Raw genomic sequence first — 144,179 nt, forward strand, 5'->3', positions numbered from 1 at the left:
TGATGTTTGATAGTTATCTCATGCTATGTATCTTTACATTCTGCACTAAAAGGTCAGTGAAACTAAAAGTGATATTTTATATTTACCTGGATTAACTGCAGGTTTCAAGTGGTATTAAAACTTCCATTTAAAAAATAAAATAAAAAACATGTTATACTTACCTGCTCTGTGCAGTGGTTTTGCACAGAGCAGCTCCAATCCTCTTCTTTTTTGGGTCCCCCGCTGGCGCTCCGGGCTCCCCCCTTCGAGCAGTGCCCCCAAAGAAACCTGCTTGCCCTGGGGACACCAATGTGTGCTTGCTTCCGTGGTTCAGCCCCACCACCCTGCTCTCTCCTCATTGGTTCACTCGCTGTGATTGACAGCAGTGGGAGCCAATGGGCTCCCACTGCTGTCTCAGCCAATAAGGGTACAGTGCCGGGAGAGGTGAAGGCTATTGTGAACATCGCTGGATCGGAGGGGGCTCAGGTAAGTATTAGGAGGGGGCCGCTGCACACAGAAGGTTTTTTACCTTCATGCATAAAATGCATGAAAGTAAAAACCCTTCAGCCTTTAGAACCAGTTTAGAACCACTTTAAAGAATAACTCCACTTTTGTAGGAAAAAAAAGACAGCAAATAAAGAAAAGATAATATAACAGATACAATTGCGACACAAGTCATACTGTAATTGGATGTTATTAAAAATTACCTTTCCTTTTCAATCTGCAGCTCTGTAACTTTCTGAAAATGCAATGCAATATGGCTACCTGAAGGTGTTCTGTACACAGAATGTGTACAGAACGCCCCCAGAAACACCCTCCAGAAACATCATTTCCTGCTTGTGTGATTGGCTCACCAATTTTTCAAGTAGTCTACACTAATATAGAAATCCGATTTCTGGCATCCCCTGCAATAAATTTTTTTATGTGAGTTACTCCCAATAGGAAATCACGGGTAAAGGGATGCAGACTCTGCTACTTTACTCATTAGAGGCCTGCAGGTGCACAGCTGGTTGATAATAATGAAACCACTCCCATTAGACTCACTCGGCCCAGAGGCACAGAGGAACAAACAGGTATTTCATCAGAGTAACAAAAGGTAGGAATCTGCAACAAAGTTTGTTAAAATCCTTATAATGTACATAATTTTTTTTTTTTCTCAGTGAAGTTACACTTTAAGTTTGATCTTATATCTTTTGCTTAAACTTGATGGACATGTGTCTTCTTCTAAACTGACTATATATTTTTTTTATTCCGTATGATGCAAAAATAACTATTTCTAATGGCTTTAAACATATATTCATACTTTTCAACTTTAAAGCCTAACTGAACATTCAGTTTAAATAAGCTAAACTCATCCCAAGTGCATCAAAGCAAATAGTGTTCAAAGTCATACAAATCGCTTTCTTTAGATGGCAGCCACAGCCTAAGTAGAAATGCCTGTTCCCTGCCAGCATACTGTAGAGAAGGTCATCTAGCTTTGTGTGAAAGCAATGGTCTCTCTGTTTAATCAGTGCTAAATAGGGATGACCTTCGTGTTCGAGTCGAACGTACGTTCGACTCGAACATTGGCTGTTCGGCCATTCGGCAAATTCCGAACGTTTGGGCTGTTCGCGTCAAAATTCGAGTGGCGCGCGCGGACCACAATGCACTGCGGTGGCGCAGTGCATTGCTGGCTCATGATTGGCCAAGCATGCACTGTGACCCCGCATGCTTGGCCAATCATAGCGCCAGCAGCGAGGAGAGCCATGATTGGCTAAAGGCATCCTGCCTGTGGCCAATCATAGCTCAGGCTGTGTAGTGCACGCCCCACACTATACAAGGCCGCCTTTGAGGCGGCCTCGTGTAGTGTGTTAGCATCTGAAGCAGTGGGTGTTCTGTGTACCTTCAACACAGTACACACCGATCGTTTTTGGCTGATTTCCTATCTTGCTGCTGTGTAGTGGTTGTTGTCTGTGCCCTGACCGCAGTATACACCACTATATTCACCTCACCTATATAGCTAGTGATCTAGCTTTAACCACTTAACAACTGCCCATTGCCGATTAACGGCTTCAGGGCGGTTGTTTAACTCTGAGAGGCCGTTAATTAACGGCCTCCCAGAATTCTGCTCTCGCGCGCCCCCTGGGGCGCGCACTCGAGAGCATCCGTGACCGCCGGGTCCACGGATCACGGTAAACGGCCGCTCGTCGCGGCCGTTTACCACGTGATCGCTCCGTCAAATGTACCGATCGGTACAGCGGAGGGGAAAGAGATCAGTGTCAGCAGCGATGTGGGCTGCATCTGCAGTGCCCACATCGCTGCTCACCGAATTTAACCCCTCAATTCCCTGCCAATACTCTGCCAATACTCTGCAATACCAGTGCATACTCTGCAGTACCCTGCCATTACTCTGCAGTACCCCGCCATTACTCTGCAGTACCCCGCCATTACTCTGCAGTGCAGTACCCTGCCATTACTCTGGAGTACCCTGCCATTACTCTGCAGTACCCCCCATTACTCTGCAGTAACCCCCATTACTCTGCAGTACCCTGCCATTACTCTGGAGTACCCCCCAATACTCTGCAGTACCCTGCTATTACTCTGTAGTACCCCGCCAATACCCCGCCAATACTCTGCAATACCCTGCCATAAATTGCCATACCCAGCCATGCTCGGAGATACCCAGCCATACTCGGTGATACCCTGAAATACCCAGCCATAGACGCCCCCCACCCCTCACCGCCCTCCGGTGCTTCTACCAACTCGCCAGTACGATCAAAGCCAGAATCTTTTTTTTATTTTTTATTTCAGGCTTCCCAGCCTAGAGGTGAGATGTGGGGTCATATTGACCCCCAGATTTCACTGTAAAGAGGACCTGTCACCCCATATTCCTATTACAAGGGATGTTTACATTCCTTGTAATAGGAATAAAAGTGATCAAAAATATATTTTTGGGGAAAAAAGGTCAAACTAAAATAAATAAAGTAAAATGAACAATAAAAAAAAAAAAAAATTTTTAAAGCGCCCCTATACCCATGTGCTCGCATGCAGAAGCGAACGCATGCGTAAGCCCCGCCCACATATGAAAACCACACATGTGAGGTATCGCCGAGAACGTTAGAGCGAGAGCAATAATTCTAGTCCTAGACCTCCTCTGCAACTCAAAACATGTAACCAGTAAAAAAAATTTTAAGCGTCGCCTATGGGGATTTTTTAAGTAGCGACGTTTGGCGCCATTCCACGGGCATGTGCAATTTTGAAGAGTGACATGTTTGATATCTATTTACTCAGCATAACTTCATCTTTCACTTTATGCAAACATTGGGCTAACTTTACTGTTTTTTTTGTTTGTTTTTTAAGCACAAAACTGTTTTTTCCCCCCAAAAAACGCGTTTGAAAAATTGCTGTGCAAATACCGTGTGAGATAAAAATTTGCAACGACCACCATTGTATTCTCCAGGGTCTTTTGGTATGCATATGCTGTGTGTGTGAAATAACCTGATAATATGACAATTTTGTGAAAAAAAAAAAAAAAAGGAAATAGGCCGTCAGTACTTCAGGTGTGATCAATTTTCAGATATTGGCACCATAGCTTGTGGACTCTATAACTTTCACAAAGACCAAATAACATCCACCAATTTGTACTTATTTTTACCAAAGATATGTAGTAGTATGAATTTTGGCCAAAATTTATGAAGAAAAAATTACTAATCTGCTAAATTTTATAACAGAAACGAAGAAAAAATCATTTTTTCGCAGAATTTTCGGTCTTTTTTCTTTTATAGCACAAAAAATAAAAAACTGAGAGGTGATTAAATACCACCAAAAGAAAGCTCTATTTGTGTGAAAAAAAGGACAAACATTTCCTATAGGTCCAGTGTTGCATGACTGAGTAATTGTCATTCAAAATGTGAGGGCACCGAAAGCTGAAAATTGGTCTGGTTATTAAGGGTGTTTAAGTGCCCAGTGGTCAAGTGGTTAATAATAGAGCTTGCAGTCAGTAGTGTTAGGAGACTGTGCTGTCTGCGTGCTCTTTACCCAGTACATACCGCTATAATATAGGGCAGGCCCCTACTTTCAAACATCCAACTTACAAACATCTCCTACTTGCAAACGCAAGGAGACAGCAGCAAGTGAGATGAAAAAAGATGGACGACAAAACAAATTATACAGGGGTGATAACCCTTCCCTATGTTTTCCAAAAAGCTTAAAAATAGTTTGTTTGACTGGAGCTACACTTTAAAAATGTACCGGTTGAAAATTACAAACAGATTCAACTTAACACAACAAACCTACACAGTCCCTGTCTTGTTTGCACCGCCTGTATACTGCTGTTCTGAGTATATAGGGCCTGGGGGCCACACGCATTTCCTTTTTTTAATATGGGTACGGGGTTCCCCTTAATATGCGTACAAGACCCAAAGGGGCTGGTAATGGGCAGGGAGGGCTACCCATGCCATTTTTCTCAATGATTTTCAACCATATTGCAGGAACCAGATATAACATTAAAACCGCAAGCAGTTTTAAATGGTGTTATTTCCGTTTAATGTCATTTTGTGCAGGGACTGTTCCAAACACGGGAAACACGTGGCACTTCACAGGCATACTACAGACACCCCCCAGGCACCATATTTAAAGGAATATTTCTCCTTTTTTTTTTCACTTTAATCGTCATTAAAATCAGTGCTCCCGCCAAAACGGCCGCTTTTAAAACTTTTTATTGCATTGACCCATGTCCCCTGAGGCAGGAGTCAGGTCCCCAAACCCTTTTTAGGACAGTATCTTGCATATCAGCCGTTAAAATTAGCACTTTCCATTTCGAACGTTCGAGTCCCATAGACTTCAATGGGGTTCTAACGTTCGTTACGAACGTGGGGTCCGTTCGAAAGTTCTGGTGCGAACCGAACCGGGGGGTGTTCGGCTCATCCCTAGTGCTAAATAATACCTGGCCATCCTGCCAGAAGACTGTTATTATAGGGTGACAACATCCTGCCCATTTACTGGTTGTGCTTCATTGTCACCCTGTCATATGGACTTCCAATGGGGACATCAAAAATGAAACAAAAATGAAAAAAGTACACTTTTTACGCCTCATACACATGGGTATTCTGATCAGGTCCACCTGTCAGATCTGATCAAAAGGTCAGTAGAGCCCTATGGACAGGTGGATACAATTGGACTTGCATTTATTGATACCCACCTACCTCCGAGTCCAATCAGGTCCAGTTAAAAAAAACAGAAAAAGACTTTAACCTTTTCTGTTTTGGTGGACTGACTCAGGGGTAGCCTGTTGTAAACAGACAAGAAGCCTAGAAGAAGAGACCCAAGCCTCTGCTCTAGTGTACATCCCTGGATTAGGATCTGGCTCAAGAAAATATTTAGGGGGTGCTAAGGGGGGCGGGGGAGAGCTGCTTGTAGAAGTTTTTTTTTTTTTTTTACCTAAAGTGATACTAAACAGAGAAGCATTAATTGCCATAATTCATTCACATAAATCATATATATCATGCCACTGTAGTTTGATTTTTTTGTTAATGCTCTAAGTACCTTATTCCTGCAGCACTACCCTGTTTCCCCGAAAATAAGACCTAGCATGGTTGTCGGTGATGGCTGCAATATAAGCCATCACCGACAATCATGCTAGGTCTTATTTTCGGGGAAACAAGGTATATGTGGTCTCTTGATTTTTCCCTGTTCTTTGTCATCTGTAGGGACAGATCCCTGGTAGGGACTTCTATTACTTTGCTGATGTGCTGTGTGCTCTCTACAGTGTGAGTATGTGTCTGGCCCAGCCCCGATTGGTGCTGTGCCAGTAATATGACAAAAAAAGACAGTTTCAGAAAAGCAATTCAAATTAGATTATAAATATAAAATAACTGTTTTACAGCTCCATATAAATCTTTATTAAACATAAAATGGTTATATTTGTGTGCATTAGTATAGTATAAGCAGAGTAAAAGATCATTGAAACTATCTTTCCTTTTGTTTAGACTCCATTTGCATCCAAGGCCCTTTTTTAACTATTAGCAATTACATTCGATATATTTATTACTGGTTTATATTAAAAATTGAATTTTTTTGTAAGTTTCTTAGTGACTGTAATTAATCTGCATTCTATACCCCACCCCATAGTGTTTAGCAATAGGAGTGGATAAATAAATGGGAGAAAACTATCTGTGTGGACGAAACGTGTCTGGTGATGTTCGTGGCAATCACTTTTTACCTATCTAAGAACAAGCTTGTTTTTATCTACAAACCTGTAAGTGTGAACCCCTCTTTTTTCAAAATAAAATACCTTACGGTATTACACTATGTGGATCCATGTGTCTTTCATGTCTAATGCTACTGGAATGGTTTAACACTTACCATACGCTTTGAAGTTTGTTCGGGGATAATCCATCATCCATCTTCGAGGTCCATGTCCAATTTTATTGCATCTTACCTCATTGAGGCAGAGTCCTCATCATGTCTGTTTGACCCATGTGCTGTAGGGTACATGCGTCCACCTCATTCGGTAAGCCTGTCAACCTCACTTCACGATCTTTCATAGTCTGGGTTTGATGGCACTTTAACTCATAGAATGCATTATGCTAAAAAAAAAACTTCTGTCTTTGGAACCATTTAAAAAAAAAGTGATGAACTTGTTTTATATTAAATGCAAACACACTTTCTCTGTTTAACTTGCCTCAATAGCCCCCATAATGTGGCCCCATTCCACCATCAGGGCCTATATTATTTGCATGGGCTACTGTTACTAATATTACATCAGTGATAGCAGTAACCATACTTTTTTCATTGCTTTATACAATTTTGATGCTGCAAGGCTTCTCACACTTTTTTTCTACTTGAAATCCATAATTCTTGTTTTCCTTAAAAAAAATGAAATACAAAAAAAAATGAAACTACTTGTTAAATTTTGCTTCATTTGTCTAATAGTAAAGAAATAAATGAAATCATCTATAAGAAATTCCTTTAGTTAAAACCTTTTAGAAGGCTCTGCATCAGTGTTATTTAATTTCTGTCCAAGTAACCATTACTTAGGAATCCTTTTATCTTTTTTATTTTTTAATGCCTGACTTTGTTCTGGAAGGATTGAGACCTGGAAGCAGAGGCCACGTAATGAATAAAACACATAGACTATGACTCAATACACACAAAGGATATATTACCTTCCCTTGTTCATGATAAAAGATGTAAACCTGAGTCTTAACAAGTGGATTTCTGGAAAGAAAAAAGCTAGTTCTCCAAAAAAACTTTTATTCAATTATAGGTGAAATTTTGTAAACCAGAAGAATGCGCTTCTCATATATGCTCCCTTCTGGTACGTTAAATATACCATTAACCACTTCTGGCTATAGGGCAGGAAACCGTTGCAGAATCACATATATATATACGTGATTCTCCACTTCCTCCTAGGGAGCGTGCTCACTCCTGCGGGCCGCTTCTCCTGTGATTATTCACAGTAGAAGCCAATCTGTGGGTGCCGGGCACTGGATGTCTGCTGGCACCCACCGATCATCGTAAAAAACACACAGAATGGAGATCTACCTATGTACACAAGACAGATCTCCGTTCTGACAGAGAGAGAGAGAGATGGATTTTGTGTTCCTGCAAAGTGTCCTTATTTTGTAGACAGTCCTATCAGTTTTAAAATATTATGTTGTACGTGGTAAAATATACAGAAACAGTATATTATTTTTAATTTACCATTTATTATTGACCACTTACGGACCACCCTATAGCAGTTTTACTGCTACAGGGTGGCACCTGTGTGCCGGATCATGTATATACAGTATCTCACAAAAGTGAGTACACCCCTCACATTTTTGTAAAGATTTTATTATATCTTTTCATGTAATAACACTGAAGAAATTACACTTTGCTACAATGTAAAGTAGTGAGTGTACAGCTTGAATACCAGTGTACGTTTGCTGTCCCCTCAAAATAACTCAACACACGGCCATTAATGTCTAAACAGCTGGCAACAAAAGCGAGTTCATGTTGTCACATGAAAAGATAGAAATTGGGCCCAATTAGCCATTTTCCCTCCCCTGAAAATGAGCTGCAGCACGGTGGCCAAGACCATACAGCGGTTTTACAGTACAAGTTCCACTCAGTACAGGTCTCACCATGGTCGACCAAAGAAGTTGAGTACACGTGCTCAGCGTCATATCCAGAGGTTGTGTTTGGGAAATAGTGCTGCCAGCATTGCTGCGGAGGTTGAAGGGGTGGTGGGGGGTCAGCAGTGTTGCCCCCCCCCCCCCCGAAGTTAAATTTACTGGCAAAAAACTGGCCAAAATTTACAAATGGCACCAATTTTTTACTGGCAAAAAATCATGAAATTTACTGGCGGATCCACATTCTTTACTGGCACTGCAAAAAAGTACCTAAAATGTTTTTAGTGCTAAACAGTGCAAATATCAATATTTTAACTATAAACACATAGCTAGTGCTATTAGTAATGTATTTAAAGAGGAGTTTCCCTTAAGAAAAAAAATTTAAAGTCAGCAGCTACAAATACAGCAGCTGCTGACTTTTAATCATCGGACACTTACCTGTCCCAGGGTCCAGAGATGCGGGGGGAACGAAGCCCTGCTTGTCTCCTCTCGGCGGCGCAGGCAATGTAACTGTGGCCACTGCCGGGCACCCACTGAGCATGCGCGAGCGGCGTCGTGCGCCGTGATTGGCTGCGCAGTCATCTGGGACCTCTCACATGTCCCAGATGACTGACAGGAGGGAGGGGGCGGAGCTGAGCCCTTTATGCACTGAGAGGAAGTTATGACAGGTGCCCGAGCACTGAAAGAAGCAGACTATGAGGGGCCCCCTAGCGACAGGCATTTAAAGGTGAGTTAATTTTTTTTCCAAATGTTTTATTTTATTTATTTTTTAGGAATTTTAAGCATTTTTTTTTTTGGGTGTGTGGAACACCACTTTAGGTTAAACAAAAGTCAAAAAACATATTTCTCAATTTACATGAAGGTCAGGATACTATAACCCAGCCAGCACAGAGTACTCCCTTACATCAGAGTCTGCAAGATGGTGACCAGAAACCACCTTCTGCAGAGTGAATACACTAAGGTAAGGGGGGAAATACTAATATAGGGGGGAACCTTTATATCAGTGCCCCCTTACATTATTGTATTCACTCCCCCCCTTACATCAGTGACCCCCCTCAGACTGGCCTGGCGGCGCTGTCACTGACTACCTCTCAGGTGCAATGTGCAGGGCTCAGTCAGATGGCTCCGGTTTGGCTGCTCTGGTTTTATTCCATAGTCTCCTCTCCACAGTCCACACAGTATGCCTCTTCCCGTAACCCCCATCCCAGCGGCGCTCCCACTCTTGACTCCTTTTTAGGATCCCCTCAGAGACTGCAGACATGATAAAACACAAGAGATGGTCAGAGGCTGTGGACATTATACAGGAGGTGGACAGAGGCTGCGGACGTGATACAGGAGGTGGACAGAGGCTGTGGAAGTGATACAGGAGGTGGACAGAGGCTGCGGACGTACTACAGGAGGTGAAAAGAGGCTGCGGACATACTGCAGGAGGTGGACAGAGGCTGCGGACATACTACAGGAGGTGGACTGAGGCTGCAAACATACTGCAGGAGAGGGACAGAGGCTGCAGGAATACTACAGGAGGTGGACAGAGGTTGTGGGCATACTATAGAAGGTGAACAGAGGTTGTGGGCATACTACAGGAGGTGAGCAGATGCTGCGGGCATACTACAGGAGGTGGAGAGAGGTTGAGAGCATACTACAGGAGGTGAACAGAGGCTGCGGGCATACTACAGGAGGTGGACAGAGGTTGCGGGCATACTACAGGAGGTGGACAGAGGCTGTGGACATGATAGTGTCCTCACTCCCTCACAGTAGCTTCCTTCTCTGTCCACCATCATATTACTTCTCCACGTCATCAGTGTGCTGTGTCCTCCTCCTGTGCCCCTTTCACCTCTCCACAGGGCAGGGCAGCAGTGCATGTTCTGTAGTCGACTCCTAACATACTTCCTGTCCTTGGGTGACAACATTGCTCTTCTAAATGTACAGTACAAAGAATGAAAGAAACATTGTTATCCTAGGATAGCAGGTGTGTTACTGGCAGAATCACAAGGTGAAAAAAAAATAAAAGCTAAAAAAAAAATATTGGCCTCATATTTAAGGTAGAGCTAGATTTTTTTTTACATTCTCATAAAGTTTAAAAATGCAACAACAAAATTAACAAAAAAATAAATAAATGCTTTAAGAACAAACTAAAAAATAAGGTCAAGTTATAAGCCCTCAGAACTATAAAAAAGCAGAAGTATCACTCTTGCCATTTACAAGACTGTTCCCAGCCGGCAGAAATTCATTTTCAATGGAGAAAGCACTGTGTGAATTTGGGTGGAGCCATAGTTGGCTCTCACCGTCGTATTGTATTTCATCAGAACTTGTTCCTTGCCCAAGGTTTATGAAACACTACATTTTCATCCAATGAATGCATCCAAAAACCAAAACAAGACACAAAAATAACCATTCTTGTTTCATAATTACTGAAAAATAAAGTGTCCTGTCTGAAGTCTGATTGTAAAGCAACTCTTGTGGGATTAGGGGAAACATAAAAATGTAAAATTTGATTGGTGTCAGATTCAGCATGAACAGTTTAGAGTAATTTAAACTAAAGGGGAAAAAAAAAAAAAGCCATAGTAAAAACAAATAAAAGTAAGGTCAGAAGGTTTTTTATCTTAAAGAGGAACTGCAGTCTGCTCACATAATTTGTAATAAAAACTTCTTTGCCATCCTGAAGCTTCCCTCCAACCACTTTGCATATTATTTTATATATACTGTGATTCTGTACTTGCCAAATATGCTGCAGAAATCTCCCTCCACTGAGTCTGGCTGCAACCATTTTAACTGTGGGCAGTTGAAGTTGTTGCCTGTTCACTTCCTGGATTTACACAGACACACCTCCAGCTCTGCAGATCTCATTGGCCCTCTTGTGACTCACCCCCCCCTCCCTTCCTGGCAAATTCTCACAAGAGTTAGAGAGAGCTGTGCATGATGCCATACGCCTAGGCTAATGACAAGAAAGAGGAAGTGGGCTGTATAAGGTATTCACTGGCAGAGAAAAAATGTTTTACTATCCAAAGTTAAAACAACAAGGGCAGAAGATTTAGAACCCCTTTCACACTGAGGCAGTTTTCAGATGTTTTAGCGCTAGAAATAGCCCATGGAAAGGGCCTAAAAATTGCCTCCCATTCATTACAATGGGTGCTTCGACACCCGGGCGGTGCGCTTGCGGGATGTTCCGAAAAATCTTGCAAGCAGCATCTTTGGGGCGGTTTGGGAGTGCTGTATACAGAGCTCCCAAAACGCCCCTGCCCATTGCAATGAATGGATAGCACTACAACACGGGAGTTTTTAACCACTTCTTTGGGGTTGAAGGCAACCCCTCTAGCCGCTTAAATAGCGCTAAGGCACCACTAAAACAAGCAGCGCATTAGCGCTAATACGGCTGCGGCCCCAGTGTGAAAGGGGTCTAATCAATGTAAAGTTTAAAAAATTACTGCATTCTATGCATTAGGATAAAAAGCCTTCTGTGTCCAGCAGCCCCCCCCCCCCAGCAGCCCTGTCCAGGAATGTCCAAGAGTCTTTCGGCTAACAGATTTAGATACACTAACAAATTAAAACTAAACTTCAGCTCACACTGCAGTTACGCAAGCAGCTGCAGCAAACGTTTTTTCTTTAAGGATAAAGGTTTTACATAATAAAATAAAAGCTGATCATTGCATGCACCCTGTCAGTGGTAAATGATTTATCTCAACACTTTAACTAATATGTTGGCAGGAAAATCAGACGGTGGGGCCAGCTGGTCACAAATAGACGTCATCAACCTAGCATCCCCGGTCAGTGATGTCACAAGGGGGAAAGGTCACCCATTGATGGGTAACTCTGCCATTAGCTATTTAAGAAATGTCGGATGGAGGAGCAGGCAGTCAGCGGGGAACCTTCGAATAGACAGGAGGTTTTTTTAATTTTTTCAGGTCCAGCAGTGGTGGCGGGTGCATGATTGATGATACGATGATACACCCAGGGACATTGTTTTTGATTTTTTTTAATAAAGTAATTGTCTTTAAAATATACTTTTTTATACTTTTTGTTGAATGGGTAGGGGTACTATGTATCCCATATTCAATCACATGGGGGGGGGGGGGATCTGGGATTACCTTGTTAAAGGGGGCTTCCAGATTCCTATAAGCCTCCCCGCCTGTAGACCCAAGGTGCTTTGGGGTGGGGAGGACAAAGCCCCCCATCCCACAGCACCCCCCATGTTGAGGGGCATGTGGCCTGGTATGGTAGAGGAGGGGGCACGCCCGCTTATCCTCCCCCTTTCCTGGCCGGGTGGGCTGCATGCTTGGATAAGGGACTGTTATGGTTTTGGGGGGGGGCCCACGCCGTTTTTATTTTAGGTTTTGGCATGGGGTTTCCATTAAAATCCATACCAGACCTGAAGGGCCTGGTATTGATTGGGGGGACCCCCCACACTGTTTTTTTTCCTAAAGTTTCTATTACTGTCATTCTTTTTTTTACATTTCAGCTCTCAGCGGGGAAGCACACTGACAGCTGATGAGTCATTGGTTGTTAAGGTACAGCGGCCTGCTTCCCGACCTTCTTTAACAACCAGCTATTCTGCGCACAATTCGAAACGGTCAATCATTTTTTGACCGATCTGAAAATTGAATCCTTTTGAAAATTTGGAATTAGTTTGAAAATGAATAAACAAAAGAAATGTAACAAAACTAAACTAAACAAATTCCGAAATGAATCAACGAAACAAAATTAGTAACATAAGAAATCTATCCGAATTGAAGCTAATTTTTCCGTTCTGCACATGTCTAACTCTGACACACAGAATACTTAAAAGTTTCTTGTTCATGTTTCCTTTGTTAGAGCTGGTACATTTAAAGTCCATCTCCGGGCCATTATTACATTCAGATAAAAAAATTAAGTTTCAAAAGCAATTAATCGCACACCTGAATTTGCCATCACATGTTGCAGCACCTTTTCCATAAGTGTAGACTGGAGATCTTCTATTGCAGTCTGGGCCTGCACCCACCAGTCTGGTTTCTGTCCCTTATTGTAACATCATCATGTAGTCATCTGGAGCCTGAGAGGACATCCAGAGGAAAGTATCCACAGCATCCAGGCAGCGACATGGGCAGTCAAAAACAGAACACCCTCCCTCTGCAGTCCAGTAGACCTGGCACATGATGTGACCACATATTCAAGCATTTGGAATTTTTGTGTGTTTTTTTTAATTTTTTTATACAATTGGGGGATTATTTTGTCCCTTACCGGAGTAAAGGTTAGGACCTCAAACACTCCTTAAAATGTTCAACTAAATTCCAGTGTTCATGAAATGGGATGTTCATTCAAAAACCTAAACATACCTCTGACGCCAGTTAAATAAGCATTAGTTATACACACATGCAAAATCCAGGTCATTCGTGTACTCACTAAGACATAATCATTTTCATAAGCCTCTGATATTCTTAGCATTTTTTTTTTTTTGATGTTGGCTTTTTCTGTCAAGCTTTCCAGGAAAGGAATGTTTTATTTGCAATCAGCCTTATTTTTGCCCACAAATCCCATAAAACCACAGCATTCTAAATGCTTTCGCTAACACACTTTTCTCCAAAAGAAATAAACAGCTTAACTGAAAACTGCAACAATTTTCCATACAACATTATGAATGTCATATAAACTTAGTTCGTTCTTTAGTAAATCATCAGTCATAATAATCTTTTGTTGGGTTTGTCTAACCAAGTAGCATAAGCAGGGAAATCAGCAGTAGCTCCAGTTTCTTCTAAAAAAAAAATCATTTATTTTGAGTATCTTTTAGGGTTAAGTTAAAAGGATGCTTCCCCCGTATTTTACTTAAAGTGATACTAAAGGTTCGTTTTTTATTTTTTCAAATAACAAACATGTCATACTTACCTCCACTGTGCAGCTCGTTTTGCACAGAGTGGCCCCGGACATCCTTTTCTGGGGTCCCCCAGCGGCTCTCACAGCTCCTCCCCGCATTAGATAACCCCCTGGAAAAGCACTCTCCCGAGGGGGTTACCTTGCTGGTGCGCTCCCAAGTCCAGTAATTGCGTCCATAGACACAAATGCCGGACTCAGCCCCGCCCATGTCATCGGATTTGATTGAGAGCAGCGGGAGCCAATGGCTGCGCTGCTATCAATCCATCCAATCAGGACCCAGAGACACCTGCTTTTGCTGGTGTGCTCATCCCTGGGATGAGATAGAGGGGGTACAGGTAAGTAAAACAGGGGCTGGGGGGGGGGGCTGCAGCATTACAGGAGGTTTTTTACCTCAATGCATAGAATGTACTGAGGTAAAAAAAACTTGAGGGTTTACAACCCCTTTAACCCCTAAAGCCCTACTGTTGTTAGGTGTGTCTAGCTCTCATGATCCTCATTTAAGCATCCTGGTTTTAGCAGTGGCATTGTCCTTGTTTGTCCACCTGTAAGGGAATTAATGTGGCCAGTCTCTGGGTGGAGATCAAACCTGAGTTAAGCTAGCTAAGCCTGCAGTCTTAGCCCTTGTACACACGGTCGGACATTCCGATAACAAAATCCGTCGGATTTTGTCCGACAGATTTTGTCTGAAACTGTTGTTGCATACACACAGTCGGACAAAGTTGTCGGAAAATCCGATCATTCGTAATGTGATCACGTAATTTTGTTACGATGGGACTACGTTCAGGCTAGTAGCCAATAGCTTTGGTCTAGGAATTTGATCTGAGCATGCGTGGCACTTTGTCCGATCGGAATTCTCTACAAACGATCAGACTTTGTCCGATCGGATCATGTTGTCGGAAAATTTTTATATCCAGCTCTCAAACTTTGTTGGTCGGACATTCCGACGGAAAAAGTCAGATGAAGCCCACACACGATCGGATTATCCGACAACACGGTCTGATCGGACATTTTCCGTCGGAATTTCCGACCGTGTGTACAAGGGCTAATGCTTGTGATAACGTGTGTAATACCTGATCAAGCTACCTATTTGTCTGCCCTACTCTGCTAGATTGGATTACCTTATTAAAAACCTTGGCTCGGATATCAACCATTCTCTGAACTTTGCCTGCCTTTTGACTTCAGGCATTGACCCTGACTATTCTGAATGTTGCCTGTCTACCAACCGCAGGTACCTGTTTGCTTTGCTCCGTTTGTGCATGCCCTGGCATGGTAGCTAGGCACTATAGCATTGTGTCCTGGGAGCAACAGAGTATTGGTAAGCCTACTTGCCTTATAGGAAAGGGGGTTGCTATAAGTGAAGAACACAAAAGCTAGCTATAGTATCTGACCACCTGTGTTGGGGTAAGCGTGATAGGTGTCTCTTTAATACACCAAGGGGCGGCTGATCACATGATCACTGTGATTGGCTGTCACAGTGGCTCCCAGGCATTAATAGAGACCAAGAGCTGTCTGCACGGAACACCTGTTGTTTCTGTGTGGGTAACCACAGCCTTTACTTGGCCGTACACTTAAGCATGCCCATATGAACAAGGCCTAAAACAGGAAGTGTGTAAGGATTACTAAACACCTCATCTCCCTGCTCATCCCCATATGATAGGGGGAAGTGTTTTGTAGTCAAAATAAAGTAAAAAGTCCTGCATGTAACTCTAAACTCAAGACTATTGCTGGGTATTGCACGTTATTGAAGGCAGCAGAAAGAGTCTGTTACTTTAAGTATCACAGACCTTGGGTCTCAATAACACAAACTTTAAAGGCCAATTGAACTTTCAGTTTAAATTAGAAAATGGTAAATTTTGGCTGGAAGCCACATCCAAACCAGAGAATGCAAAAAGATGCGGGACCAGGTAACCAGAATCCACTTAAATAACCAGACTCTAAAAGCTGAACATGGGAGACAAAACTAAATTAATACAAAATAATATTTGTATTTGTACATGGGAAAAATAAGCTTATAAAAACAATATCATATCGGCCTACAAACAATGCACAGAGTAATGTTGCATATGAACTCTACGTAGGTAAAATAAGGCTATTAACAAGTAAATATGTATAAAGATTGCGTAGCAGCCATGTAGAGACTGTATACATGTTGTTTTGCCTCCCATGTTGAGCCTTTAAAATCTGGTTATTTAGGCAGGTTCTGGTTATCTGGTCCTGCATCTTTGTGCATTCAGTTTAAAGTAGCTAAATACATTCCATATGTATAAAAAGTTGTAAAAATTCTTACAATGTTTCTTGTGTGCTGCCAGCAAATTGCAAAGGGACCTTTTTTTGTGTGATCCTTTGCAGAGGTGTAACACACCTGATGAGTCAGAGTTAAGGCTCTACAATCATTGGGGAGAATGGATTTTGCAGATTGCAGATCTATTGGTTGAATTGAGTAGGGGGTGTGTCGGATCTCTGCAATGAGATCACTGCTTCCCCACAGAGAGCAAGGGTCCTACTTTGCAGCTGCTGGCTATGGAAATGTTTTTCTACTCAGGGTGTGCCTGCATTAGAAAGAAAATGAGCTCAAAGACTGTGGTGCACATGTGCTCTTTTATGACTCCACCCATTTAACTGCTTAAGGACCACCTCCTGCACATATACGTCGGCAGAATGGCACGGCTGGGCACAAGCACGTACGGTATGTTGCTCTTTAAGTGCCCAACCCGGTTCTGAGCTCCGTGGCTGTGGCCATCAGAACCGATTGTGTCCCGCGATCGGGTCATAGAGCTGAAGAACGAGGAGAGGTCTGTGTAAACAAACCTCTCCCCGTGCTTCCTACTGTGGCTGTCACCGATCGTCTGTTCCCTTTTATAGGGAAAGATGATCAGTGACATCAAATGCCAGGCCACGCCCCCTACAATAAACCCTACAATAAAAAAAAAACACATAACGTCACGCATAACCCCTCCTCGCCCCCTAGTGGTTAACTCCTTCACTGCCAGTGTCATTTACACAGCATTTAAATAGCACTGATTGCTGTATAAATGACAATGGTTCTAAAAATGTGTAAAAAATGTCCGATGTGTCCGCCATAATGTAGCAGTCACAATAAAAACCGCTGATCGGGCTAGCCGCGGACTGAGATGGCCGCTTGATTCCTCAGCTCCACTCAGCCTAAGGACAACCAGCAACCCTCAGCGTTCAATCACAGCTCCTACGCCCTCTCTCCTTCACCAGAGAGGAGCGGAACCATCGGGCACCCGATCGGTATGTCCAGCAGCGGACGTACCGGCCCCCTCCAACCCCGCCGCCTCACACATTATTTCCAGAGAGCTGACATGCTGAGGACACAAGATGGCGCCGGCGCGCTGCCAAACACCTCACTGACTGCAGCTGAGAGCTCTCTGCTGATCATCCCTGACGAGATGGATAGCTCCACCGCTGCAGATGAAACCTCTCACCCCTCGCCTGCTGATAGAGGTAAGAGGGCTGCGCAATCCCCAGTCCTTTCACCCAACAAGGCTCCTTTGATAAAAAAGCAGCACTGGGACACCTCAACCCCTGCAGGCCCTGAACCACCAACCCAAGACTCCTTAGCTGCACTGCCAGCTTCTGACCAGCCAGCGTCTGAGCACACACTCAAGCGCATGCTGCTATCCCTACAACATGACATCCGTAATGAACTACGATCGTCGATCTCCACGCTACACTCTAGAATCGATCAAATTGAAGATCGCACAGAGGATATTGAAAAATTACTCACTGAACATACTGCGGCCTACAACGAAATGGCGGACACGCATGATCATCACTCTGATGAAATTCACTATCTGCAAGCTAAAGTCGCAGATTTAGAAGATCGCTCGAGAAGGAATAACATTAAATTTAGAGGAATACCAGAGTCGGTTAAACCCCCGGATTTGACCCCCTACATACAACAATTATTCCTCTCACTTATACCGCAATTGCGACCAACCGACATGGTCATAGACCGAGCACATCGACTTGTTAAACCCAACCACCTCCCTGCATCCGTACCCAGAGATGTACTAGCACGTATCCACTTCTTCCAAGTGAAAGAAAAGATCATGGCGGCTGCCAGATCCACTTCTCCACTCCCTGATCCCTACTCCTCGGTGTCCCTATACGCTGATATCTCTGCTGCCACTGCTCAGAAAAGAAGAGAGTTTGCTCAGACTACAGCAACCCTCAGGAAGAACAATATCCCTTACAAGTGGGGCTTCCCTACCAAGCTGATAGTCACACACCAGAATCAGAGTACCACCATTTTCACCCCTAAAGATGGTATCAAACGCATGATCAACTGGGGCTTAATCACCGCCTCGCCACCGGAACGGCAACACCAACGGCCTCCGCCATCATCATCCGCCTTGGGTACAAGGCGCCATGCTCCTGCTTCCACCCACAGATGAAAGCTACCGTTTCCTATCCAATCACAACGAGTGCCCTTTGGAATCTTGGAAGCCACTGATCCAGCACCACTTCACCTCATCTATGTCCTTGATGAGCGCACCAGATTGAACACTCCGTTCTCTTTTCCCCCAGAGAAGGAAAAGTGCTAAGCACTTGAACACCTAACTGCTTCCTTGTTTTTTTTTTGGTTTTTTGGTGTTTTTTTTTTGTTTGTGTTCTACGCTAACTCCGTAACCTACCGTTGCGTTTCACAAGCTATGTATACTGTGGTATAAGTATATTTGGTTTTCTATACACTGTTAGTTGAGTTTACTACTGTACTTATCTTTTACAGGTTTACCCCCTCATACCCTCCCCCTGATACACTCGCTACCGGGGTACACCTCAAAGCTTCCCCTACCCCACTACCTATTTGCCTACCAACATGTCCATCACCTTTACATCCATTAACGCGAAAGGCCTAAACTCTCCTTACAAAAGGAGTTTGTTGTGGAAGGAAGCCTTAACACACTCCTCTGACATATTATGTGTACAAGAAACACATTTTGTGTCCAACAAACCTCCCTCATGTTCCCACAAACAATACCCTCACTCCTACTTTGCCAACGCCACCAAGAAAAAAGCAGGTGTAATGCTTGCCATACGATCCACGGTTTCGTTCCAACCAATCCACACAGAAATAGACCCAGAGGGCAGATTCATTATATTGAATGCCATTATCAATAACCAGAACATCACCATTGCTAACATTTACACACCGAATACAAATCAACGCCCTTTTTACAAATCACTGTTAAAGAAGCTGACACCTTTTAAACAGGGACCCCTAATCATTTGCGGCGACTTTAACCAAATTGTTGATGCCTCACTAGATACCTCCAACCCTGCCCGCAAAAATTCCACCTCTCTTGCCTCCCTACTCCACTCAGAAGACCTTTATGATCCCTGGAGGTGCCAACATGGTTCCGAAAGGGATTATACGTTTTTCTCCCACACACAGCAAGCCTATTCAAGGATAGATCTCTTCTTAACAGACAAGCATACCCTACAACTAGTCCAAGACACTAAGATCGGTCTCATTACATGGTCCGATCATGCGCCCATATCAATGAAATTGTTTCCAGCTCTCTCATACAAAAACAACACCATCTGGAGGCTCAACACCTCTATCATCACGCGCCCGACCTACCAAAACCAGATTCTATCCGAGCTGCAAAACTATTTCACCACAAATGAGGGTTCGGTGGCTGACCCCTCTGTATTGTGGAATGCCCACAAAGCCTACATCAGAGGCCTCCTCATTAAAATGGGTGCCCATGAGAAGAAGAAATATACCTCAACCACAAACAACCTCCTAGAGCGTATACGCACTCTCGAACGAGCTAATAAATCCCAACCCTCCCCTTGGCTCACCTCTGAACTACAAACAGCTAGGCAAGCCCTGAGTGATCACCTCCACTCCAACTTTGACTACCATCTTAAGCGTCTTCGCCTACAAACTTATTCACATCACAACAAACCTGGAGTGTACCTAGCCAAACAACTTAAACGCAAAGCGACTCAGTCTAAAATCTCGTTCCTTACGGACCACCAGGGCACTAAGTATACCAACCCCAAAGACATTGCAGATCAGTTTAGCTCCTACTATGCCAAATTGTATAATCTCACCAACACTGGCTCGGCCTTGCCACCCTCCCCCTCTGAAATTGATGACTTCCTAGCCAGCATTCACCTCCCCTCACTCTCGCCGGAACAAGTTCTTCAACTTTCCTCCCCATTCTCCCCAATGGAACTTGCAGCAGCCATAAATGCCCTACCACTACACAAAGCCCCGGGCCCTGACGGATTTAATAATGAATATTATAAGACGTTCTCTAAACTCCTTACTCCCTACCTATGCCACTCCTTCAATTTTATTGCAACTACAGGCTCCATTCCACCAGAATCCCTCCAAGCTACAATTGTCACTATCCCAAAACCAGGTAAACCGGCCGATCAGCCTGCCAGCTACAGACCCATCTCCCTACTAAACACTGATACTAAGCTATTTGCCAAACTCCTGGCTACGCGACTTTCTGATATCATCCCACAACTAATTCACATGGATCAGGTGGGGTTTGTGGCTGGCAGGCAGGCCTCGGACGGCACTCGCAGGTTCATTGATCTGATACAATGGGTGGAACACAGTCGAACGCCTTCCCTGCTCATTTCCCTTGATGCAGAGAAGGCGTTTGACAGAGTGGATTGGTCCTACCTAACTGCAGTCCTCCGAAAATTTGGCTTTAAAGGGATCATCTTGCAAGCCATAATTGCCCTCTACTCCTCACCCAGTGCCAGAGTACTGACTTCAGGGCTGCTTTCGGACCCTTTCCGCATTTCCAACGGGACATGTCAGGGGTGTCCACTCTCACCCCTAATATTCGCCCTTGTCATGGAACCCCTAGCCCAGTCGATTAGAGATAACCCGCGTATTTCCGGAATAATCACAGATCGAACCACACACAAAATTGGATTATACGCAGATGATGTTATCATCTCCCTAACTGACCCTACCACCTCCCTTCCCGTACTCCACGACACCCTCGCACTATTCAGCAAAATCTCCCACTATAAAATCAATTTGACCAAATCCAGCATGCTGGGCATTGGCTTAACCCAACATGTCAAACATGCTATTACCCACTGCACCTCCTTCTCGTGGACATCTAGCTCCACTCTTACCTACCTAGGCATCCAACTCACCACGCCCTCATCACACTTACGTTCTCTCAACCTTAACAATCTCGTAACCAAACTGCATAAAACCATTCAAGACCTTCAACATACCACGGCCTCTTGGGCAGGCAGAATAGCTCTCGCTAAGATGTTCTTGCTACCCCACGTTCTCTATCTGTTCCGAACCCTCCCCATACCCTTCCTCAAACAACAAATAACCCACCTCCAAACCATCTTTAATACATTTATATGGAATGGCAAACGTTCCCGACTTAAAAACAACACTCTCTGCACGCCGGTTGCCGCTGGAGGAATGGGAGCACCTAACCTATTAGCCTACTACAAGGCAATTATACTAGCCCAAACCAAGGCCTGGTGGAACACTGCTCTACAAACCACATGGGTACAAATAGAACAAGCGGCACTCGCCTCCCAACCCAAATTGATCCTGTGCGCCCTCTTACTACAACACCACGAGCCCCATTCCTTCCTAGACACAATTAACGCTTCCATTCGAGTGTGGAAATCTACCCTACAAACTTCTGCGGGTATCCCGTTACGTCTACTCCAACATATACCACTGTCAGCTCTACAAATCCTCACTCCTGATATCGATCTCTCCGCATGGACATCCTTAGGGGTCCTCAACCTCGGACACCTGTACCAGAATTCCAACCTCAAACCATTCCACACTCTACACGCCAACTTTCACATAAGCCATAAGGACTTCTTCAAATACCTAAGAATACGATCGATTCTCTCTAAAATACAATGGTCAAACAACCTAACTACTTGGCACATACTGACCTTCTTCAACCTCACCTCACCCCACCAACAAGGGATCTCGATTTGCAACAAACTCCTCACTGAAATCTCTCCACCTCTCAAATCCCCCACAATGTTACATCGCACCTACACCCCCCAGCAATGGTTCCGCTCGCTTCGAGCACCCATGAAATTCTCCAAATGCCTACTGCATTGGGAAACAGTCCAAAAAATATACCATAATTGGTACCTCACACCAATCAAACTGGCCCATATATATCCAACTGCGAGCAATCTGTGTTGGAGAAACTGTGGATCCTTAGGTACTCCACTCCACATATGGTGGGACTGCCCAATCCTAACCCCACTATGGTCCATGCTATCCAAACTCCTTATGTCCATTTTAAAGATTCCTGTACCACTGACACCGCAACTAGTACTATTTGGTCTCGAATTGGAAGACTGGCCTCAACCCACTCGACACATTCTCACCCATGTTCTTATCGCTACGCGTCTAGCCATCGCCAAAAACTGGAAATCCCCTCTAGCCCCTTCCGGTGTGGAAATAATCACACTTTTAAACAACCACTGCCTGATGGAACTCATGCATGCCAAAGGCCACCTCCTTATTCCTGAATTCAGAAGCAACTGGGACCTTTGGCTTCAACACCCTAAATGCAAACCCCCTATGACAGACCTATTACTTACCTGACCTCCTTACCTGGTCAGTACCTGAAGCTCTTACCCTGTGTACCTGTGTTGCTCTCCCAATTAACACGTTGTTTCTTGTTAAAGTTATCTATTACAACTCTGAGTTAAGCTATATGTTTTGTGCTACACCTGTAACAGACGGTCTTCCCACCTTCATTCACTAGCCTCCGCTATTGGTCATATACATTTGCGAGATGGAGCTCTAGGGATCATCATCTGGGGCCAAAGTCGGACCCCTTCCTATGGCGCCCTTAAGAACCCGTCACAGTTAGTTCCCAGATGGGGTGACGAGTTCGACCTCCCACTGACAACGTCTCCTACTATGCCATATGAAGCCTGCATGTGTATGATACTGTGTATACCCTGAGCTCCTCTCTTTTTTTTTTTTTTTTTCTTTCCCCTTTCCCTCATCTTTCTTTCTGTTCTGCGGTTGTTCTCATTATGTATAACTGACATGTTGCACTACCTGTTGCATACCTTGTACCATATACTATGAAACTCAATAAAAATCTATGGTTAAAAAAAAAACGCTGATCGCCGCCATTACTAGTAAAAAAAAAAAAAAAAAAAATACTATAAAACTATCCCCTATTTTGTAAACGCTATAAATTTTGCGCAAACCAATTAATAATCGCTAATTGCGATTTTGTTTTTACCAAAAATATGTAGAAGAATACATATCGGCCTAAACTGAGGAAAAAAAAATCTTTATATATTTTTTAGGGATATTTATTATAGCAAAAAGTAAAAAATATTATTTTTTTTTCAAAATTGCCGCTCTATTTTTGTTTATAGCGCAAAAAATAAAAACTGCAGAGGTGATCAAATACCACCAAAATAAATTTCTATTTGTGGGAAAAAAAGGACGCCAATTTTGTTTGGGAACCATGTCACGTGACTGCACAATTGTCAGTTAAAGTGACGCAGTGCAGAATCGCAAAAAGGGGCCTGGTCTTTTGGCTGCAAATTGATCCGGAGCTTAAGTGGTTAAACGCTTTACAGCACAAGCAACTTTGACAGTTATCCTTCATGGCATGCCTTAAATGTACCTGGTTTGGGAAAAAAGTTTATTCAATGGGTTTAGTTCTGCTTTAATTCCCCCTTCCCCCTCTTCCTCCTTGACTTTTGATAATCTTGGAATGTACTCATATTTAGTTGATTTAAACTAAAGGTTCAATTGGATTTTAACAAAAGAGTACAGACCTTTATTTCAACAATGTGAATATATTTTCCCTCGGACTCAGCACATCACCAGTCAGGGTAAAGAGAGAATGTTGATGACATAGGCTCTATACCATGTGATCAGATGAGTCCAATCACAGCTGATCACATGTAAACAAATGCTGGTTATCAACATTTCCTTTACTCAGCGTTGTCAGTGTCTGGGGAAAGGAAAGCCGAAAACTGTCTTTCCAGTTACAGGAAACATTTAAACTGATAATCAGGGCACTGATCATCACTGCAGCCACATCCCTGCAACATATCAGTGTCCATCAGTGCAGCATATCAGTACCCATCAGTGAAGCCTGACAGTGTTGCCTATCAGTGCCCATGAATGCAGCCTTATCAGTGCCCATGAATGCAGCCTCATCAACGCACATCAGTGAAGCAGAAAAACAACTTATTTGCAAAATTGCATAACGGAAATGAAGAAAACATTTTTCCCCAAGTTTTTGGTCTTTTTTGTTTGTTTAGCAAAAAAAAAATTAAATCCCAGTGGTGATTAAATACCACCAAAGTTATGCTCTATCTGTCTCAAAAAATGATAAAAATGTCATATGGGTACAATGTTGCATGACCGCATAATTGTCATTTAAAGTGCAATAGCGCTGAAAGCTTAAAATTTACCTGGGAAGGAGGAGGTGCTCTGTATTGAAGTGGTTAAATAAGACTGCAGAGTATAGCAGTGTGCAGTGTGTTATAAATGAGTCCCGCAAACCATTTAAATCTGTCCCTGGACCTAACAAGCCAATGTCTCTAACAAAATCATACTTGCAAGCAAGAAAGTCCCAGATACTGTGTGGGTCAGAAGACAGTTACTCTACAAGTTTGTTTTTAAAATAAAAATGTAAGTCCCCAAGGGAACACATATAATCATGGGAACATAAAAATTCCTTTTTTGAGTGCCTCTGAATGTAAATGAACCTTGGATCTCAGCACTGAAAGACCACCGTGCAAACCACTGGGCCACTGTACAATGAAAGAAAAGTGTAACATTAAAACTTAATTAAATTATTTATAGAGCTTTCCAGTATATCCAATACCTGAGGAATTTTGCTGGACAAATATTTAGTGGCCCACCCCATCCTGCCTGCTGTATGTATTGTCTTGGATATGTAAGGAGGAGCACTTGGTACTGTCAGGAAATGTTAATGTTCACCATGCTTTAATACAGGTCTGGGGAAAGGAATTCTGCATTCTGTTGTGACTTTATTTACATTGACTGCTCAAACCCAAAGGGCTTGAGGCTTTTTCTCTTCAAATGAATGGGTTGTATTTGATGTTCTTCACCATTAAATGTTTAAAAAGCTCCTTCAAGTAAGACAAACTTTTGTACAAGGAGAGTGTCCATACATATCCAAGAATTTAATGCCTCAAGAATGGGAGCCCTCTCTTTGTTGATATCCGAGAGAGGAAGCAGCCCAGGATCAGACCAGGAACCACCCATACTTCATTTTGATTATGGATCTGCTTCTTTGAAGGAAAAAAGGAAAAACACTTTACAGTATATATTGGAAACAATTTTCACTTCTATCTGTCCGCCGCTATCATACACACATCATATGGTAGTGATCTTTGGACATGGAGGGTGGACACCCTAACCAATAGTTAGTTATGGAAAATAACAGGACAGTCCTAGGGTTTGCGGCCTATATTAAAAAAAAAATTTATTGAAAATTTTGCACAGTACAAGTGCAAAAACATAGGCAACCGCACAACACAGAGTGCTGTCATAAAATTAAGGCCACGCAGGGCCACAAACAGAGACCAACTATAACCAATTAACCACCCCCCCCCCCAATCCCTACCCATCTCACTTCTGGCCTAACAGTTCAAGTAGTACCAGGAGAAGTAGATTCACTATAGTAGAGTGTCGCATTCAAAGTATGGAATAACACAGAAGAAAGTAAAATAAAGGTAATCTGCCCAAACTCCAGTAACAGAATTAGTATCTCATTTGGACCACTACCACTTCTAATAATTAAAAAAGGCGGGCACATAAAATGTAATATCCTATCAAAAGAACAAGGTATTTCTTACAGAGCTAAAGGAAAAAAATGCATTGTAGTATACATTATTAAACTAATCACAGTGACATTACCCTGTGGTGGAGGAGGAAGATAACTAAGCCTGCCAAACGTTGTGAAATTTCTTTGAACACCCCCTGGAAAGATAGGTGGCCCTATAGAATGGGATCATGGCATAACTAGGTTTTTCCAGAAGGACACCCTTGGGACAGTGGGTTTCTTCCCAAGTAGAATAATAGTCTTGCATAAAACAATAAAATGTTAAGTAGGGATCTATGGGCATTGGTAGGAACCACTGCCTTCCAAAGGCCAAGAAGACATACAGAAACTGACATTGGGATAGGGGAGGCAAGTACCTCCGCAATGCAATTTGTAACGTCTATCCAAAGATTACAGATCAACTGGCAATTCCAGAAAATATATGGGTTTGCTGCCTAAAGTCAGTATTTGCATATCAGAGTGCCTCAGGTTTTGGGGGTGCTGTTCTAGATGACAATCATTTTATTACTTCAGTTTGTGAGTTCAAAGGAAACCTGTACTGAGGGAAATATGTGGGTTCCATGGTTTCCTGCTGTCTATGTCAAAACTTTGAGTGGCTAAGGTCAGACAAAGGTGCAGACATTCATATTCATATCTGTACTTTGTCAGTGACTCAGAAAGTTTTGAATACAGAGAGTCAGCATGACAGTAGGCAACTAGTAAACTTTAAAATGCAAGGTCATCAATGGTCACCTAGAGATGGTGGGCTAAGTAAAGCTTTTATTAATAGTTTATATTTTTTTCTTTCTTCTTTTTCACATTATGATTACCCTCAGTCTGTAGCACCACACTGAGCTGTTGAAATCCTCCATAGTTGCTCAAGGTTGCTTAGCAATGTGATGTCTCTACTACCTTTTGTTCATTGTTTCAAACCAGGATCTCCCAGGTGATTGCTGAATCATTACTACATGTTGTCATCATATATCCTTTCTTCCCTACTAACTATGTGTTATAACATTCTTTAAAGCTCTCTAATAAATTAGAAGGAAAAGGCTAAAGGATAATCCAGCTGTTAAATGTTGCTTCACCTTTGCTTTCATCCTACCTGCATGTATTTCCCGATAAATCACCTTCTGAATACCTGTTTTTGTTAAAGTTTTGCATGTAACCCCGATGCCAGTTGGCCTGTGTACCGTGGAGGGCTGACAATACTCCCAAAGCAAATAGAACCATGACAACCTACCGCCAGGACCTATGTACACAAAAGGCATTGCTTTAAGCTGAGGTGGAGGTAGAGACAGAGTGTGAGGGCAAGGAGTGGATCGCTTGCCGAGTAGCTGGCTGATGATGTCCACTCTATAGGTGGGTAGAGCTGGTAGTCACAGTCTTCGGAACAGAATGCAAGAGCAGCTTAGCACCAGAGCAGAAGACAGAAGCAGGACCAGGAGACAGGCAGCAGTCAGTAATGACCTGGCAGGGAGGGACCAAATGAGCAGGCAGAGCAAATCCAGAAGGCATGTCAAGGTCAGTAACAGCCGGGCAAAGTAGTACAGAAACAGCAGACAAAGACAAGTCCAGTAAACAGGCTGAGGTTAGAGTAATCAGGTGAACAGAGTTGAGGAAAAGCAGAAGCAAAGTACAAGGGTAAGCCGGGTCATACACAGGTAAGCAGAATCAGGTCTCAGGAACACGTTGAAGACCAGTCAGCAACTGCTTATAATGGCAAACCAGTTTAAATAGGCCATTGGGTGTTAAGTGTGCATGCTAATTGGTATTTATGCATGTTCATGTGCATGCGCGCAGGTGAGCATGATGAAGTGGAATGGCATGTCTAACATTGCCTCTTCTTTTAGAAGTATAAGAATGAGAGCAATGTATATGAATATGAGCATAAGCCCATACTGGTTTTCTAGTGCTAGGAATCTGGTTTACCTTACACATGGTTATCATCTGGGCTGGAAATAGTCTGTTTTTATTCATCTGGATGGGATTAGTGGTTTACAGAAGTTTAAAACACATAGGTTTTAATAATTCTCTACTGAAATCTAATGTATTAATTTGACTTTGGATATGTTTTTTTTTTTTTTTGCAGCTACCTACTTTCAGTGCATTCATCATTTTAGCACTTTAGAATGTTTGCTTGGCACATCCAGACAATAAATAATTTCATTTTGGCAAAAGTATCCTGATCCTATATATTGTTCTATGTGCAGATTACACTTCTCCACTCATGTCCTTTACAATCTCACGGCTATTTAAATACCCAGCACTTAAACCCTTACTATCAATTCTAGAATGTTACTCGCCCATATCAATCATACATAATAAGATCAATAAGGGGCAACTCCCCAGTTGCCCCTTATTGTTGGGGCAACTGGGGAGTGATTTGTTGATCTACCATTTGGAAAACGTACAAAATATATTGTTTGCAGTGAACTAGGGTCTAACATAACCCTCCTGCAGGTTGTGGCCACTACATAAATACTTCATCCCTCAACCATCTGGTGTGTCTTCTCCTCTTTGTTTGTACATTGAAATGAGTTTTACGTGGATCACTGGACCTCACCTCTGACATAAGCTTCTGTTTGGATGATTTATACACATCTATAGTGCAAAGGGGTAAGGAGCCCCCCACCAATCTTCAATATGAAGTGTTGCAATGTTTCAATGTATACTTAATGATTGGCATTTTTGGATTGTTTATATATCTCAATTTACATGTTTTGTCACACTGACTACAATTTATGTATGTACAATGATGACTTTATTTTGATTTATTTATGTAGGTGTGATAATAAATATCCCCTGAGGAAGCCGACTTTATGCGCAAAACATGTCGGGATTATCACCCTAGCAAACATCTTCTACTGTTGATCATGTTAGTCATCCTCCAAAATTTTGTGATGGAGTAATTTTAACATGTTTTGGTGTTTATATATGTTCATATATACCTTTTTGTGTCCATATATTTTTAACAAAATGAATAAAATTCACTAATTTGAATACTTGTTTGCTAACATTGAGATATTGGCACCTTAAAAATCCTAGCTCCTGTTGAGAGACATTTTTTTTCTGTGTTCCATGTCTAATTAACGGGATGCGGTGCCTGTGAGCTTTCCTCTGAAATCCCTTTTTAGTATCCAGATCCTATAGTTATTTGTTATGGCTAGTGTAAGGACTGGACATGCAGTGAGGGACACTTTGGAATGATAGTTATAATTAAAGCTGAACTTCAGGCAAAGTAAATTATTGCAGCTCTATAATCATAAATACATCATTATAGATTTCACACTTTTGTTATACATTTTACAGTCATCATCACCACAAAGTGGCAAATCTTATACTAAACTGAAAGACCAGCTGACTTTCCAGACTAGTCACATGACACTCTCAGACATGACCAATTACAACCACGCCCTCACCGTTTCCAATAAAAATATAAAAGTGCTGAGACTTTTTGAAGACCCCTCAGATTCTTTACCTGAAAGCAATGTAGGTGTCTGAATTTGAGCTGGAGGGTGAGAGAAAGTGCTAATACAAGGACACTGTTGTGCTGACAAGAAACATTCGAGAGGAGAAGAGCAGAGTGTGACAGAGAGATGAGCTTATCATTGTTTCTCCTTTCACTGTGCCATCATAGGCTGGGGGAGGATCCAGGATGAACTGGGGTCAGAGGAAATGGGTTGAACTAGATGTACTTGTGTCCAGCTCCCCCTCCAGGACCCCCCCCCCCCCCACTTAATACTAACCCAAGCTTGATTGTGATCCAGCGATGTGCACAAGAGCAGCTACTCTCCTGGATCTCAGTCTCCTCATCGGCTCCCGATGCTGTCAATCACAGCCAGTAAGGAGGGACTGGGAGCATAGCTGCACCCTCTTCTGTGTGTCTTATGAACACATAGAGCAAGGCTCGGGAGCAACATGCCTGAGTGCCCCCATAGCAAGCAGCGGGGGGGGAGAAGCCCAGAGCGCCGGCAAGGGGACCCAAGAAGAGGAGTATTGGGTCTGCTCTGTGAAAAAACATTGCCCAGAGCAGGCAAGTATAACATGTTTGTTATTTTAAAGAAAAAAATAACCGTATAAAAAAGATGGAATGTGTTAAAGCTGAACTCCAGCCTTATCTTCAGTCTTGCATAGTTGTACAAGTTCCTCTCCTGTACTTAAATTGCTAACCCCAATTTCACAGCAAATTGTGGGCTTCTCCCAGTGCACATTAGAAGTTGCAGCAAGTCAAATAGAGTCCTCCTTGTTTTCCGGGGAAGGGGAGGGAGCACATCCTGTGTCCTCTATCTTTTTCCTCTCCAGCCCTACTGCCTCTGGCCCTCACCTTTCATTCATTAGATTTTAGTTCTTTCAATTATAGAGGCTCATAATCACATGTGGGCATTATCTATACCATTATGCATGCAAATGGAGCCTGTCTAGGAACACCCACTTCTCAAGACTGACATCCACCCATCAAGGCATTTTTATATTTGCATAACGCATCCCGGGAGCCAACCTACTGCTTGCATCAGGGCTGAGAGCTCTTGAGAATAGTACTGAGGTAGGGTGTTGTGAAGTTTTCAGGAAACTATGTACAGCACCCTGCTAGCCCATCCCACCAGCCATGATTTGCTTGCATTGCATAGAGAAGCATCGAGCCCCAATGATTTAAAATAACATATGTAATGAAAACAGAAAGGGTATATTTAAAAAGAGAGGAACCAGGGAAGGCAAAGTATAAGCAGCTTAAAATTTAAAGTGGTTGCAAAGTCAGAAGGTTTTTTAACCTAATGCATTCTATGCATTAAGATAAAAAACCTTCTGTGTGCAGCACTCCCCCCCCCCCCTCAGCCCCCCTAGTACTTACCTGAGCCCATCTTGATCCAGCGATGCCGCACGAGAGACTCTGCTGGCCGGGACTTTTCCTCCTGATTGGCTGAGACAGCAGTGGAGCGCCATTGGCTCCCGCTGCTGTCAAAGTCAGTAAGACAATGAGGAGAGAGAAGGGGCGGAGCGGGGCCAGGTCAAGCCGTGGCTCTGTGTCTGAACAGAGATACAGGGCAGCGGCTTGGCACGGTTGCCCCCATGGGCCAAAAGAACCAAAGAGGGACCAGAGAAGAGAAGGTTCTGGGCTGCTCTGTGCAAAACCACCGCACAGAGGAGGTAAGTATAACATGTTTGTTTGTTATTTTAAATGAAAAAAAAAACTGAGACTTTAGTATCACTTTAAAGCTTCTATGAGTATTATATTTGAGTAATTGGGTTTTATAACTTAGCATTGTGCTGGTCAGCTGAGAATTGACCCTATTTATTATTTATCTTAACTTGGCTTTATTTAGTATGTATCTTAACTTGATGGATTGATTTAGTCAACTCAGAATAAGAATACTTTCTATCTGTTTTTCTACATAACTTTGGCAATAATTTAATGCCACCATAAATCTGGCACAATAGATTTTTTTCCTATGGAGGGAATATGAGGAGTAAACTGTGTTGAAGGTGTTGTGATTTCCTTTGTTTTCTTAGTATTTTGCCCTTTGCTGCCCTTTTACATTTTTCATTCTGCACTTTGACTCTGCAACTGTCCATGTCAAAAATCAATACAAAAAAAGAGCAAACGGTTCAAAATTATCTAACAAATGCGATGAAGGGTGTAGCAAAGCAAAACACAGTTATTTTTCCAAGCTTTGACTACAAAAACCTTTTGATTTTTAGGTATCCAGTTTTTAAGGAAGGTTCTGCACTTGTTGTGAGTAAAATTCTAGGAATATTCAGAATACCAGAATACATCAGGCAGATGTATAATTCATCATCTTGGTTTACTATTGCAAGAAAAAGTAGCAAACAAGAAAACAGAGAGGAGAGAATGCACAGCTAGTGGTATTAGCATGCTTCAGGGTAATCTGGGGAAGGAGTTTAGAATCACAGGGATTCATTAAAGAACTGCCTATATCTTGTATGGTAGGCTCTGGTTTGCTGTTTTAGGTTACTGATCCATTGTTAGCTTCAGGGCGACATGGGTTAAGAGGAGAATAAATTCCAGGCTCCATCAATCCTGTGAATACTTGGTGTGTCTGACTGTAGTAATAAGACTGAGCTCTCCAATAAACACAATTCAGCATAAAGTCAGGCAGCAGGCAGTTTATAAGGAGCTCTGTTCATGTGATTTGTATTTTCTAGCTATATTCTAGTAAATAGTGATTTAAAGACATAGAACTTCCTACCTGTTATTTGTACCTGCACAATATGTGCATTGATCATGCAGTTTTATTGTGCCATGTGTTGCCTTTTGCATGCAACTACAGTAGAGTAAATCTTCACATTGCTAGGTCAGAAATTTCTGTTTCTGCTTAAACATGAGGCGTGCTGCATTGCACTGCACAGGTTAATGTATGACCTCTATCTGTTGTTTGAGAACTGACACTTCCTGTGAAGAAACTACACATCTCACAATCCCTTGGTCTCTTAGTTTAGCGTTGGTGCAGGTGAGAGCGGAGCCGTAATTAGATATGACACAGACACAAACAAGCAGAGCAATAAACAAACAGCTCACTCATTCAGTGTGTCATTGCATTAGCACTCCCACATTTGTAATGCAACACAGAGGGAAATGGGAAGGCATGCACTGGATGCTCTGTGACCCAGAACAAACAGTTGTCTGTCTCTCTCGTGAATGAGGAAAGGCAAGCTGAATTAATACGCAACAGAAAAAAACACACTACCAAAAAGGTCGGAGAGTGCTGCTCACCCCAAGAGACAAGAAAATAGGACAGATTCCCCCACAGTAGGGTTTTTAGGCAGCAAGAAATACATTTAAAAAGGTGTTTGAATAAAAGGATTTCAATATTTATTAATACATAAGAACAAATGGCACATTAGTTAAAACATGAGCTCCACTGGACAAATAAAAAACAGTAATAATAATAAAGAAAAAATGTTCATATGCAGACAGCAATTTCATACAGGCACTGTACAAAATTACGAACAGGGGAGATATGACGCTGACGCGTTTCAACCCACTATAGGGGTCTTCTTCAGAGGGGCAATCTGCTATGAGAGAAAAACATCATAAATACATATATCAAAAGTTATTTCTTTATAATGTAGGTACCTGATACCATAGTATAGTTACCCGGTATTGTACATCCAAAAAAGATGAAGAGAACATTCACAGTGGAGATTCCTCTTAAAAATAAACCGCTTGTCTCTCCCCCCACGTGGGACCCGAAGTCCCCAGTTGCCACCGCACACCAGGGAAAATACAAAGGCAGAATCCAATGGTGTGGCTTACGAGAGGTCACACTTTTCACTCCCCTCCAATAAACATCAGGGAAGGGGGTGCGAGCATCAGCAGCCGAAAAGCGGACAGATCCCACCTGCAGCAAAATTCCACGCAAATATGTAATTAGCGCTGCAAGCTCAAAATTAAAAGAGCAGGCAACCAAAGTACAGGGCTCACAGGTACTTATTATTGTGTATAAGTACATGCCTTTAAATATAAAGCATGAAGAAGATATCTATTAATCCCAAATACCCAAGGGTGGTCTTATTTACCCATAGTGCTTATATGTGAAACAGAAAGTGAAAGGAAAAGCTGAAAGCCAGTGAAACAAACGGGCAACCATCTGGCGCCTAACCGGTAAAAATAAGTCACAATTAGAGCCCAGGAAAACACAGCAATTGGTGAACAAGGGTGACCTGAAACCGTAAAACCAAAGATAGTGAGACAGGTGAAGTAATATTAGTAATATTAGTGCCCGTGTGTACTAAAGTGTAGTACAGGGAATGTGAAAAGTGTATAGTAAAACACAGAACAAGAAGACATTGTTCAGAAGTAAATTAATACCTGAACATATTATATAAGTAAAGGACCCAAATGGAAGGAGACTGTAAGAGAGGACCCAGCCCGGGATGGGTCACAGGCACAGTCGCCCTCTGGTGTTCAAAGTCCAAAAGAAAAGGGAACAGATAACCCAATCTATAAGTGAATCAAAATTCAGTGACATTTTGTTACAAAATATATATTAAACCTTAAAAGAAATGTTGTCTTTAAATATAGCTAAGGTGCTGCTCGATCAAAATAGTCAAAGGTACATACATAGCTGAATTAATACATGGACACTACAAACTGCAGCCACAACATGTGAATCCATCACTAGAAAATGCATTTCCTGGAGAAAATGCATGGGAATGCTGAATAGCATCAAAACTGCCCCATCATATTACCCATATCAAAACTGCCCATCATATTCCTCTATTATAAATCAGTACATGGTGTGTCTGTGCTCTCCTCCACCGCACATCACTGTGTATAAGAAGCTTTGGTAACCATGGAAACAAAACAGACAACAAAAGCCTGGATGCCCTAAATGTAATGAAATTTTCTGAAATGATCACTAAACTTAAACAGCTTTTTCACAAAAACTGTAAAAGATATCAAACTGAAAATATATAGCCAGATAGCTGAATATTTTGTGAACATTTTAAAGCTTGTTTGGCGTCTGTAGGTGAATGTATGAAGGAGTTGAAACTTTTGGTAGCAGAAGAAGATTTTAAGGATTTTAAGCATGCTCTTATTGACTTCAATGTTAAAAAAAGTGTTAAAAAGATTAATATTTTAAAAAGTATAAATAGTAGAAAAAAAGTTGAAGAAGTCTCATCATCAGCTGAAAGAGCTGAACATTTTAAAAGTTGAATGCAGATCTGGATGGGTGGATAACTGGATGCAAGGTCAGACAGGCCAGGTCAGCAACAGACAGTCAGATACAGACATAAATGGCAGGCAGATAATGGTCAGGATACACGCAGAAGTCAGCGACATAGAATCAGGCAGATGAGCAGAAGGCAGAGCAAATCCAGAGACAGGCCGAGGTTACGGCAGGTAGCGCTCAAGCAAGGTCAAAGCAAACCAGGTTAATAACAGAAGTCAGCACAGGAACATATAGAGAAGCATGGGTAATAGATGTAGATCAGACAGCACTGGCTAATGAAACGTCTCCAGGTTAAATAGTCCCATTAGGGAGTGTGCAGGTGCATTTGCGCATATAAATTTGCACACAGTTATTCACAGGCAAACGAGCAACTGCACGTCGCGGGGCTTCACCTGTATTATGACTAGTGCCTTCCTGACAGAAGCAAAAAAAACAGGGAATAAAACTACACTAAAACCTAATTAAACAAAGAAAAGAGAAAAAATGTGAAGTTTTGTTTGTTTTGTTAATAGCACAAAAAATAAAAACCACAGTGGTGATCAAATCAACCAAAAGGAAGCTCTATTTGCGGGGAAAAAATTACATCAATTTTATTTGGGTACAGTGCTGCATGATCGCGGAATTGTTAAAGTAACGCAGTGCCGTATAGCATAACATGGCCTGGTCACGATGGGGGGTAAATATTCCAGAGGTCAAATGGATAAGGTCTGAATACAAATACTCCAGAGTACATAGTGGGTGAGTGCACATTCACCTTTAGCAAACTCACTTCCCTTAACAAAATCAGGCCTGCCTGTATTAGGTTGTCCTCAGGACTTAAAACATGACATCTATATACTCTGACTAAGGTTGGGAAGAACATACATACTATAGAAGACAAGATGGAAGACTCTCTAAGGCAGTAGGGCAGCAGGAATAATCCATGAATGTAGCAATGTTCAGGGCAGGCAGCAGACAGTAGAGGTACAGTGGATACAAAAAGTCTACACACCCCTGTTAAAATGTCAGGTTTCTGTGATATAAAAAAATGAGACAAAGATAAATCATTTCAGAACGTTTTCCACTTTTAATGTGACCTATAAACTGTACAACACAGTTGAACAACAAACTGAAATCTTTTAGGTGGAAGTAAGTAAAAATAAAAAATAAAATATGGTTACCGTATATACTCGAGTATAGGCCGACCCGAATATAAGCCGAGGCCCCCAATTTACCCCCAAAAAAACTGGCAAACTTATTGACTCATGTATAAGCCGAGGGTAAGACATGCCTGTCCATCCCTGTGTGTGTGTCCGTCCATCCCTGTGTGTCCGTCCATCCCTGTGTGTCCGTCCATCCCTGTGTGTCCGTCCATCCATCCCTGTGTGTGTGTGTGTCCATCCATCCATCCATCCATCCCTGTGTGTGTGTGTCTCCATCCATCCATCCATCCATCCCTGTGTGTGTGTGTCTCCATCCATCCACCCATCCCTGAGTGTGTCTCCATCCATCCACCCATCCCTGTGTGTGTGTGTGTGTGTGTGTGTATGTGTATGTGTATGTGTGTGTGTGTGTGTGTGTGTGTGTGTGTGTGTGTGTGTGTGTGTGTCCAGCCTACCTTTGTCCCGAGCCTCCGTCCCGTGCCTTGCCTCCTTGCCTCCGTTCCGTCCCGTGCCGTGCCGTGCCTTGCCGTCGTGTCGTGCCTTGCCTTGCCTCCGTCCCGTCCCGTCCCGTCCCGTCCCGTGCCGTGCCGTGCCTTGCCTTGCCTTGCCTTGCCTCCGTCCCGTGCCCTCTTCGGCGGCCATTGTAAAATTCAAAAGCCGCGCCTCCTCCTTCGCCTGTGATAGGCGGAACACTGAATTTCCCAGCAGCCTGTGTTCCGCCTATCACTGCCTTCGTATCATCCTCGTCCGTAGTACGAGGATGATACGATGTCCGTGATAGGCGGAACACAGGCTGCTGGGAAATTCAGTGTTCCGCCTATCACAGGCGAAGGCGGAGCCGGAGGCGCGGCTTTTGAATAGAATGGCTGCTGTCTGTCTGCTCGACACGCTGATCGAGCGGGCAGACAGCAATGACTCGAGTATAAGCCGAGGGGGGCACTTTCAGCCTCAAAAAAGAGGCTGAAAATCTCGGCTTATACTCGAGTATATACGGTACATAAGTCTGCACACCCTTAAATGAATACTTTGTTGAAGCACCTTTTAATTTTATTACAGCACTCAGTCTTTTTGGGTATGAGTCTAATAGCATGGCACATCTTGACTTGACAATATTTGCCTGCTCTTCTTTTCAAAAACACTACAAATCTGTCAGATTGCAAGGGCATCTCCTGTGCACAGCCCTCTTCAGATCACCCCACAGATTTTCAATTGGATTCAGGTCTGGGCTATAACTGGGCCATTCCAAAACTTACATTTTCTTCTAGTGAAGCCATTCCTTTGTTGATTTGGATGTATGCTTTGGGTCTTTGTTGAAAGATGAAGTTCCTCTTAATGTTCAGCTTTATAGCACAAGCCTGAAGATTTTGTGCCAATGTTGACTGGTATTTGGAACTGTTCATAATTGAAGAAAAACAGCCACAAAGCATGATGCTACCACCACCATGCTTCACTGTGGGTATTGTGTTATTTTGGTGATGTACGGTGTTGTTTTTGCACCAAACATATCTTTTAGAATTATGGCCAAAAAGTTCAACCTTGGTTTCATCAGACCATAGCACATTTTCCTGCATGCTTTTGGGAGACTTCAGATGTGTTTTTGCAAAATTTACCCGGACTTGGATGTTTTTCTTCATAAGAAAAGCTTCAATCTTGCCATTCTACGCCATATAGCCCAGACATATGAAGGCTATGGGAGATTGTTGTCACATGTACCACACAGCCAGTACTTGCCAGATATTCCTGTAGCTCCTTTAATGCTTTAATGTTGCTGTAGGCCTCTTGACAGTCTCCTTGACCAGTTTTCTTCTCGTCTTTTCATCCATTTATGAGGTACGTCCAGTTCTTGGTAATTTCACTGTTGTGCCAGGTTTTCTCCACTTGATGATGACTGTCTTCACTGTGTTGCATGTTATATCTAATGAATGGAAATTCTTTTGTACCCTTCTCCTGACTGATACCCTTTTTAACAATGAGATCCCTCTGATGCTTTGGAAACTCTCTGCTGACCATGGCTTTTGCTGTAGAATGTGGCTAATAAAATGTCAGGAAAGACCTACTAGAACAGCTGAACTTTATTTGGGGTTAAGATGCAATTTAAATGATGGGAGGTGTGTACTGACTCCTATATAACATGAGTTTGAATGTGATTGCTTAATTCTGTTATAAGAGGGTGTGCACACTTATGCAACCACGTGATTTTATTTTTTTATTTCTAAAAGATTTCAATTTGTTTTTCAATTGTGTTGTACAGTTTATAGGTCAAATTAAAGGTGGAAAAAGTTCTGCAATTATTTATCTTTGTCTCATTTTTTACATCATGGAAACCTGACATTTCAACAGGGGTGCATAGACCTTTTATATCCACTGTATCTGAAAACTTATAAAAGGTCAGGGCAGGCAGCAGACAGTAAAGGTATCTGAAAAGGTAGCAAAGGGCAAAGGTCAGGGCAGGTGGCAGACAGTACAGGTTCCTGAGAACTTAGCCAAAGTCAGAGCAGGCAGCAGACAGTAGACAGGGCTGGATTAACGTAGGGGCTATTGGAGCTGCAGCTCCAGGCCCCTACCTAATATAGGCCCAGCCACCCAAAAAGGACATGGAAAGCAATGGGTCAATTGGAAGAGATCTCCCCTGACCTGCATTCCACATGCACCGCCTGGGCAGGATAGTGGGATTGATAATGGGCACTGCATGAGCAGTCCTAACAGAAGCCTGGGGCACGCCAATTATCTTACAGAAGTCTGAGGCTTCCATAGTATTAGACCTGCACAGCTGCACTCTTTTAGCTCAGAGTGCACGCCAATGCACGGCCCTTACAGAAACTTGGCAAATCAAATGCCAGACTTCCCTAGTGTTATGCCTGTGCAGCTGTGCTACTTTTGAGTTTGGGCGCACGCCAGCAGAGGCTCTTGGAAAGCAGAAGGGTGCCCAGTAAAAGGCCCACCAAAATCCTCAGCACCAAGCACATGATGCTCTTAATCCTGCCCTGACAGTAGAGGTATCCAAGCACATAGAAAAAGGTCAGTACCAGAAACTAATGAACAATCAGGCACACTTGATCAGCAGGAAACACTATTGCAAGCACAGAGGCACAGACTGATGAGTGATAACACCCCAGAGAAACCCTTGAAAGATTTATTAATTCTCTAACAACCTCTTCCAAAAATGTTTACATTTGCAACCCATGGTACATTGATGTGACACATACAATATCATTTTCAACAGCGCCATTTCTATATGATAAAATGATGCTCAATAATAAGCATGACATGGAAAAATAACAATGATCAGGAAAGAAATGGAAGAAGCAAAAACTGTAGTGTCTTTTTACATTGGTTATCAGTAGAGAAATGCATTGTTACATTGTTAGTTAGTGTAATTCCTGTTCACATTTGTCTTTATTAGCAAAGTGCCCCTTTATTCTGTGGATGAATGAACAATGTCCATATTGGGGATCTATAGAGAAATGCTTGTTTACATTGGTGGTTTGTGCTGTGCCCTTTTACATTGTACTTCATTCTTCAATGGAAAGGTGTCCCTTTACATTGGGAGGGAGTGGCAAAATCATCCCCCCTTCCCCCTCATTGAATAATACCTTCTTGCAATGGCGGTCAGTAAAAAAAAGTGCTCAAAAGGTGGTCATCGAAGAAATTGCCTTTTTTTTACAGTGGGGTCAGTGAAAAAAGAACCCCCTTACACCGGAGATCAGTGAAAAGAATGTTTTGTTACATTTGTGGTCAATGGGAAAAAATATATTGGGGGTCAGTATGCATTGCATTCATGGTCCCTGTCAGAACTATGTAGGCACTGTTAGGTGGAAGATCAATGCACTGCTCAATGAACTCAGTACTACTTTGACAGAGAACAGAAAGTTTTTAGTTTTAGAAAAAAATATATAAATCAGAGGTCAGCGAATGCTTACTATGGATTTCATGAAAAATATGTATACACTACTTGATTTAAATGTACCGATGTCCAATAATGGCTTTTTATAAAGGGCTACTTATTTTATTCACTTATATTAATAATGAAATACAAACTTTGGGGGAAAAACATTCTATACCTTTACTAGACATGTGCCAAATATAGAAATAATCATTGCCTCAGTAGTACCATTTGGATCAGATCATTTTAAGGATGGCCAGATCTTATGGTTATCTAAGAGACCTTCTACCTCTAGCAGCTATCTGTGGAGCTTGTGTTCAGGTAATTTGAACAGTGAAGTAACTAGGCTCATTAAAAGCAAATCCATTAAAAGGGAGTCAATATTCTTTTCAACTTTTTACAAGATGTGATCAGACTAATATAAAAATTCTCATTAATTTGTTTTAGAAACATTTTTTTTTCTGTGTATAGTTTCTAATTAAGTATATATACTTGTTAACCATAGTTAATGTGTAACAGAGCACACCACTTGTCTTTGAGCGTAATATTCTTCCTTAGTGTTCAACTTAGAGCAGAACTATCTTTTGCAGCCAAGAAAGTTGCTGTCTTGGCCTCTGTTTGATCTGTAGTTGCCATGGAGCTACAGTGGGGCAAAAACGTATTTAGTCAGCCACCAATTGTGCAAGTTCTCCCACTTAAAAAAATGAGAGAGGCCTGTAATTGTCATCATAGGTATACCTCAACTATGAGAGACAAAATGTGGAAAGAAAATCCAGACAATCACATTGTCTGATTTTTGAAAGAATTAATTTGCAAATTATGGTGGAAAATAAGTATTTGGTCAATATCAAAAGTTCATCTCAATACTGTTATATTGTTATATATCCTTTGTTGGCAATGACAGAGGTCAAACATTTTCTGTAAGTCTTCACAAGGTTGTCATACATTGTCGCTGGTATGTTGGCATTTCCTCCATGCAGATCTCCTCTAGAGCAGTTATGTTTTGGGGCTGTCGCTGGGCAATATGGACTTTCGACTCTCTCCAAAGGTTTTCTATGGGGTTGAGATCTGGAGACTGGCTAGGCCACTCCAAGACCTTAAAATGCTTCTTACAAAGCCACTCATTTGTTGCCCGGGCAGTGTGTTTGGGATCATTGTCATGCTGAAAGACCCAGCCACATTTTATCTTTAATGCCCTTGCTGATGGGAGGAGGTTTGCACTCAAAATCTCACGATACATGGCCCCATTCATTCTTTCATGTACACGGACCTCTCACCATTCTTCTGATGATTTTGACCCCACGGGTGAGATCTTGCATGGAGCCCTAGATCGAGGGAGATTATCAGTGGTCTTGTATGTCTTCCATTTTCTAATTATTGCTCCCATAGTTGATTTATTCACACCAAGCTGCTTGCCTATTGCAGATCCAGACTTCCCAGCCTGGTGTAGGTCTACAATTTTGTTTCTGGTGTCCTTCAACAGCTCTTTGGTCTTCACTATAGTGGAGTTTGGAGTGTGACTGTTTGAGGTTGTGGACAGGTATCTTTTATACTGATAACAAGTTCAAACAGGTGCCATTAATACATGTAATGAGTGGAGGACAGAGGAGCCTCTTAAAGAAGAAGAAGATATAGATCTGTGAGAACTAGAAATCTTGCTTGTTTGTAGGTGACCAAATACTTATTTTTATTTTCCACCATAATTTGCAAATAAATTCTTTGAAAATCAGACAATGTGACTGTCTGGATTTGTTTTCACATTTTGGCTCTCATAGTTGAGGTATGCCTATGATGAAAATTACAGGCCTCTCTCATCTTTTTAAGTGGAGAACTTGCACAATTGGTGGCTGACTAAATACTTTTTTGACCCCAGTACATGTGATCAGTGATAACACCAGCCATTAGATGACTCGAAAGTTCAGTCAAGAGCACAAGCAACTGTGGCATTTATCATTCATGGCATGCCTTAAATCAAACTGTTTTTGAAAACAGTTAAATCAATGAGTTTTTCCCACTTTAAAATACTATCTTTTCAGTTGTCAATTCAGACACTGCAATCCAAGAACAACAGTTGATAACTTGAAGACCCATCCATCTGAATAACTGGTAGACACTTTGAAGATGAAATTATCAGATATCCATATGTAAACCCTAATTTAAAATGTTATATATGTTTAAAAAAGGTCTACTGACTTTTTAAAAGTTGTTATTAATCTTTTAAAATATGCAGGTTTCATTAAAATATTCCCTGGTGCTACTGCCATGAAGGTCTTGGTCAAGACACTTCCTATTACAGGGTGACAAATCTCTGTCCCTGTCTCCCTGTCTTGGTTCCATGTTGTCAGCCTGTCACACAGGCTTCCATTGTAGACTATAAGTGGCTATTTCAACACATTATGCAGGCATAGCCCACTTCTGCCACCATTAGGAAATCCACCATGAGAAATAACATGCAGTCACTGCTGGAATGCATGTAGACAGAAATTGGTTGATGTAGAGTGCTTTAGAAAAGTAAATGCCATTTAGTTAGGGTTTACATCTACTTTAACTTGTATGATGAAATTATGAACCAAAAATTGTAATATTGTTAAAAAACATTTTGTAATGGTTACAACTAAACACAAAGTGGCACATAATTGTGAAGTGGAAGGAAATGATAAATGGTTTTCAATTTTTTTTACAAATAAATAAACTGTAAATTTCATCAATGTACCTATGCCATTAAATACAGTGGCACAGGTACATTGAGAGTTCATCGCTGGAAAAAATGTGGTGCTCCCACCTCCCCAGGGACATGTTGGCATATGAGGGCGCACAACACGTGTCCTTGGCCACTCCATGTACCTGGAGGTAGTGGAAGACCGCAAAGCAAAAGACATTGTTGAAAAAATAAAATAAAACAAAGCCACAACAAAATCATTAAGAACCCCTTCCTGCTGGCCTTGCTGAGATAAGAAAGAGTGCACTATTCCAATACCTTGATCGCTGAATCCACCAGTAGGTAGAACTCTTGAGTGATTTTGGATATTCGATCTGCTCCAACCCATTCTTATTGGACAAAACCTTGCAACAAATTGTTTCATATTTTTCCACATCCATAACTACAATGTTCCCTCCCTTGTCAGAAGGTTTAATGACTATAGCCTTCCTGTCCATGAGTTGTGAAAGCTCTACTTCCCATAGTCCTTGGCTCTGATCTTTTCTGTTCCTAAGGTGATTTGTTTCAAGAAGATAGCTAGATTATGGTTATTTTGTGTGTAAGGAAATTTGTTTGATTTCCTACTGAGTTAAATCTCAGGGCTAGAGTCTTCACTAGCCCTGAGTTCACTATCAATTAAGTCAGGTGGTCCACTTTCAGCCAGTAATTTGTTTAACATTTTCAACATTTGAAAGTCAGTTTTACTATAATTCTCCACAAGTGACACTTTATCATCTTTCAATTCTTCCTTGTAATATATAAATTTTAGCAATAAATTGTGTACAAAAATGTTAACGTGTTTAATTACTTCAAAGTGGTCAATGTTAATATGAGGGCAAAAACTCAAACCTTTAGGGATAATAATATAGTATAATAGGGACTGGGATACATTTATGCCTTACACACACAAGACATTATTTATGATTAGGAAGCCTGGCCTCTCCTGGAATGTAGTGCTTCCTTATTAGGGCAGTGAAATCACACACATGACATCACTGCCGAAAATGGAATTCCCGTTCTGTCCTATTAGGTTTCTGACATCACAGGGGAACAGAATTCTTGCTCAATAAGCCCCAGCAGCCTTGAGGTGGGGAGCCTGAGCTGCTTGCCAGTGACTGCATTAGTGAAGTAGAAAGGATCTGTTCACACCAGCCTGGTCTTTTCTGGTGTGTTTAACTCACATGTGTTGGTTCGCACTCCAACATTCATGTGTTTAGGCCAATTCGTTTATTTGAATAGGCTTCCCAATGACCACAACAAAAAATCGTGTATGCAGCACTTTTCGATAGTGCAGCAACACAAATGCGCTGAGAAGGTGTATTTGGGTGTCATTTATGACACTGTATTGCACTAATGTGTATTACAGTCTATAACCACACTGCAATGGTGCCAGTGGGCCCTAAGCGTTCCTTTGGAACAGACCTGGCAGTATTTGCCCGTTGGAGCGGACACTGTTTATCAAATGTTTTCACTGTCGAAAGCAGATTTTTTTAGAAGTAATCTTTTTTTTCCACCAAACACTTTCAATAATTTGGAGCTGGTTTTTTCAATGAAGTATAACTTTTTTCCTGGGTGAGTAAAATTTTTATTTTATTTCTTTTATATGTTGTAAAGTTACTCTTAAAAGCCTTGTGATTTTTATAAACATGTAGTAATCCACAATACGTTCCCACATTATTGACCTCCTCCTTCTGTTTCTAAGAAACTAAGTTCCTACCTATTAGTGTATTTGTTAAACATCTGCATTGAATGTGCTTGTTTCTACAACAGAAAAAAACATACGCAGCTTTGCTTTTGATATTAAAGGAAAATTGGACTCCTCATATTGATATGTTCTTCATTTACTCATCCTTTTTCTTCACAAATTTATTTTTGATAACTTAGACCTGATAAGATTTTTTTAGTTTTTTTTATTTCAATTGTTCTTTAAGGGAAGAGGAAAGAAAAAAAAATGTAAGCCTTAACCATGAGAGTAACATATTTAGAAAAGTAAAACAAAAGACAAGAATGGAGTACCAACATTTAGGAAGTTCAATGCTCCTTCATCAGGACTTGGGTTAATACTGGAGATGAAGAATGGATATAAAGAAATAAGTAAGAAAAATATTAAATCTGGAAACAAATTTGCCAGTTATTGGCATGCTCCTAGAGGAAGTAGAATTTAATTGGTTCCTATTAACGGCACCTCCACGTTTTTTCCTCCAGTATTACATATTATTTTCATTAGACCTTGGTTTTTAACCACAGGTACTTTTATAAAAAGCATTGTAGACAAGTGATTAAACCAAGCTTGCAGTTGCTGCTGCAGTTGTGAGCTTGGTACTGGCTCTGGCAAAGGGTTTTCTGATAAAAGTAATCTGGGTGGCTCTCACTTTTATAGGGTTCTCAAAGAGATGCCCTCCAACTGGCTGTACCCAAGGTGGTTTCTGGGCTTTCGTGTTCCTCCAGGGAGCCCAGGACTGTGGGAAACAGCTTCCCTGGTGCAAGCAGGAAGAACTTGGACAACATCCATTACTTGATCCCTCCTGCAACGAATGACCCAAAAGCCACATGCATTACATCACTTCCAGGGTCACTGCTTTTTCTTGGTTAGTGTAGCCAAAGGTGCAGTTATTCAAATATGATCTGTCGGCATCTGAGGGCAGGAGAGACATTGGGGGTCTAATAGATCCCAATGTGTACATAAAGTGGGACTGTCACCTGCCCATGCTATCACACATAGAGCTTATTATAGCAAAAAAGTAAAAAAAAAGAATTACATGAAATTAATTTTGAAGCATCCCCATCACAGCCCCCACACACACACCCCATATACAAATCAGAGCGTAGGGTGAACTTGTGTATTTAAACATTAATCGCACCATACATGTGAAGTATTGTCACAAACATTGGAGTGAGAGCAATAATTCTAGGGTCATAGCTCATGGTTGACTCTAATCCAATGACCTGTAAAGGCTTCTCAAGTATCACCTATGAAGAATTGTGGGTACCCTATTTTTTTCTGATTTCACGGATGTGAGCAGTTTGAAGACTTGACATATTTGGTATCTATTTACTTAACTCAACCTGATATTTTATATTTTATATTTTTTTTGTTGGGTATAATATTGTGTTTGCTTGCACTAAAATTCCTTTTACTCTACTTTTTTTCTGAAAATATGTTTTTGATAACTGCAAATATCTTGTGACATAAAACATTCCCGCCTTATGGGGTAGTTAAAGTAATTTCAAGCAAACAGTTATATATAGTTAAATATTTCAGGTAAAACTGTTGAAATTAAACTTTTCCCCTTGTATAGAGGGAAGGGCTTAGAACTTCTTTTAGGTTTTCGGCTGATGTTACGGTTTTCATTTTGTAGATTTCCCCTTATTTGGTGTTGTGTTGCCAGATCAGGAAACACCATCCAAAACTTTAAAGTAGTTGTAAAGGGTGAAGATTTTTTACCTTCTATGAATGAAGGTAAAAGCCCTTCAGTGTGCAGCTTCCCCCTCAGCTCCCCTAATATTTACCTGAGCCTGATCTAGCAAAGTGCACAAGAGCATAGGCTCTCCCTGTACTCTCTCTCCTCTCTCTCCGCACTGCCTAAGACACAATCACAAGAGTCATTGGCTCCTGCCGCTGTCAGCAGGGAGTGGGACTGAGCCATGCTCTGTGTGCAGCTTGCCAGGGGGAGGGGCCATAAAAGCCTGCAGGAGACCCGAGAAGAGGAGGATTGGGGCTGTTATGTGCAAAACCATTGCACGGAGCAGGCAAGTATGATGTGTTTATTATTTTAAGGAAAATAATTGAACTTTTAGAACTATTTTTAATAATAAGTTTTGGCTGCAGTTCCACTTTCAGCTGCCCATCATCTTTGGTGGATGGGCTATTGGCAGCAGGGCAGTGTACTTACTTATACTGTTGGCTTGAAAGAACTTACAGGTAATTTTAATAGCGAACGAAGACAATTAGGGGAATGCTAGACAGACAACTTATCAATTGGGAGTTGCAGGGTTTGAGACATTTTGGAAAAACTATTTTGTTGCTAAATTCACTCAATAAAAAACAAAAGATGAAAGCAGTGATACAAATTTTTTTTAAAGTGAACCTGTGGCCAGGCTATGCACATTCACATGTGTATAGTACGTATTTTTTATGATGGTAAACAAGCTTTTTAAACAAGTCCTCACTGACCCCTTTAGCTGTGGGTACTGTAGCACATTTCATCCTCAAAGTTCAAAGCAGAAACAGTGGAAGTAAAGGCTACATATAAATAGGCTAAAAACACTGCTTCCCCCTCCTCCTACCTATGCTGAAATTCAGCCTTGTTGAATTCTCCATGACACAGAGGAGCCAAAGCTTCTGCATCACATGAGTGCACCAAAGAGGATTAAAATAAGGTATTTACACAGATCCGGTTTTACCAGCACCATACAGCATAGGAAGCAGTGGTTTTAAGCATACTTATATGGGGCTTTTACTTATGCTTTATATCATTCTCTCAGTACTTTTGTTCCCCCTGCTCCCACCTCCCAGTAGTGACCCAGCAGTCTGCCAGCCTTCTAATCTCTAATGCAAACACAAAGCAGGTACTCTGGGATGGTAGCTATACAAGATATACTTAAAATCTATTTATAAAAGATTTTATTGGTTAAGGTTTACATCTACTTTATATTACACAATGGCTTATATAGCAATTATTTATGCTATATCAAGTGACTCTGTCATTTTTGAAGACAAAGCAAATCAAGCACTTCATATCACCTGTTCCACTGTCCATGCTGCGAAACTCCTCTACATTGGAGCAATAATCTTGCTGCAAATCTTCTAAATGTAACGCTTTCATAAGTGTCAGGTATTGATATCCCCTGCTGAGTCCCGTAGTTCCATCTGCAGACACTTATGTTACTGAAAAACAGAGGGGCCGGCAGGAGGAACCAGAGATTGCAGCCAGGACCCAGATAAGAGACACACCTGAAAGTCAGACGGAGGCAGAATCAAGGCTGTCTTTAATATTGATTGGACCCTGGGCAAACATTTTCTTGCACCCCCCCATGCAATCATTACCACTCACTGACTGGCTGCTAGAAATTACAGCACACATTATGGCTCACTGATTATTTTCTAGAGGTTACAGCACATGACTGCTTGTTGATTGGTTGCTAGATATTACTGTACATCAATTCTGCTCACTGATTGGTTGCTAGAGGTCACTGGGCATCCTTACCACTCACCAAGTAGTTGCACATTTTTACTGCTTACTAATTGGTTGCTAGAGGTTACTGAAAACTATTTACTGCTCAATGATTGGTTGCAAGAGGTTAGTGCACATCATTACTGCTCATTGATTGGTTGCTAAAGGTTACAGCACATCTTCTCCTCACTGCCTGCACACAATGGACTGGGGAGGTGAGGGGACCCATCAATAAACAGAAAACTCCAATGTAACTGGGATTCACATTCACCACTAATGTAACGGGGATTTACACTGACCACTAATGTAATAGGAGCATTTACAGGAACCACTAATGTAAAGAGGGATTTACACTGACCACCAATGTAAGGGGGGCATTCACACTGGCCACTAGTGTGAATGAAAAGAGTGTACACCAAGTACCAATGTAATGATTAGATTTACACTGACCACCAATGTAAGGGGGACATTCACACTGGCCACTAGTGTGAATGAAAAGAGTGTACACCAAGTACCAATGTAATGATTAGATTTGCACTGACCACTAATATAACTGAGACAAAATCGCTTTTCTGACATCAAAGAAACGTGCTGCCCTTTAGCAGATACACAGCAGTGCCATTAATCGTTAATGACACCCTCACGCATCTGCTGAGATGTGCGTGTTCAGTTGCACTAAAATTCAGGGTGCATGTTATTTTGAAAAAGGGTTCCACCTCCGATTTGCTTACCTTTGTACAACAGGCTGATGTTAGGCTTAATGATCACAATTGTAGGCAGGACTTTCAAGCATGCCCCTTTACCTCCCCGGTGGGCAGCATTCAGCCTTCAACAGATACTATAGTGAAATGCCCACACTAACCAAAGAAATTGTTTAATTATAAATGTTTCCTTATTCATGGACGCTGTGTATGTGTTTTGATATGTGACACTGCTCTGGGCTTCCTCTTCTTTACGGTAAGCCTTATTATCGAGGTGCTGTCCCTGGTTGCTTTCATCGATTAATCTTGGCATGCGTGGTGACTCTGTTTTGGGGGGGGGGGTGACGCTGATGTGACGCACCATGCTATTGGGTGGTATGTTTTTATCCGTGCTGCCTTATTGACTATGAATGTCCTGGTGGGCAGGCATCTGGGCATGTGCGGCAATCGTGTGATGCGCCACCTGATGTGATTACATCATCAGCGGGAGTTCACTCCACCCACTGTTTGTAAAAATTGGCGCCAAACGCTCACATATAAGGAAAGAGTGTCAGTCCCCTTGACTGTGAGCTGGTGGGGACACCTGCTTTCTGATTCATTTCGAGGTAAGCCTGACTAGCTATGGATAATATGGTTTAGATCTTGGACACTCCATATAACTCAATATGATGGGAGTGTTATTTTGATATTATGAATTTTGAGTATATTTGAACACTCCTAATATCCCTTACCCCTTCTTAAATATATTTTAGGTACCTGTTACCCTACCAGGGTTTGGCTTGGCTCCATTACTATGTCCCCAGAAAAGGGTTATCCCACATAACACTAAAGGGTGACCTTGATTATTTTGTTCCTTCCTTTCCTTCACTTCTACTTGACTCGTCTACCCTTGATATCTTGCTTATGGTGATCTACTCTATTTCACTTTTATTGGGTAAAACTTGTTGCACTATATATTATAGCGGACGTTTACAATTTAGCACTTGTGATATTTCATTGATCATGCCTACTTAATATTCCTTTACCAGTCCAATTGGTCACTCTAGAGGTTGGATTCCTCTTTCCTTTCCCCTGTTCAGGATGCTTTGTAGGAGAATTGTATGCCTTTAATATTCTGAATTGTGGGTGGACCAAATCAGCTCCCAGTCTGTTGTGTGTTGTCATCCCATACCTGATTCTCAAGGTTAAGCAGGCAAGCATACTATATATGTAGTGGTGGTCTATGCATGTATATCCTCTTGTGTCAATTGTGATTTTTTGCTTTTCTCCCCTTTCGTCTTTTTCTTTCCAAGATGTACAATTTAATACATTATTATTAAAATAAATGATGTGCATACATAATGTTAATACTTATTTATACAAAATTTTCTTTTTGTATATTTTAACTATATCAGCACCTACCCAGTATGTCCTGAGGAAGCAATTTATGTCGCGGAACGCGTTGACAAGCTAGCATGGAGGAGATCATGGACCCAATTTGCTGATACATACACATTAATTCCATGTGAATTACGGCTCTACTATAACTTTACAAGGATCCATGCCTCCACGTTTTTGTGCTATTGGATATCTGTTGACCTTGTCAAGTAAAGGGTGTTGTTTGTTTGTTATTGTATGTGCTTTTATATTATTGTAATAAAGATATACATTTTTTATAATTGACTGCCTCATGTTATGCCCGCGAAGTCTGCAATTTTTTTACTCTATTCAATCCTTCATATATCTATTGGATGTTGGTATGGTGGGGGTCCTCCCTTTCTATGCAGGTTTTCAAAGAAACAAACAATCATACTAACCTAAGTGGATGCTGCATTGCACTGATGCTGCATCCACCTAGGTTAGTATGATTGATTTTTTTTTTAAACTTGCACTTCTCTTTTAAAGCTAAAGTTTAGTTACAATGTTTTTTGTTTTGTTTTTCTCCACAGCTCTAGTTACAATACTTACCTGTAATGAAGTATATTCCTTACAGGCCCCATCAGCTCTAAGACTGAGAACTGGGCAATAAAAGACCACTGATCTTTAGTGAGCTGCCAGTCAGCAGCTCCATCTCTGTCCCTGCAGAGCTCACTGGAGTATCGGGCTGTGGAGGGGTCAGGAGGAGCAGGCTCAGGCTCTCAGCGGCTCACCAAGAGGCTGAGCCAGGTACCAGTAGCGAACCAGGACCGGCTGAGCCATGTGCCTTTCCATAGCCTGGACCAGCTAGTCGATGTCAGCTAACAATGGACTTTAGCCCGCTGTCGGCTGAAACCGGGTCAAAAGAGTGCAGAACTAACTGCACTCCTGTGACCCAGAGGAGAAGTAGTTTTGGCCATACTTATCCCTTAGGCTGGGTTCACACTATGTGTGGCCACGGGGCACAGCAGGGGGTCCGGTGGGTCCCTGTTCACCGTTTCAGGTCTGAATTAGGTCCGAATTTTTGCCTGATTTCAGATCTTAAACAGGTCCAAAGATGCACAGGACCTTTCTGCTGTGCATTTCGCGGCCGCCCTGGAGATGTGTGAACCAGGTCCATTGAAAGCCGGTCACACTCTCCTGTCATGTGAATTGGATGCAAAAGTATGAACCCAGCCTCATACAAATGTTGCTGTTTATGTTTTTTTCAGATGTATTTGTCATAAATTACATACATATAAACAGTGCATACCGCAATCCCAACATTATTATTTTTTTTACCGCATTTTAATCATTTGTGTACTAGCTTGCATATACCCTTTCATTGCCAGGTGATTTGTCAGTGCTGGAATAGTTTGACCTTCAATTACGTTGCCATGCAACACGGTACCGAAATTAATTTTTTATATTTTTGTGAGACAGGCAGAGCTTTCTTTTGGTGGTATTTAAAAGCCACAGTTTTTTTTATTTTTATGTTTTACTATATGAAAAAAAAAGACCAAAATAATAAAAAAAAACACTTTCCCTCGCTGTTATAAAACACATAAAATAAAAATGCCAGGACAGTACTACCCCCCCTCAAAATGATCCTTTTTGAAAAGTAGACACCCCAAGGTGATCATTTTTTTTGCCACAATTTTTTAGAAAGGAAAAAAAAACATGCCGATATCGAGGTTGCAACATATGAAGCTCCACTTAAATATTAACAACAGTGTCAGCATTGCAATACTTGTTTACTAAACATAGCCTATTTTCTTACTTAAAATATTTAGCCCTCCTGGGATTGCAGAAATAGAAATGTCTACATTCACGAAACTTTTGTCATAATGTTTTTTTTCCATTGAAGTGAAAGTATTTCAGACTAGCAGAGATAAAAAAAAAAAAAATCTCTTGCAATTCCCATTCAGCTGTCTATACAGCTGTGAGTGGGTGAATCTTAAAGTCAATACTGCAAAGATAGAAAGTCTTAATTTACACAGAAACTGAAAAAAGAAAAAAAAAAGGCAATTTCTTATTATTATTTCAGGGAGGCTATTGATAAAAAGCTCAAAGGCTGCTTGTCAGGGACCTCAGTCCTTTTTAAAGACCAGAAGGATGCAGATGGAGAGGAGCTAAGGTTTGCCTTGAGTTAGTGATCTGCCGGTTGCCCTAAGTCCCTCAATGACGTTAGCTGAGCCCCCAAGGGGAGCTGGTGAGTCAGAGAAAAGGAGGCATTGAGATTGCTTGAACAGCCATTAGCACGTCATTGGTAATCCCAGCGACACCTTTTGCAGCGTGGCATTTGTCTCAATGTACTCGACTGGAGTCTGATAGTATGTATTATTTAAAGGTTTTTCACTGCTTTTCTTTAGATGGGTGTTGTAGAAGTCTGACTGATTGCTTCCTTGTAATGCTTACTAACACTTCATAAACTTGCCAGTAGAACGCATATGGAGCCGTTGAAAGAGACAGATTTAGCAGCAGTAAAAAGGGGAGGAAATTTAACTGTTGCATTTAACTGTTTCTTGCAGGATGGCTGTTTATAAACAGGTTTCATCAAAGCACAAACTCACACCTAGACATTACACACACACACATATATATATATATATATATATATATATATATATATATTTATTTATTTTTCCCCCTTTTTTTTAGAGTATGAAATGTTTTTTCTAATTATGCATCCCACATACTATGAATTACTGGAAATATTTATAGCAATGATGCATTCTTGCTGCAGTCTGCATATATATATATATATATATATATATATATATATATATATATATATATATATTTACAGTATGGTAGGTCTTTTCTAATTATGCATCCCACATATTATCAAATATTCGCAATATTTATCCCCATGATGCATTCTTGCTGCAGTCTGCTGGAACCATTGTTGTCAGAGAGGGAAAAGTTTGCCAGTGACCTGCAGGCAGTTTTGCCAGAGGCAGTTTAGTTCAGTTAAACCTGAAAAAGACTAAAATAAAGCTTAAACTTCAGGCAAACAGCTAATATACACAGTTTAAATATATGTATAGGAAACCTGTAAAAAGTGTGTAACTCTTTTAATCTAAATTTGTTACTCAAGCACTCCTACTCGGCAGCGTAGTGAGGTACTACAGCGCATTTAAAGTGATATTGAATTTAAAGTGGAAGTAAACTCATCAAATTAACAGTTTAAAAAAACAGTTACATTCCTGGCATTCCGAGAATTCTAACTGCACATTGGTTGTGCTCTCAATCAAACTGTCAAACCATTCAGTGGCTGGTGTCATAACTGATCACATGTGCAGCACCATAGCAGTTGAAGATTAAGCAGGGTCAAAAATGGCAGCCTCCTTCCATGGCTGAAAACGATAGGAGAGTTCACTTCCACTTTAATGTGGTTGTTAAGTTAAAGTGTTACTAAATACAGTAATATGAAAATCGTTCATCTGCCCCCCCCCCCCCCCCCCCACAGTGCTCACAGCTTATAAATCTTCTTTTTACATAAAAATATTGCCATTATATACCTTTTTGGCTGATCTATATACCACGGTCAGTGATTAACTGTACAATTTCTCCAGTGCTGAGAGTTCAGGAAGGATGAGTTTTCCACTGCAGCCTGAATACACACCCACATGTATGATGTCAATATCATGTGACCTGGCTAATTCAGCTCAACAAGGAAATACTACAGCATAAAAGACACAACTGAACATGTGCAAGTCGGCTGCCTTGCCTGTGTTAGCTGGCCTTCCCAACATAGACAGTGCAGAAGCGAAGAATCTGTGCATACAGGATAAAACCACTTTTTTACACAATGCAGATGATTAATCCCTTAAATTCCACAGTGAGTATAACAAGCATGCTATTCTGCATATACAGACTGATTTTACTGTTGCGGGTTCAGCAACACTTTAATGAGTAAATACCTTCTTTCACATCGTCACTGTGCGGTCACCTGAAGTTATGTGACTGCATGATTTTAAATAGTCACTGCACAGTACATCTTGTAGAGCTGACAGGCAGGGAGGGAGAGACTCTGAACACAGCAGGCTGACGGAGGCATGTTAACTGACCATAGTATAATGGATCAGAAGCCATGATAACCGTGGTCAGCACACCGTGGTTAGCACACAGGGGGACACAGGAACAGTCAGGATCAACCAGGTATTTTACAGCATAGAAAGGTCCAAACAACACCGCACATGCACTATGCTGTTTACCATGCTTTAAAAATCAATTTTTTTTTTGGAGCTTTAATTTATTCTCACACTGACTTTGCAGCTTTTTTATTTTTTTTTAACCAATAGTTTTTATAGATTTTTTTTAAATGTGTTACAATAATAAAATAGAGGTTACATTCCAATTGTCATAGTTTCAAAACATGTAGTTCAGCTCAGTAATACAGGTAGAATCTTCAATGTTTATGTGGGTTATGATTTCTATAACATCAAAACATTTAGTTCAGCTCAATAAACATGTCTAATCTCAAGAATATAGTACAGGGTTTACCATCAGAGGTACAGTTCTTTAGTAATCAGGCCTTTGCTAGAGGCTAACATAAGTTCATAGTTGTAGTGCAGGTTAACTAGGCCAAGAGTGTTTTCTATAGTTGGTGTCTGGCTAGTTTTCCAGAGTCTGGTTAAGCTCAGTCTGGCTGCTATGAGAATATGAGTTACCACCTATCTGAGAGGGGTGGGGATCAATTCTATATACAGATTTAGTAGTGCTAATACCTGTGAAGGAATTACCTAGCTTTGTGTAATATCTGACAAGATGTGAAAGATAGATTCCCATTAGCTACGTAGGGATGTGCACGACCACAGGATGTGTAGTAGGTCTCCTATCGCTGCATTACATCTCCAACAGATGTCTGAAGTAGTTACTAAATGATGCTAATTTTGTGGGTGTTAGGTACCAATGTAGGGATATTTTTGGGGTTTGAGTTCCCAAAGCACAGAGCATTGAGTGAATTTGTAGATAGAACGCAATGCTATCTGCCATTGTGTTTCAGTGAAGTTATGGCCCAATTCTCCCAGTGGAGGTGTGATTTAGATTTATTGAATATACGATTATGGTTAAAGGAGTCATAAAAAAAGAGAAACGCCTTTCATTTTTGAATTGGAGTTGGTCAGATATGTCCATACACTAGGAGGTAGAGTGTATAGTGGGGTTGTTGTGTGGGAAATGCAGTGTTTTACTCAAAATTAGGTGAAGAATTCTGTGGAGGGAAGACTTTTTTGTAGTTGAGGAAATGTCATTAGGTTTGTCCCCTGCAATGAGTCTTGTACTGTATGTGTTTAATGCCCGTTGATGCCCAAGGAGCTATAGAAAGGTCTGTAGAGAACTGGTGTAGTATTTCTATTGGGAGAGATGGGGAGAAGGCGCAATGTTGCGTTGTTCCTAAGTTAGCTAACTTCTTCCAAGCTAAAGAAGAGACTCTCATTGTGGGGGTAGTGCCGTTGGGATGGGATAACCGAGGGCAGTTCCCAGTAACCATCCTTGTAGATTAGTGTGTATAAACGTTGCTGCCTCTAGTTGACCCTGTAAAGTGCAGGGATATGGTTGGAACCAATCTTGTAGTTGGGTCAGGACTGATGCCAAGTAATAATCTTCGAAATCTAGGGATCCTGCCCCTCCTGCAAGTTTGTTTAGTAAGTTTAGCGTGAGCGCATCTAGGTTTCTTCCCTTGTCATAAAAGTTTGTTAAGTATGGTGTGGAGAGATTTAAAATAGGATACCGGTATATGGATAGTGATGGTTCTAAATAGGTAGAGTAGTTGAGGTAAGTGTATAATTTTGAATGATGCCAGTCTGCCTGACCAAGGCAACTTGTGTTTTGCAAGGTGTTAGATATCTTTCTCTAGTTTGGTAAGAAATGGTTTAAAGTTATTTGTAAAAAGATTTTTTGTTTATTTTGTTAATTGTACTTCTAGATAGGTTATGTCTATTTCTGCCCAAGTATAAGAGTATTGGGCAATTTTTGGTTGTGACATCTAGGCCTAAGTCTAGGATATACAATTTTGTTGCATTCACCTTATAATAGGATACTCTACTAAACCAATGAAGGATTCTTTGTACCTCTTCCAGGGAAGAAGTCAGGTTAGTGAGCATGAGAATAACATTGTCTGCAAACTGTCTAATTTTGTGGGGCTTTTGGCCTATCTCAAATCTTGAAATCTTGGGGTTTTGTCTGATATGTTCCCCTAGGGGTTCCATAAGCAAATTAAGAATTAGTGGGGATAATGGGCAGCCTTGCTTAGTGCTGTTGGTTATATGAAATATTTGGGATACCATGTCAGCTGAGAATACTTGGGCTGAGGGAGTGCAGTATAGTGCTAGTAAAGCTTTCAAGATTTGTCCCCTGAATCCATATTTTTGGAGGACCTTCTGAAGGTATGACCAGTGTATCCTGACGATCACCTTCTCTGTGTCCAATGAAAGGACCAGAGAAGGCGTTCCACTGGACTCAGCATAGTGTATGACATCTAACAGTCTCCTGATCACCAGACTGATCTCTATGGATTAGTGTAGGCATAATGTTGAGTAGTCGTGTGGCCATTGTTTTTGCTTAAATTTTCAGGTCTAAGTTTAGGAGAGAGATTGGTTGAAATTTTTGGGGGGCTACCAGCTCCTCCTCTGGTTTTGGTAGAGTTATAATCAATGCTTGCAGGGATTCATGAGGGAACAATGAAGAGGAGGCAGCGACGTTAAATAGAAAAGTTAGGTGTAGCGCTAGTTGGTGGGCAAATTGTTTAAAATACTCTGCTGTCCATCAGCACCTGGTGCTTTACCTGGAGGGAGGGTTTTGATGGTCGCTATGATTTCTTGTTCTGTGAAAGGGTTATTTAGACAGGTCAGTTGTTCTGCTGTCAGTGTTGGGAGTTTCATTTGGTTTAGGAACTTATTAATATCCTCAGATGTGGGTTGAAATGTGCCAGGATCTTGTTTTAGATTGTACAAATCACTTTAGTATGTTCTGAAAGCATCGGCTATTGCTTGGGGGTTTCTTAGTTTTCCCTTTGTGTGGGGATGGTGTATATATTCTATTTTGTTTTTAGTTCTCCTACCTTTGATGCGCTGAGCTAGGGCTTTGCCTGCTTTATTGGAGGTGGAGAATGACGTAGCTTTTAGTTTTCTCTGTGTATTTTCAAAGGATTGGAGAAGGTGTAGCCGGAGTTTTTGTCTGAGGCATAATAATTGTGCTGAGTTTGACGATTGGGGATTAGATTTGTTTTGCCTTTCTAGGTTGGTTATTTGGGACGTAAGGGTGTCTATATGCTGCATCCTCTTCTTGTTATAATGGGAGTTCAGTTTAATCAGTATACCTCTTTTAAACGCTTTGTGTGCGTTCCACACCATGCCTGGGTCAAACACAGAGCCAGTGTTGTATTCAAAATAATCGGATAGTGGGTCCGTTATCTCTGGAGAATGGGATGAGTGTTGTAGAATGTAGTTATTTGCTCTCCATGAAAGGGTATTCTTTTGTTGTGGGGAGCCTGATATAGAAATGTTGATAGTGGCATGATCCGACCAAGTCTTGGTGTGGATTACAGATGTGCAATTTTTTGAAGTAGCCATTTATCTGCAAGAAACAGATCAATTCTTGAGTGTGTTTTATGAAGAGTGGAGAAGTACGTGCAGTCTCTCTCTGATCCATGGTGGCAGCACCAGATATCGAATAGATCTTGTGTGCAGAGGAAATTTTTCAGGGGGGAATCCCTTCGCTTTGCTGCAGAGGTGGAGTCTAGTTGAACTTCTGGAACTAGGTTAAAGTCTCCACATAGTAAGTGTCCTTGTTGCATAGGTTTGACAATTTGCATAAGCTTGCAGAGAAACTGCATTTGGTGGACGTTTGGGGAGTAGATATTTGCGAGTGTGTAATACATTTTGTTGATGGTCCAGACAAAGATAATGTATCGACCATTTGGAACTAAAGCGAGTTGTTTAACTTGGAAAGTGACAGCAATTAGCTATTTTTCACAGCTATTAGTACTCCTCTTTTTTGGAAATGAAAGAGGCTGTGTAAATAGGAGGGAAGTGTTTGTTCACACATGCAGGGGCAGCCGTAGATGTAAAATGTATCTCTTACACACAAATGATGTTGCATCTCAGGTCTTGGGCTGTTTTCCAAAGTGAGTGTCTTTTTGCTGGGTGGTTAAGCCCGTTTGCATTAAGAGAGGGTACTGTAAGGGGCATTATTGGTGGTGTAGGGATGACCCTTGAAGTCAAAAACACTTACAGTTAGTTGTACAGTGCCTTGCAAAAGTATTCGGCCCCCTTGAACTTTTCAACCTTTTGCCACATTTCAGGCTTCAAACATAAAGATATAAAATTTTTATTTTTTGTGAAGAATCACCAACAAGTGGGACACAATTGTGAAGTGGAACGAAATCTATTGGATTTTTGAAACTTTTTTAACTAATAAACAAATGAAAAGTGGGGCGTGCAAAATTATTTGGCCCCCTTGCGTTAATACTTTGTAGAGCCACCTTTTGCTGCGATTACAGCTGCAAGTCGCTTGGGGTATGTCTCTATCAGTTTTGCACATCGAGAGACTGAAATTCTTGCCCATTCTTCCTTGCAAAACAGCTCGAGCTCAGTGAGGTTGGATGGAGAGCGTTTGTGAACAGCAGTTTTCAGCTCTTTCCACAGATTCTCGATTGGATTCAGGTCTGGACTTTGACTTGGCCATTCTAACACCTGGATACGTTTATTTGTGAACCATTCCTTTGTAGATTTTGCTGTATGTTTGGGATCATTGTCTTGTTGGAAGATAAATCTCCATCCCAGTTTCAGGTCTTTTGCAGACTCCAACAGGTTTTCATCCAGAATGGTCCTGTATTTGGCTGCATCCATCTTCCCCTCAATTTTAACCATCTTCCCTGTCCCTGCTGAAGAAAAGCAGGCCCAAACCATGATGCGGCCACCACCATGTTTGACAGTGGGGATGGTGTGTTGAGGGTGATGAGCTGTGTTGCTTTTACGCCAAACATATCGTTTTGCATTTTGGACAAAAAGTTTGATTTTGGTTTCATCTGACCAGAGCACCTTCTTCCACATGTTTGGTGTGTCTCCCAGGTGGCTTGTGGCAAACTTTAGACGAGACTTTTTATGGATATCTTTGAGAAATGGCTTTCTTCTTGCCACTCTTCCATAAAGGCCAGATTTGTGCAGTGTACGACTGATTGTTGTCCTATGGACAGACTCTCCCACCTCAGCTGTAGTTCTCTGCAGTTCATCCAGAGTGATCATGGGCCTCTTGGCTGCATCTCTGATCAGTCTTCTCCTTGTCTGAGCTGAAAGTTTAGAGGGACGGCCAGGTCTTGGTAGATTTGCAGTGGTCTGATACTCCTTACATTTCAAAATGATCGTTTGCACAGTGCTCCTTGGGATGTTTAAAGCTTGGGAAATCTTTTTGTATCCAAATCCGGCTTTAAACTTCTCCACAACAGTATTACGGACCTGCCTGGTGTGTTCCTTGGTCTTCATGATGCTCTCTGCGCTTTCAACAGAACCCTGAGACTATCACAGAGCAGGTGAATTTATACAGAGACTTGAGTACACACAGGTGGATTCTATTTATCACCATCAGTCATTTAGGACAACATTGGATCATTCAGAGATCCTCGCTGAACTTCTGGAGTGAGTTTGCTGCACTGAAAGTAAAGTGGCCGAATAATTTTGCACGCACCACTTTTCAGTTTTTTATTTGCTAAAAAAGTTTAAAATATCCAATAGATTTCGTTCCACTTCATAATTGTGTCCCACTTGTTGGTGATTCTTCACAAAAAACTAAAATTTTATATCTTTATGTTTAAAGCCTAAAATGTAGCAAAAGGTTGAAAAGTTCAAGGGGGCCGAATACTTTCGCAAGGCACTGTAAGAGGATGAGGTCTGTGGTCTAGAAGACAGGTGTTGTTAGTCGTAGTCTCTGACGTTCCTGGTTGACACGTGAGGACCTACAAGGAGTTTAGAGTTGTAAAATAACAAGGTTAATAACAGAAAGAGAGATCTGAACAAGAAAAAATTGGAACTTGTAGAACACTAGATTTGGGTGGGTATACCACCGTTTAGAATGATAGGTGGAGTAGAGAAACGTGGATTTCAACTACCGTATATACTCGAGTATAAGCCGAGATTTTCAGCCTCTTTTTTGAGGCTGAAAGTGCCCCCCTCGGCTTATACTCGAGTCATCGCTGTCTGCCCGCTCGATCAGCGTGTCGAGCAGACAGACAGCGGCCATTCTATAGTTCAAAAGCCGCGCCTCCGGCTCCGCCTTCGCCTGTGATAGGCGGAACACTGAATTTCCCAGCAGCCTGTGTTCCGCCTATCACGGACATCGTATCATCCTCGTACTACGGACGAGGATGATACGATGTACGTGATAGGCGGAACACAGGCTGCTGGGAAATTCAGTGTTCCGCCTATCACAGGCGAAGGCGGCGGCGCAGCTTTTGAATTTTACAATGGCCGCCGAGGCGCCGACGAACGAAGAGGGCACGGGACGGAGGCAAGGCAAGGCACGGCACGGGACGGGACGGGACGGGACGGAGGCAAGGCACGGCGGCGAGGCACGGAGGCAAGGAGGCTCGGCACGGGACGGAGGCTCGGGACAAAGGCTCGGGACACAGGTAGGCTGGACACACACACACACACACACACACACACACACACACGGATGGATACACACACACACAGGGATGGATGGATGGATGGAGACACACACACACAGGGATGGATGGATGGATGGATGGAGACACACACACACAGGGATGGATGGATGGATGGACACACACACACACAGGGATGGATGGACGGACACACAGGGATGGACGGACACACAGGGATGGACGGACACACAGGGATGGACGGACACACACACAGGGATGGACAGGCATGTCTTACCCTCGGCTTATACACGAGTCAATAAGTTTGCCAGTTTTTTTGGGGGTAAATTGGGGGCCTCGGCTTATATTCGGGTCGGCCTATACTCGAGTATATACGGTAAATCACTACGGGGGGGTTCATCTGTGTAGAGATATAGGACCCTTAGATCTCAGAATTTCGATTCTGGTCAGGTGCTTGATGGATGAGGTCCACGTTGTTCCAGCGGTAGATTGGATTCCTGAGGGAGGCTTAGGAATTAATCCTAAGTATGAAATAGTTGCATGCCACTTTTGAGGTTATTGATCACATGTGACGTACCATTTCTTGTTATGAGCAGTGTTGCTGGGTAGTGCCATTTACCGTATATGCCGGTGTATAAGACGACTGGGCATATAAGACGAGCCCCTAATCTTACTGTTGTTTAAGCATTTTTTTCTTGTACTTACCGTATAAGACGACCCCCTTCCAAGGCTTCCGACGCTTGATATTCCGTCCTTCTTGCTGGAGCAGGAGCTGGCGCCATATCCTTCTTCCTGCTTTTGCTGGAACCAATCACGGCGAGCGATGTATTCTATTAATGAATACAAAGCCTGCTTGGATTGGCAGAGGCTGTATCATCATCAGCCCGCGCCTCTCTGACTCTCAAAGCCAATCCGAGCAGGCTACATAATAGCCTGCTCGGATTGGCAGAGATTGTTACTCCAATCCGAGCAGGCTCTGTATTCATTTGAATACATCGCTCGCTGGGATTGGCTCAGCGGTATATACTGTATGTAGCCGAAGCTACATACAGTATTACCGAACCCTCAGCAGGCATCGGAGGGGCTGATCCGGCGTATAAGACGACCCCCGGTTTTCGGCCAGTTTTTTTAAGTGTAAAAGGTGGTCTTATACGCCGGCAAATACGGTAAATAGAATTTTTTGGTTGTGGAGGCCTTTAGTGATAGGGTTGAGTTGTCTCCTCAATTGTAGAGTATATTTTGAAACATCTGGGAAAAGTAGAATTTCATCATATGGTGTAGGGAGCGGTGAGCTGGTTCTGGATGTCGCAAGGAGTTTTTCTTTTATGTAGAAGAAGTGCACGCTCATTAACACATCTCTAGGGATGGAGGCTGCTAGGTGAGATGGTTTAGCAATCCTGTGGATTTGATTGACGATCAGATCTCTAGGTGAGGCATCAGGAAGAATCATATGTATGAGCTATTAAGCATATTTGGGAAGGTCCGGTGGTAAGATAGATTCAGGAACACCTCCCTTACCCAGGATTGTTCTTCTCTCACTTCATGATATGTGTCAATTAGATTATTGACAGTTGTGGTACATTCCTACATGCTGTTTTTTATGTGTGACACTCTTTCATCCAGGACATGCATGTCAGTGAATATCTTGGTGAATAAAGATGATAGATCAGTCATTAATGAGGACTGGAGTGACAACAGCATGTCTTTTAGGGTGGTATCATTCACTGGTTGCCCTGTATTGGGGAATGATGCCACGGATGTGCGTAAGGCCTGGTTGGATTGGAAGGGGTTGAAAGCCTGGGCACCAATTTTTGCACAGGCAGCGGCAGCCGATTCATCCTCATGCAGGCTTTCCCTGGGGTGCATGTGTGGGGGTTTCCCTCCGATCTGTGTGTTGGGGATGAGGGTCAATTTTGGGGGTCTTGGGTCTCCAGGATCTCATCAGGGAGATCCGTGTAGGCCTCCTGTGGCACGGCTGCGCTGGCACCATTTTGACTGTGACTGAACTTAGGTGCTTGCTTGAGGAAGAAGGTTGTCAGTTTTTTTGGGTGGTAATTGTTCATCCTCTTGTGGGACATGGCCGGCTGGGATGTCCGGGTGATTAGGAGTCAGGATGGCCATGGATTGTCCATGGGATGGGGCCTGTGTCGCTCCGTTTCTCTCCCCAGGCTGACAAGCTCTGTGTCTAGGTGGCCATCTCTGGTGCTGGCAGACCACGCCCCCTCAGTTTGCAGCTTCTTCATCAGCACTTAGCCATAAGCATTGAAAGTTGTAACCTGCAAGTGGTGGAGTAGGAATGTTTATGGTATTGTGCTCAAAAACGCTGATGGTGTAATACTACTCCAAGCAGTTGAGCTTGGCCAAAGGACACACCTGCAGCTTACTGAATGGTTATTAAACAAGAATAAGGCCGCGTACACACGCGCGGACTGTTCGCCCAACTTTGTCCGTCCAACAGTTTCAGCAAACAGTCCGCTCAAAATTAGCATGGACGGACATGCCCACACACGACGAACGAACAGTTTGCTGAAACCGTGCGCGATGACGTGAACAGCACGTACGACGGGACGAAAAATACGACGTCCTATACACTGCATTATAGCTTTCGGCGTGAAAATCCTTTCTGAGCATGCGCGCAACTTTGTTTGACGAACAAGCCTACACACGAGCGGGCTGTTCGCTGAAACAAGGTTTCAGCGGACAGTTTTTCGGAATTTCCGAAAAACCTTGTCCGTCCAACTGTCCGCTGAAACTGTCCGCTGAAAGCCCACACACGAGCGGACTGTCCGCCCAAACACTGTTCAGCGGACAAAGTTGGGCGAACAGTCCGCGCGTGTGTACGCGGCCTAAGTCACAACATAATTCTTATACTCTCCCCAACGATAAGCATGCTCACAGTGTTGGAGTGAAAGATATACAAAGCAGTGGATCCCTGATTTGCTCAGACCCAGACTGCTGTCATTCCCTCCAAAAATATCTACAGAAGACTATGATAAAAAAACAACGAATATTCAGACTAATTTACAAATTTACCAATACATCTAGGCCCCTTTCACACTTGTACAACCTGACAGTCATGCGACTTTGACACAACTTCAACCAGACTTGAAGCAATGCCTGTGTAATCTTGAGGTCTATGGATCTCAAGTTGCATCAAAGTTGGACCAAAGTAGTGCAGGGACTACTTAGAAGTCACACAGTACTCATTGGAAATCATGGGGGTACGACTTGTCATGCGACTTTGCAGTCACAAGTCACAAGAGTGGGGCCTTTTTTTCAATGATTGCAGAATTGGATGGGCTTTAGTAATATCTGCCTAGGATTCACCTGAAGGAAAACTGAGTGGACTCTTAGCTCACCCCTGTAAAGTACCTGAATCCTGATACCATGCTGTGGTCATTTCCTGCACAGCAGCAATCAGAATGGAACAGACAGAGGCAGCACATGAGGAGCCAGTTGGACTTTGTTGCATACACAAGGTGACACTCAGGTAACAGTTACACTTACGGGGGGGAGGGGGGTAGTGGCTGACCACCCACCTTAACCTAACATGGCGACTGCTAGAGAGGGTAGTACAAATGCCATGGCCGCAGCAAAAATTATACCATGGGTTGTGTTCAGCAGGCAGTAATGCTGCCAAACACAACCCATTCAAGTGAATAGGGGTGCACCCCAACCACCCTGCAACAGTATGGTGCTGCAGCCTTTAAAGGGTTAAAACAGGTGTCCCTGAGGCCAAGCCGCCTGCCAAATTCTCCAGTGACAGCCACAATTGTAAATGAGCCCAGAGACCGCAGAGTGAGCAAAAGTGCAGGGGTAGCTTCAGAAAGCAGGTGAGCATTGGAGCCAAATCTGCTATTTGATTTAGGCTCCATGGACACTGAAGCTCAAAAAAGCTTTTTCTGGACGCCAGATTGCTGGCAGAAAACGCTGGTTGAAAAACTTGCTTTTAACAGTGTTTTGTACTAGCGTTTATGAGCGTTTATGAGCGTTTATTAGCGTTAGCGTTTATGGGCGTTTTCAATAAAAATACACAGAGGACACTCCAAAAATCCCACAGTACATTCCAAACTCACACAATGCATTGAAAAAATAGAATGCCGAACACTAATTAACGCGCGTTTATGAGCGTTTATAAGCGTTTATGAGCGTTTATCAGCGTTTGTCGTTTTTTGGTGGTGAAAAACGGCACTTTGAACGCGAATTTCTGGCGTTCAGAAAAAAGCCCATAAACTCCACTGCTCATTAAAGCTGAAAAACGTCCATGTGTGCATGGACACATAGGCCAACATAGAGTGGAGTTTATAGGCTTTTAAAAAAAACGCCCAAACTCCAATAAACTGCAGTTTATGAGCTCCAGTGAAGAGTATGTAAACCCAACATTTCTTATTCCTGATATGTGTCTGCTGTACCATGTTCTTGAATGAAAAACTATTCTGTTCTCTTTGTATTGCTTCCTTCGTGTGAAATCCCTTGTGATCCTGTCAATCCCTTTGGCTTTCAATTAAAAACTGACCACACTAAGCAGAAGTATTCAGCTCTCTAGCTGTGCTGGGAAATCAGCCTGCTCTCCTGCATTGACCAGACTTGTCCTGACAACCCTCCCTGCACAGTGTTTCACTGGGAAGATGAGTGTGCTACTGTTTCTCCTCCCCAAGCTCCTATACAGCTGAGAACAGAGGGAATGTGATCACTTATCAAAAAAGGAAAAAAGGTACTTATAATGTTTTTAACCACTTGTCGCCGTACCTGTATGTTGGCCCCTTTAAGAGCCATAGCAGGCGCATCTGGCCACCCACTATCGCGGGCATGAGAGACAGAACGGGGATGTTTGTATGTTAACACACAAATCCCTGTTCTGACAGGAGAGGAGTGACAGATCTGCTGTTCCTAGTAATTAGGAACAGCGATCTGTCTCCTTCTCCAGTTAGTCCCACCCCCCCACAGTTAGAAACACTCATGAGGGAACACAGTTAACTCCTTGATCGCCCCCTAGTGTTAACCCCTTCCCTACCAGTGACATTTACACAGTAGTCTGTGCATTTTCATAGCACTGATCACTGTATAAATGTCAATGGTCCCAAAAAAGTGTAAAAAATGTCCGATCTGTCCGCCACAATGTAGCAGTTCTGCTAAAAATTGCAGATCGCCGCCATTACTAGTGAAAAAAAGGCTATAAATTTATCCACTATTTTGTAGACACTATAACTTTTGTGTAAACCAATCGCTTTTTGCGATTTTTTTTTACCAAAAATATGTAGAAGAATACATATTGGCCTACACTGATGAAAAAAATTGTTTTAAAAAAAATGTTAGGAATATTTATCATATCAAAAAAGTCAAAAATATATATATATTTTTAAATTGTCTATAAATTTGTTTATAGCGCAAAAAATAAAACCAGCAGAGGTGATCAAATACCACTATTTGTGGGTAAAAAAGGACGTCAATTTTGTTTGAGTACAGCATCGCATGACCGCACAATTGTCAGTTAAAGCGACGCAGTACCGTATCACAAAAATCGGCCTGGTCATTAAGGGGACAAATCCTTCTGGTCCTTAAAGTGGTTGTAAACCCTCCCCCACAACTTTGTCCCATGTAAATCAGCAAAAAAAAACGAATGATCACTGCTTGTAGATATCTCCTTACTTGCTTAGTATTGTTGTAATCCTTTTTGTTCTTTAGAATGAAGTCACTGAGCATGCCCAGATCTCCCCTGATTTATGGCACACTCTCTATGGGCTTGTCTGTCTGCTATCAGGACTTCCTACGGCAGAACACTGAACTCCCAGGAGGCTGCAGAATCATTCAGCGCTTCCTCCTACACACCATGTGACCATGACATGCAGTGTAAACTTGGCCATTACTGCAGTCTTATCAGCTGAAGTTGATAAGTCTGACAAAGGCAAACATTTGACATCGGCACAAATAAATACTATGAAATAAAACAAGTCAGCTATGAACAGGGAAGCAGGGTTGCCATAGAAACGTTGGATTGAGAAGGAGGCTTGGTTAACAGTACAGGAAGTGCTCAATGTAAGGGCAGAAATACACTCCACTGTGGACTCAGAAAACAATACTTAAGATGGCGCTGCCTAACCCCTGGAAACAAGTTTTTTAAAGTTTCTTTAAACAGTAAGTAATATGCGATTTGGGCTGGATTACAGTGGCTATAGTCTGATAATTACTTATTATAATGGACTAAATTAAGAGAAGCATCAGAGTGGGAGAGTTTACTTCCTCTTTAAGTGGTTAATATTTGTACACAAATGGTTTGCCTTTCATTTTATTTAAAACTGAATGGGTTGTTCTAGAAGGTGATTGTTTACAATCACTTTAAATACTGGCTTGAGGTTCTTTTGAAAAAAAAAAAAAGTAGAGCATTAGGCTTTACCTTTTAACCATTTGCCAACTGGGCACTTAAACCCCCTTCCTGCCCAGACCAATTTTCAGCTTTCAGTGCTCTCACACTTTCAATGACAAAGCTTGTTTTTAAGCGTCTTTTTGTAAGTGACCCCTGGACTGCAAAGCTGGGGGTTGTCCCATTCTGGTGAGTGGGGATACAAAAGGGGGTGTCACTGTACTCCTGCAAGTTTATTAAGCATTTTTTTTTGCACTTAATTCACTGTGGATCAACACTTCAGTTGCATTTATTTGGACTTTTTTGTTTATTTCACTTATATTGTGTGTTGTGAATGCTGTATTTTCTTATCCGCATTTATTCAAGTGATTGGCACCTTGTTTACAGCACCTGCATTTTATTATTACTTAGTTGTTTCCATCAGTGCGAGTTTTATATTTAGAAATATATTGTTACTGTAAAGTACAAATACCCCTCAATGACCCATTTTTTGAAAGTAGACATTCCAAGGTATTTAGTAAGATGCATAGGGAGGTTTTTGATGTTGTCAAAATTAAGATTTTTTTCCCCCCACAAAATTGTCATTGTAATAGGCTATTTCTGTCACATGGCATGTGCATACCACAAATGACACCCCAAAATACATTCTGCTACTCCTTCTAAGTATGGCGATACCACATGTGTGGGACTTTCTCACAGCCTAGCCACATAGAGAGGCCCAACATGCAGGGAGCACCATCAGGTGTTCTAGGAGCATAAATGACACACTTGTTGACTACCTATTACACTTTTGAAGGTCCTGGAGCCTCAAGACAATGACATGTGACACTGATGTGGCATTGATGACAGATGGCACTTATACATGGCACTGATCACAGATGGCACTAATATGGGGCACTGATAACACGGGGCACTGATGACATGTGAAACTGATGTGGCACTGATGAAAGATGGCGCTAATATGTGGCACTGATGACAGATGGCACTAATACGTGGCACTGATGACACAACACTGATGTGGCACTGATGACAGATGGCACTGTGACATGGCACTGATGACACGTGACACTGATGACAGATGGCACATGACACTGACATATGGCACTGGGGACAGATGGCACTGACAGGTGGCACTGAGGACAGACGGCACTGATAGGTACTGTGGGCACTGTGTTTTAGTTTGTGTTCACTCACGCTGAAGCACAGGTCGCTCTCCCTCCTCATGCGTGAGGAGGGAGAGCCAGCAATGAGAGATGATCTCAAATGTTTACACTTGAGATCATCTCTCATTCGACACGCCGATCGAGTGCTAATTGGCCGTTGTGATTGACCATTTAGCATGATCTGTGATTGGCTGTGTCCGAGGGACATGGCCAACACAGATTTTCCCTGATGCGTGCCCTTGGAGGCGCGCAGGGAACGAGTAAACAGGAGGACATCCAGGGACGCCCTCCCGGCAATTGAGCACCGCGCTGTAGCCGTCTCTCGGCTATAGCGTGGGCGCCTAGTGGTTAAATTCACCACACCTCTGGAGCCATAGAAAAAGAGAAGTGCATGACTCCGCATGACTGCATGACTCTACACAATCAGTCACAGCAGAAGCCGATCAGCATTCATTGGCTAGCAGTGGCACCTGCCGATTATTGGTAAGAGAAGTTGGACGGAGCTCTGCCTATGTAAACAAAACAGAGCTCCATTCTGACAGCACGAAAACAATGGATTTTCTTTCCCTGACTACTGCAGTAGTGTCACTGGTTTCCACAAAGTGTGAGTTAGTGTTTCCGCTTGTCCTTCGCAATATAGCAGTCCCATTTAAGTCGCTGATCAGCACCATTGCTAGTATAAAAAAGTAAATAAATAAAAATTTCAGTATATATATCCCATAGTTTGTAGATGCTATAACTTCACAAAAACAACGCAAACCAATCAATATACACTTATAGAGATTTATGTTTACCCAAAAATATGTAGCAGAGTATAAGTTTGACTTTTTTTAATTAAAATTATTCGTGGATATGTTTTATAGCAGAAAGTAAAAAATATTGTTTTTTTTTTTTTCAAAGATGTAAGTCTTTTTTTGTTTATGGCACAAAAAATTAAAAACACAGTGATGATCAAATACCACCAAAAGAAAGCTCTATTTGTAGAAAAAAAAGACATAAATGTTATTTGGGTACAGCCTTGCATGACCACGCACTTGTCAGTTAAAGTAATGCAGTGCTGTATCACAACAAATGGCCTGGTCACAAAGTGTGGGGGGGGGTAAATCTTCCAGGGGTCAAGTGGTTAACCCCTTGGCACTGGCCTTACACAAATATGCAGCCTCTTGGCACCTGATCCTTAGCGCTGAAGGGCCGCATATTTGGATGAATTGCTGCCAATACACCTGTGCTGAGAGTGCGTGCGCTACCCGCTCCTGGCACTGTTACCGTTGCCTAACCGAAAGCTTCTGATTGCTCCTTGTGATCCAGAGTTTTCGATTTACATGACCGCCATGATTGGCGGTCATGGCGGTCACGTGATCTGAAAACTCCCGATCACAAGGAGCAATCGGAGCTTTCGGTTAGGTGATGGTAACTGTGCCAGGAGCGTGATCTTAAGCCTCGCCTCCCGGCATCATAAACCTCTTAAAGGCGCTAAGAGGTTAAGATTGGCAGTTTTATTTAAAAAAAGACTTGCTGTTTGGACTGCCTTTTTTCCAGGGAACGTGATGCTCACTTGTGCTAGCCCCCACACTATATAAAAATGCATGCACGCCGAGGAGGCAGGCTAGTGATGTCTGCCGGGAGCGCCTTAGAGAGGAAGCTTTGCTACACCAGTCGCACCATTAAAGGAACCCGGTTAGAGCGAGGAATAGGCTACATATTATTCTTTATTAATCTACTCCTAGGCAAAAATGAGCATTTAACCCTTGCAGTGTGGGGCCCTACTGCAGGAGTATTTTTTCTGTAGCTCCTGGAGTTGGGCTTTAAAGTGTTACTAAACCCATTTCCCTGCATTCACCATATCTGGTCTCCCACAGTACACTGGTACAGTACAGTGTGACTGGCCGGAGCCACAATGACATCACTCCCGTGCATGCGCATGGGAGTCGCCATACACGGCACAGGGCTCGGAAGGAATGGCACGGGTGGCCGCTCCTTCAGAGTGCATGCGCCAGTGATGTCACTGGCTGCATGTAATGTAACTATCTCCTAAACTGTGTACAAAATAATCTAGAGTGGGTGACTGGGGACAAAGAGAAGGAAAATGTATTAAATACTTTCTTCAGCTCTGTGTATACAAAGGAGCATGGGGGAGCTCGTAATGTTCATAATGGGGGTGGTAGTGACACAGCCCCAAATGATCCACAATGGCTAAAAAGCAATATGATCCAGAAATATTTCGACAGATTTAAGGTGGATAAAGCACCTGGACCAGATGGCATCCCCCCACGGATCCTAAAAGAATTGAGCTCTGTAATTTCAAAGCCATTGTCTCTAATTTTTAGGGACTCATTACGACTGGAATGGTATCACTGGATTGCCGCAGGGCCAATGTGGTGCATACATTTAAAAAAGGAACACCGTCTTTACCAAGTAACTATAGACCTGTTAGTTTAACTTCTATAGTCTGGAAGATACTGGAGAGATATAATGAATAAAAAAAACACATAGACGAGTTCTTGCTGGAAAAAAATATGTTAAGCAACAGACAGCATGGATTCATGAAAGACAGAAGTTGTCAGACAAACCTGATTTCTTTTTATGAGGAGGCAAGTAAAACCTTAGACAGGCATAGGTGTGTGCAGCCTATTGCATTAGAGTGTGCACCCCAAAAGCTCAAACATACACACAGGCATGTGTGTCTACATATATATGGCCCTTGCACGTTGATCTCCCTGCTGGCACAGTGAAAAAGAAGTGTATAAGCATTTCTTATATAGCAGAGCCAGTAAGAAGGACATCTTTCCCACCTCTCTGCTGCTACACAGAGTGGTAATGCTAATGTGCACTAGGTGATTAGCCTGTGCTCACACCTATGGACAGAGGGGTGACTCTGGACGTGGTTTACTTGGATTTTTCAAAAGCGTTCGATACAGTTCTCCACACATGGCTAATGTGTAAGGTAAAGTCTTCTACAGACTTGGAAAGATTGGTTTGTAAATGGATAGAAAATTGGCTAAAAGACCGAATTCAGAGAGTAGTGGTTAATGATTCTGACTCTGAATGGTCTAAGGTTACTGCAGGGGCATATCATGAAATGCATGAGCATGTGTGCAAGATAAAAAGTGGGCCCCAGGCATTGATCAAACTAAATGTGGTGCACGCAGCGGCAAAATGTGGGCGTGGATTAAATTGCGTGTAATATTGAGTATGGAGTAAGGAGTATGGATTGTATGGAGGTTGGTATTATGTGCAAGAGAGGAGTGCAGAGAGTATGGAGGTGGGTAGTATGTGCAGAGGCATGCTGAGTGCATTGAGGTTGGTGGAATGTGCAGGAAAGGGGTATGCAGTGTATGGCGGTGGGTAGTATGTGCAGGAGAGGGGTATGCAATGCATGGCGGTGGGTAGCATGTGCAGGAGAGGGGTATGCAATGTATGGTGATGGGTAGTATGTGCAGGAGAGGAGTATGCAATGTATTGTCGGTGGGTAGCATGTGCAGGAGAGGAGTGTGGAGTGTACGGCGATGGGTAGTATGTGCAGGATGGTGTCAGTCGACAGTGTCAGTAGTTTTTTTTTTACAATTTACATTTTTTTTAATGTTTTTTGGGAGCCATTGGATGGTGTCAATAGAGCAATGGACAGTGTCCAATTTTTTTTTTCATAATTTTTTTTATTTTTTTATACAATTTATTTTTGTATTATTCTTTTTCACAATGATTTGGAGGGGGCAGTGAACACCCTGCACACATGGATGATACGCCACTGGGTTATCAGTGGTGTACCCCAAGGTTCAGCATTGGGACCCTTACTTTGGTCTGGGATTAAAAGTACCAATTTAGTCTTCGCAGATGACACCAAACTATGCAGTGGAATAACGTCCTTACAGGATGTCTCCAATTTATAAGCTGTCCTCAATGCTCTGTTTAATTGGGCGACTATGTGGCAGATGAGGTTTAATGTGGATAAATGTAAAGTTATGCACTTGGGGACTAAGAATATGCATGCATCACACATACTAGAGGGAGTACAACTGGGAGGATCAATAGTGGAGAAGGATCTGGGGGTTTTGGTAAAGTTTATTAAGAGCATGCAATGCCAAGCTGCGGTTTCCAAAGCGAACAAAGTCCCTTCTTGTATTAAGAGAGGTATGGACTCCAGAGAGAGAGATATCATTTTGCCCTGCACAAATCATTAGTAAGACCTCATCTGGAATATGCAGTTCAGTTTTGGGCACCAGTTCTCAAAAAGGATATCGGGGAACTGGAGAAAGTGCAGAGAAGGGCAACCAAACTGATAAGAGGAATAGAGGAGCTCAGCTATGAGGAAAGATTAGAGGAACTGAATTTATTCTCTCTTGAGAACAGGAGATTAAGAGGGGATATGATCACCATATATAAATATATAAGGGGTCCAGTTAGTGAACTTGGTGTTGAGTTATTCACTTTACGGTCAACACAGAGGACAAGGGGGCAAAGAGGCAAATCTCCAAATACGGAATGGTTTCTTCACAGTAAGAGCTGTGAAAATGTGGAATAGACTTTCTTCAGAGGTGGTTCTGGCCAGCTCAGTACATAGCTTTAAGAAAGGCCTGGATTCTTTCCTAAATGTACATAATATAATCGGGTACTAACATTTATAGGTAAAGTTGATCCAGGGAAAGTGAATTGTCTCTTGGGGGATGGGGAAGGATTTTGCTTTGGATCATGCTTTGCTGGGGTTTTTCACCTTCCACTGGATCAACTGTGGGTTTAAGGATTGGGTATATGGGATTGTATGATATTATTTTTTATTTATTTATTTATTTTTATGGTAGAACTAGAACGAACTGTGTCTTTTTTTCAAGCTGACTAACTGTAACTATGTATATTTACACTACCTATAAGTAAGCCTTATTATAGGCTTACCTATAGGTAATAAGCAGCAAAGGAAGTTTACTTCTTCTTTAAGTTATACCCAGATGTAAAGATTAATACCAGGACAAGCAATGTAGTAAACACACTAATGCCAAGTGAGTAAAGGATATAGCTACAACAATTTGTGATACACCAATAAAGAAACTGACTCCATGTCTACAAATAATTTTCAGACTTTTGTCTTGGATAAAAGTGCTATATTTTAATTGTGAACATTCTTTAACATTGATATAATAATCTTTTCAGTAATTAAATGCAGAAAACAAAAAACAAAAAAAAAAACAAGCACATAACAACGGTAACATTTCCACAGAAAGCTATTTACGCCTAACGCAGTTTTACATTGACTGACTTTCCACTTTATATCATTTTTACTGCATTGCAGGGTACAAAGCAACTAAGCCGTTCTTTAAAGTTATAACCTGGTGAGTTTTTTTTTTTTTCTCTGAGTCACAAATGAATATTAATGATCTCTGAATGTGACAAACAAATACGCCACATTTTTCCGAGGGAAATGAATAGACGAGAACGGTAGACAGATTGTCTGACATCCAAGAAAGGGTTAAGGATCAATGGTTTGATGTTCTTTACATTGAGTCACACTGCAAAATCAGTCAAGTGCTTTTTTTTTTTTTACTTGCGTGTTAATTAGTAAGAGTTTCTGCCACCGTCCTACCTGGGTATCTTCTGGGAAGGGTTGATGTATGACTGCTTAATGATCAAATCAAATTAATTCTGAGAGGTAGCTAAAAAGACATGATCTGAGATGAAAAAAAAAAAAAAAATCGGAATTAATCAGAGTTGTAAATACGTTAGGAAAACAAAAGTCTGGTGGCAATTAAAGGTACAATCCAGTCAAACATGAACATTTTCCACTGAAAGGACAGAGCTGACCTGATGTCTACATTTTTCATCCTGGCATTTATCTTCTGCAGCCTGCTTATTCTCTGCTGTTGCCAGTACCCTCAACCTTGACTCTTCTTATATGCAGCTAAGGTTTTAACTTTCCAATCACTAGTTCTTCCCTGTAACTACAGCTGTGAGATTATTGTCCAAATCTAATCTAAAACTGCAATCTGTCTAGTAGTAAACTAAGAGGTGTATCTATATATGAAAAAAAAAATCACATTACTGTTTGCCCATTGAAGCTGAAAATAAATTGATTCTGTGTGAATGGGGTAACATTGAATATTTACAGGCTACATCCTCTGCAGATCGAATATGTGTGAATAAGGAAAATATTGCATGATGGCCACTAGATGGTGGTATCACAGAAAAATAACAATCTTTTCAGCTCCATCTAGTGGCCATAATGCAGTATTTTCTCCATTTACACATATGATCTGCAGTGAATATAGCTTGAAAACTTTTGATTTTGCCCCTGCAGGACTAAAACACCTGTTTTTTTTTTTCAAAATTTTAGCAAAAAATAAAAAACCCCAGTGGTGATTAAATGCCACTGAAAGAAAAAGGAAAATAATGATTCCCAGGTCTTTCCAAGGGGGAGGGGAAATGAGGGGGGAGGAAAGAACACTGGGGAATGGGGATTTTTATTGTGCCTGAAAGTAAATTGCTATATACCATGAATAAAATAAAAATATTTTATTTCATACAAAAAAATGTGTAATTTTCATAAAAGATATGAGATGTTGCACATATTGCCATACACTACAATTATCTGCATCTGGATTTATCTCACAAGCTTTGGCTTGACGCGTTTTGCCCAGGGTATAGGTTTAGTTAAGGATCCAATTTCCAATATCTTTAAACCTTATAGCAGATAAAAAGTATACACAATATTACAATTCCAAACACACACATACACACACACACATATATATATATATATATATATATATATATACATATATATATATATATATATATATATATATATATATATATATATATATATATAGATATATATATAGATATATAGATATATATAGAGCGCTAAAAAAAATTAACCCCCCCCCCCCAAAAAAAAAAAAAAAAAAATATATATATATATATATATATAGTCCCTTGCAAAAGTAGTTGCCCCCCCTTAGCTTTTTTTGTGTTTTGTTGCCTCACAACCTGGAATTAACATGGATTGTTCAAGGATTTGCATCATTTAATTTACACAACATGCCCGCAACTTTGAAGATGTTTTTTTCTATTGTGAAGCAAACAACAAATAGAACAAAATAACAGAAAAAGTCAATGTTAAAAAAGTCAACTATTCACCCCCCTAAAGTCAATACTTTGTAGAGCCACCTTTTGCAGATATTACAGCTCCAAGCCGCTTTGGATAAGTCTCTATGAGCTTGCCACATCTTACCATTGGTATTCTTTCCCATTCCTCCTTGCAAAACTGCTCCAGCTCCTTCAAGTTGGATGGTTTGTGCTTGTGAACAGCGATCTTTAAATCTGACCACAGATTTTCTATTGGATTGAGGTCTGGGCTTTGACTAGGTCATTCCAATACATTTACATGTTTTCCCTTAAACTACTCAAGTGTTGCTTTAGCAGTGTGTTTGGGGTCATTGTCCTGCTGGAAGGTGAACCTCCGTCCTAGCCTCAAATCACACACAGAGTGGTACAGGTTTTGCTCAAGAATATCCCTGTATTTAGCACCATCCATCTTTCCCTCAACTCTGACCAGTTTTCCAGTCCCAACTGCTGGTGTTCTTTGGGTGATGTGATGTGTTGGGTTTGCGCTAGACATAGTGTTTTCTTTGATGGCCAAAAAGTTCAATTTTAGTCTCATACGACCAGCGCACCTTCCTCCATACATTTTGGGATTCTACCACATGCCTTTTCGCAAACTCAAAACTTGCCATTTTGTTTTTTGCTGAAAGTAATGGCTTTCTTCTGGCCACTCTGCCATAAAGCCCAACTCTATGGCGCGTACAGCTTATTGTCGTCCTATGTACAGATACTCCAGTCTCTGCTGTGGAACTCTGAAGCTCCTCTGGGGTTACCTTAGGTCTCTGTACTGCCTCTCCGATTAATGCCCTCCTTGCCAGTCTGTGAGTTTTGGGGTGTTGACGTCTCTTGGCATTTTTGCTGTTGTGCCATGTTCTTTACATTTGATTATGATAGATTTGAAGGTGCTCCTAGGGATTATCAAAGATTTGGATTTTTTTTTTTTAACCTAACCCTGGCTTGTACTTCTCAACAACATTGTCCTTTACTTGTTTAGAGAGTTCCTTGGTCTTCATGGCAATGTTTGGTTAGTGGTGCCTCTTGCTTAGGTGTTGCAGCCTCTGGGGCCTTTCAAAAAGGTGTGTATATGTAATGACAGATCATGTGACACATAGATTGCACACAGGTGGACATAATTTCACCAATTAAGTGACTTCTGAAGGTAATTGGTTGCACAAGAGCTTTTTATATGCTTCATAACAATGAATACATAAGCACATGCCAATTATCAGCTTTTTATTTCTGAAAAATAGTTTTATGTATATATTTTTCTAATTTTACTTCACCAACTTAGACTATTGTGCTCTGATCCATCACATACAATTCAGATTAAAAAAAACATTGAACTAAAGGCTGTAATGTAACAATATATATATATATATATATATATATATATATATATGTATATATGTATATATATATATATATATGTATATATATATATATATATATATATATATATATATATATATATATATATATATATGTATATATATATGTATATATATATGTATATATATATATATATATATATGTATATATATATATATATATATATATATATATATATATATACAGTATCTCACAAACAAAAGTGAGTACACCCCTCAAATTTTTGTAAAAAGTTTATTCTATCTTTTCATGTGACAACACTGAAGAAATGACACTTTGCTACAATGTAAAGTAGTGAGTGTACAGCTTGTATAACAGTGTAAATTTCTTGTCCCCTCAAAATAACAATGTCTAAACCGCTGGCAACAAAAGTGAGTTCATGTTGTCACATGAAAAGATATAAAAAATATTTACAAAATGTGAGGCGTGTACTCACTTTTGTGAGAAACTATATATATATATATATATATATATATATATATATATATATATATATATATATATATATATACATACACACAACAATTGCCCTAAAACCAATGGTGCTTTTCGGTTTGCTTTTACCCCCCGCTAGTGGCCGAAGAAAGGTGAAAATCACCCATGTTTCACCACTGCCGAAACGCTTTGCAGGCGCATTTCAATGGGCAGAGCATTTTGGGAGCGCTGCCCAGTGTGAAAAGTCACACTGAAATGAATGGGGAGACGGTTTTCAGGCATTAATTAGAGGCTATTTCTAGAGCTAAAACACCTGAGAACTGCCTTAGTGTGAAATCAGCCAATCTGGTGCAGCTGTGCATGGTAGCCAATCAGCTTCTTACTTCAGCTTGTTCAATAAACCCCTCCTGGACCGCCCCAAGCAGATATACTGTGGCAGGGCGGCTCTCCTTGCGTGAAATCGCGTACCTGTACATAATTTTGTGTACTTGGTCTGAAGCGCATGTGCATGCCGCCGCTGATCTGCTCCTGATGTGATTGGACACAGCAGGTTCGGCGGATCCGATGTTCACTAGCACCCCGTGATCATTCTCACGAGAGGCAGAACGGAGGTCTGCCTATATAAACAAGGCATACCCCGTTCTGTCATAGGGGAAGATGGAGATCATGTGTTTCTGCTAAGCAGGAACATGGATCTCTGTCTTCCCCCAGTCAAAGCACCCCCCTACACACAGTTATAAAGCACTCCCTAAGAGCACATTTAACCATTTGATCGCCCCTGATGTTAACTGTTTCCCTGCCAGTGTCATTAGTACAGTGACAGTGCATTGTTTTAGCACTGATCACTGTATTGGTGTAACTGGTCCCCAAAAAGTCTCATTTGGTGTCAAATTTGTCCACCGCAATGTCACAGTCCCACTAAAAATCGCTGATCACCAACATTACTAGTAAAAACAATAATAAAAAAAAATCCATAAAACATAAAACATGTAGCAGAGTACATATTGGTCTAAATGGATGAATAAATTCAATTTTTTACATCTTTTATTTGGGAATGTTTTATAGCATAAAGTAAAAAATACTTTTTGGTATTTTCAAAATTGTCAGCCTTTTTTTGTTTATAGCAAAAACAATAAAAACTGCAGAGGTGATCAAATACAACCAAAAGAAAGCTATTTGTGGGAAAAAAAAGGTCATCCATTTTATTTGGGTACAGCGGCACACGACCACGCAATTGTCAGTTAAAATAGTGCAGTTTCATATTGCAAGAAATGGTGTGGCCATGGAAGGGGGTAAAACCTGAAGAGGTTAAGCTTTAGGCTGGGTTCACACTGCTGTGGCTAGGAGACCCGGATGTGCAGTGCAAATCACATCCGATCTCTGTGCGATGCGAGTTCAGCCATACAGATAGTATGGCTGAATTTGCATCGCACCCGCCCCAAACTCGCACAGGACCCTTTTTTTGGTCCGCAGCAGAATCGGATCGCATGGGTGTTCACACCATGCGATCCGATTCCTGTCCGAGTTTGCAGATCGCACTGCGATATGCGAACTGATCTGGGGGTGTCATTAATGTTTCACTGACACTCCCAGCAGTTCGCATAGGGCAGTGTGAACTGCCGCCGGGAGGCATGCAATGCGGGAACCCGCCGTAGATTTGCGGCGTTCCCGCATCGCTGTAGTGTGAACCCAGCCTTAATTAGAAAACATGCAAGCTGATTGGTTTCTATGCAGAGCTGCACCAGATTATGCACTCGCCAGTTTTTTAGTAAATCTCCTGCATTAGTTCCAGTTTACGACCTCATTCCTTTTACTACTAGCTATACTATGGGTTTTATTTACTAAAGGCAAAGAGACTGTTGCAAAGTGCAGTGGCTCCACAGCTTGGTAAATGAGGCAAAGCTTCACTTTGCAAAGAATATCCAATCACATGCAAGGGAAATAAATAAAGACAGCATTTTTGCTTGCACGTGATTGGATGATGGAAGTCAGCAGTGCTTCTGCTCATTTACTAAGCTCTGGAGCAAATGCTCTAGCAAAGTGCACAGTCTATTTGACTTTAGTAAATCAACCCCCTATGACCTGGCTAAATGAGAACCTTCACAAACATATCCTTGACCTATAAGTAATCTAACACCTTCTTTGCTGTTACAGTGACACGTTTATATACTTAATAAACCTTTTACAACAAATATCTATAGGAAGGTCTTTTACAAGAAAAATCTTTTGTTGGTTGGATCATGACTAAGGCCGCGTACACACGGGCGGACTGTTCGTCCAACTTTGTCCGCTGAACAGTGTTTCAGCGGACAGTCCGCTCGTGTGTGGGCTTCAGCGGACAGTTTCAGCGGACAGTCTGACGAACAAAGTTTTTCGGAATTTCCGTAAGACTGTCCGCTGAAACTTGGTTTGAGCGAACAGTCCGCTCGTGTGTAGGCTTGTTCGGCAAACTAAGTCTCGCGCATGCTCAGAAAGAATTTACACGCCGAAGGTTGCATTGCAGTGTATCGGACGCCGAATTTCTCGTCCCGTCGTACGTGCCGTTCACGTCATCGCGCAAGTTTTCAGCGGACTGTTCGTTCGTCGTGTGTGGTCAAGTCCGCTCATGCAAATTTTGAACGGACTGTTTGTCAAACTGTTTGACGAACCTAGTTGGGCGGACAGTCCGCCCGTGTGTACGCGGCCTTACAGTTGACCATTTATCATTATCCTCAGCCTCCACATATAGAAATAGAGGAAGGCAGATCTTGTTATTTTAAAATGTGATGTATGTAAGCACTGCAGATTATTCCAGCACCATGGACAGCATGGACAGTTGAAGTTGTTGAAACTGCAGGTTTGTGCTGTTTGTAAAATAGAATCACTTTCAACACTAAACTACATGATTGTTTCTTTTCTATGTTTCTAGATCTGGATAAAATGATTGAATATTAGTAAAATATAAGAGTCCTGTGTATCCTTACTTGAATATTGGTGTGCTTTGTGTGTTGTGTGTTTCTTCTAGATCTGTACAGTAATCCAATGTAGAAAAAACATTGGAGTTGATTTATTAAAGCATGTGCACTTGCTCCAGAGCTTAGTAAATAAGGTAAGGCTTCACTTTGCAAAGAATACCCAATCACGTGTAAGGAATAAAAAAAAATAATAATAATTTTTGCTTGCAAATGATTGGATATGGAAGTCAGTACAGCTTCTGCTCATTTACTAAACTCTGCTGCAACTGCACCTGCAGAGTGCAATTGCATTTTGCAAAGTACACAGTCTATTTGCCTTAAGTAAATCAACCAGCGGCACCCGGTCCATAAGGGTCACCAGTGCGCCGCCCCCCTAATCTCCATGCACTGGCCCCCCCATCTCCATGCAGGGTGCTGGACACATAGATTTCTATGAGTTTTTTTTTCCTTTGAAGCATATGGTTAGAGCCCAAGGCTCTAATTGGCTTAAAAAGGCTGCACCCCGAGCCCACCCACTCGTGATATTAGTGAATTAACATTCGTTATGGCCTTCCTGCTTCTCCTCCTGACCAGCACAAGAAGGAGGTCCTAAAATCGTATTAGCTGGGAGGAGAAGTGACTGGATTGGCAGGGATAGAAGCCAGGGAACCAGCCTGCGACCTGGATTGGGTAAGTACGGGACTGGCAGGCTGACGGGCAGGTGATTGAGCGGGCGATTGATCAAGGAGCGGGGGGGGACAGGGGGCATTGTTTGTTTACTTCCCCCAAAAAATGAAGCACCAGCCGCCACTGAAATCAACCCCAAATGTGAAGGAGCTTCATGTATTAGGATCGATCACTGCTGCTCTCCCTCCTTGACCAGAATGGTCTTGTCTCCACCCCCTGCAGTTTTTAGTGAGTGGGCTGTTGGGTCCTTGCCACAACTCTGCTCTCTTCGCAGACATGTTTCTGTGCAGTACAGTGAACATATCACTATTATGTTCATAAGTTATTATGTTTAGAAAGGCATCTGATGCACACAATGTGGATTTACATCTTTTGTGGCTATTAAGGAATATATTTAAATGAAAGTTTTTTTGTGCTCAGATACCAGAGATCAGCTTTAACACATCTGTTTTTGCTTTTCTCCTGAAACATATTTGCTGTCATACAATTCTCTTTTACAAAGGGAAATAAACCCAAAAACAAAAATACTGTTTCCATTTTCCAGTCATTAAATGTAATCATTGCATTCGTTTTTTTCTTTTTCAGTTTTTATTGAGTGATTTATCCATTATTCTTGTTTTTTGGCAATCTTTGAGCATCACTGGACTTGAATCAGTGGCTATATTAGGGGCCTGAGATGTTTTTTCAATGATGGGATTGTCCTGTACAGGACAACACCTACTCAGTGATTTGGCGTAATTGGACTAATTTACCCTTTTTCTCTATTTAATGTGTGACTTCCTTTATTTTCACTTGCTGATCCAGCCAGTAGCACACTTCCAAATGTAACCTGTCTCCGCTCTGAATGGCTGAGCAATGGGGACATCTTTGGACAGCAGCATTGTCAGTCTGGAGTGAGGGTAGTATCAGACTAGCATAATTAGTTGGACTTGATTAACAAATTAAAGCTGACCATTGCAAGCACCCCTGTCAGTGGTAAATGTTTTTTTTATGGAGAGATGGAGAAGGGGCCCCTTTCTTGTCTTAATGAACAGAGTCAGTGATCCATACTGATTGCTGACCCTGCTCATTCATAACCAAGGCATAGTAAACTGTGTTTACTATGCTTAAGTTTTTGTATGAACGGGAAGCTCTGTGCAGAACTATTCCTGTCCATTCATTCTGAATGGAGCTTCTGAGGATGCAGAGGTAGAGGGATCTGTCTTCAATCTTCTTTCTTTTTCTCAAAGGTGAAACATCAGAAGTCTGTTTAGTCTGTATATTTTGCCAAAGCATCAAATGGGTCTCTTTAAAGAATTGTAAAAAATAATAATACAAAAAAAAATATTAAAATGAGCTATTAGGGCCTGGAATTTAACCTCTGTTGTGTCTGGCAATGACTCTTTTCGCTGAGCTACCTGAGATGCTAGACAGCACCCTGCCTGATCCATTGGACAACCCTGCCTTGTGCCTTGATTTCTGTTGAACTTTGAACTCCTCTCCTCCCATGAACTTCCTAATTTAAGCCATGTCTCTGCACTTCCTGTTTGCCGGATTATTGTGCTTCACACATTATCCCGCCGGCTGCTTTGAGATACCTCTATTGCTACTTGGAATAGGGGTGCCACCTTATCCCTTTAAAACCAAACACATATTCAGAAACTTTATCCACTTATAAGACATCTATAAGCTCACAAATTCAAGAAATGTCATATAAGTTGAGTAGGTGGTACCGAACCCCAGTGAAAATGGCACAGATCTATCCAATGGTAGATGCCAACTGTTGGAGAGGGTGTGGGCAGAGGGGCACCTCTCTCCATATTTGGTGGTCATGCCCTTTGATTAAGGGTTTCTGGCAGGAAATCACCCTGTGGTTACAGAAGGCATCTTCTGGAAGAATTGAACTAACACCCTTAAACTTCCTATTTCACGGGACAATGAGATCGGCCAGAACATATAAAGGAAGTATAAGACCACATTTATTGAATGCGGAAAAATTTGTAATACCTAGACTATGGAAACAGACTAGACGACCAACTTTGACAGAATGGAAGAAAGAAGTGGATAGGATAAAGGAGGCTGAAAGATGGAGATATATACGGTACAAAATAGAAAGGAGGAACATATGGAAAAATTGATAAAATGGGAGATTTATTCACCAGAGATTGTTTAAAGTGTAGCTTTCTCTCTATTCTGAAGGGGGGAAGGAGGGGGATGGGAGGGGGGGAGTGGTGGGGGAGAGGAAAGGGAAAATAATTTTATTTTCTATTCCAAAAAAATTTTTTTTTGGGGGGGGGGGGGATATGATATATGTAAATGAGAGGTTGGAAATGACACATTGTTTTAAACTGGTTTGTTTGTTATAAAAATCTATAAAAACTTGGATTATAAAAAAACAAACACATATTATTTACACAGGTTCTGAAGCTAATTTAATGCAGATAAGACACTGAGTTTAATTTACCACGTTAATAAGACACAGAACTTGTGTAATTGATATGTATTCAGTTTCAAAGGGATGAGGTGGGTAAGCTGCTGTGACATAACGCGTAAGGCAGCCTGGACCAAAAATGATGCAAGAGACTGGCAAGTCATTGTATTGATACCTAACAAAGCTGTTTTAAATGTAAAAGTTTCTATTTTAATAAACTACTACTACTTTTGATTACTACACTATGGAATACTTTCTTTTACCCTAAACATATGGAGTGACCGAGGAAGGTTTTACCTTAAAGTGACCACTACCTAGAACCACCTGGAGATTCCTGGACACCTTAGAGAAGGCCATATCAGATGTAACATCTTTGTGGATACTACACACATAAGGCTTTATTATTTCCTTTTTAAGGTGAAAGTTCTGGGAGCATAGAGGTGGCACAAAAAGGTGAAAGCACACCATTGGTTTTATATATGCACTAAGTCAGTCAGTAAATCACTAAAAACTTTATATATGCACTACATCAGCACTATAAATGGAGAATACTGCATTTGGTATATTGCTGCTAGAGGAATAAACTGTACTATATTGTATACTAAATATGTTGAATTTACACTGATTAATAAACTACACTTTATAAACCATTGTATATGTTTATGATTTCACAATATTCTGATCATCACATTATCCTTTACACTACATATAATATATATCCATTTGCATTTTTTTACTTTATTTACTTTATTTACTGTATGTACACCATTAAGTCTGGGATGACTGGGCCACATTTGCTTACAACAACTCCAGTACAACAACAGTTCTATCTCTCAAAGCTCATTTTTTGCCAATTATGGATGTCATATATCTTTTATTCATGGACTTCTGGTAGATTCATCACTACCAACTGTAAATACAAGATTGTCTGCGTTACAAGACAATCAGGAATTACTGAAGAAGACCTTACACAAAGTTCAAGAATCCTATAAGGAAATTGCTAATATAGTCACAGACAAACCATTCCTCCCCATTCATTAGGTGATAAGGTCTGGCTATCCACTAAACATTTACAGCCTAAACTTCCTTCTCAAAAATTTGGTCCCAAGTAATTTTTTTCTTTCAAAGTAATTACGCAATTTAACCCTGTGGCCTACAATCTTACCCTACCTCCTTCAGTGAAAATCCATCCTGTTTTTCATATTTTAAAGCTCTTCAGATGTAATCCCTTTTCTAGACATACACATACTCCACTAGACCCAGTCCAAGTGCAAGGGGAAGAAGAATTCATAATGGATAAAAGTCTTGACTCCCTTATGCATCGTGAGAAACTAGAATACCTGTTAAGATGAAAAGGCTATGGGCCACAAGAAGATTCTTGGAAGGCTGAGGAGAATGTTCATGCCCCTAGATTAAGAAGAGAAGTTTCCTCACAAACCTGGCCCTAAGACATCCAGGGGACATCCTGGGAGGAGGGGAGTACTGTTAGGGCCTGGACTTGAACCTGGGACATCAGATGTGTCTGGCAATGCCTCTTCTTGCTGAGCTACCAGAGATGCTGAAAAGCACCCTGCCTGATCCATTGGACAACCCTACCTTGTGCCTTGATTTCTACTGAACTTTGAATTCTTTATGCCGCTTACACACAACCAGACTTTCCGTCAGAATAAACTCTGATGCTCTTTCCGACAGAGTTTCCAACAGAGTTCTGAGCAAACGGACTTGCCTAAACACGATCACACCAAAGTCCATTCATTTCAAACACGATGATGTACGATGGGACTAGAAAAGGAAATTAAATAGCCAGAAGCCAATAGCTGCCCTTGCGTCGTATTTGGTCCATCGGAATAGCATACAGATGAACGGTCTGGGTTTTCCCAATAGAAATTGATTCCGTCGGAAAGATTTAAAACATGTTCTATTTCTAGGTCCATCAGAATTTTTGAAGAAAAAAGTCAGATGAAGCCCTCACACGACCGGAATATCTGATGAAATGACTCCATCGGACCTTTTCTGCTGGAAAGTCCGGTCGCGTGTATGCGGCATTACTCCTCCCATAAGCTTCCTGATTCAAGCCATGTCTCTGCACTTCCTGTTTGCCAGATTATTTTACTTTACACATTTTCCCACCTGCTGCCTCGGGCTACCTTTACTGCTACTTGGAATTGACCTTGGCTTGTGACTCTTGTATACGAAGCTCTTCTCCTGCACCGATCTTGGCTTGTGACCCCCGACTACAAAACTCTCCTCCTGTATTGACCTTGGCTTGTGACCTCTGACTATGAAACTTTTCTCCTGCACCGACCTTTGCTTGTAACTTAGACAGTAATCATTGGTCTAGAGGTTCAGACAATTCAATCTCTTACGAACAGAGAACTGTGCTTAGCCTGACACTTTCACGATTGGTCTCCACTCATTTCAGGTATTCTCTTAACAATAGCACTTGCAACTGGGCCCTGGTGTTCCGCCATCATGGTTATGGTTTCTCGCACTAGGGCCCTGAGGGCTCTAGTTACGCTGCTATAAACCATATGCAACCGGTGATGTTTGTTAGTTTTCACCTCAAGTTTACAGCATCTGAGATTCTATTATGGTGAATCAATTGGCCCATGAATCATGATTTATTGGTGAGTACACAAAGGTATTTTTTAAATGACCTAATAATGGATAATGTAATAAATAAAATGTTATACTGTACTGTCTTAATTTTTTTGGTCCTGTAAATGGAACATATCTGAGGGCACACATTTCTTATTCTAATGTTGCTAACTATCAGCATTTAAAACTAATTATTGTTGAAAGCCAAGAAAACATACTGAAAGTGTATTTTTGAAATATTATGTTCCATGAAAGTGAGAGGGGTGGGCAGTGTGAGGGGGAGGCATGGCTGCTTTTGGACGATATCCCTGATAGAAAAAAAAAAACACATTCTTAGTAAACACGTTCTGAAAAGATTATTTAAGAATACAGTACTTAAAGCAGACCCTGCATTAAAAATGAAAATTTTCAGTCTAATATACTGTAATTGTACTTGCATAGTAACCTTGCTGTCTGGTCCAGATTCTTCCTGCATTCTAAGTAGATATTTTTCAGGAGCTGTCATTTTTGAGTAATTTGTATTCTTTTGAGGCTTTATATATACAAAATCCCATAAAGGTGAGAAGGCCACTGATGTTACCCTAATGCTATGTACACACGACACGGACATTCCGACAACAAACAACGGACATTCTGACAACAAAACCGTGTCTTGCATACACGCGGCCACACAAATGTTGTCGGAAATTCTGAACGTCAAGAACGCAGTGACATACAACACGTATGACGAGCCGAGAAAAATTAAGTTCAATAGCCAGGGCGGCTCTTCTGCTTGAATCTGAGCATGCATGGACTTTTGTGCGTCGGAATTGTGTACATACGCTCGGAATTTACGACAACAAGTCAACAAGAACCTGCTCTAAAACAGTTGTCAGAAATTCCAACAGCAAATGTCCGATGCAGTATATACACGGTCAGAATTTCCGGCTACAAGCTCACATCGAAGATTTGTTGTCAGGAAATCATATCATGTGTATGGCCCAATAAAGTGTTACTAAACCCACAACAGTAAAATGAGTGTGTATATGCAGCATAGAATGCTTGTTATACTCACTGTGGAATTTAAGGGGTTAATCCTCTGCATTTTGTAAAAAGGCTGTTTTATCCTGTATGCATAGATCCCCCCCTTCTGCACTGCCTATCTACGGAAGGCCAGCTAACACAGACAGAGTAGCCGACCTGCACATGCTCAGTTGTGTCTTTTATGCTGGATAGGACAGTTACTTGTTCTCAGAGATAACCGGGTCACATGATAGTGACATCACACATGTGGGCGTGTATATAGGGTGCAGTGGAAATCTCCTCCTTCCTGAACTCTCAGCACTGGAGAAACTCTGCAGTTTTTCATGTAACCGTGGTATACAGATTATCCAAAAAGGTATATAGTGGCAGTATTTTAATGCAAAAAGAAGATTTATAAGCTGTGGGCACTGTGGGGGGGGGGTTGAACTATTTTCATATTACTGGGTTTAGCAACACTTTAAATATTGTTTTAGATGTGAATACTGTTTCACATTTTATTTCACCGTTTTTTTTGTACTGGATTAGCTGCCAAGAAAAAAATATTCCATATTAAGATCTCCTACAACAACCCTTTTTTAAATAAGCACACGTACAGAAAGGTGTGAAAATAAGAGTATTATTATTGAGAACATGGTATTTTAAAAAGAGAAATGATAAAATTGTTTTTTATTCTGCTTTTTTATATTTTGAATTCTGAATGCTGTGCTTGGTACATTAGGCATGAAAGTAATGGTAAAAAAATATATATTTTTTTTAAAACAAATCAATTTTTTGTGATGCAGTTTATAATAGATGAAAAAACCTGCAGCAGGTCATATACAGTACATGGAGGTACTCTTTTTTTTTAACTGTATGTATTGTGTGTTTTGGGGGTATACAGTACTTTTAGGATAGTTTAGTTTATTTCTTTGTATTTGTGTGTGTTTGACCATGATTTGTCTACTGCCACATTCATTTCCTTACTTTTTTTTTCTTTCTTTCTTTTTTTTTTTACTTTTATTGCTGTATTTTTTTTTTCTGTAAAAGGCTAATAAAGGGCAATTTTTGGCACAAGAACAGGCCCAAGATATAGTAATAGCCTCATAATAGCCATTTAAATCCCAATGCTATCTAAAAAACAGCAAAACCACTTTAATTTTGCCTTTGTTATTGACTTTTCACCAAACTCAAAATCTCCAAATTTCCATAGAATATTTTGGGGAAATGCAAAGTCTCGATTTCACTCATCCCTACTTATGAAAAAAGATGTTGGGAAAAGAAGGAAACCTGTTATGTGATCTGTTCAAGGTCATGTGAGCACAATCTTTTCCTAGCGGTAAGTGTTCTTTGCAGTACACCATGGGACATCACCATCTCCAAACTGTGCTCTGCATTTTTTTAAAAACACATAGATATGTATGGAGTATTTAGTGTAATCTCCTGCCGTTAGTAAAGAATGCAAAATTGTAAATGTAAATATTGACAAGGAAAAGGGGGAGTAAGGCCGCGTACACACGCGGGGACTGTTCGCCCAACTTTGTCCGCTGAACAGTGTTTCGGCGGACAGTCCGCTCGTGTGTGGGCTTTCAGCAGACAGTTTCAGCGAACAGTCCGCTGAACAAGGTTTTTCGGAAATTCCGAAAAACTGTCCGCTGAAACTTTGTTTCAGCGAACAGTCCCCTCGTGTGTAGGCTTGTTCGTCAAACTAAGTTCCGCGCATGCTCAGAAAGGATTTACACGCCGAAAGTTATAATGCAGTGTATAGGACGTCGTATTTTTCGTCCCATCGTACGTGCCGTTCACGTCATCGCGCACGGTTTCAGCAAACTGTTCGTTCGTCGTGTGTGGCCATGTCCGTCCATGCTAATTTTGAGCGGACTGTTTGCTGAAACTGTTTGACGGACAAAGTTGGGCGAACAGTCCCCGCGTGTGTACGCGGCCTAAGGGAGAAAAATAAAAAATAAAAATAAAAAATAAAAGAACCTTCACATAAAAGACCTCAAAAGAAAAAATGTGGGTTCACTTGGACTTTTTAGGCATAAAGAAAGTTGTAAACACAACCAGTATATTCAAAAGGAATTATTTCTATTTATTTTTCAAAAACAAAAAATAAAAACAGAAAATAAAGAGTTCAATTTCCTTTTTACACACAAAAAAGAAATGTTTCCTCCTTATAACTACACATTTAAGACCTAATTGACATCCTATCAAAAGTAGTAAAATCCATTTCAAATTTCCAAAAAGGAAAAGACAAAATATATATCTATATAAATATAGGATCAAGGATATCAACCATACAGTCAGCAATTACATATATTTTTGGTGCTCTACATGTTTCGCGTCTGTGATGATGCTTCTTCAGGAGCTGATAACAGTGTTATTCCTTCATAGAGTGTGTCCCATATAGAGAGACCACCATTTCCGAAGGAGACTGGGGAAGTTGGTACGATTGATTACACAACCATTTCTCCACAAAGGGAAAAAAAAGGGGAGAGGAGAAAGGGAAGGAAAAAAAAGGGGGGAAAAAAAAAGGTGAAGTAATTGTTGAGCAGAAAAATATAAATATAGATTTTGAGCTTAGTGGAATCACTTTAAAGGTGTATTGGGCTCATAAGGTTTAAAATCTTCAGTGTTTAATAAGTATTCTTGAGACGTAAGTAAATAGAAGTAGGATCGGTGATGGATACTGTTTAGTATCCCCTGAGCTTAAGGTGCAATGAAAACGGACCAAGTTCCCACTGGGTAAAGAAGGTAAAAGGGGGAATCAAAAAGGCAGACTATTCAGCCCATTCACCCCTATCATATTGTTTGTTGTGTATAAGATGAACTCTTTATTTTCTGTTTTTATTTTTTGTTTTTGAAAAATAAATAGAAATAATTCCTTTTGAATATACTGGTTGTGTTTACAACTTTCTTTATGCCTAAAAAGTCCAACTGAACCCACATTTTTTCTTTTGAGGTCTTTTATGTGAAGGTTCTTTTATTTTTTATTTTTATTTTTTATTTTTCTCCCTTACTCCCCCTTTTCCTTGTCAATATTTACATTTACAAAGTGATAACCAGGACGTGGCATTTTATTTATCAGTGTATCCACAGACACCACCCTGTGATAGATACACATTTGTTCTATTTTAAATATCAAAGAATGCAAAATACCCTCCTTTACAAATTGACCCCAAAGATCCTAAAAGTTGCACCTGTCTATCTGATTTTGCCTTAGATACAGGGAGACCTGGCAAGATGTAGGTTTTTTTTATTATTTTTTTATTTTTATTTTTTTAAAGGGCTATTTTTTTTTACATGACTGGTGGTTATGTTTTGTTGTTGTTTTAGATACAAAAACTATTTCAGAGAGTTCCTAAGGTATCACAATATGTGCTTCTGCAAATGGAAAATGTTGTTACTTCTGTTTTACAGGTTCTTTTTGCCATATTTCTATTAGATTGTATGTTATATATTTCCAGTAAGAGCAGCAGCAATAATTTTAGCTAAAGAAAGGCCACAGCTGGAGATTGGCATGTGGACAAATAAATATGTTATGACTTATAATAACAGTATGTCTGATCTTTTTGCGGATGCTTCAAACACAATGAAACAGATTGGGAGCCTGATATAAAAATGTTATCAAGAGTAGCTTTATATTCATAAGTTAACAATGTAACAACATGGTGTCAGTTCGGATAAGAGACTTTATACTCAATATTTTTATAACTATATATTTCATATTTCAGCATGTAAGAAAAAAAAATGTTATATTAATAGTTTACAATGTAGAAATAAAAAGAAACACCAAAGACAGTTTTTTTTTATTTTGATATTTGCCCATTAACAATAAATTTTACACTGCAAATCTTGATAGGAAATACATAGAAATATAGAAAAGTGACGGCAGAAGAAAATCAAATGGTCCATTGAGTATTTTTTTTTTTTTTTTTAGTTTATGGGACTTTTTTGTTAACTATAGATCTAGGTTTGTCCCAAGCATGTTTTGTTTGACTCTACTTACTGTTGACTGACTCATTAACTCTGGTGGAAGCATATAGCCTGGCAGGCCCCGAAAGACAGGGTGTGTGTGTATGTGTGTATGTAAGTGTGTGCCCCACTTCTGAACTATACCAGGCCACTTGGTCCTAACATGGGGGTGGGGGTACCTAGCACCTGGTCCCCATGTTGAGGAGGATGAGGGCCTCTTCCTCATAACCCTGGCCCAGTGATTTTGAGGGTCTGTGGGTGGGGGTTAGTGGAATCTGGAAGCCCCATTTAACAATAAGAGGGCCCCCAGATACCAGTCCCCCATGTAAATCAGTAAGATTACTTATTCACAAAAAATATAAACAATAAAAAAAACACACTGATACTTTCTGAAAAGTCTTTTTTTTAAAGAAAATCCACAACAAAAAAGTACTATAATGTAAATCCATTTTCTTTCATTGTACATCACGGGGCACAGAGCCATATTCATTACTATGTGGGGTTATAGTCCACCTTCAAAATATATCAAAATAAAATTATATTTTTGTATTAATAATTGTTGATTGTGCCTAAAAAGCCCAAGCCCCTTTTTTTATATAGACATATATATATTCTAAAATTGTAGGAAATGGCACCTTATACTGTTACTGTATCCACAGGATCACTCTGTGATTTGATACAGATAATTATTCCATAAACCAGGATATTGTTCTATCTTCATTTTTTCCAGAACCCTGTTCTATGGAAGAAAAATCACTACATTCTCTTGATGTGGTGAGAGCAGTCTACTTAAAGACGTCTGCTCAGATTCGGAAAACTGATGTTTTTTTCGTATTGCCTGAAGGTCCTAAAACAGGACAGGCAACATGGAAATCTTCTATTCTAAATTGATTTGACAAGTAATCGTTCTAGCTTATGGTTTAAAGAGGTAGTTTCTACCCTCCTAAATCAAAACGCACTCCTCTAGGGCTGTTAGTCCTTCATGGGCAGTGCATCACCAAGCCTCCATGGCTCAAATCTGCAAGGCCGCAACTTGGTCTCCAATCCATACATTCACCAGATTCTATCAGATGGACGTAAAAAGACATGAGGATGTCGCCTTTCGGCGGAGTGTACTGCAGGCAACAGTATAAGTCCTCTGATCTCATGGTGCCCTACTATTGTTGTGTCTCCCTCCCCTTTGTTGGCATTGCTCTGGGACATCCCACATAGTAATTACTATGGCTCTGTGTCCCGTGATGTAGGATTAAATAAAATAGGATTTTTATAACAGCTTACCTGTAAAATCCTTTTCTTTTGAAGTACATCACGGGACACAGAGGTCCCGCCCCTCTTTGAAGTATACATGTGTATTGCTTTGCTACATCCCGCCCCTCTTTGAAGTATACATGTGTATTGCTTTGCTACAAAACTGAGATGCTCCCAGGAAGGGAGGGGTTATATAGGGAGACAACTTCATGTTTAGGGTGTGCCAATGACCAGCACTTGAAGGTGGACTATAACCCCAAATAGTAATTACTATGGCACTGTGTCCCGTGATGTACTTAAAAAGAAAAGGATTTTACAGGTAAGTTGTTATAAAAATCCTATTGTCATCCATGACCACCATATACGATGATGTCTATATTTAGTAAATAATGTCATCTGGGAGACTTGAGTGATGGGTGATGGGGAGATGCCATTTTCAGTGATTGGGTGATGGGCGATGGGGAGATGCCTTTTTCAGTGATGAGTGCAGGAGAGAAAATGCCTGTTAGCCGGTGGGTTTTTGACTTTTGGTGAATGATGAATGATTTACATGGGACACTAATTCATTGTTAAAGGGGGCTTCCAGATTCCAATGGCAGACCCCAAATCTACCCTCCTTGTATAGGTACCTCCCATGCTGAGGGCATTGTGGCCTGGTATGACAGAAAGTGACAGTGACAGAAAGTGGACAGAGCATAATTGGACATGGTCCTCCCCTTGCAATCAACACCAGACCAAAATAGTTTGGTATGACATTTTGTGGGATCCCTCTTAAAATCCATACAAGACCGGAAGGGCTAAACCATGCATTATTGCTGTAGATCACAGTGTCATGGGCAACATATTCTTGTGAACTCCCCTGTGTTCCCAGTTCAAAGATCCAACAGTCTTTTTTGGGACTACCTTTTTGTGTGTGTCAGCAACCACTGTAGTTGTTATTTAGTGGCAGCCCCTCACCCCATCCCATTTTACGGTTTCGTATTTTTCCTGCTAGCTTAAAAAATGGATTTGGGTTTAAAGTTTCAGTGTTTTTATTGGGGCATTTTTTTAATTGCAGGTCAGCAGCATGCACTTGTTGCTGACTTGACAAAACAGACCAGTTTGGCAGCACATCTCAGTATACCAGTGTGGTAGAGTAGTGTGCATCAAAGCACAGCATATGTACTCTCCTATTCCCATAGCTGTCATTAAACTTAGACAATTCTCTTTATTAAAATGTCAAGCAGGCCTAAAGTGAGAGAAACACAGCACACAGAAGTAGTAGGGGGTGAGCAGGTTCTGCAGGACAATGTAAGGAACATGCCACACCATCTAGAGGCAGGGGGCATCTGCCTTTTGTTTCTCAGATTGGCCATACTATACAGCCAAATCTTTCACAAAAGCTTGCAGAGTACAGTATGTGCTGGATCGTCTGACTTGCCCAACAGCCTGTGTACTGTCGGAGAGATGAATCTGCCTGTTTCGTCACAGGGTGGACAGGCTCACTTTGATAAAAATTTACTCATTTTGGATTACCAATGACTAAAAAACCCATACTTTTGATACTACAGACAAAAACATTTTTAATTTTCATCTCAGCTTCCAATATTTTTTCTAATGTTCACTGCAGGGAAAAGCCTGAAGTTTCCAGTCTACTATTCAGATGCACCAGCATCCATAAATATCTATGGTATTGTCTCTTGTTTATTACATGATGAAACCTGCCTCCTCTCTCCCTGATCTACAGTATATTGCAGGCTAATCAATCACTCTACATTATCTTTGGCTATTGTCTCTCAAATAATACACTTCTATTTCAGTTTCAAGATAAAACCTTCCTCTTCTGTCCTTCTTACATTGCACCATTAAGAAGCTGCTGACAGGGGGGAGTGGCGACCGCCGACTGTGATGGCCGTATATAGTTAGAGCTCCGCTCGGCTTCAGGGGAATCACCGGACTATCGCCCGATTGGACCCGGCTACATCCACCACCGTCAGCCGCCACCTAGCCGCCATCAGCCTGTACGTCGGGACAATGCGAAAAAAGCACCAGGCACCGGCGAACATGCAGAAATTGCCGGACTTTTTCCCGGCCGCGTCCCGCGGACTTCAAGAAAATGGCGGTGGGAGACACTCCACCAGGCAAGCGCACAGTGCTCTAGCGCAAGCGCCGCCAGACCCACAAACGTCACGAGAGAGAGAGACGAGAGAGAGGAACGAGAGAGACAATTACGCCGCACAGGGAATGTCGCACACCCGGAATAGCAGTTCCAACGCTACCTCTCCCAGCCAATCTCCTACCACAAGAAGCCCTGTCAAATCCAAACCAAGGCTGGACTCTGAGATAAGTGCCCATGACAATAGATACTCCGCACTGGATATGGAGGTGAGTGGGGCACAAAATAATGATACAAATGTACAACACCCGGTGGACCAGTTTGCCATGTTTCCAACCACAGGGCAATCAGTGTCGGATACCACTGTAAAAGAAATGCTCATGTCGTTAAGATCATCATTGCAAACCGACATGATGACGTGCTTTCAACAATGCAGAGCAGATATCACTGATCTTGGGGACAGAGTGAATCAAGTTGAACTCAGATTGTGCGACGTCACCGCATCCTTCAACGCACTGGTAGATTCCCACGTGTCCCAGCAAGATTCCATTTCTAGAATACAATCCAAATTAGCTGACCTCGAGGACCGTTCCCGTAGGAACAATTTGAAGATCCGAGGTATACCGGAAAGTGTCGCAGCGCAGCAGCTCCACACGTACGTTACCGACATGTTCCACGCCATAATACCCTCACTATCTGCACTGGATTTGAAAATAGATAGGATCCACCGGGTGCCCAAACCGTCTTTCTTACCACAAGAGATTCCTAGAGATGTTTTACTCAGGGTCCATTTCTTTCAAACCAAAGAGATCATTCTGGATGTTTTTCGCAAAGCGGACAATCTCCCGGAACAAGCCGCAAATATTCAAGTACTTCCGGACCTCTCGCAATACACGTTACAACTGCGGCGTAACATGGCGACCTTTACCAAGGCACTGCGAAACCACAAAATTGTATACAAATGGAAGTACCCTGCAAAAAGGTTATCAAACAAATAACAATCATGCGAGTGGGGAGTATATTAATTTGTGGAGATTTTAATATGATTCTTGATAGTGGCTTGGACACTTCTTCTCGAACTAAGCAACGTGGCCCAAATTTCCGGGATCTACTTATTAGAGAAGAACTGTACGATGCTTGGCGATGTTTAAATGCAAACGACAAATCGTTTACGTATTACTCCCCCAGATACAACTCATACTCCAGATTAGACATGTTTCTAGTGGATAAGGTGCTGCTGCAGAGGATTTCCCGCTCTACCATACATGACATAACATGGTCGGACCACGCTCTGGTGGTCATACAGATGGAGAGCGGGGGAGCCTTTGCGACAGCACGCCTATGGAGATTTAATGAATACCTGTTTCATGATCCAAAATTTCAAAAAGACATCACACAGCAAATAGAAGAATTCTTTGGTTTTAATGTTCCTGACGCCACCAATTCCTTCAATAACTGGAATGCCCATAAGGCATATGTCCGCGGTATACTTATTAAAATGAACTCTAGACTTTTCAAAGAACGTACTGCTAAAGTCACGAATCTTGTCACGGAAATTCGGAAACTAGAGAAAGATAACCAAAACACACCTACAGCAGCATTAGCTTTCGAAATTATCTACCGCACGTTTTCAGCTAAGGGAACTTTTTAGCATTCAACACGATCAATACATGTCCAAACTTAAACTAAATTACTATGCAAATAACAATAGAGCAGGTAGGTTCTTAGCTAACCGGCTTAAAGAACCAGATCTAAAACCGTAATCCCGCATCTGTTCTACCCGGACTCCACTAGGAAATTAGAAAATCCACAGGACATCGCAAACGCTTTTGCGGATTATTTCTCATCACTATATAATTTGAAGGACGATCCCATAGCCCCACAACCGAATAGAACAGATATTGACAATTTTATATCTAAATTAGTACTCTTCCCTCAATTTCTGAATCCCAACTACAAGCACTAAATGACCCTTTTTCCATGATTGAACTAGAAAAAGCTGTAAAATCCCTCCCTTTGAACAAAGCCCCAGGTCCGGATGGTCTTTCTAATGGGTATTACAAAACCTTTAAACAAATACTCTCACCACACCTATTATCTATATTCAACGAGGCCCGGACGAGAGGATCTTTTCCTCCAGAAATGCTCCAAGCATATGTAATTACCCTACCTAAGCCGGGTAAGCCCCCAGATGTCCCGGCCAATTTCCGCCCCATTTCCCTGTTAAATGGAGATATAAAAATGTATGCAAAATTACTAGCTAACAGACTATACGACCTCATCCCAGATCTAGTGAAACCAGACCAAACAGGGTTTACTAAAGGTCGCCAAGCGTCAGATGCCACCAGGAGACTTCTAAATATAATTCATCAAGCGGAAAGTAGGAAAACGCCTTCTCTGCTTCTTTCAATAGATGCAGAGAAGGCGTTTGACAGAGTACACTGGGGGTATATGGAGGCGGTCCTGAAGAAATTTGGATTCCAAGGCGAGTCATTATCTGCTATCTTAGCTCTATATTCCAGCCCATCAGCTAAAGTGTACACATCAGGCCTTCTTTCGAAAGAATTTAAGATCACGAATGGAACCCGCCAGGGATGTCCGTTATCGCCATTCATCTTCAACTTAATGATGGAACCTCTGGCGGAGACCATTCAGAGTCACCCCCACATTTCAGGTTTCAGATACCATAAGACCACTCATGTCATCAACTTATTTGCTGACGACATAATCCTCCTTCTTACCAACCCTACGGTTTCTCTTCCATTCACACACGACATTTTAAATCGTTTCGGCACCTTGTCTTATTACAAGGTTAACTTTAATAAGTCAGTAATCCTAGATCTGGGCGTTAACCCTCACGCTAAGCTACATCTGCAAAAAACCCTTCCTTACATCTGGGCAAAAGACACTATACCATATCTAGGTGTTCACCTATCAGCCAGCATTTCCAGAATTGCCGACACAAATATTAAATATTTACTGTCAGACATACGGGAAACTATGAACAATATGTCTAAAACGGAACTGTCTTGGGCAGGCAAAATAGCATCTTATAAAATGATCATTCTCCCTAAAATTCTATACGTGTTTCGAATGCTCCCCATCCCTTTCAAGACATCTCACTTTTATGATTTGAACAGATCCCTCAAAATGTATATTTGGCAAGGAAAAAGAGCACGTTGCTCGCACAAAATTCTAATACAACACAGGAAGGTAGGAGGGATGGGCCTCCCGGACATAAAAGATTACTATTGGGCCTCTATTTTAGCTCAAGCCAAATACTGGTTTCACACTCACTCTCCCCCGTCAATATAGAATCTACTGTTAACAAAATCTACCCACTGAATCTTTTACTGCTTGCAGATGTTTGGAAGCCAATACCCTTGGCATCCCTCTCCCCGACAACTAAAGTGACGCTGATGGCGTGGAGACGATTGCTAAGCCAACCTAAAACTACTTCTTTCTCCTACACGACTATTCAAACTCCGCTACAAACATTTGAAGTGCTACTTCCATACATCCCCATCACAAAGTGGATAGAACACGGGATAACATGGGTGGAAGAACTCCTGGACAAAAATGTTCCCTTACCGTTTCATACCTTACAAAACAAATTCGAACTGCCTGCCTCACACACATTGTTATACAGACAAATATATTCTTTCCTGACTAAAAATCCCCTGCCTAGAGTAGAAATTAACACTATAGTGTGGCGCTTTTATACTTGCAATCAAAACAAGGACAAGGGCATATCTCTCATATATAACTTACTTCAATCTAAAATGGAATTCACCAAAACCCCAGTGATTCTGTCATGGGAGAAAGATCTAGGTACAACTTATGGGACAGAACAATGGTGCAAAGTTTTTCGTTACAATTACAAAGCCACAAGTTGTATTAGTCACAGGTAGGGATGAGCCAAACACCCCCCGGTTCGGTTCGCACCAGAACTCTCGAACGGACCCCGCATTCGTAACGAAGGTTAGAACCCCATTGAAGTCTATGGGACTCGAACGTTCGAAATGGAAAGTGCTAATTTTAACGGCTAATATGCAAGATATTGTCCTAAAAAGGGTTTGGGGACCTGACTCCTGCCTCAGGGGACATGGGTCAATGCAAAAAAAAGTTTTAAAAATGGCCGTTTTGGCGGGAGCACTGATTTTAATGACGATTAAAGTGAAAAAAAAAAAGTGAAATATTCCTTTAAATATGGTGCCTGGGGGGTGTCTGTAGTATGCCTGTGAAGTGCCACGTGTTTCCCGTGTTTAGAACAGTCCCTGCACAAAATGACATTAAACGGAAATAACACCATTTAAAACTGCTTGCGGTTTTAATGTTATATCTGGTTCCTGCAATATGGTTGAAAATCATTCAGAAAAATGGCATGGGTAGCCCTCCCTGCCCATTACCAGCCTATATGGGTCTTGTACGCATATTAAGGGGAACCCCGTACCCATATTAAAAAAAGGAAATGCGTGTGGCCCCCAGGCCCTATATACTCAGAACAGCAGTATACAGGCGGTGCAAACAAGACAGGGACTGTGTAGGTTTGTTGTGTTAAGTTGAATCTGTTTGTAATTTTCAACTGGTACATTTTTAAAGTGTAGCTCCAGTCAAAAAAACTATTTTTAAGCTTTTTGGAAAACATAGGGAAGGGTTATCACCCCTGTATAATTTGTTTTGTCGTCCATCTTTTTTCATCTCACTTGCTGCTGTCTGATGTTTGTAAGTTGGATGTTTGAAAGTAGGGGCCTGCCCTATATTCTCTGCAGAAATGGCGGAACAAGGTGTTGGTTTTGCCACAACATTGTAAGCCCTCAAAGTGACTCTTGGTGGGCGCTGGAGCGCCCTGCTGTGAACGATTATATCAAGAATTGTAATTACATGCCATTGTTGAACAGTGGTAGAAAAATTGACCTTTGGTGGTTGTGGTGCTGGTGCCACAACACTATAAGTCCTCACCGTTACTCTGGGTGGGCACAGGAAGGGGCCCTCCTGTGAAATATTATATCAAGAATTGTAGTTACATGTCCCTGTTAAACAGGGGCAGAAAAATTGGGCCTTAGGCACTGGTGCCATCACACTGCAACCTCTGCCATATACTCTAGTTTTATTGCAGGAATTAGCCCTGCTGCAAAGCATTGCATCAAAAATTGTACTTAAACGCCCCTGTTAAACAGGGGCAGAAAAATTGGGCCTTAGGCACTGGTGCTGGTGCCATCACACTGCAACCTCTGCCATATACTCTAGTTTTATTGCAGGAATTAGCCCTGCTGCAAAGCATTGCATCAAAAATTGTAATTAAACGCCCCTGTTAAACAGGGGCAGAAAAATTGGGCTGCTGGCATCACCCAGAACCAAAAATGTTCTTCCAACATATCAGCGGAGGAGGAAGAGGATAGACAATCAACATAACAGGACAGTCACTCAGCATCAGCATAGGCAGTCTTGAAGGGATGTGGTATTTAAAAAAAAATTATTCGGTTACATCAGCTTCAGGTGCTTGGTAGCTGTGGGTGATCCAAGACTGATTCATCTTGATGAAGGTCAGTCGATCAACTGATTCGGTGGACAGGCGCACCCTGTGATCGGTAACGAAGCCACCAGCAGCACTGAAGGTGCGTTACGAAAGAACGCTGGATGCAGGACAGGCCAGTAGCTCAATTGCATACTGTGCAAGCTCTGGCCAGTGATCCATCCTCAAGACCCAGTAAGCCAGAGGATTTTCAGTGGGAAAGGTGTCCAAGTCTGACCTTGCCCCTAGGTATTCCTGCACCATGTAAATTAGACGCTGGCGATGGGTGCTGGAACCAATCATACCTTGGGGCTGCGGACTAAAAAATTGTCTGAAAGCATCAGTCAGACGGCCACCTTCTCCACCGCTCCTTCTGACTGATGCCTCAGCAACACGTTGTCCAGGACCAGGAGTTTGTGACCTCCCAGTCTCTGGGAACGCGTTGCACAGAGCTTTCTGCAAGGCCTCCCGGAGATGTCTCATCCTCTGCTCCCTCTGCGATGGCAAGATAAGGTCGGCAACCTTACCCTTGTACCGTGGATCAAGGAGAGTGGCCAGCCAGTAATGGTCCCTCTCCTTGATCCGAAGAATACGAGGATCCTTCCGCAGGCTTTGCAGGATCAGGGAGGCCATGCAGCGTAGGTTAGCTGAGGCATTCGGTCCGGAGTCCTCTGGGTCACTAAGGACAACATGATCCGCAGCTACCTCCTCCCAGCCACGTACAAGTCCACGTGTTTCTTGGGACTGTAAATCATCCCTATAAGACTGCTGCTGCTGATGCTGATGCTGAGTGCCAGCCTCCACCTCCATGCTGACACAATCATCCTCCTCCTCCTCTTCCTCCTCCTCACCCTCTTCCTGTGTGATGGGTGGCACAGCAGGAACACTGTCTGGATAAAGGGGGCCTTGAGAGGCAAGGAAGTCCTCCTCTTCCTGCCTCTGTTCTGCCTCAAGTGCCCTGTCCATTATTCCACGCAGCGTATGCTCCAAGAGGTGGACAAGAGGTACAGTGTCACTGATGCATGCACTGTCACTGCTCACCATCCTTGTGGCCTCCTCAAACGGTGACAGGACAGTGCATGCATCCCTGATCATGCCCCACTGGCGTGGTGAGAAAAAACCAAGCTCCCCTGACCCTGTCCTGGTGCCGTAGTCGCACAGGTACTCATTGATGGCCCTCTGCTGCGTGTGCAGCCGCTGCAGCATGGCCAATGTTGAGTTCCATCTGGTGGGCATGTCACATATAAGGCGGTTCTTGGGCAGGTTCAACCCATTTTGGAGCTCAGCCAGCCGAGCACAGGCATTAAATGATCGGTGGAAATGCACACAGACTTTCCTGGCCTGCTTCAGGACATCATGTAAGCCGGGGTACCTGCCCAAGAACCGCTGCACCACCAGGTTAAGGACGTGAGCTACACAGGGCACATGGGTCAGTTGTCCCTGTCGGAGGGTGGAGAGGAGGTTGGTGCCATTGTCGCAAACCACCATTCCTGGCTTAAGCTGGCGTGGCGTCAACCACCTCTCGGCCTGCCCCTGCAGAGCTGACAAAACATCCGCCCCAGTGTGGCTCCTGTCCCCCAAACAAACCAGCGCAAGCACGGCATGGCATAGTTTTGCCTGCGTACTTGCGTAGCCCCTGGAACGCGTACGGAGCACCGCTGGTTCTGAGGACAGAGCACTGGAAGAGGCCATGGAGGAAGAAGAAGAGGAGGGGGTGGAGGAGAGAGGTGTGTCATAACCAATAGTAGCATTTTGGAGGCGTGGTGGCGGAACAACCTCCAACACTACTGCACCTTGTCCTGCATCCTTCCCAGCAGCCAGAAGAGTGACCCAATGGGCCGTGAAAGACAGGTAACGTCCCTGTCCATGCCTGCTGGACCATGAGTCAGCGGTAATATGCATATTACCGCTGACCGCCCTGTCCAGCGAGGCAAGGACATTGCCTTCCACATGCCGGTAGAGAGCCGGAATCGCCTTCCGTGAGAAAAAGTGGCGTTTGGGGACCTGCCACTGAGGAACCGCACATTGTACAAACTCACGGAAGGGGGCCGAGTCTACCAACTGAAAAGGCAGCAGTTGAAGTGCTAGCAATTTAGCCAAACTAGCATTCAACCGCTGGGCATGTGGATGGCTGGGAGTAAATTTCTTCCGCCGGTCCAGCAGCTGGGGCAGGGACATTTGCCTGCTATAATCGGACGTGGATGTACCACTAGCAGAGTTCCCGGAAGCACTTGGCTGTGACACACCTAATTCTACACCTTCATTCCTCTCAGAGCAGGTTTCAGAGAGGACTGAAGGTCTAGTGGGGTTGGAGATGCCAGCTGATGAGGAGCAAGGAGAGGTCCGCCTTGTTCTTTGGTGTGGGTCTTTGAGGTACGCTTGCCAACGAGCTGCATGGCAGGTCAACATATGTCTGGTCAAGCATGTGGTGCCCAAGCGGCTGATGTTTTGGCCACGTGAGATACGCTTGAGACATATGTTGCAAATAGCAGCGGTGCGATCTGATGCACTCGTCTCAAAAAAGGCCCACACCAAAGAACTTTTAGAATAACGCGCAGAGGAAGCGCTCTGCGCAGGCGGAGCTCTGCGGTGGGATTCAGTCGATGTGCTGCCCCTAAGCTGGCCCCCGGAGGGCATCCTGCCTCGTTGGACATGTGCCTCCTCCTCCTCCTCCTCCTCCTCCCTCCTTCCAGGCACCCACGTGGAGTCAGTGCCCTCATCATCCCCTCCCTCTTCATCGCTGTAGCAAACCTGGCAGTATGCTGCAGCTTGTGGAACATGACTGCCAGATTGCTGTGCTTCTTGAGCATCCTCTCTCTCTGCGCTCACGCTACTGCCTTCCTCTAGCTGAGTGTCATCATCAGAGCCCACCAAACACTGGGCATCCTCCTGGAGCATGTACCCAACACTGTGCTCAAAGAGTTCAGGAGACTCCTCAGGAGGACGTGGTGGGTCTAGGGAAGGAGTCACTGATGATGACATTGAGAGGAGGGAAGACGATGCGTTGGCAGCTGCTTTGCTACTACCCTGAGACTGGGTGAGAGAGGATGAGGAGGATGAAGAGGGCTTGGTCATCCACTCTACCAAGTCGTTGGCATGTTGCGGTTCAACATGTCCAGCTGCAGAAAAGAAGGACAAGCATGTCCCATGGCCACGTGCTGATGACAATGCACCGCGTCCACGACCAGCACTGTTGTCTCTAGACACAGAGCCTGCTTGCCCTCTTTTATCGGCTCGCGCCTGTCTGCCTCTCCTTGCTGGCCTTCCAGACATGGTAATGGCCTGAAGGGAGTTGGGTAAAACAGTAGTTGGGTAGTTTATATTGTGCTGTAGGCACACAACACCCACTAACTCCTGCAGATGCCTTTTTTATAGAACAGCAGAGTTAAAGGGGTATATACAGATGTATACTGTGCTGTGCTGGAAGCACACACAACTTCCAATAACTCCTGCAGATGACAATTGGGCCCAAATAGAGAACAGCTATGTAGGTGGATTATAGCGGTATGTACTGGGTACAGAGCACGCAGACAGCACGCACTATCTCCTGAGTGACACTACTGACTGCAAGCTCTATTGTTAAAGATGGACCACTAGCTATATAGGTGAGGTGAATATCACGGTGTATACTGCGGTCAGGGCACGCAGACAATAACCAGAAAACAGCAGAGTTAAAGGGGTATATACAGATGTATACTGTGCTGTGCTGTGCTGGAAGCACACACAACTTCCAATAACTCCTGCAGATGACAATTGGGCCCAAATAGAGAACAGCTATGTAGGTGGATTATAGCGGTATGTACTGGGTACAGAGCACGCAGACAGCACGCACTATCTCCTGAGTGACACTACTGACTGCAAGCTCTATTGTTAAAGATGGACCACTAGCTATATAGGTGAGGTGAATATCACGGTGTATACTGCGGTCAGGGCACGCAGACAATAACCAGAAAACAGCAGAGTTAAAGGGGTATATACAGATGTATACTGTGCTGTGCTGTGCTGGAAGCACACACAACTTCCAATAACTCCTGCAGATGACAATTGGGCCCAAATAGAGAACAGCTATGTAGGTGGATTATAGCGGTATGTACTGGGTACAGAGCACGCAGACAGCACGCACTATCTCCTGAGTGACACTACTGACTGCAAGCGCTATTGTTAAAGATGGACCACTAGCTATATAGGTGAGGTGAATATCATGGTGTATACTGCGGTCAGGGCACGCAGACAATAACCAGAAAACAGCAGAGTTAAAGGGGTATATACAGATGTATACTGTGCTGTGCTGTGCTGGAAGCACACACAACTTCCAATAACTCCTGCAGATGGCAATTGGGCTCAAATAGAGAACAGCTATGTAGGTGGATATAGTGGTATGTACTGGGTACAGAGCACGCAGACAGCACGCACTAACACTACTGACTGCAAGCTCTATTATTAAAGCTAGATCACTAGCTATATAGGTGAGGTGAATATAGTGGTGTATACTGCGGTCAGGGCACAGACAGTAACCACTACACAAGAGCAAGATAGTAAATCAGCCAAAAACGATTGGTGTGTAACTGTGTTGAAGGTACACAGAACACCCACTGCTTCAGATGCTAACTAACACACTACACGAGGCCGCCTCAAAGGCGGCCTTATATAGTGTGGGGCGTGCACTACACAGCCTGAGCTATGATTGGCCACAGGCAGGATGCCTGTGGCCAACCATGGCTCTCTTAGCTGCTGGCGCTGCGATTGGCCAAGCATGCAGGGTCACAGTGCATGCTTGGCCAATCGTGAGCCAGCAATGCATTGCGCCATTGCAGTGCATTGTGGGCCACACAAATTTTGCCGCGAACGGCCCAAACGTTCGGAATTCGGCGAACGCACGAACGACCAATGTTCGAGTCGAACTTACGTTCGACTCGAACACGAAGCTCATCCCTAGTCACAGGGAATTAACACAGAAATTAATAACAAAATGGTACAGAACTCCGTTTCAGCTTGCTAAAATGTTCCCTACACACTCAGCATTATGCTGGAGGAACTGCGGTAACACCGGGACAATCCTACATATATTCTGGCAGTGTAAAAATCTAACCAGTTATTGGAGGAAGGTATTTACAATACTTGCCGACATCACAGGGATATTACAAGCACCAAACCCGGCGTTAGCAATCCTGCATTTGGGAATAAGCAACTACCCCACTCAATTCAGAAGTGTAGTGATCCACTTCCTAACTACTGCAAAACTGGTAATAGCCAGGCATTGGAAAGATACAGTCTCCCCAAACCCGTCAGAAGTAATAGCTCAAGTAAACCTTAATTACAATTATGAACGACTTTTAGCACTTAGAAAAGCCTCTTGTATAACTTTTGAAAACAACTGGAAATGTTGGAAAGATTGGTATAGACGTTGAGATATTTATCCCTTCCTTTTCCTTTATCTCCCATCCACTCCCCTCATGGTTTCCCCAATGCAGATTTTATTATAATAAGATCGGGTCATGTAAAGAGTATATTTGATGATTTGGTGGAAAGTTTGGTTGTCAGGAACGCACAAAATCCTGCAGTTTAATATGGTTTTTTTTTTTTTTTCTTGTCAGTATATTATATTCTCCTCCCGGACCGGACCCTTCTTGCGCAGTGTGATCCCGGAAGGGGCACAGGAAGGGACCGGTTAGGGCAGATCGACAAGTAGTACCGTTGGTTCCGGTTTACTTTGATAAACCTATCGGTTCATAGACGATTATTTCAACATGATAAGCGACTGAAAAAATAATTATATGGTTGTACGTTACAATGTTAATACTGTTCATGTATGTACTTACCATCATTGGATTGTAATTGCAAAATTCCAATAAAAATTATATAAAAAAAAAAAAAAAAAGAAGCTGCTGACATACTGTCCAGCCACTAAAAAAATATGTGTGGCTATTGCCTCTCAGTTAATGCACTCAAATTTTTAATGAAAGATAAAACATGCCTTGTCTCTTTCTGTTTCCTGCCTATTCAAGTGCTTGCATACTGTGCTAGCCAATTTCTACCAACCAGATACCATTGCTGTGGATCACAGTGTCGTGGGCAATATTTTCAAACTGTTGCACATACTTGGGAATAGGATGGGAGGGGATGTTGCGAATGTGTTTTTTTTGTTTTTGTATTTTGTTATGATATTTTTTTAAACTTTTAAGACAATGCAGTTTGGTGCATTGTACATGTCAATTACTAGAGGTGTCTCTAGCCAGCTCTAGTGATGTTTCTTTAGAAAAAATAAATATCACACCGGATTCTCAAAGCTGCAGTTTGAGAAGCTCGGGTAGGTTTATTGTGAATGGATAAAGTGGTGTTCTAGGCTTTCTCCGAATTTGGTAATTCATGATAGGGCTTAGGCGCTTGAAGGTTCCAAAGAGTATTGGGTAGGATGGAACCTTCAATGCAGTGTCCAGGCTTTGCTTTAATCTTGCAGCCTGTGAGAATGCACAGGTGTGCAGGGGCATTAGAAGGAGATCTGAGCATATCTGAGTTAGAGTTGCAGTTGATGCAGTCAGGAGGGAGGTTTGCTCCTATCTAGAGAGCCGGGCAATCTATTCGAGACAGCACTACATGTGGGAGAGGTTCCAGGCCTTTGGACCAACAGTGTCGAGTCACCTAAGAGAGCCTGGGAGAATGCAATAGCCCGGGAGACTAGAACTGTCCAGAGCAGCCAGAGGAATCTCTGAGTCTCGGAGGAGTGGGAGCACCTGGGGTATCAGGAGAGCCTCTACCTAGAGGCCAAGAGTGGACCTGTGCACATAGAAACTGCAATTAAAGCCGAGTAAGCATAAGAGCCAGATGGCTTAGCATTTTCTGTTAGTTTGTATTTGCTGGGAAAGAACCCCTACATGGGCAATTCACATGTGTTGGACTGTTATATTTGTTTTTCTTTCTTAAAGCGTATTTCCACCAGAAATGGAACTTCTGCGGATCTGGTCCCCCCTCCCCCCCACCTCCGGTGCCACATTTGGCACCTTTCAGGGGGGAAGGGGGAGCAGATACCTGTCAAATCCAGGTATCTGCTCCCACTTCCGGGCAACCGTCAACTACGCAATGTCTGCCCCCCCCACTGTCTTTTAGGAGACACACAGGTCCCAGAAGACAGCAGGGACCATTCAAAATGCGCAACATGACTTGCACATGTGCAGTAGATGACAGGCTGTGAAGCCGTAAGGCTTCACTTCCTGTTTCCCTTAGTAAGGATGTCAGCGCCTGCACCCAGAGCCGAGGGATGGGTCAGCTTCAGCTACTAACATTGCGGGCTCCCTGGACAGGTAAGTGTCCTTATATTAAAAATCAGCAGCTACAGTATTTCTAGATGCTGACTTTTATTTTTTATTTTTCCAGGCAGAACTCCACTTTAATAAAAGTGGGCTACCAGGCCCTTAACTATAGTTTCTCTCTGCCATTGACTCATTGTACAAACATATGCCACGAGAGCTAAACAATCCAATATCACACTCTATATGTCCATTAAAGCCTATTTCAAGAAAACCAACTCCCCCAACGAATCCCTTCTTTTCCAATACTGAAGTGTGGAGAACCATGGCTGCAGTCTAGGCCCCTCCAATGCCACTCCTCTTCGTGATCTCGTCAAACTGCTGGAATCTTTTGGACCCTCTGTGGACCTTTGCTGATGGAGAGCCAATATAAAATATACATGTCATCATTGAGTGACATAAACTTTCCCACTGTGCAATCGAGGAAAAAAAAATATGCAGGGCCCAGTTTGCATTGTGAATATAAATTCATGTAGATTAACCTCTTCCCGACCATGCCATAGCCGAAAGATAAATTACAGTGAGGGCATCCATGAACGTCCATGTCCATCAGTGCCACATATCAGTGCTGCCCATCAGTGCGACCTGTCAGTGCCCTTTAGTGCTGCCTATCCGTGCCCTTCAGTAGTGCCCATCAGTGACACCTACCAATGCAGCCACATCAGTGCACGTCACATCTTTTTTTGTTTGTTTAGCAAAAAATTAAAATCCCATTAGTGATTAATAACCACCAAAAGAAAGCTTTATTTGTGTACAAAAAAATGATAACATTGAATTTGGGTATAGTGTGTCATGACCGCGCAATTGTCATTCTAATGGCCCTTACAAACGATCAAATAAAAACGATACACACGATCTGACTTTTACCGACAACAAAACCATGGAGTTTTGTTTGAAGGGTGTTGGCTTCAATTTGTCTTGCATACACATGGTCACACAAATGTTGACCAACAATTATGAACGTAGTGACGTACAAGACGTATGATGAGCCGATAAAACAACAAAAAGGAAGTTCAATAGCCAGTGCTATATACAGTATATCTCAAAGGGTTAGTAAAAAATATAAACGCAGTGCAAATGCTGAGAATAAAATGACTAAATCAGCGCTAAAAAAATCAGCGATTAGTCCAATCATGAAAATCCTCAATAATGTCCCATCCACCTTAAAATCTAAATTGGATGTATAGTGAAATGATATACAGTTTATATGAAGAGTTGGTAAAGACTGGAAAACACAGGGTTAATGCCGAAGGGTGCACCTGTCACCAGATATGCAATTCAGCATGTGCTTGCAAACTCCCTCTGGGGGGCAAACTCACCAGAAAAAACTGGGTAAGGAGGCACTCAATCAAAGCTTGCAGACCATTAGTTGTGTTTTATTTCCTCATCCTCATAATAGATCACCAGGTGTGCAGGGGAAAATACTTTTCTCATCAAGTAGATATCCAATATACATCTGAGAAATCTTCCTATTTCCTCCTCACCATATTTTACCAGGAATGCGGGGGTTAACATATAAGGCAAAACAGATTCGCATATAGAGTAATACCTTTTATTCAAACAAACTTCCCCATACAAATAAAATCATCACTTAGGTAAAAGCTGCGTACATCACATAAAAAGTAATCAGCATCAATGAATGAACACATGCAGAGGGTGCTCTCGCTATACTCAGCTATTTCCAGAAGCACTTTCGTCCTGCAGGAAGTATCTCTCACTGCTGGTTAGAGCTTGGAGAGCTGTAGAGCGCAGGGCGGCATCGCTGTAGTATCGTGTAAGCAACACTCTGACCGGTTTCGTCGCACGGACTTCAACTGAGAGCACAGCTACACGATTCATAGTCAAATATATATATCACCTCCACCCCCGCTGTCAACCAATCAGAGAAGCCTAGCAACAGATGACACCATCCGTCCCTGCATCTCCCATTGGCCAGAAGCTACATGGATAGTGGGGCATTTTTAAATGGTATCCAGCACACATCTCCAACTAAGATGCATTAATCTACTAATCAGGCAGACCTTATCACCGCATCCGGAGCGTGTATATACTCAAAAACGTAATGGGACATATGACACAAAACGAGCACATTGTATTTATACAGCACGGTCGACTCAGGACCATACAGAGCTCTGTATTATACATTTTATTTCTATTTGTTTTTTGCGTATTGTGAACACTATTAGGTTTTGCTGCTGGTTTTACATATTATTATCACTTTGTTTCTGTCAATAGGCACATTTTACTCCAAGTAGCGTGAGGGACACTTTTACACATACACACACACCCCTGAAAATGTGTCCAAATGTTATCATTGTCCTTAAATTCAGGCTTTTTTTTTTGGGTCCCAAACTCATTTTGAACCCTCCCTCACCCCCAACCGCTAAGTCAACCGATACCAATACTCTGCTGACTTTGCCAAACCCATACACACTATACCTACCTCTTTTGTGTTCATATTTATGGATGAATTCACCAAAGCATGTAGTGCAAGGGCCTGCCTGAATATTTTCAAATGGTACTGGTTAAAAATTTGTTCTCCTATTATCTTGATAGGTAATTGCAGAAAGTAAAAATGTGCTTCAATTTGGACAGTGTGTATTCGTATTTTTGTATTATGAAACTTCTTGCCTGTCCAGTGGGCTGCCAATAGTGTAAGTAAGGAGGGGCTGGCCAAAGTAACACACATTATTTATGCATTCAGTTCTCAGTGAAGTGGAGAGGGTTGCCTGTCCAAAACATCTACCCCCCCACCATAACATTTTTGCAAATACTGTTATATTTATGTTGGCCAAGAATGTTTGTGTCTAATCTGCTTGCAATGTTATGTGCAAAAGTACAATTTTTTTTGTTTGGCTCCCCAGTTTCCTTCCAACCCACAGGAATGGCAGACTGTGGCTTCCCAATTCCACCACCAGTTGGACTTTCCCAATTGTGGTGCGATCAATGGGAAGTACGTCCAGATCATACCATCACCCAACTCGTGGTCATACTACTTCAACTATAGGGGGTTCAGTAGTATCGTGATGTTGGCGGTGGTGACGACCAATTATGAATTCCTATACCTGGATATAGTGAAGAACGGCCGTATGTCTGATGGAGGAGTGATCACCCAGATGGAGTTTTACTGGCTTCCCCAAAATGGCACCTTGGGGTTGCCACCTCCAGAGGATAATGTTGCGGGCCTCAAGTTTGTGTTTGTGGAGGATGAGGCCTTTGCTCTGGGGGAACATCTGATGAGGCCATTCCCCATGAGGACCCTGAACCCAGAGCAGAGGGTTTTTAGTTACTGGCTGGCCCATGTTAGAAGAGTGGTTGAGAATGCCTTTGGCATAATGGCCAGTCGGTTCCAGCTTTTCCTTACGGCCATCAAAGTGGCTGAATACAAACTGAATCACATTGTCTTGATCTGCTGTATTCTGCACAATTACCGTCAGAAGAATCCAGCCAATTATCTGGCCTCACTTGTGATTGAGGCCAACTTTTCACCTGAACAAACAAACAGCGGTGCTTGAAACTGGTCGCACTGGCTTGACCCCCCAAAGTGCCCACAAAGCGTGGCAAAACAATGTCAAGTACTTCTTGGATAGGGGGGCAATGGATTTACAAGCCAACCTTGAAGCTGTCTAATATTTTTTTTTAACTAAACTCGTATTTCATTTGAATGGCTATTTTTGTTTCTTATCTGTCTCCTAGGTTCTGTCTCCTAGGCCTTTGAATTTTGGCCCTTTTCTTCAATAGTGCAAACGTAACTTATTTGACATGAGATGACAATCTCTTCTTCAGCTAACTATTATGTTGTGCTGTTGTGCTGTGGGTCTGATACACACACAATGTTATTAATGTTGGTACTGTATGTAATGCATTAATGATAAAAATGATTATCCTTTTTAACTCCATTAATTTATTGTCAGGAGCACATATAATAGGGAGCACAAGAAGGTCCAGGATTCCCTGAGATCCGGAGCAGCAGCAGATGACGTATATGTCCCCAGGCTGTGGTACTACCACAGCTTGCATTTTTTGTCCGACCAGACGGAACCCAGGCCATTGCTATCAACACTTCCTGCTACATCAGCTGAGGCTCCTGAGGTCCAACCTGGGCCTTCCACCCAGGAAGAAGATGTGGAGGAGCCCAGCTTGACCCAGGTATAGCATTGTTGAAGATATTTCTTGTCAAAAATTGAATGATGTTAACTATATGTTATTGATCACAAATTTCTGATTTAACAAAATGGTTTACATATCAATAGACAGTAATGGCCAAAAATGATTGGGATAAGAATGAAAAATGCTAGGGTCAGAATGATAGTCTTTCCATTTGTTAACATTCAATTTGCAACAGTCATGAGCTCAAAATTGTGTGTGATTGATGACCAAAAACCTAAAACTATGTACCATTTTCATACACAGGAAAGTCTCAGCCAGTAGGAGGCCATGGCAAGCAGCCTGACTGAATCCCAGGTTCCTCCCCTCTGCCCTCCAACCAAAAGGACAAGGAAGTCAAGGAACCAGGAAGAGTCCCCGGCTGCTTTCCCTAAACATTTACCACAACTCCTGGTGGCCATGAGGCATTTGGATGCATCACTGCCAGTAAATTAGAACACATGGAGGAGGCCCAATGCACTATATAGGAGGAGATAATACTTCCGGCCTTAAACAAGGAGACTGGGGCAAAATCACACCTCAAACACAGCTCTGTGAGTTGGACCATGCTCCACCACCACCTCCACCAATACCACCAACGCCACAGCCACCCCACCCACCACAGCAGCATGGAAGGAAGTGTGGAAGGAAGTGTTGAGAGCGATGGCCTGGTTTTGATGTGGACTGGCAAAAAATGCAGGCCGATGTAAGACCACAGCCTCAAGACATATATGTAATTTGCTGCTGCTCCCAATCTCCGGAGTCCTGGACCGTATTGTGCTCCCTATTAAATGGACTCCTCAGGTTACCAATTTTGATAGTCAAATAATTGATGTCTGCCCTGGGGTACAAAGGCTTAACCAATTCCAACTGTTTCACCATCATTGCCTTCCTCTTTATTTTTTTAGGACCTTATGCGCCCTATTGAATTATACATTTTGGTTTTGACTAATACTTGGCTATGTGTTTTACTTCCAAAGGGCAGTTTGTTTGTGAATAGGCAGGTACAAACGAAAAAAAAAATATTCGGGAGATCACTAGAGAAAAAACACAAAAAAGAAAGAAAAAGATGGAGATCACTAGAAAAAAAAAAGAAAAGAAAAATAATATTCTGGAGATCGCTAGAAAAAAAACACAAAAAAAATTGTATTTAGGAGATCACTAGAAACAATAAACAATACGTTTGTCAGAACTATTTGAATATCATCAGCAAAGCTACTTCATTATGATAGCATTATAAAGAAGAAGAGAATGCGCTGCATTGAGAGATTTCATAATTTGCTGCGTCACCATGTGATATCTGCATTACGAACACTAGTTTTACAAGACCGATCGCTTCCGGCTCGTACTTGATTCCGAGCATGCATGGACTTTTGTGCGACAGACTTGCGTACACACGATCATAAAGTCTGACAACAAAAATTTGTTGGCGAAAAATTTGAGAACCTAATAGCCAACATTTGTTGACGAAAAGTCTGACAACAAATTTCCGATGGAGCATACACACGGTCGGACTCACCGCCAACAAGCTCAAATCCAACATTTCTCATCGGAAAATCTTATCGTGTTTACGCGGCAAAAGAGTGAAAGTGCTGAAAGCTGAAAATTGGCCTGGGGGGGGGGAGAGGGTTTAAGTGCCCAGTGAAAAGTGGTTAAAAAAAAAAAAAAAACTTTATTATTTAAAGGGGATGGGGTTTGTTTGTTTTTTTTATATTTTTTTTATGTTGGAGATCTTTTTTTAAATTAAAATTTCCAGAAAGATGATGGAGCATAAACAAAATGCACCAGAAATGTTTGGCTTTCCAAATGTTAAGCATCTACCCCTCAAATACTTCATACTGTAAAAAATGCAGGGTTTTCCTGTTGAGTCATATATGCATGTGTCATAATCTTTTAAACCGCAGTAAGCTTGGAACAACAGCTGTATCAGTGCTACAAGCATTAAATACAGAGGAAACACATGGCATGCTTATATAGGTTTGGTCTTTATGTGGCCTACATTATGCTAATGTGTTCACTGGCTGGCAGCCCAATTACAAGGCAAATTGCCAGCATTACTGGAACATAATATAGATGCCAAAATATGGCTTTACATGGGTAAACTACGGATAACCGTGGATGATACAGGTGATGACAGCAATGACACATGTTTTTAATCGAATACAGACCTGATTCTTGTGCACATGCAGAACGAAGTATACAAACAGTATGATAATTAGTCCTGTTATGTTTTTTGATATGAAGTTTTGGTGCGGACATGCTTTTATGTTTGATTTACATTTTTCAGACATGAGCCACAAGACTCTGTTGTGTAAACTAATAAATTATACTGGTCTTGGCTTATTTTAATTTTGCTTTCAGTAAAAGGTTTTGAAGAAAGACATATGCTTGTAATTAGAATGTAATAGTAGTTAGTAATGTAAGTAAGCAAGTAGAGAATTTACAGATGTGATGGCAGCATTACATATTATTAAAACAAAGAATAGACACATCACTGATTATTTTGAGCATGCCTATCAGCTAATCCTTTTTAAGAAGGACTGTTCCAATTTCAAACTTCTGAAGAAGACAGTTGGGTGGATTGGGTGTTCGTGAGCTCAAAATTGTCCTAAACTGAAATATTGTCTACAGTCTAATTAAAAAAAATGAATCCAGTCATATTTTTAATAAAGTAGATGTAAACTGTATACCCATTTTCCATAGCAATGACAAACAGTTCGGACACATCAGCCAATCAACTTATATGTACCCCCCACAAATGTTCCTGTCTGTGATGTGGGCAGCTTGACAGAGAACAGGGAGAACATGCCACACGTAGGCATGTTCAATGATGCAGAGGCAACAATGCAGAGGCAACAATGCAGAGGCATCAATACAAAAAGAAGGAGCAGCCTATAGATTGTGTTGTCACCCCAAACCATGGGAAGGATGAACAGGACCCTCTAGCAGGAGTAAACTTATTATTTATAATTTGAGTTTACAGACACTTTAAAAAGTCAATTTCTACTTGAAAATTCATACATGCTTGAAGCTGTGTCAGTATTGGGCTACTATATGTTTTTTGCATAGCAGCCTGGAAAAGGTAGAGTCAGCACTCAAACCTAGTCTGTGCTCTACTGTTTTACACAGTGCTAAATTCAATAATGTGACATGCTTAGAGGAGATGACCTCATCACTCTGCCATTTTGCTATGTCTAAGCAGGTTGGTGGTCAGAGTATTTTGCTAAACTGTTATTAGGTAACCAACATCACTATGGATTAGGCAGGTGTGTCTTGATCACAAGGCAGGCTTGACACAATTGTAAATCATTTGGCATGTAAAACAACTTCATCTTTCATGCATACTGTATTTAGCTGTGTACTCAGAGTTTGGTTTTTAATCAAAATAACACCCTAAATAAAAGGTAGAGTAAATAATCAGTTCCCCTGCTCTAATAAAGATAAACCATTGCCAGAAGACTCTTTAGAAAATAAGAATTCTAAAAGGGTTGTTGGTAGCCCCAATTTGCTGCCAACTTCAACCAAGCTGGCCTAGGGCACCTTCCCGTCCTCACCTTCTTTTAATAGGGCACACACACAACTGTTTAGGGAGAAACTTTGCCATATTACATAGTTACATAGTAGGTAAGGTTGAATAAAGGCAACAGTCCATTCAGTTCAAGTGGTTGTAAGTCTAGATTAAGGCTTACCTGTAGGTCCAAGAAATATCTCCTAAACCGTTCAGGAGATATTTGAAAAAAGACTGGCACCGCTGTCTACGGCGCATGCACCGTAGACAGTGGCGTGCAGGCGCACTGAGCATGACGCTGCTAACGGCAAGATGCCGTTAGTGGTGGCTCCCGTGCGCATGCACAGGAGTGACGTAATCGCGGCTCCGGCCGTTCAGCGCCGGAGCCACGATACCCGGAAAGAAGATGGACGCTCCATGGAAGAAGGGACAGCACTGACATCGCAGGCTCATGTGTCAGGTAAGTGACACATAATGGGCTACTATGCGATGCATAGTAGCCCATTATGCTTTATCTTTGCAGGGAAACAAAGAGGAAGTAAACAGATCAGGGTTTACTTCCTCTTTCAACCTGTGTAGATGTACGATGATACGATAGATATATCCCTGTATGTTGTGTGCTTTAAGGTGTGCGTCCAAGATTCTATCAATACTCAATACTCCCCACTGTCACCACCACTTGTGGAAAAGAGTTACACAATCTCACTGAAAAAAAACCTGCGCTGCTTAAGGTTAAACCGCTTCTCCTCCATTCTGATTGTGTGGCCCCCCGTGTCCTCTTACATCCCCTGAGATTAAATAGCTTTTTTCCTATGCTGGGGTCCCCATTGAGGTATTTGTAAATCACTACTATTTCCCCTCTCAAGCATCTCTTCTCCAGGGAAAATAAGTGCTAGTAGTCGCTCCTTGTATTTAAGGTCCTCCAGTCCTCTTATTAATTTTTTTAACCTTCTTTGGACTCCAGTTCCAGCACATTACTTCTGAGGACTGGTGACCAGAACTGGACGGAATACTCCAGATGCAGCTGAACCAGAGTTTAATAAAGTGGCAGGATTATAGTTTTATCTCTAGAGCCTTTCACCTTTTTTATGCATGCTAATATTCTACTATCTTTGGTAGCTGCAGCTTAACATTGCATGCTATTGCAGAGTCTTCCACTAGGATCCCCAGATCTTTCTCCTTCCTTGACTCTCCCAGTGGTTCCCCCCCCCAGTTATGTTCTTAGCCCCCAAGTGCATTATTTTACATTTCTCCACATTTGCCATGTAGTTGCCCACTCCATTATTTTGTTCAGGTCTTTCTGTAAAATTTCTATATCCTGCTGTAAAGTTATTGCCCTGCTTATTTTTGTATCGTCCACAAAAACTGAGATTGAGCTATGTATACTCTATTTCATTTATGAATAAATTAAACAGAACTGGTCCCATGACAGAACCTTGTGGAATTCCACATAACCACTCCAGACAAGTCCGAGTACACTTTATTTATCACTACCCTTTGGACGCGCCCCTTTAACCAGTTTTCTATCCAAGAACAAACCTTATGGTCCATGCCTGCAGACCTGAGCTTGTAGATTAAGCATTTATGGCGAATTGGATCAAATGCTTTTTCGAAATTCAGATAATCAAGAATTCTTTGGAATTATTTTACTCTCCTCTGCTATGTGTTTCTCGTAGTCTTTTTTAGCCACTGTGATTGCATTCTTACACTTCTTATTGCATTACTTGTAGTGTTGGAATGCTGACAATGCCCCCTCTGCTTTATATTTTTTAAAGGACACTTTCTCTCTAATAAGAATTTTGACATTACTGTTTAACCACCCTGGTTTAACCTTCGCTTTTCTAAATTTATTTTCCATTGGGATGCACTGTGTGATAGCTTTGTTAATGTATTCCTAAAACATTCCCATTCGTCGTCAGTGTTCAATGTTTCTAGGATTAGGTCCCAATTGATGTCTTGTAGTATTGAGCACAGTTCAGAAAAGTTGGCTCTTTTGAAATTAAGAGTTCTTGTGTTACCCTCATGCCTCCTTTTCCTGTGATTTACACTAAATATGATCATCTAAGATCAGACTTGGATCGTTCATAATTAATAAATCTAGCAATGCATGCTTTCTAGTTGGAGAATCCACCAATTGAGTCATGAAGTTGTCCTGCAAGACATTCTATAAATGATGGCCTGTTCCCTCTGCCCAGTCGATTTCAGGGTAATTAAAGTCCCCATTATGATGACATTTCCCTGCCTCCCTGCCATTTCTAACTGTGATAGGATTTACATCTCCTCCTCTTCTTTTAGCTTGGGGAGGCCTGTAACATACCCCTACTATCAATTTCCCTCTTACTTCTTCTCTTTGGAGTTTTACCCACACGGATTCCACCTTTCCCCTCATCCCATTCACAATGTTGCTCCTCTCTTCCACCCTTACATAATTTTTGATATATATACACCCCTCCCCTCTTCTTCCCTCTTCTACTTTTCCTGTCCTTCCTATAAAGGAATACCCCTGAATATACGCCAGCCTGATGTGTGAACTGTCAAACCAAGTTTCTGTTATTCCCACAAAGTCTAAGTCCTCCTCGTGTAATAGCAGCTCCAGTTCCTCCATTTTGTTAACTAGAATCCTGGCTTTATGCATACTCCTCAGTGTTGTATGGGTGCATATACATTTTTCCTTAGCTTTTTTGTTTATTTGACCACTCATTAGCCCCGGAATTAGACGTTCTGGCTATATTATCACTACTGGTCACACTATTACCCTCTGACCTTTGCTCACTGCTGACTGTCACTTTCTTAGAACCCCCCCCCCCCTTAACACCTAGTTTAAAAGCCCCTCCAACTTTGTGGCCATCTTTCTTCCCAATACAGCTGCACCATCCCCATTAAGGTGCAGCCCATCCTTACTAAAGAGCTGTTAACTGACTGAGAACTCAGCCTACTTCTCCAGGAACCCAAACCCCTTTTTCCTACACAAGTTCCTCAGTCACTTGTTCAGTTTCCTAAGCTCCCTACTGGCTTTCTGGTGTGGCTCAAGGCACAGGTAGTATTTCAGAGAAAAACACTTTGGAGGTCCTTCTCTTCAATCTACAGAGAAGGAAAAAGGAAAAAAGTATTCGATCTCCTACTGATTTTGTGCGTTTTCACACTGAAAAATTAATGATCAGTCTATAATTTTAATGGTAGATTTATTTTAACAGTGAGAGACAGAATAACAACAAAAACACATTTAAAAAAAGTTATAAATTGATTTGCATTTTAATGAATGAAATAAATATTTAATCCCCTATGATTCGGCAAGATTTCTGACCCCCAGGCATCTTCTATACAGGTAACAAGCTGATATTAGGAGCACTCTCTTAAAGGGGGTGCTCCGAATCTCAGCTTTTTACCTGTATAAAAGACACCTGTGCAAAAAAGCAATCAATCAATCATATTCCATTCTCTCCACCATGGCCAAGACCAAAGAGCTGTCCAAGGATGTCAAGGACAAAATTGTAGACCTACACAAGGCTGGAATGGGCTACAAGACTACCGCCAAGCAGCTTGGTGAGAGGGTGACAATAGTTGGTGCAATTATTTGCAAATGGAAGAAACAAGAAATAACTGTCAATCTCCCTCAGTCTGGGCTCCATGCAAGATTTCACCTCATGGAGTTTCAATGATCATGAGAATGGCGAGGAATCAGCCCAGAACTACACAGGAGAATCTTGTCAATGATCTCAAGGCAGCTAGGACCTGAGTCACCAATAAAACAATTGCTAACACACTACGCTATGAAGGACTGAAATCCTTCAGCACCCACAAGGTCCCCCTGTTCAAGAAAACACATGTACATGCCCATCTGAAGACTGCTAATGAACATCTGAATGATTCAGAGGAGAACTGGGTGAAATTGTTGTGGTCAGATGAAACCACAATCAAGCTCTTTGGCATCAACTCAATTTGCCGTGTTTGGAGGAGGAGGAATACTGCCTATGACCCCAAGAAAACCATCCCCACCTTCAAACATAGAGGTGGAAACATTATGCTTTGGGGGTGTTTTTCTGCTAAGGGGACAGGACAACTTCACCTCATCAAATGGACGATGGACAAGGTCATCTACCGTCAAATCTTGGGTGAGAACCTCCTTCCCTCAGCCAGGGCATTGAAAATTAGTCGTGTATGGGTATTCCAGCATGACAATATCCCAAAACACACGGCCAAGGCAACAACGGAGTGGCTCAAGAAGAAGCACATTAAAGTCTTGGAGTGCCTAGCCAGTCTTCAGACATTAATCCCATTGAAAATATGTGGAGGGAACTCAAGGTTCGAGTTACCATACGTCAGCCTCAAAACCTTAATGACTTGGAGAGGAACTGCAAAGAGGAGTGCAGATCCTGAGATGTGTGCAAACCTGGTGGCCAACTACAAGAAATATCTGACCTCTGTGGTTGCCAACAACTTTTTTGAAATGCGTTTTTCTGGATTTTTTTGTTGTTGTTATTCTGTCTCTCACTGTTAAAATAAACCTACCATAAAAATGATAGACTGATTATTTATTTGTCAGTGGGCAAATGTACAAAATCAGCAGGGGATCAATTACTTTTTTCCCTCACTGTATTCCCTAAGTCCCTGAAATATTTTTTTAGGACTCTCCACCTTCCTCTTACTTTGTCATTGGTGCCAACATGTACCATGACAGCTGGGTCCTCCTCAGCCCCACCCAATAATCTGTCCACATGCTCCATGATATGCTGAACCCGTGCACCCTGTAAACAACATTCTTTTTGACGACTACGGATTTTATGGCAGATTGCCCTTGCAGATTGTTACCCACATTCTCCAGGCTTGAGGCCCCCCTTCAGAAATAAAGGTATGTCCATACAAGAAGTCATTTAACATCTTTTACTATATAATAACACATCCACAACTCAGTTTAGCAGCTTTGTTGCCTCTAAACATTAGCCAACAGTACAGCACACAATGCAGTACTCTGAAACTCAGAAAGTCCAGCCATCTCTCCCTTTCGTGGGCCCTCATCCAAAGTTTCTTAGCAGCCTAGCCCCAAAGGGTCCCCTTCATCCCAAGGTACAGATATACAGTACTGTACAGAGCATATCAGGTGTAAAGATTATTCAAAAAGGTAGCAGTGCTCCTATAACAAATAAAGCAACATGCAAAATTCCTAATAATAATAGTGAAATATTCTATTGAAATGGTGCAATATTATGCTAATAATGTTTGAGGTGTAAATTCTTGAAAAAAAATTCTCTCCACTCTTATCTCTGTTTTATTTGTATACATGATCATGCTATAAAAGAAGCGTTATCTATAGTTTAAACACAATTCAACACATCACATCTATATAATCATAATAAAAAATAAAATATCATCAGTATCTATGATATGAAGTCAACAGAAAGTGCTTCCTAAAGATGTCCAGAAAGAATGAAATGCATTGGGGCGGAGCCTCTGTCTGTGACATCACTTCCATTCAGGGTGTTGTGTGTCCTGAGCACAGGTGTTTCTTTGTGTAATATAGCATGCAGATACCACATCATACTGTATTCAACTCTAATGTAAGGTGAATGATAAACTGGCTTCAGATCCCAATCCATTGGTCACGTCCCTCTGACATGTTTCATCCACATTGGGCTTAATCGTAGAGATGATGGTGTTTGTTTTTTATTGTAGTTACAATATATAGTGGGTAGCCTGTTTCCATGCTTTTTCTGCCTAGGATTCCACCCCCATCAGCCTACAAAAGTGTACATCACTCCACCCACCAACTGCAATCAGGGGTGGAACCTTAGCTAAAGAAGTACTGACCCTTACTTACTAAGTCATTTTCCTGGTCTGAGCACAGTGGCTCCACCTGCCAACATTGTATCCTCTCATTTCAGGATGCAGTAGTGATGTATCAATTAGGAACCATTGAGTGGGAGACCAGGAATTCTATCATTCCAGAAGTGTTGGTTTCTGGGATGATATACTTTAGGCAGTGATTTTCCATCAATAGTGTTGCATTCGATGGTGCAGGTAACAAGAGGCAAGTTTTTACTAACTTCTTTACTATCTTTTAGTTGCTTTAAGGACTATAAAGACTGACACACAGACCAAGGCCCTTCATGAGTTTCTCTTTTTTTGAACATGAGAGTTATTTGCATCTTAGTGGTAACACATTTATGATTTCATATCATCCATTAAGCATTGTACATAATCCAAATGCTTGGCCTTTTCTTTTTGCACAGCAAGCAATGAAAGTAATCATGAGTGGTACATGCACTGATTACCTCCTACTTTCCCCCTCCACAGTTTCCAACTCCAACTCTCCAGCAATTTTAATAAAGTCCACAACAAAATCCAGACAATTAAGATTTTCTGTAAAGTCCTTAAAGTGATTGTAAAGTTATTTTTTTTTCTCTAAAAATAACAAATATGTTATACTTACCTGCTCTGTGCAGTGGTTTTGCACAGAGCAGACCAGATTCTCCTCTTCTCGGGTCCCTCTTTGGCTCTCCTGGCTCCTGTCGAGTGCCCCCACAGCAAGCAGCTTACTATCCGAGCCGAGTTACAGCTCCCTGTGTCCATTCAGACATGAAGCCCTGGTGTGGCTCTGCCCCTCTCTCTTGATTGGCTAACTGAGTTTGATTGACAGCAGTGGAAGCCAATGGCGTGACCGCTGTGTCTCTGCCAATCAGGAGGAGAGTCCAGGATGGCCGAGGAACTTGTGGACATCGCTGGAGAAAGATGGGGCTCAGCTAAGTGTTGGGGAGGGGCTGCTGCACAAGGTATTCTATCTTAATGTATAGAAAGCATTAAGATAAAAAACCTTCTCACTTTACAACCACTTTAAATTGCAGTATATTTCAAATTCAAACATTTTAGTAGTGGAGGGTTAAAACTTATTTTTTGTCATTTGTATCTCATTGGGGTGATTTCACTGAATTTCCTATCATGTAGTCTTAACTAAATCCTTTTAGTTTGAGGGTAACCCTCTAAGACACAAAGACGTTTCGATTTCTGTTCAGATGGTAACTCAAAAATGTGGATTTACCCTCACTTTACCCTCACTTTCAATCCTGGTGACACTGGTGATCAGGACAGTTAGAGAAAGCATATATCTCTATCATATTTTTAGTTGTACATTAAAACAATATGTTTTTGTAAAAAGTATATATTTTTGGCTTTTAAGCATCAACCAATATTTAAAGCTTGTATATACTTGATGTATAATGAAAAATGCATTTGGTTGGGGGCATTTTATAAAAGACACAGCTCTCTACAAAGTGATCTCAACCTTCTCAAGTATGGCCATACACAAAATATACATGAGGAAATTGTTAATTAGTAAATAAATATATATTTTAGTTTGTACTCAAGGTCTTTGTATGGCACGTTTTAGGTCTGTAAATAAAGGAAGAGGAACGAGAGGGGACTACATGGCCACTACATGAAAGTAATGGCGATGCAAAAGTAGGGGAACTAGGGTGACCACATTTCCAAACTACCATTTAGGGACATCCCTGCCCCCTTCCTAAAAAAAGATGGGAACCCCACACAGAAAAAAAAAAGGCAGGGACCCCTGCCCCAAAATTCTTAGACCCAACCCTTTCAACATGCCCCCTGGCAGGAGAAGACATGTAAAGAAGTACACAATTACCAAGGAAGGATTGAAGATGTTGAAGATATTGACAGCCTCTGCAGCATGCCCATGCAGTGTTCTGTAGGTTTGCAGTGATGAGAAGAGAGATTTCTATAAAGAAATAAGGGTTACTGTCAGTGGTAGACTGGAGAAACAGAACAGAGTCACTACTAAGACAGAGGAAGTTTTCATGCAGCAAATAAAAAGAATATTGGTTCTCAGGCTTATATTTCATTAGGTATTTTGACCTTTAGGTCAACAGGAAAAGATGCTGTTAGTTCTTCAGCTCAACAAGGTATTTTACATTTTAATTCTCAGAAATACACTATCTGAATTGCAAATTTTAGTTAAACAGAAATGTCTTTAATTCAGACATTAAATGCGATTTGCAAAACTACAACAATGAAGAGCAAATTGCTGAACCTTTGAAAAAAAAAAAAAAAAATGACTAATGATGTTTACCAAAATACGATGACATGTACCATTGGGTAGGCAACCTGAGACATTAGCGGGAGGTCAATGAAGCTGCTGAGCCTCTTTTCAGGTGTTAATCCATCTTGTTAATGTATTTCTCCGAATTCATGAAGCACCTGCAACATTTTTGTTTCTGACATCTTTGTTGCGACTCATGCACCAAATTCAGGTAGTTCTAAAATGCAACAACTGTATATGTGGTAAAATGAATGTGCCTAAATAAAAATAAAATATGGACAGTTTGTATTTTATAAAAGTAAAGTTCATTAGGATCAACTCTCTTTTAAGAGAGAGAAACTGGCGCAGACAGATTTTGCTAAATTGTCTTGCGTACATTCTAAAAGTATGCCAAATTCAAGCACAAGTTCTAGATGGGTGCATGCCCCACCACTTTTAGAATGCAGGAGAGACAATTTTGCAAAATCTGTTTGCAAATTTGGGTTTAGGGATTATATGGTAAGGGGCCCTGTAAATTTTGATGGTTACGCTAATCGAAAGTTGGCAAATGGTCAAGTCAGGTGGGTATTGTCAAAAAAGAGAAGAAACCATATCTGAGGTCTGTAATGTACATAATAAGGAGGGCATTAAAGGGGTACTGAGCTTCTGGCTCCACAGTCTCATGCAAATCTTAATGGAAGCAGAATTCCCAACAATACTTGTGCAGCTGCAATATTGAAGGTAGCTTGCATTTACAATTGATCTAATGCAGTTAGTTTACCATAACTTTATAAAAAATGTAATGGACTTTACTTGTCTTTGTTCAGTATTTGTGTTCTACTTGTCACCTAGTTATATTTATTTATTTCACTTTTATTTTATAGCTAACATTATCAGGTAAGCCAGCCAAGCTTCTGTAAGCCAGAGACAAGCTAGTGTGTAAATCAAATGCTGAAACAAATCCAAGCAGAGGGCATATTAAGCCCACATTTTAGTGTAAGACATTGTAGCACTGGGGAATCTACAAGTATCTGCAGGTTAGTTAAAGTGATTCTAAAGGCAACATTTTAAAAAAATGAAATAAAATAATCTGTTATACTTACCTGCTATTTGCAACAATATTGCATAGAGCTAGTCCCTTACCTCAGTCCATACCGGCGCTCTCAGCTTCTCCTTCCAGCAGATGCCCCTATAGCAAGCCGTGTGTGTGCGTGCTCCTGAGCTGGGTTGTGTGAGTCCATAAACATAAAAATAGATGCATTGACACACATAGTATGGCTCGGCTACACCCCTGCTCTCTTCTCAGAGGATCTGACTGATTGTTCAGGTGTCTACTAACTCGGGTCTCCTAGTGGGACAGGAGAGCCCAAGCAAACTGTGGAAGGTGGCTGGAGGGGGGATGTCCCTTCCCGCTGCTTGTAATAGCAATTGTGCCGGTTAGCCGCTCCGATTGATATTACAAAAGAGCTAACTGCCAGCTCTAAAAAAACAGTGGCGGGGTGATGCTGGCATCTTACCGAGAGAACCACTTGAAAACCGGTGATGTACCTGGTACATGGTACACTGGTCGGCAAGTGGCTAATATCATTTAACCTCTGTCATAGGGCATCTGGAGAACTCTTTATGTCTCTGCTATAGGCTAATGTGAACTCTGTAGGCCCAGAAAAGTGAATGCCTTTGAAAATCTTCATCCTCTGCCACAGACCAGTTTAGATTCACATGGGTAGCAAGGAAACAAACATTTATGTTCTTGGCTCTGGCTTACTTTTCCAGGCATTGGGATTGGGAGGCAAAAGCTGGACCTTTCTGGTGCTCCATCCTCCCTAAGCAGTAGGCTTGAAAGGGCAGAACTGGACCCTGCAAAGCACATATCCTTAGCAGACAGGGCCAGGACCTCTGGACTCACATCCTCTTCAGGCAAAGCCTGAAAGGCAAAGACCCTTATGCAAGATCACCACTAATATATATCCTTTTTACCAAGAAGAGGTGTCCTTAGGCTTAGAAGAAACATACACATAGTAAACTTATTTGCATAAAGCTCAGGCTGGTCACACCTAGTTGCAAACATAAAATTTAGACTAGGGACACGCCAGCTTAGGACAGGGTCCCTACTGTAGCATAGGAGTGCTAATGGTAATTAACAAACAAATATTAATGAACAGATGCCAGGGAAGGCAGATAAAAATAACTGACTCCCGCTCTCCATTGCCAGGCACCTCTGTAACCATGGCTCCAACCTTCCCACAGACATTTCCAAGCAAAACTAAATGATACCACAATCGTGGCAACAAAAGCATGTGTTCCCTCTCCAGAAACTCCCAAGTTTTTCTATCCTTTCACTTGAAAGCACTATGCTCATTTTGCCAAGTTTATTACAGATGGGGCAAAGATAGTCAAATGTCATATGATATTAAACTATTGCACCATAATATATTTCATGTTTATCACTATCATTTATATCATATAGTATACCCAACGATAAAGGTCATATAATAAACTTTGTATAATAGCTGTACAGTGCTGCCCATATCACCTTTTTATTTTTAGACATATGATAAAAATGCAGCTTTGGCTCAGTGAATCGGTGAATAGTTCAGCTAGTCATCATTTCCATCATGATAATTAATATAGAGCATTATAATCATTGTTGTACATTAGACCCCTTTTGGTGATATGTATGGGGGGAGTCAGGTGATCTGGGTTTTCAGTTCCACCTGGATGGCAATCTCGGTGGACGTGTGTTGTACTGCCCCGGCTGCTAGGCCGGAGCCCAAGGCCTATCCCAGGACATCTGGCTGCTAGGCTATCTGAGGGCCTATCCAGAAGCAATAGAGAAGCGCAGGATTGGGACTGCAGCTTGCAGTCCAACCAAAAGTGACGGTTCTACCGGCCAGACAACCTGTCATGGTCAGAGCTAGAGGGGAAGCTTTCGCCACTAACGTACCATCCATCTTGTTACCAGGAACCACCGTGAGTAACTAAAGAAAGTATCAGAGCAGTATTCTCACCAACTGGGGAAGGTGAAGAATTGGGAAAGTTCAGCAGGTGTCAAACCAGGGACCCAGCCAGCAGAGTTGACGCTTACAGAGCAGCCTTTTGTGTCAAGCCAGGTACCAAGCAGCCCAGTGGGGTGACGCTTGAGGAGTATCTGTAAGTGCCAAGCTAGGGACCCAGCAGGGACACGGGGGTGACGCTTGAGGAAGATACTGTGTGAGAAGATTGGAAGAGCTCAGGAGATCCAGTGTCAGTGGATCAGCAAGTCTAGTGAGATAGACTGAGTGCTCAGTGGATTCAAGATCTACAAGAGGAGACGTAGAAGAAGTAAATGAGTTTGTTACAATTTGTGTTAGAAACTGTTATAAGACTGTTGCCATAGGAGACAGCGATCCTGCTCATGCAGATGTGGTGTCTTGCTTAATGCTTTTCACTGTATAGCTGTCTGCCTATAGAAGCCTCAAAGTCTGCCAAATTAACATTGCAACTACTAACGTGTGTCCTGGCCCTAACCCTCTCTCCCCCAGTTTTGTTCAAGAGAAAATAAATCGCTTTGCATTCAAGAACTGTCTGGCACCCATGAATCTACCTTGTATTACACCCACCATGCCTTGTAACCCACTCAACATAGAAGGATGTCAGCTGTTCCTAACACTGAAGGTCACCATTAGGCCTTTGGAGGTCCGGTACCTCGCATCAACTGTGTATATATATATAAGAGAGAGAGAGAGAAATTGAGAGAAATTGTCCTAATGTCTTCCTTGCCAAAGTTATCGTAAAAAAAATGCTCCATGACATTTATGTTCTAGGCCAGTGTTTCTCAACCTTTTTCCAGTCAGGCGCCCTTGACATTTTTTTCCAGTCTTGAGGCACCTCTGTCCAAGGCTTGGTTCACGTTACTGTGTGTCGTGGAACATGCACAAAATTGCGCTAGTTTCTGACACAGACAAATGCTGTGCTCTTTAAGGGTACCATTAATTCTTAATGGTACCCCACACATTGACAAACATGGGGTGCTTTTGGTGCAGCGCAGTAAAAAAAAAGAAGAAAGGGGACTTCTTTCCATGCATTTCTGTGCGTAGGGAAGCCTAATTATATGAATGGGCTGCCCTACACGCAGCATGCAGTCATACAGATGTGAACCAAGGGCTTGTTCACATGTCAGGTTGGAGGGGTGGTAAAACCATATGGTTGAGCTGTTTTTACCATCCCGAACATCTCCCCCTTTAGCTGCAAAGGCAGCAGCTGGGGGTGTGCACATGTTGTGGCTATAGCTGGAGATATACCCAGGATGAATGGAGCTGCACTGCAACTACCCGCAACTGTGTGCATTAATTGCTTTTCAGAGGTGCAGCAGTCCTTGTTGCTATCACAAAACAGCTCTACAAAAGCAGTTCTGATGGCACATGAATAGGTGGTTCAGGATTAAAAGTAAGATACATTCACGCACACACATGCAAACACACACAAAAACACATGTAAAACACATAAACACATGTACAAACACACACATACAGACACATTTATACATAGTTGCATAGTAGGTGAGGTTGAAAAAAGACACAAGTCCATCAAGTCCAACCTATGTGTGTGATTATATGTCAGTATTTCATTGTATATCCCTGTATGTTGTGGTCATTCAGATGCTTATCTAATATTTTCTTGAAACTATCAATGCTCCCCGCTGAGACCACCATCTGTGGTGGAAGGGAATTCCACATCCTTGCCGCTCTTACAGTAAAGAACCCTCTACATAGTTTAAGGTTAAACCTCTTTTCTTCTAATTTTAATAAGTGGCCACGAGTCTTGTTAAACTCCCTTCTGCAAAAAAGTTTTATCCCTATTGTGGGGTCACCAGTATGGTATTTTTAAATTGAAATCATATCACCTCTCAAGAGTCTCTTCTCTAGAGAGAATAATTTCAGTGACCACAACCTTTCTTCATAACTAATATCCTCCAGACCCTTTATTGGCTTTGTTGCCCTTCTTTGTACTTTCTCCATTTCCAACACATCCTTCTAGAACTGGACAGCATACTCAAGGTGCGGCCGGATCAGAGTCTTGTAGAGCGGGAGAATTATCGTTATATCTGCAGTTGATCCCCTTTTTAATACATGCCAATATTCTGTTAACTTTGTTAGCAGCAGCTTGACATTGCATGCCATTGCTGAGCCTATCATCTACTAGGACCCCCAGGTCCTTTTCCATCCTAGATTCTATTCTATTGTTTTTTTTCTATACTATTCTGTTATTTTCTATTCTAATCTAATCTATTTTTTTCTATTCTTTTTAAATTCAAATTTCTATTCTATTCTATTTTTTTTAATTCTATTATTTTCTATTCTATTACTTTCTATTTGAATTTCAGAAGTTGTTTTATTCCTTCTATTTTATTCTATTCTTTTTTATTCTATTCTATTTTATTTTATTTGATTCTATTCTATTCCATTCCCATTCTGTTCTTTTATTTACTATTCTATTTCATTCTGTTTTACTCTATTATATCCTATTATTTTTTTTTCTTTTCCATTCCCCTATTTTCTATTTTACTCTCTTTTGAAATTGGAAAAACTATTAGAATTTCAAAACTTTTCAAATGACAAAACTATTCGACTATCAAAACTAGTTGAAAACTATTCGAATTCAAAAACTATTACAATTTTTAAAACTTTTCGACTTTGAAAACTATTTGTATTCAAAAACTTTTAGAATTGATTCAAAATGTATAAACAAATCAAATTCTGAGAACTAATTAAATAAATTTAGCTAAACGAATTTATGTAAATAACGAATCAAAAAGAAACGAAACAAATTTGTTCCAAATCAGGGACGGTTGGAAGCTATGCACCCATACCATACTTCACAACAAGGTTCGGCTTTACTTTTAACCACCCTAAAACTGTAATGCAGGTGAGCAATACAGGACTTTAGGACCTGTTTCGAAATGCATCTAAACAAGGAATGAGAGATTTACTGATAAGGTTAGCAATGTGTTCACTTCTCCAGTTGGGAAGCTTCAAGTGTTAGATGGATGGCACTAGAATCTTAATGGTTTCCAGTGCTGCCCCTCTGTCTCCCAGTCTGAGTTGTTGACTATAGGGAATTGCCGCATTTAAAAATAAAATTAATAGTTTTTCTATGAAGCGCACAACTGGATTAAATTTATTTTTTCTGCTTGGAGTTCAGTTATAATTTTTTATGGTGTACATAATCTTTTTATGTAATAATTGAGATTCTTCCCATTAACCTTCCTGACACTAATCCATGTTGAGATGGATCCCAAGTGCAGTAACTGCAGAAGAGAAAAGTGAGGTCAGTGATTAGATTCTTTTGTCAAACTCACAAGACTAATTGAACACAATCACAACTTACAACGTCATCATTAACCAGTTGCCGACCGCCGCACGCCGATGTACGTCGGTAGAATGGCACGGGCAGGCATAAGGACATACATGTACGTCCCTTGCCTCCCGCGGGTCGGGGGCCCGATCGGGCCCCCGCCCGGTGCCTGCGGCAGTCGGTTTTCGTCCGGGAGCGATCCGGGGCGAGGGGGCGGCCATTCATTCATGGCCACCCCCTCGCGATCGCTCCCGACGAATAGAAATCCCCGGTGACATCACTTCCTCTCCTGTAATGTAAACACAGGAGAGGAAGTGATGTATTCTCTCCTCCGTGTCGGTATTTTTCGTTCCGACACGGAGGAGAGCGGATCGGTGAGTTGCACCAACACTCTACACACACAGTAGAACATGCCAGGCACACTCACACCCCCCCTTTACCCCCCGATCACCCCCCCAATTACCCCTGCCCCCCAGTCACAGTGACACCAATGTCATTTTTTTTTTTTTTTTTTGCATTGGTGTCATTTGTGACTGTAATAACTGTTAGGGCAGTTAGGGTTAGCCCCCTTTAGTTCTAATGTACCCCCCTAACCCCCCCAATAAAGGTTTAACCCCGTGATCACCCCCCGTCGCCAGTGTCACTAAGGCTGGGTTCACATTGCAGCGGTTTATGAGAACGAATGTGATTCGCACCGCACTGCAGTGCAAATCACATCCGATCTCTGTGCGATTCGAGTTCAGCCATTCGCCGCACCCGCCGCACCCGCCACACCCGCCGCAAATTCGCACGGGACCCTTTTTTTGGCCCGCAGCAGAATCGGATCGCATGGGTGTTCACACCATGCGATCCGAGTTTGCAGATCGCACTGCGATATGCGAACTGATCTGGGGGTGTCAGTAACATTTCACTGACACTCCCAGCAGTTCGCATAGGGCAGTGTGAACTGCCGCCGGGAGGCATGCGATGCGGGAACCCGCCGCGGATTCGCGGCGTTTCCGCATCGCTCCAGTGTGAACCCAGCCTAATAAGCGATCATTTTTCTGATCGCCGTATTAGTGTCACAGGTGACGCTAGTTAGGCAGGTAGGTATTTAGGTTCGCCGCAGCTTTTTATAGCGCCAGGGACCCCCATATACTACCGCATAAAGCCCCCTGATTGCCCCCTAGTTAACCCTTTCACCAGTGATCACCATATAACTGTTACAGGTGACGCTGGTTGGTTAGTTATTTTTTTATAGTTTCAGGGCACCCGCCATTTATTACCTAATAAAGGTTTAACCCCCTGATCACCCGGCGGGTGTCATTTGTGACTAATAACTGTTAGGGCAGTTAGGGTTAGCCCCCTTTAGTTCTAAGGTACCCCCCTAACCCCCCCAATAAAGGTTTAACCCCGTGATCACCCCCCGTCGCCAGTGTCACTAAGGCTGGGTTCACATTGCAGCGGTTTATGAGAACGGATGTGATTCGCACCGCACTGCAGTGCAAATCACATCCGATCTCTGTGCGATTCGAGTTCAGCCATTCGCCGCACCCGCCGCACCCGCCGCAAATTCGCACGGGACCCTTTTTTTGGCCCGTAGCAGAATCGGATCGTATGGGTGTTCACACCATGCGATCCGAGTTTGCAGATCGCACTGCGATATGCGAACTGATCTGGGGGTGTCAGTAACATTTCACTGACACTCCCAGCAGTTCGCATAGGGCAGTGTGAACTGCCGCCGGGAGGCATGCGATGCGGGAACCCGCCCTCGCATTCGTGGCGTTCCCGCATCGCTCCAGTGTGAACCCAGCCTAATAAGCGATCGTTTTTCTGATCGCTGTATTAGTGTCACAGGTGACGCTAGTTAGGCAGGTAGGTATTTAGGTTCGCTGCAGCTTTTTATAGCGCCAGGGACCCCCATATATTACCGCATAAAGCCCCCTAATTGCCCCCTAGTTAACCCTTTCACCAGTGATCACCATATAACTGTTACAGGTGACGCTGGTTGGTTAGTTATTTTTTTATAGTTTCAGGGCACCCGCCATTTATTACCTAGTCTCACTAGTGTACCCCTAAATTTAGGGGTGTCTACTTTCCAAAATGGGGTCATTTGGGGGGGGTTTGTGCCATCTTGGCATTTTATGGCCTTCAAAACTGTAACGCCCTTAGAAAGCCTGAAGGCGGTGCTTGGTTTTCGGGGCCCCGTACGCGGCTAGGCTCCCAAAAAGTCCCACATATGTGGTATCCCCGTACTCAGGAGAAGCAGCAGAATTTATTTTGGGGTGTCATTTCACATATGCCCATGGCATGCGTGAGCAATATATCATTTAGTGACAACTTTGTGAAAAAAAAAAAAAAAAAAAAAAGTTTGTAATTTTCCCGCAACTTGTGGCAAAATATAAAATATTCCATGGACTCAACATGCCTCTCAGCAAATAGCTTGGGGTGTCTACTTTCTAAAATGGGGTCATTTGTGGGGGTTTTGTGCCATCTTGGCATTTTATGGCCTTCAAAACTGTAATAGGTAGTGAGAAGTGAACTCAAAAATTTACGCCCTTAGAAAGCCTGAAGGCGGTGCTTGGTTTTCGGGGCCCCGTACGCGGCTAGGCTCCCAAAAAGTCCCACATATGTGGTATCCCCGTACTCAGGAGAAGCAGCAGAATTTATTTTGGGGTGTCATTTCACATATGCCCATGGCATGCATGAGCAATATATCATTTAGTGACAACTTTGTTAAAAAAAAAAAAAAAGTTTGTAATTTTCCCGCAACTTGTGGAAAAATATAAAATATTCCATGAACTCAACATGCCTCTCAGCAAATAGCTTGGGGTGTCTACTTTCTAAAATGGGGTCATTTGTGGGGGTTTTGTGCCATCTTGGCATTTTATGGCCTTCATGTGTGAGCATGTGTGAGCAATATATCATTTAGTGACAACTTTGTGTAAAAAAAAAAAAATTTTTTTTTTGTCATTATTCAATCGCTTGAGGCAAAAAAATAAAATATTCAATGGGCTCAACATGCCTCTTATCAATTTCCTTAGGGGGTCTACTTTCCAAAATGGGGTCATTTGGGGGGGTTTTGTACTGCCCTGCCATTTTAGCACCTCAAGAAATGAGATAGGCAGTCGTAAACTAAAAGCTGTGTAAATTCCAGAAAACGTACCTTAGTTTGTAGATGTGACAACTTTTGCGCAAACCAATAAATATACAATTATTGACTTTTTTTTTACCAAAGACATGTGGCTGAATACATTTTGGCCTAAATGTATGACTAAAATTGAGTTTATTGGATTTTTCTAATAACAAAAAGTAGAAAATATCATTTTTTTTCAAAATTTGCGGTCTTTTTACGTTTATATCGCAAAAAATAAAAATCGCAGAGACAATCAAATACCATCAAAAGAAAGCTCTATTTGTGGGAAGAAAAGGACGCAAATTTTGTTTGGGTACAACATTGCATGACCGCGCAATTATCAGTTAAAGCAGCGCAGTGCCAAAGTGTAAAAAGACCTCTGGTCATTTACCAGCAAAATGGTCCGGTCTGAAAGTGGTTAACATTTTCAAAACAATCCCTTTCACTCTGAATACAAGCCAGAATTAGTGATGAAAACTTCACTGTAATGCCTACAGATGTGCACTGATGAAAAATATGTTCGTTTTGGTTTCATTTGTTTTTTCTTTTTAGTTTTTCGGGTCAGTCGTTATGATCGAAATTCGAAAATCCCTAAATTTCAAAATTTGTAAATTCGTAAATTTGAAAATTTGAAAATAAGAAAGAAAATGCAAAAATGTGAAAAAACAAAAATCCGAAAAATCCCAAATAATAGCTAACTAACTAATAATAACTAACTATTAAATTATAGCTATTGGAATTTCCTTTCAAATTTGTCTGTTAGTGAATGTAACGAATACAAATTAATCCAAAGTTACGAATTATCCGAAATAACGAATGCTGCATCTAAACAAATGCCCTGCCTTTGGCCCCTGCCCTCAGGGGGACTAAGTCCACTCCCCACACTATATAAGGCTGCTTAAACAGCAGCCGTGTGTGGTGTTTTATATATATATATATATATATATATATATATATATATATATATATATATATAAATACACCACCCGGAGTGTTTTAGAAACAGTACACCACAGAATGTACTGTATTCACCTGAAGTGTATTAGAAACAGTACACCACAGAATGCACAGTACACTACAGAATGCACTGTAGGGTACACTGGATGCAGAGTATCTATATCTATCTCTATCTATCTATATATAGATATATATATAGATATACACGAGACTGTATATGTGTATATATATATATATATATATATATATATATATATATATATATATATATATACTCTGCATCCAGTGTAGCCTATATCTACAGTGCATTCTGTGGTGTACGGTTTCTAATACACTTCAGGCGGTGTACACAGTATCTAATAAAATGTGTATAGATGCTAGCTTGGCCAAATTGCTAGCACTGCAACTGCTGCCTTTTCAGCTGGTAGACTCTGCCCTATTTTGTGAATTTGTGGAATGGGCTGTTCCTCAGTGGCAGGTTCCAAAACGCCATTTCATTTCACAGAAGGCCATTCTGGCTTTCTACTGGCATGTGGAAGGCAATGTTTTGGCCTCGTTGGACAGGGCAGTCAGCAGTAAGGTTCATATTACCGCTGACTCATGGTCCAGCAGGCATGGGCAGGGACGTTGCCTTTCCTTGATGGCACACTGGGTAACTCTGCTGGCAGCTAGAAAAGATGCAGGACAGGATTCAGTGTTGTTGAAGCTTGTTCCATCACCACACCTCCAAAATGCTAGTGGTAACTTGCTCAATATGCAATTGAGCTACTGGCCTGTTCTGCATCCAGCATGCTTTCTGAACGCACATTTAGTGTTGCTGGAGGGTTTGTAATGGATCAAAGAGTGCACAAGTCCTCAGACTCCGCTGATAGGCTCACATTCATAAAAATGAATCAGACTTGCATCAGCAGCTATCAAGCTCCTGATTCAGATGTGGGATCCCTTGAAGACTATCCTATTCCTCCTCAATCTTGATGATGCTAGCTTGCAACAATATTTTTGGTTTAGGGCACCATCACCCAAGGCCCAAATTTTCTGGCCCTATTTAACAATGGCATGTAATAAAAAATTTTGATATAATATTTCACAGAAAGGCCCTTTCCTGCGCCAAACAAGAGTATCTGTGAGGGGTTACAGTGTTGTGGCACCACCACCATCACCCAAGGCCCAGTTTTTCTGCCCCTGTTTAACAGGGGCATATAATTACAATTTGTGATACTATTTCAATGCAGGGCCTGTTCCTGTGCCCAACAAGAGTAACTGTGAGGGCTTAGAGTGTTGTGACACCACCACCACCACCACCACCACCACCAAAGGCCCAATTTTTCTGGCCCTGTTTAACAGGGGCATGTAATTACAATTTTTTATGTAATATTTCACAGCAGAGCCCGTTCCTGCACCCAACAAGGGTATCTGTGAGGGCTTAGAGTGTTGTGGCACCACCACCACCACCGCTCAACGCCCAATTTTTCTACCCCTGTTTATAAGGGGCATGTAATTGTAATTCTTGATATATTTCACAGCAGGGCCCGTTCCTGCGCCCAACAAAAGTAACTTTGAGGGCTTAAAGTGTTCTGGTACCACCAACACCTAAGGCCCAGTTTTATGCAGAGTATATAGGGCAGGCATTATAGTATATAGACTGCTGTTCAGAGTATATAGTGCCTGGGGGCCTGGGGGACCCACGCCATTTAAAAAAAAAATTGGGTGCGGGGTTCCCATTATTATCCATACTAGACCTGTAGGGCCTGATATGCATTTTGGGGGTGAGATCTAAGCAATTTTTTGGGGGGTATGTTTGATATTTTTAGCTATATTGTTGGGATCCAACTATACATTACAGTTGCTTATATACTTCTACAGAGGGCCAGCTATTACAGCAGCACAGCCAAATTATCTCAGCCGATTTATCTGTCATCCATCGTACATGTAAATGAAGACCCTACATTTTTCAGTAAAATTAGACTTTTTTCAAGCAAGACGTTGTTGGTGTCTTTTACTAATAGAAGTGCCTTGTATCAGAAGAATCTCAATATGGGGAACTAAGCCATTCAACCATTTGGGTTGAGCACCAGTAAGCTGCAGCAGGACATTTGTACCAGATTAAACTTTGTGGTTAAGTACATTTGGCACACACATTTTAACCTTCTGGGTTGGGACACTTTTCAGTCAGTCTGAGGACAAGTATGCTTCATGTTTTTCACCACATGATTGACCTCTACATTGGAGCCTGCTGTGGCACAGGATTGGCCTTTGGACCAGGCCTAGCAGTCATGAAAGCAAGGCCAAGAGTTAACAGACATGTGATGGCTTTCTGTGAAGAGTGCCTATGAGGCAAAGTCAATTCTACAGTAAGAACAGAGTAATACTAATTCTTACATAGTTACATAGTAGATGAGGCTTAAAAAAGACACAAGTCCATCAAGTACAACCTGTGTGTGTGATTATATGTCAGTATTACATTGTATATCCCTGTATGTTGTGGTCATTCAGGTGCTTATCTAAAACAATAATAGTTCAAGGAGGAGTTGGTGCTACAGTGTCTGTTGGTTCCAGGTGTCAAGAAGTTAATGTTTCTCGAACCGAAATGTGGAATATTACATTAATACTCCCTTATCTCTCCCCACACCTATTGTCAGACCCACGTACCTGACAGGTGAGCCCGAAATAGCAGGGGAAGGTCTCCCTTACGGGTCTGGTTCACGGCCCCTGGTAGGATGGACAGGAGGCACGGGAGCGCAGACGAGTATGAGAGCCTGGCGGGTTAGATGCTGAAGGAGAGATCCGACGGCAGGATTCAGACAGGTAGACAGACTCTCACAGCTGGATGCAGGAGCAGATGCGAGCAGAAGGTGGTGAGCAGGTCCAGCCACAGGCACAGATGACAGCAGGCAGACAGTGCAGACAAGGGATGAGAACGTTCGAGTCTGGGTCACAAGCAGGGTTGGCAACAGGCGGGCAGCGTGGTACAAAGGAGCAGGCAGATGCGAGGTCAGAGACAGGCCGAGGTCAAAGGCAGGCAGCAGACAGGAAAATCCAAGGGATGAGCCAGGAAAACAGGAGTTCAGGAACACAAGCAAAGTCACAGGCAACAGGGCACAGGAAGCTGCAGATCGGACAGCACCGAGCACACCACGGGGTAACACTTAAGTAGGCTGATTGCCGCCAACGCGCACCGACGTGCGCGCACGCGCACCCGCACGCGCGTGCGCACCAGCACGCACAAGCACACGCATACCCACGCACCCGCGCGTGCGCGCACAGCCGCGCGCCCAGCAGCGCCAGCGCCCACCAGCACACATTGACGCCCCACAGCGTGCCCAGTGACATGTCCGCTACGGGCAACTCTCTGACACCTATCTGCAAATGCAGTGCCTTGAAAAATAATTCATACCCTTGAAATTTTCCACATTTTGTAATTTTACAACTAAAAACGTAAATGTATTTTATTGGGATTTTATGCGATGGACCAACACAAAGTGGCACATATTTGGGAAGTGGGAGGAAAATGATAAATGTTTTCCAAATTTTTTTGCAAATAAATGTGAAAAGTGTGGCGTGCATTTGTATTCATACATTGTAGAACCACCTTTCGCTGCAATAACAGCTGCAAGTCTTTTTGGGTATGTCTCTACCAGCTTTGCACATCTAGAGAGTGACATTTTTGCCCATTCCTCTTTGCAAAATAGTTCAAACTCTGTCAGATTGGATGGAGAGCTTCTGTGAGCAGCAATTTTCAAGTCTTGCCACAGATTTTCAATTGTATTTAGGTCTGGACTTTGACCTGGCCACATGAATATGCATTGATCTAAACCATTCCATTGTAACTCTGGCTGTATGTATAGGGTCGTTGTCTTGATGGAAGGTGAACCTCTGCCCCAGTCTCAAGTCTTTTGCAGACTCCCATCAACTCTGACCAGCTTCCCTGTCCCTCCTAAAGAAAAGCATCCCCACAACATGATGCTGCCACCACCATATTTCATGGAGGGGATGTTGTGTTTAGGGTGATGTGCAGTGTTAATTTTCAGCCACATATAACGTTTTGCTTTTAGGCCAAAAAGTTTCATTTTGGTCTCATCTGACCAGAGCACCTTCTTCCACATGTTTGCTGTGTCCCCCACATGGCTTCTCACAAACTGCAAATGGGACTTCTTATGACTTTCTTTCAACAATGGCTTTCTTCTTGCCACTCTTGCATAAATGCCAGATTTGTGGAGTGCATGACTAATGCCGCGTACACACGAGCGGACTGTATGGCGTACTTAGTCCGTCGAAACACAATTCAGCGGACAATCCGCTCGTGTGTGGGCTTCAGCTGACTTTTTCAGCATGCAGTCCGGCGTACTAAGAATTTCGGATTTTTCGAAAATTCTGTCCGTCGTACTTTGGTTTCAGCGGACAATCCGCTTGTCAGTATGCTAGTTCGACGGACTAAGAATGGCGCATGCCCAGAAAGGATTTACACGGCGGAAGGGTGCTTTGCTGTGTCTTGGACTTCCTATTTCTAGTCCCGTCGTAAGTGCTGTACACGTCATCGCGCAAGCTTTCGACAGGCTGTTTGTGCATCCGTGTGTGGTCAAGTCCGTTCAGTCGAAAGTACGACGGACTGTCCGTCGGATTGTATGACGAACTAAGTACGCCATACAGTCCGCTCGTGTGTTCGCGGCATAATAGTTTTCCTGTGGACAGATTCTCCCACCTGAACTGTAAATCTCTGCAGCTCCCCCAGAGTTACCATGTCAGTTTAGGTGGGCGACCATGTCTTGGTAGGTTTCAGTTGTGCCATACTCTTTTTATTTTCAGATGATGGATTGAACAGTGCTCCATGAGATGTTGGATATTTTTGCATAACCTAACCCTGCTTTAAAATTCTCCACAATTTTATCCCTGACCTGTCTCATGTGTTCCTTGGAATTCATGATGCTGGTAGTTCACTAAGGTTCTCTAACCAACCTCTGAGGGCTTCACAGTTCAGCTGTATTTATAATGAGATGAAATTACACTCAAGTGGACTCTGTTTACTAATTAGGTGACTACTGAAGGCAATTGGTTCCACTAGATTTTAGGGGGAGAATACAAATGCATGCCACACTTTTCAGCTATTTATTTGTAAACATTTTTGAAAGCCCTTTATTATTTTCCTTCCATTTACAATTATGTACCATTTTGTATTGGACTATCACATAAAATAAGTTTTTGGTTGTAACATGGCAAAGTGTGGAAAATTTCAAGGGGTATGAATACTTTTTTAAGGTACTGTATATTAGACTAGCATATTTTTTTTAAGCTGCTTATAGGTCTAAAATTGTAAATTAACGTATTCATGTCAAAGAAATACACTTTTTATAGAATCACTTATTTTGTCTGCATATAAGAAATATATGACATTCCCCAACCTCTTAAAACTGTGGCCCTTTGTGTAGGCATCAACAACCAGACACATGCTTCCTCTTCATAAGAATGCTCATTGCCATGAACGGTCTTTTGATGTGTTTGCCAGCAGTGTGAAATTGGTGGAGATCCAGACATGCTTTGGAGGAAGTTTTATTGTTAGCTGATTCAATTTTCACTTCACTTGAAACAAGCAAACAAATGAAGTAGGAAGTGGAAATCTCATCACATTTTCATTTCTGTCCTACTAACTTACAGCTTTCGTCTTATGGTGTAATAGTACAATATACATCCAGCCCTCCAACTGTAATTACTTTTTCATTCTCATATTATTTAAAAAAAAACTTGTTCTGAACTTTTGTGCAGAGGATAAAATGAAAATTGCAAATTGTATGCCCTTTGAATGCATGAGGGGAAAGGTCAAAACCATACTTAAGGGGTGGCACATAATGAATGTCTTGCTTAGCCTCGTGACTCTCAAATTTCCTGCTAGACTCAATTCAGTAAGCTGAAGGAGTCATTTAACGTGTGTTCATCATTATTGATCTCCCTGTGCCTGTGTGGGTTTCCTCTGGGTATTCCAGTTTCCTCCCACAATGCAAAGACATTCTGGTTGGTTAGTTGGCTCCTGTCTAAATCGACCTTAGTATGTGTATCCATGAATGGGAGTTAGGAACCTTAGATTGTACGCTCCTTGAGGGCAGGGACTGATGTGAATGTACCATATATATACACTGTATATGTAAAAGCACTGTACAAATTGATGGTGCTATGTAAGCACCTGTAATAAATAAAAAAATAAATAAAATAAATCTCATATTTGTCGCACCAAAATTTTCAAGCCTAAGGCAGGCCATAGATTACTCAATATTCTTTCCTACTACATTCAGTGTTGATAGGGGAATGCCCCCTGCAGTGCTATTGTATTCTGCCAGCATGGGGGGGGGGGGGTGCATATAGGATTCTCGGCCAGGAGAATACAATGGTGATTTCTAGCGGCTATAGTCGTTGGCACTAATTGTATGTAGAAGAATCCAACAGGCTGGTTGTACCCAAGTTGATTGATTGCACGAGTTTGGTACGATCAGCCTGCCATTCATGGATCAAAATCCGACCCGAGAGTGAGCATGCATCGGTGCCCCCAGGGCAAATGGCTTTCTCTAGGGGCACTACTTGAGGGGATGCCAGTGGGGGGACCTGTTATTTTTAGTAATTTTTTAAAACTAAGCTTTAATACCACTTTAAGGGTGTAAATACAGTTCAGCAGAGCAGTATTTTCAATATGAAGTGAAGATCAAGAACAAAAGGACATGCCTTCAAAACTAGCAGGAGGAATATTAAAAAATATCCTTTGAAAAGTATTAGTTGATGAGATCCACAAGCTTTACCCCGCTCATACTTCCACCAAACCAAATGATCGGTCTTCTCTGGATATCATTATGTACTATACACCACACTGGCATACACTGGTGTCCTTGTTAAACCAAACCAATTTCATTGTGACAGTGACTCTCTTGCTTTTAATAGTTAATCTCATGAGCAGTGTTGTTTACAATGAAGTCAAACATCTAAAACCGGTAATAGTATTGCGTCAAAGTGAAGTGTTTACATGAGAACTTCACTTAAGTGGTATTTATACATCTCTTTCAGCTTGTGTTGTGAAAAGACAAGAATAGAAAAAATAAAAAACATAAAAATATGTTAATTGGAGGCAAAGCAAGAAAAATACAGGAGAATGTAAAGAGAGACACGGAGTGGGAAAATAGAAGATTTTTTAATTAACAAGTTTTATGGAGAGACATTTTTTTTCAAGCTTGGGGATGAGTCATCTATCTTTAATTTAAGTTTGCTGGTGGCCAGGAAAGAGGGGGGTTATAGACTTAATAAGAACTTAGAGCAGAAGAAAAAGAAATCATTATTTCCTAGGCTGCGATATTTCAAAAACTGTCCTTGTTATGTGCTTTTTTGTGTACTGTCCCAATTATGCTCTTTGGAATGAAGAGTTTATGTTTAAATTATAAAATGACTCTGACTGGGGGGAGGTCTTTGGCCGTTTCAACATTTTTAGTTTTAGTGTTCTGTAATATTTTGAAATAAAGTACAAGGGTTTCATTCGAGATTTCTACAACTATTCCTACAAGTGCATGATTTTATAAAGTTCTTATAAAGCTTTACATATTCAGTATAAAAAAGCAACAGTGTATGCTTGAAAATTGCTTGTTTCCAAATAGATTGATAAAAAAAATGCAAAACGTGCGCTATACGACAAATGGAGATGGAAGTAGGTTGAAGTATAGCTTGTGTTGATGTCACAGCCCTTGTCTTTTCAGACTGATACCAGCACTTGGGAAATGAAAATCTTACTTCTTTATTGTAAGCTTTAAAATACACTATATTACCAAATGTATTGGGACACCTGCCTTTACAAGGACTTTAACCACTTGCCGACCGCCCACCGTCGATTGACGGCAGTAGAATGGCACTCCTGCGCTAATCATCGTAGCTGTACACAGATCGCCGCCATTTCTAGTAAAAAATAATAATAATAATAAAAATGCCATAAATCTATCCCCTATTTTGTAGACGCTATAACTTTTGTGCAAATCAATCAATATAAACTTATTGCAATTTTTCTTTAACCAAAAATATGTAGAAGAATACATATTGGCCTAAACTGATGAAGACATTTTTTTTATATATATTTTTTGGGGATATTTATTATAGCAAAAAGTTAAAGATATAGCCTTTTTTTCAAAATAGTCTGTCTTTTTTTGTTTATAGCACAAAAAAGGAAAACCGCAGACGTGATCAAATACCACCAAAAGAAAGCTCTATATGTTGGAAAAAAAGGATGTCAATTTTGTTTGGGTACAGTGTCATACGACTGCGCAATTAAAACAACGCATTGCAGAATCGCAAAAAATGCTCTGGTCAGGAAGGGGGTAAATTCTTCTGGGGCTGAAGTGGTTAATGGCATCTCAGTTTTAGTCCGTAGGGTTCAATATTGAGTTGGCCCACCCTTTGCATCTATAACAATTTCAATTCTTCAGGGAAGGCTGTCCACAAGGTTTAGGAGTGTGTCTATGGGAATGTTTGACCATTCTTCCAGAAGCAGCTTTGTGAGGCCAAGCACTGACATTGGACAAAAAGGCCTGCCTAACAGTCTCCACTCTAATTCATCCCAAAGGTGCTCTATCTGTTTTCAGTTTTGGACTCTGTGCAGGCCAATCAAGTTCCTCCAAGTCACTCATCCATGTCTTTCTGGACCTAGCTTTGACTGGTGTGCAGTCATGTTGGAACAGGAAGGAGCCATCCCCAAACTGTTCCCACAAAGTTGGGAGCATGAAATTGCCCAAAATGTCTTGGTATGATGACACCTTAAGAGTTCCCTTCACTGGAATTAAGGGGCCAAGCCCAACCCCTGAAAAACAACCCCAGACCATAATCCCCCCCTCCACCAAATGATTTTAATCAGTGCACAAAGCAAGGTCCAGAGAGACATGCATAAGCGAGTTTGGGGTAGAGAAATAAAACTGGCCTGCACAGAGTGGTGACCTAAACCTGATAGAACAACTTTGGGATGAATTAGAGTGGCCACTGTGAGCCAGGCCTTCTAGTCCACATCAGTGTCTGACCACATAAATGTGTTTCTGGAAGAATGGTCAAACATTCCCATAGACACACTCTTAAACCTTGTGGACAGCCTTCCCAGAAGAGTTGAAGCTGTTATAGCTGCAAAGGGTGAGCCAACTCAATATTGAACCGTACGGACTAAGACTGGGATGCCATTAAAGTTCATGTGCGTGTAAAGGCAGGCATCCCATTACTTTTGGTAATATGGTGTACTCCACAGCAGTGCAGGGACTGATGCCGCGTACACACGAGCGGATTGTATGGCGTACTTAGTCCGTCATACAATCCGATGGACAGTCCATCGTACTTTCCACTGAACGGACTTGACCACACATGGATACACAAACAGTCCGCTTGCGCGATGACGTGTACAGCACGTACGACGGGACTAGAAATAGGAAGTCCAAGACACAGCAAAGCACCCTTCCGCCCTGTAAATCCTTTCTGGGCATGCGTCATTCTTAGTCCGTCCGACTAGCATACTGAAAAAAATACTCGAAAAAAACGAAATTCTTAGTACTCCGGACTGCACGCTGAAAAAGTCCGCTGAAGCCCACACACGAGCGGATTGTCCGCTGGAATGTGTTTCGACGGACTAAGTACGCCATACAATCCGCTCGTGTGTACGCGGCATTAGGCTCTCTTCATTACACTCAAAGGTACATCGTAAAAATTAAAACTGAACTTCAGGCAATTGAAAATTGACAACACATGCATTTAGCACATTCAAGATATTTATTTTATCTATCAAGGATGTGCATTGATGTCCATCCATTTCTGACACTTACACAACTTGGCCACACAGCTCAGCCCTGTCTGGCAGAGTGGTAGACCTGATTTTTGTCTTCTGCAGTTAAAGTGGAACTTTACCCATATTAACTTGATAAATAATAATGTTCCTTAGCAAGGAACATACATAGCACACTAATCTTTATGCTACTAAAATTAGTGTGTGCTGTAAATTGCCTTCAGCATTGCTTCTGTTCTTCTTGCTGGAGACTGCCATTTTGCCCAGAGCCCATGAGCCGCAGTAAATATTTAGGTTGTCAGCAGATCTCCCTTTAGTGGCTCTTTTCTTTTGACTAGGGATGAGCTTCGAGTTCGAGTCAAACTCATGTTCGACTCGAACATTGCCTGTTCGCCTGTTCAGCGAACAGTGAACAATTTGGGCTGTTTGCGGCAAATTCGAAAAGCCGGAACACCCTGTACAAGTCTATGGGAGAAATCTAAAGTGCTAATTTTAAAGGCTAATATGCAAGTTACTGTCCTAAAAAGTGTTTGGGGACCCGGTCCTGCCCCAGGGGACATGGATCACTGCAAAAAAAAGTTTTAAAAACTGACGTTTTTTCAGGAGCAGTGATTTTAATAATGATTAAAGTGAAACAATAAAAGTGTAATATTCCTTTAAATTTCGTACCTGGGGGGTGTCTATAGTATGCCTGTGAAGGGGTGCATGTTTCCCGTGCTTAGAACTATCCCTGCACAAAGTGTAATTTTGCAAGGAAAAAAAGTCTTTTAAAATCACTTTCCATTGTCGGCTCCCATAATACAGAGAACACTGAACCGTGCCAGGCCACATGCCCTCAACATTGGGAGGATGCTTTGGGGGTCTGTGACCCCTCAAAGCACCATGTCCCCATGTTGATGGGGACAAGGGCCTCATCCCCACATCCCTGGCCGGTGGTTGTGGGGGTCTGCGGGAGGGGGGCTTATCAGAATCTGGAAGCCCCCTTTAAAACGGGGACCCCCAGATCCTGGCCCCCCCATTTGAAATGGTACCCCTACCATTTCACAAAGACAGTGTAAAAAATGGTTAAATAAGGCACACACTTTTGAAAAATTCCTTTATTAAATAAAAAAATTCCAGCGGTGCTAATCCACTCTTGCTATCCAGCGATGGATGATCATCTCTCCGGGGTCCAGCAATGGCTGTTATGATCCAGCAATGGGTGATTTTCAGTCCAGCGCAGTCCATCCATGAATCCATCTTCTGTCTCCACTGAGGAGACACTGCGGGGATCCCAGCGCTGACGTTTCTTATATTAGGAGGGCAGGGCCACCCGTCATCTGACCCCACCCCCTCTGGCGCTGATGAGGGAAGCCAGGGGTTCCCCATGACGTATGGGTGACCCCGCCCCCCTCTGATGTAACGGAAACCTGCGTTACATCAGAGGGGGCGGGGTCACCCATACGTCATTGGGGAACCCCTGTTTTCCCTCACACGCGTCAGAGGGGGCGGGGTCAGCTGACGGATGGCTTCCAGATTCTGATAAGCCCCCGCCCGCAGACCCCCACAACCACCGGCCAGGGTTGTGGGGATGAGGCCCATGTCCCCATCAACATGGGGACATGGTGCTTTGAGGGGTCACAGACCCCCAAAGCATCCTCCCAATGTTGAGGGCATGTGGCCTGGTACTGTTCAGGAGGGGGGGCGCTCTCTCCCCCCCTCTTTTCCTGCGGCCTGCTAGGTTGCGTGCTCGGATAAAGGGTCTGGTATGGATTTTTAGGGGGACCACCACGTCAATTTTTTTTTAAATTTGATGCGGGGTTCCCCTTAATATCCATACCAGACCTGAAGGGCCTGGTAATTGAATTTAGGGAAACCCCACACTTTTTTTTTTATCAATGAATGAATTGTCAGCTCCGTAATACAGAGAACACTCATTGAGTGTTCTCTGTATTACGGGAGCCGACAATTCAAAGTGATTTTAAAATATTTTTTTTCCTTGCGAAATGACACTTTGTGCAGGGACAGTTCTAAGCATGGGAAACATGCTCCCCTTCACAGGCATACTATACACAGCCCCCAGGT

This window comes from Lithobates pipiens, unplaced genomic scaffold, assembly GCF_037356315.1.
Source record: "Lithobates pipiens isolate NorthernLeopardFrog02 unplaced genomic scaffold, aLitPip1_a1.2 Scaffold_10, whole genome shotgun sequence".
NCBI classification, from domain to species: Eukaryota; Metazoa; Chordata; class Amphibia; order Anura; family Ranidae; genus Lithobates; species Lithobates pipiens.